The sequence below is a fragment of the Sminthopsis crassicaudata genome, chromosome 4, assembly GCF_048593235.1.
Source record: "Sminthopsis crassicaudata isolate SCR6 chromosome 4, ASM4859323v1, whole genome shotgun sequence".
Taxonomy (NCBI): Eukaryota; Metazoa; Chordata; class Mammalia; order Dasyuromorphia; family Dasyuridae; genus Sminthopsis; species Sminthopsis crassicaudata.
The window spans coordinates 160,109,810-160,253,988 of record NC_133620.1 but is presented as its reverse complement, the minus strand read 5'-3'; the positions used below and the strand labels follow the sequence as shown (position 1 = coordinate 160,253,988).

Sequence of the window (144,179 nt, the reverse complement as noted above, 5' to 3'; positions counted from 1 at the left end):
TCCTTTTCCCTCCTTTAAGATCTCTTTGAGATATAAACCCAGTAGAAACACTGCTGGATCAAAAAGTATGCACAGTTTGATAACCCTTCGCTCATAGTTCCAAATTGCTCTCCAAAATGGTTGGATCACTTCACAATTCCACCACCAAGGCATTAGTGTCTCAGTTTTCCCACATCCCCTCCCACATTCCTCATTTTTCCTGTCATTTTAGCCAATCTGAGAGATATGTAGTGGTATCTCAGAGTTGTCTTCATTTGTGTTTCCCTGATTAATAGTTACTTAGAGCACCTTTTCACATGACTATAAATGGTTTTAATTTCTTCATCTGAAAACTGTTAATATCAGTTTAACCATTTATCAATTGGAGAATTAAGTGCCAGACATTCTTTAGGGGCTAGAGACAGAAAGTTAAAAAAAAAAAATAGTCCCTGCTCTCAGGGAATTTATCTGTAAAGGAGGAAGATACTATGCACATTGATTAATTAGTATGTACAGAATAAACATTAAATAAATATAAGGACGTTAAATGCAAAGTAAAGAGAGAAAACATTAGCAGTTGGGAATATCAGGAAAGACTTCATGTAGAAAGGTAGTAATTAAGCTGCATCTTGAAGTTAATTGAGAGATTATGTGAGGCAAAGGTGAGGAGAAACAAAGTGCTCTCCAGGCAAGAGGGATGATGGCCAAAGTAAATAAAGTCCTGGTGACAGGATATGGAATGTTTGCATAAGGAAAGAGTTCAGTTTAGCTTGATTGTAGACTGTAAAAAGGATAGTAAGGTATAGTGAAGTTAGAAAAATATTTTGGGACCAAATAGTGAAGAACTTTTAAAGCCAAATAGAGGAGTTTATATTTTATTTCAGAAATAATAGGGAATAATAAGTAGTGAAGGGATTCTCTCCATTAAGGAAAGTCACTAACATACATGTGGAGAATAGAATGGAATAGGGAGAAACCTGAGGCAGACAGACTGATTAGTACATAATTATATCAGGTAAAAGGTGGCAAATATCCTAACTAAGGTAGTAGATATGTGAGTAGAGAGGTAGAAATGGAATGATTTGACAACTAATTGGATATTGGGGGTCAAGGAGAAGGAGGAAGAGAGGGTAATGTTGAGGTTATGACTCTAGGAGACAAGAAATAGGGAGGATAAAAGTAGGGGTAGGCTTTTGGGGAAAAAATATTCAGACATTTTGAATATGAGATGTCCATGAAAACCCAATTTGAAATATTCAATGGACAACTAGTAATGTAGGCCTAGAACTTAGAAGGGAGAAGCTAGACACAGTTTGGTAAAGAAATTTGGGTTCTAGCCTTGATTTTGAAAGTCACATGATAAATAACTTTGGATAGGTTACATAAAAACTCTAGGCTTCAATTCCTTCATCTCTAAAATTAGGAGATTACACTACATATATCTAAGTCTCTTTATACATTTAAAAATCTAGAACTTTGAATTTTTTTGTCATAATAATTAACACACTGCTAGATACATTATATTCTTACTTTCTGAAAAGCTCTCATACTTATCATTTAGTGACTATGTCTGATTTTGCCTTGGCAACAAGTCTAATTCAAGGCAGAGCTTTTGTGTCACAAACAAAGAAACTATCACATTTGCTGGTTGCTTGGTCTGTTGAGGGTCATCCTCCCACATGGTAGCAATGAGACCAAGCTGACACAATGAATTATCTGATTAGCCTGCTCATGGAAGCATATTATATTCAAACTGTAAACATGTTTAGTTTTGGTCTAAATTATCCTAATATAACCAGGTTTGGGGGAAACTGAGTTCATTCAGATAATAAGGAGGCTTTCAGAGGCTATTTGACCCAGAAGTGTTTCTACTGGGCATATATCCCAAAGAGATCTTAAAGGAGGGAAGGAGATATGATGTCTATATTGAGATAGTAATAAAAGGTTTCTTCTTTCATACAAGGAGGGGATTTAATTTATATGAAAAACTTTTGGTGGGTTTTGATTTTTTAAAAAAATAACTAATATAAATTCCTCAATAGCATAGGAAATTAATCACATGATGCAAGATTATTCTCCCAGGCTAGTGGTTCTCAAAGTTGGCCTCTGGACACCTGAGAGACCTTTTAGGTGAACCTTTTAGGATCAAGGTAAAAACTTTTTTTTTTTTTCACAATATTACTGACATTTGACTACTAAAATATTCCCCCCTTTCTAACTACATATATATGTGAAGCTGACTTTTCTTCATACACTTTAAGTAAACCAATATTCAAAGCAGATTGGATACAGAATTAGATACGACAATTTCAACCGTTTCTATTGAGACATTAAAGAGATTTGCAAAAATATGTAAAGCAATGTAACTTTTCTTAATATTTTTTGTTTTGAAAAATATAGTTATTTTTTCATTAAAATGTTACTCATATTAACATTTAATGGGTTTATTATTGTTGTCATTCCATCATTATTTAGTCATGTCTAACTCTTTATGATCCCATTTGGGATTTTCTTGGCAAAGATACTGGTTTGCCTTTCCTTCTCCAGCTTATTTGACAGATGAGGAACTAAGGCAAAACAATGACTTGCCTAGAAAATACAGCTAGAAAATGTCTGAGGTCAGATTTTACCTTAGGAAGATGAGTCTTCCTGACTCCAGAGCCACTGTATTCCCTATATATATTACCTAGTTGCTTTTAATTTTAATGTATTGTATCCCATGTGAAGTTTATTATTACTTTAATATGAATACAAATACTTTGAAATTTTATGTTTTAACTTCTATTTTGATAAATATCAATAAAACTCACATAAATAGAAGCTGTTCAGTGCCCTCAATTATTTTTAAGATTGGAAAACAATCCTAAAACAAAAGAGTCTGAAAAGCTTCATTCTATGCTACTGAGTTGTAAATAAACAGACTTAGACATTAGTAGTTATATGTTTTTTCCAAGACAAGTAGACTTAAACCTGTTTACTTTCTTTTCCTTCTTCCTCATCCCTTTCCTTTCAGAGGGTCTGAGTTTTTCTTTCTTTTTTCTTTTTTTTTGGTGCGAAATGAAGTAGAGGTTTTGACTAAAGGAAAATAATCACCTGGGGTATTGAAGAGAGAAGAGATTTTGACCTATATAGCTTATCTTTCTACTGATTACATGTATGATTATTGCAATTAAACTAACAATTTAATCCATCATTCACTTTACTTTGGTTGTATCAATGTGATATCTAAGAATGGGGAGTGAAATCAAAGGCTTTATGCTTCTTGGGGAAAAAAAATGACTGCTTTTTCCATTGGGCCTCTTCAAGAGAAAAGTGGATCAGGATGAGGGGGAAGGGATATAGTTATTTTTCATCCAACCCAGGCGATGGCATCTTGTAGCATAGCAACCCAACCAGTAGAAAATACTGTGACCAGTAGAGCAGCTCAGAGAAGACTGCTAAGGAATCAAAATGAACTACAAAAATTACCAAGCCCAGTGGAGTGGCTTAAGAAAAAAAAAAAATTACTGAGGTCCTGTAGTGATAGAAGTGTGAGTTGATTTAGGTACACATATTCTCAGTATGTGAACCTGTCTACCAGAATACTTTTTTATGTATTCACTTATCCTATTGATGCTACCTGAACTTGAGATTTTACCCCAGATTTATGGGGAGAGCATTTTGTTACTTGTTTAAACTATGCCATTTCAGTAAATACCTTTGTTTTTAGCTAATTGTAACAGCTGGGTTTTTTGTTTTTTGTTTGTTTTGGTAAAATTTTTTATCTTATACTTAAATACAAATGCTAAAAGGAAGAAAAAATTGTCTTATACACAAGTGTAGAGGGCCGCAGATAGTGGGGGAACTCTGGGTAAGGTATAAGATCCTTCAGCCCAGAGGGAACCTGCTGACAATGTCTGGTTTGGCTCCCCATCTCCCTTTGGTGCCTCTCATCCTTCCTGAGAAGTCTAGAAGAGCATGACCACTTGTGTTTTACTTGAAGCAATGTACTTAGAGTACATACTAATAGCAGGGTGTTTATAGTTAATACTTGAGCAGTATACTGTGGTGATGTAATGCTACTATAGTGCTGTAGTGATGTAATCATACTAAAGTATTTAAGGGATGAGAGGACTTGAAATAGGGGGACTCCATCTTTGACCATCCTTGTGAGTCTCCTGCCTTCTCCACTTCTCCACTAAGACCAAGGCCTCGAGCTGGTCCTGAGATCCTCCAGAGAGCTAGTCTGGACAGTATATTTTGGCACCCCAGCTTGAGGGCTCTAGAAAGCACACCACACATTCAACATAAAACAATAAATTTCCATTCCAAAAAAACCTATATGATAAATACTACACACTGTGTTCATATAGATTTTTTCTCTTTTTTTTTGAAAAAAAGTTTTTTTATTATAGCTTTTTATTTACAAGATTTATGCATGGATAATTTTTCAGCTTTGACAACTGCAAAACCTTTTGTTCCAATTTTTCCCTTCCTTCCTCCATCCCCTCCCCCAGATGGCAAGTTGACCAATACATTTTAAATATGTTAAAGTATTGGTTAAATACAACATATGTATGCATATCTAAGCAATTATTTTGCTGTACAAAAAGAATCAGACTTTGAAATAGTGTACAATTAATCTATGAAGGAAATAAAAAATGCAGGCGGACAAAAATAGAGGGATTGGGAATTCTATGTAGTGGTTCACACTCATTTCCCAGAGTTCTTTTGCTGGGTGTAGCTGGTCCATTCATTACTGCTCTATTGGAACTGATTTGGTTCAACTCATTGTTGAAGATGGCCATGTCCATCAGAATTGATCATCATATAGTATTGCTGTTGAAGTATATAATGATCTCCTGGTTCTGCTCATTTCACTCATCATCAGTTCATGTCAGCCTCTCCAGACCTTTCTGAAATCCTGCTGGTCATTTCTTACAGAACAATAACATTCCATAACATTAATATATCACAGTTTATTCAGCCAATCTCCAATTGATGGGCATTCACTCAGTTTCCAGTTTTTGGCCACTACAAAAAGAGCTGCCACAAACATTCTCACACATACAGGTCCCTTTCCTTTCTTTAAGATCTCTTTGGGATATAAGTCCAATAGTAACACTGCTGGATCAAAGGATATGCACAGTTTGATAACTTTTTGAGCATAGTTCCAAATCGCTCTCCAGAATGGCTGGATGTATTCACAATCCCACCAACAATGTATCAGTGTCCCAGTTTTCCCACATCCCCTCCAACATTCTGCATTATCTTTCCCTGTCATTCTAGCCAATCTGACAGGTGTGTAGTGGTATCTCAGATTTGTCAGACAGATTTTCTTTGCTTCCTTGTTGGTTTTCTTTTGTTAATATATACATATATGATATATATATACATACATATATACATACATATATATATATATATATATATATATATATATATATATATATATATATATATAAGACATAAATAAGTGTTTATTTTCACTTGTCATCTGTTTCTCTGAAGAATAACATCTTCCTTCATAAGTCTTCCATGTTTTTCTAAATCAACCAGATCATCATTTCCTATACCACAACAATATTCCTTTCTGGATTGAAATAGCATTTTTCTTCATAGGATCTTCTAGATTGAAATTGCATTTTTCTCCATAGGATCTTTGAGGTTAATTTGAGTATATAATAGAATGACTTGGTTACTTAAAAGTTGTTCTTAAAACAATACCGCTGTTGCGATATTCAATGTTCTCTTGGTTCTACTCATTTTGCTCTTCATTATTTCATTTCTTCATGCTTTTCTAAAATCAGTGAGCTTATTATTTCTTTCTTTTCCTTCTTTCTTTCTTTTTTTTTTTTTTTTTTGGAGGCTGGGGTTAAGTGACTTGCCCAGGGTCACACAGCTAGGAAGTGTTAAGTGTCCGAGACCAGATTTGAACTCGGGTCCTCCTGAATTCAGGGCTGGTGCTCTATCCACTGTGCCACCTAGCTGCCCCTTGAGCTTATTATTTCTTATAGCAGAGTAACATTGCATAATAGACATATTCTATAATTTCCCCACATAATGGGCATTTATGTAATTTCCTTTTCTTTGTTATCACAAAGAAAGAGCTATTATAGATATTTTAGAACATGTATAGTCTTTTGTTTTCCTTTATTATTTTGGGAAAAGAGACCTAATAGTGGTATCTCTGGGTTAAAAGTTATAAACTGTTTAATAACTCTCTGGGCATAATTCCAAATCTCTTTCCAAAATGGTTGGATTAGCTCAAAAATCCACCACCAACAAATTAAGGTTCCAATTTTTCCACTTCCCCTTCTATCACTTTAGCCAGTCTGATAGGTGTACAATGATATCTCAAGGTTGTTTTAATTTGCATTTTTCTAATCAATAATGATATAGAGTATCTTTTCATATGACATAAATCATTTTGATTTCTTCATTGGAAAATTGCTTATTCATATCCTTTGACTATTTATCTACTGGGGAATGACTTGCATTTTATAGATTTGACAGGTCTTTATATATTATTTATTTGAGATATGAAACACATAAAGTATTTCCCACCGAGTTTTATTCTTTCCTTCTGATCTTGACTATATTTGTTTTATTTGTACAAAATCTTTTTAATTTAATGTAATCAAAATTATCCATTTTTATATCTCACAACACTATTGCTTGTTTGTTCATCACCAATCTATACTGATAGGAAATATATTCCATATTCTTAGCATTTTCTGTAATAGCTCCCTTTATATATAGTTCATGTATTTGTTTTGATCTTATCTTGGCAAAAGATATAAGATATGGGTCCATATCCAATTTCTGTAAGACTGCTTTCTAGTTTTCTCACTTTTTTCTTTTTTTTAACAAAAATTCTTATCCCCAAAACTTAAGCCTTTATACTTATAAAACATTGGGTAACTACATATTTGCTGTAGATTGTGTGTTTACTCTGTTCCACTGATTTTTCTATTTCTCAGTCAATACTAGATGGTTTTGATAATTACTGACTTATAATATATTTTAATATTGGCTACTGCTAAACTTACTTCCTTTACATTTTTACCATTAGTTCCTTTAATAATCTTGACCTTTTGTTCTTCCAAATTAATTTTTCTGTATTTTTTTTTTAGTTTCACAAAATATTTTTGGTAATTTAATTGGCAACAGATTATATAAATTAAATAGATTAATTTTGATAAAATTGTTATTGCTGTTCTATTAGTCCTGCATAATATTAATATTTCTCCATTTATTTAAATCTGATTTGAGTTGTGTACAAAGTTTTTTTTAATAGGATTGTTCATATATATCGCAAATTTGTTTTCCTTTATTCTCAGGTACTTTATATTATCTAGAATTATTTTAAATACTGTGTCTCTAGCTATCTCTTCCTGTAGGATAATGTTGGTAATATATAGGAATACTGATGATTTATGTGGGTCAACTTTATAACCTGCTCTTTGCTAAAATTATTAATTATTTAAATTAACTTTTTAGTTGGGTCTTTAGAGTTTTTTTTAAGCATATCATCTACAAAAAGAGAACATTTTATTACCTCATTCCTTATTCTGATTCCATTTATTTTGCTTCTCTTATTGCTATTGCAAAGATTTCCAATATAATATTAAATAATATTGGTGACAATGGGAGCTGGCTAACTATTAAAAGTAAAACACATTATTCAAGACTCATGAACTACAGTTTTATTAGCATAGAACAACAAAGTATCTTGCACTTAGGACAAGCATCCTTTGGGGGATCCAACATGTTAATGCAAGTTAGGAATATGGCCTAGAGGGAACACTATGTAATCATTCAACCAAAATGATATTTACTTTGCATAAACACTAAATTTATGTCAGCTATGTATCCAACCTTATATTATCAGCTGCCAGAATGACATTCCTAAAGTATAGGTCTGAATATATATATATATATATATATATATATATATATATATATATATATATATATATATATATATATATATATATACTCATCTGCTCAGTGAACTCTAGTGGCTTTATATAAGCTCTAGGTTCAAAAGTCAGCCCCTTACTTTCCAATTTAATTTTTTTGTTCTTGTTGAGGCAATTGAGGTTAAGTGACTTGTCCAGTGTCACATAGCTAAGAAATGTTAAGTGTCTGAGGTCACATTTGAACTCAGGTCCTCCTGACTTCAGGGCTAGTGCTCTATCCACAGCACCACCTAGCTGCCTCCTTCCAACTAATTTCAACACATTTTCTGAAGCTTGTTAAACATTACTCAACCTTACAACTCTATACCAAATTGGCCTTCTTACAATTTCTCATATACAGTGCTTCCTCATAATTAGAATGCTCTCCTTCTTCCACACTATCTCTTAGAATCCCAAGTTTCCTTTTCCAGATACCAAATGGTCCAAATAATGGACCAAATAGAAACTAATGATTCCATAAGGCAACAAGAAATATTAAAACAAAGCCAAAAGTTTCAAAAAACAGAAAAATATGTAAGGTATTTAATAGCAAAATAATCTACAAAATACATGGAAGAGAAGGAAATTTAAGAATCACTATACTTTCGAACACCATGACAAAAAATAAAACAAATAAACAGAAACCTAGACAACAGACTGATTGATGGGGCAGGGGGAAAGCAAGAGAGAGGAAGAAACTTTCTTCTCTCCTCAAGAGTGATTACCTCTTAAGAATTGGGATTCTTCTATTATTATATTAGATTGACCCATTGCTGGATTGCTGAAATGGCTGCCTTTAAAAAAAAATACATGGTACCTATTTTTATACATAGATCTCATTCTTTTAGTGTATTTCCCATGTGGTATCATTTGCCTTCATCCAGTGGACAGAAACCTACAATCTTCTCAAATGGATCTAAAACTTAAACATTTTAGTAAGATTATAGGAAAATTCCTTAACTCTAGTTTGCACTGTTAATTGATGGAATGATTTAGTTGAGGTCTCTGGGCTTTTTATGGTCACATTAACTGAGCTGTGTAGACTTTCCACCTTTACAAAGTTTTACCTCTGACACATATGACTATATAATCCTGGATAAATCACTAACCTCTAAGTGCTGCAGACAATTCCTTAAGACTATTTGCAGATGCTAACCTGCAATAATAAAGGAATTTCCTTATTGAGTGTTTTCTACACCAATGATATCAAGCTCTGGTTGTTTCGACTCTGAATTTTTCTTAAAAATTAGGAGAGTTCCACTTCCAGTTGATCAATGATGGACAGAAATAACTACACCCAGAGAAGGAACACTGGGAAGTGAATGTAAATTGTTAGCACTACTGTCTATCTACCCAGGTTACTTATACCTTCGGAATCTAATACTTAATGTGCAACAAGAAAATGGTATTTACACACATATATTGTATCTAGGTTATATTGTAACACATGTAAAATGTATGGGATTGCCTGTCATGGGGGGAGGGAGAGGAGGGAGGGGAAGGATAATTTGGAAAAATGAATACAAGGGATAATATTATAAAAAAAATTACTCATGCATATATACTGTGGAAAAAAATTCTAAAAAAAAAGAAATTAGGAGAGTTCTTCCCTTCAACCAATCAATCAACAAACTTTTATTAAGTATCTTATATGTGTCTGACACTGTATTAAATGTTGAGGATACAAAAAGAGGCAAAATACAGTTTCTGATCTCAAGGAACTTACACTCTAATTGGAGAAGTATATATACATATATAGTAAGAAGTAATTAACAGAGGAAAGGCTGAGAAGTAAGAGGGATTGGAGACGGCTTCCTGTAAAAGAAAGTACTTAGGACTTAAAGGAAACTAGGGAGATCAGTAGGCAGAGTGGAGGAGGGAGAGCATTTCAGGCACGAATGGCAGCCAAAGAAAATGCTGGCAGCAGAGAGATTTCTTGTTGTTGAAATGGCAAAGAATATGAAGAAAAATAAAAAGAACGAGTAGAAATTGAGTTTGTGATGAAATAAGTTTATATTTGCTTCAAAGTAAATCTTTGATTTAGTGTTTAGATCTAATCAGATTATAACAATTGAAAGAATGTAGAGAGACAGCAAATTGTTGGTGTTGCAATTATTTTTTAGAGTAGAGATTTCAGCTTAAAGGAAAGGAATTGAAAGAAAAAAGGTCTGAATTATATAGTATCTAATAAATTCAATGGGATAATACTAAGAGTTCACTTTTATATAGTGCATTAAGATATGCAAGGTGCTCTATAAATATCTCGTTTGATTCTCACAATGCTTAGAGATAAATCCTGTTATTATTCCCATTTTATAGCTGAGGAAATAGACTGAGAAAGGTTGAGGGATTTGCCCAACATGACACAACTACAAAATAGGATATGAATTCTCTTTCTCTCTCAGTCTCTCTGTCTCTGTCTCTATCTCTCTGTCTCTCTGTCTCTCTCTTTCTCTGTCTGTCTGTCTGTCTATCTGTCTCTGTCTCTCTCTTTCCCCTGCCATCTTTGTCTTTCCAAGGGAAACAATGCCAAAGAGAAACATTCTTCTTTATAAAGAAACATGGATGTTATCAAGTTTCCTAAATTCAACTCATGATGACTAGAAAGAAATAATGTTATCCTTAAAAAGCAAAATTTCAGTTTTTGAGAGGTACTTGGCTACCACCTGGTGGTTTTAATTTGAACATATTTTCAAGTGGAATAATTTTCAGCTATAACAAATTTGCTTCATATTAGAAGATCAAATTTGTTCAGCAAAATATAATGGACCAATACAGGTAAATAGGAAAAACATGGGAAAAACATTTATTTTATGTACACTGTTATATGTATATGTCCATTTTTGACATCACATTCTTTTAAGGAAAGATTGATGATTAGAAAGCAATTCTAAATTTTAGGGAAGAATTAAACTTTGAGGAAGAATTAGGAGAAGGCGTCTTCAGGAAGAATGATAAAGTGGAGATTTTCTTTTGCATGGGGGAACATCATTAAAGAACAAAAATGTTAGTGGGAGAAGGAAACAAAAGGATCAGTCAGAAGAAACTTGAGGCAAATGCTTGGTGATGAGGTGGGGAGTAGGAGGAAATCTAATGTATTTTCAGTTTTTTAAAAGATTTTGCTCAGAAAGGATGTAGCAAACAATTGAGAAATTTGACATAATAAAATCAATCAACAATACAAGACTATATTTTTGTCATCCTAAAACTTTTCAATTTACTTAAGAATATTAACTGTCATTGTTTTAACATTAAACATTAAATGTACTCAAATTACTGTTAATCAAATTCATATCTAGGCTTATCACGAATATGTTAATCATCTAGGAAAATTTAACATCAAACAAGTAAGTCATACTTGGTAAGTATTCCCATCCCCCTCTTCCAAGGCATTTTATAGCTAATGATTACTGCCAACAGTGAAAGTTCTGAGATCAGTTTTACTAGCTTCTTTTCTTTTGCAAGTACAAACAGGTATAGCTCTGTTGATTTCTGTCTTCTATCTGTTATAATGAGTTTCAGAAGTTTTGTTCATTGCTTTTAATTATGGATAATAATATAGTTGGTAAAGTTCAATCTTCCCATGTCTGCCAAAATTATAACCCTCACAATGACTTCGGTCCACATGCCTCTCTGAAACATTAAATCTCTGAAAATACAGTGAATAAAATAAATATGAAAAGAGTGAAAATCTTTGGAGATTTCAAATTCATACAATTCATTATATACAGTACTATGAAGGAGGCTAGAATGATACAAATATAGCATTGTTTCTACTATCATACAAGTGTGAGAAATGAACCATTAATAGCCCTGGCTCAGGCAGGAAGGACAGAATAATGTCCTTGATTATGTAATGATAACAATGACAAATAGAATTTATATAGTTTTAAGATTTACAAAGCATTTTAAAAATATCTCATTTCATCTTCAGGACAGCTCTGGGAGGTAGATGTTATTATCCTTACTTAAAAGATGAGGAAACTGAGACAAAGAGAAGTTTGCTCAGGAACACACAGTTGGTTAGTGACAGAGGTGAGCTTTAAACTTAGTTCTTCCTGACTCCAGGTCAAGCACTCTATCAGTTGTATCACCTGACTAGCTCCATATTTTATATTTTTTGTATGGATGTATAAAAGAGTAGGGCTGGTGACTTTGTACAACTCTGCCTCACTTAAATTCAATTCACTTGCAAGTCAACACTTCATCTTCCTAATGTAATTAGCTTTCTTCAAGAAAGAAGAACCAAAAGGATATGTTCAGACAATTTTCAGATGATGAAATTGGAATTATTTCTACCCATATGAAAAAGTGTTCTAAATCATTATTGATCAGAGAAATGCAAATTAAGACAACTCTGAGATACAACTACACACCTCTCAGATTGGCTAAGATTAGAGGAAAAGATAATGATCAATGTTGGAGGGGATGTGGGGAAACTGGGACACTGATGCATTGTTGGTGAAGTTGTGAACGGATCCAACTATTCTGGAGAGCAATTTGGAACTATGCTCAAAAAGTTGTCAAACGTGCATACCCTTTGATCCAGCAGTGTTACTACTGGGTTCATATCCCAAAGAGATATTAAAGAAAGGAAAGGGACCTGCATATGCAAAAATATTTGTGACAGCCCTTTTTGTAATGGCTCAAAACTGGAAATGTAATGGATACTCATCAATCAGAGAATGGCTGAATAAATTATGGCATATGAATGCTATGGAATATTATTGTCTTGTAAGAAATGACCAGCAGGATGAATACAGAGAGGCTTGGAGAGACTTACATGAACTGATGCTAAGTGAAATGAATAGAAGCGGAAGATCGTTATACACTTCAACAACAACACTATATGAGGATCAATTCTGATGGAAGTGAATATCTTCAACAATGAGGATCCAAATCTGTTCCAATTGATCAGTAATGAATAGAAACAGCTACAACCAGCGAAAGAATACTGGGAAATGAATGTGCATACATAATATACATAACATGTATAACATACATAACATTTTACAATATAACATTTACACTTTCTGTTATTGTTTGCTTGCATTTTTGTTTCTCTTCCCAGGTTATTTTTACCTTCTTTCTAAGTCCAATTTTTCTTGTATAGCAAAACAACTGTATAAATATGTATACATATATTGTATTTAACATATACTTTAACACATTTAACATGTATGGGACTACCTGCCATCTAGGAGAGAGGGAAGGAGGGGAAAAGTTGGAGAAGTTTTTGCAAGGGTCAATGTTGAAAAATTATCCGTACATATGCATATATTCTGTCAATAAAAAGCTATAATTTAAAATAAAAAAGAAAGAAGGACCAACAACAAGAATGACAAAAACAGCATTTATCTTGGGTAGTATGCTATAATCTGCTAATAAGCATATATTAAGTCCCTATTGTGAGTCAGGCATTGTGCTTGACATTATAGCCTAGCTACACCCACCATGCTTCTATAACCCCCTCTCCATGCTCATTCCCCCAATTTTCAGTGGCAAGGCAGATTAGATCCCCATAGGGCTACTAAGGCTTTAAGGATTCAGGAGTAACTTTATCAATTGCTATTTTCCTAACTTTAGCTTCTACTAGTGTTTTTCCCCTTAGCAATAAGCTACAAGAGTTTATACTTCAAAGATATCAAAAGAAGATGAAGAAGGAGGAGAAGGAGGAAGAGGAGTGAGGAGGAGTGAGTAGAACTAATAGAACAATTTATACATTAATAACAATATGATAAACACAACTGAAAAATTAAGGAATGTGATCAATACAATGACTAACCAAAATTCCAGAGGACTCATGATGAAACATGTCACTTATATCCTGATAAAGTAATGGGTTTTTTTTGTTTTGTTTTGTTTTTTGTTTTTTTTTTATTAAAGCTTTTTTATTTACAAAACATATGCATGGGTGATTTTTCAATAATGACCCTTGCAAAACCTTCTGTTGCAAATTTTCCCCTCCACCCCCCCATTCTCTCCCCTAGATGGGAGGTAGTCCAATACATGTTAAATATGTTAAAATATATGTTAACTCCAATATATGCATACATAGTTATACAGTTATCTTGCTGCACAAGAAAAATCGGATCAATAAGAAAAAAAAAAAAAAAGAAAGAAAACAAAATGCAAGCAAACAACAGAAAGAATAAAAATGCTATGTTGTGGTCCACACTCAGTTCTCCCGGTCCTCTCTCTGGGTGTAGATGGCTCTCTTCATCACTGAACAATTGAAATTGATTTGAATCATCTCATTGTTGAAGAGAGCCTCATCCATCAAAATTGATCATCTTGTTGTTGCCGTGCATAATGACTCCTGGTTCTGCTCATTTAACTTAGCATCAGTTCATGTAAATCTCTCCAGGCCTCTCTGAAATCATCCTGCTGGTTGTTTTTTTTTTTTTTTAACAGAACAATAATATTCCATGACATCCATATATCATAATTTATTCAGCCATTCTCCAATTGATGGGCATCCATTAAGTTTCCAGTTTCTTGCCACTACAAAAAGGCTGTCACAAACATTTTTGCACATGTGGGTCCCTTTCACCTCTTTCAGATCTCTTTGGGATATAATCCCAGTAGAAACACTGCTGGGTCAAAAGGTATGCACAGTTTGATAACTTTTTGAGCATAGTTCCAAATTGCTCTCCAGAATGGTTGATCCTTTCACAGTTCAAGTATTAGATTTAAAGGGTAGATTGAAGCATATTTTTATCTTGTTTCTTTTTGGACATGGCTAACTAGAGACTTTGTTTTGCATGATTGTACATATTTAAAATGTAAATTTTGTTTTTTTCTCTTATGCAATGAGATGTATATGAGGACAAGAAGGCAGATCTTCATGCGAAAAATTTTTGATAAAAAAGTCAGGGAATAAAATTAGTTTAGGGGCAAGTATATTCTTCAATTCACATAACAAGTATAGTAATTACAAAGCAATCCCCCAACTTGGGTGGGAGGAAAGGGGTCTTTATTTTTTCATAAACACACAATCTATGGGGGCAAAAGTGGACACAATCTTAAAATACAATGCTAGTGAATCTTACACATAGTGAACATATGTGGCCCAGGTATCTCAAAACTCCAAAAATGCAAGATCTTAACATGATTTCTTTGTCTGGAGAATTCTCACAAAGCTGCTCAATGATTTACAAGTTTCTCTGCTGTTCAGCTTGACCAGGTTCTCATGGGGCACAGTATTTCTACTGAACAGACATTTCAGCTGGACTTATATTTTGTAGGGCATGCTGTCCCAAGGACATATGTCTATCTACTGCTCATTTGGATTCAAAAGGTCACAAGAAAACTACTTCTCTGCCTTATTCCTTTTTTAAATAGTCAGAGAAAGAGTAAATAATGGAATCCTTTATTCTCTGCATCTTTTAGTCAACTGTACAACTATAAATATGTGGTCTGCTGTAGAATGTAATTTGTGAAATCTGTTTATTCTGTTCTCATACTTTCAAGAGTGCCTTTCCCAGTTGTATAAATTATCCAGCTGCTGGGTTGGATAGGAAGATTTCTCAGATGCTGATCTTGGCTGCTTCTGGGTTGGGCTAATCAAGGGTTGAATGAGAATATAAGACTGGATCAGACAGGTCATTCTGCTGCTGAATTGGCTTTCCCTAGGATACAGCAGTGGAGGGTCAATGAACACCATTGGCTTGCTCTTTCGACTAGAAGCTGCAAGATTATTCTACCTTCAGCCATTGCCTCTACTGTGTGATGGTGTAACTCTATTCAGCTGGCTGTATCCTCTCCCTGCTAAGAAGGGCATAGCCTAGGATACATTGAATCCTTTTTTTTTACTTTCTCTGAACCAAGAAAAACCCAAATAAGGTTGCAAAAAGTCAGACACAACTGAAAACAATTGACCAACAAATGAGCAACAGCTCCAAGAGGCTTGTCTTTTCTGTGCAGGAAGTCAGAGAGGTTTAGACTTTTTGGCTCTATAATCCTTTCAGGTTCAAAAGCATCTTCTTCCAGTAAGGCATTTTTATCTAGAGCTTCAGCATTTTAAAAAGAAAAAAGTTTAGAAAATAGTAACTGTTTCTTTAACCATGTTAGTTCTTCCTAGAGTTTTAGTTAGCATCCTACTGTCTTGGTGGTATTGATTATACTTTCATTATAGTTTTCATTTTAATTTCTTAAAATATATCTCTGAAAAAATGCTTTTAAAAAGTCCATTGTGTTTTAAATGGAGCAAATTGATTATGATTTTAAACCCAAATCACTCTGGCTTTAATTGAACATACAAAAATAGTCCCAACCAAGCCTCTGTGACTTTTTTTTGATGATTTTAGATGTAGTATAAACAAGACAGAAACTCTAAAGGTCTTCCTCTACTAGATTTACATCTTTCAGATGGTAAATTGAACCATCTTTTGTCTAATTTCTGACTTAGTCTTCAGTCATTGAATAGCCATAGCTTTTAACAAACCCAAACCTGGAAAAGACTTTAATTTAGAAAGGGCAAAGTCACCCACTGTATCCTGGGCATCACTAGTCATCTTGACCTTTGTTTGGAACTGAACTTGAATGATTCTAGAGGAAGAAAATGAGTCTTTGTAGCTCTCCCCCACTTAAATCCAATTTTCTTGCAAGTCAAGATCTTCTTTAAGAATAAAGATTCAACAAGAAAAATTCTACTTAGCCTTATGATATACAACTCTTATTATACTTTCTGTTACACTCAGTTCCTACTTTTTAAATCCTATAAAAATCACTGATTAGGGACAAAGGTATAAGTGTAGTCTGCCTTTGGGTCAGGTTCTTCCTCTTACTTGTCTCTTCATTTGCAATTGAGTTATTAAATTTCAAATGGTTTAGAATTGAGCAAACCTGACCCACCCAGGTTCATAGGGCTTCATACTTATATGGGGTTTCTTAGATGAAGAATATTTATTTCACAAGTTAAGATCTCTTTTCCATTTTAATGTGGCTGTATTTTAGACTCTCCAAACCTCAAGGACAGAGTTTTTGGACCTAGAGTTTGAAAGTCTTGTATTCAAATGTGATATTAGATATCGGCGCAAGGATTCAGAGTTAAATGAGGTCTAGTAGCAGTGGAAGAGTTATCTCTAAAGGAATTTACAGACCCGAAAATCTAGACTGATAAAAGATGTTTATTATGGGGTTTGGAAGTAAGGTTAAAAGGTAGAAAAGACACAGAGCCAGGGCTGGCATAGGGTGGCATGAACCCCTGACATGGCTGGTGTAAGGATATCATGTTTGGGACTCCTGCAAAGAGTGGACTCCAGGATTCCCTTTTTTATAATCTAAAGGGGCTTGTGGGTGAAGTCCCAGATTGGCCTCTGGCTTGAGCTTCAGCCAGGGTTAGAATTTGAATAGAATTCAATGGGTTTTTAGATAAGGAGGAAGCTGTTTGTGGGGGTTGGGAAACCTGAACAGATCATTAGAGTGGGGGCTGGGACAGCTCAAGTTAGCTCAGATCAGATGAGGGCTGGGAGAGCCTAGATATCTCTCATTAGAATTAATGGGGGCTGGGAATTAGAAAGGAATCTTAACCCACATCACATACATATTAAAAACAATATATACATATATACATATATATGTATAGTTACAGAAATTTGTTTCCTTTTATTCCCTCTGCATCTTTTTGTTAATATTGTGTGGAGTAAGATATGGTGAAGAACTTACAGATTAAGCACATGTTAGGATTACTAGGATAACTAGGTGAGAACTCAGGTTGTCTAGGTTTAACCTCAGGTTAAAGCTAAGAGAGAAGGACAGGATATAAGTGATTTTATACATGCATATCCTGTGATTGAAAATATTGACTCTGTAGGTCAAAAAAGGAGAAGATATGCACCTTTAGATTTGAATAAAATTAAAGATTTGAAAAAAGGTTGTACCCTTTATGGGGCTACATCAACTTATGTTAAAATGTTACTAGATGGCTTGTCTTATGAAGTCCTAACCCCGAATGATTGGAAATCCATAGCAAGGACATGTCTGGAACCTGGAGAAAATTTATTATGGCTTGCGGAATTTCATGAATTATGTAAAATTCAAGTCAGATGCAATTTGGAAATAGGAGTTAACACAAAATTCACTTTTGAGCACTTAGCTGGTGAAGGTCAGTATGGAGAGAATTCAGAACAGATTAATTATACCATGACAATATATGAACAAATTGCTAAGGCTGCAATAAAAGCTTGGGGTGTCCTTCCTGGACAGAAAGATCGTGGAGAGGCTTTCACTAAAATACAGCAAGGTCCCAATGAACTTTTTGCAGATTTTGTGGGACGTTTGCAAACTGCTGTCAAAAGAACTATTGGAGAAAATTCAGCTACAGAAATAATGACCAGACATCTGGCTAAGGAAAATGCCAATGAGATTTGCAAAAGAATTATATGGGGATTAGACAAAGATGCTCCTTTAGAGGAGATCATAAGACGCTGTGCTACAGTGGGAACAAATGCTTTTTACACCCGGACAATGATGAACGTGGAAAAACAGGGTCCCTCCTGGCAAAGGCCTTCTAGAGAAACTCAGCGATGTTTTCAATGTGGAAAAATTGGACATCTAAGAGCTCAGTGTAGGTATGGAGATACAGTGAGGAGACAGGGTGAAAGAAGACCTAAAACCCCATGTCCAAAATGCAACAGAGGACTCCATTGGGCATCAGAGTGTAGAATAATTCAGGGAAATGGGATGAGGGGCCCAGGTCCAGGGCCCCAGGCAAAAAAGACTTGTGGCATGATGGCAGCTGATGTTACACCCAAAGAACCTTTAGAAGGCCAGGACTCTGATTTGATCAACCAGCAGAAAAGCAATCACATGGCAGAAAGGGATTACCTGATAAGTGAGCCAAAAGGCAATCAGATTGCAAAAATGGATTACACTTGGGGAGAATACAGGCCTTTTAAACCAACAGGGCTGTATCCAGTGCAAACAATTCCAATGTAATTGCCAGGTGATGAGAAGAGATTTAGAAAGTGGTAAATAGAAGGTAATTAGATAGGTTAACTGCCTGGGAGAGAGGGTTTGCTTGTATTTCTTCAGCAGGAGAAGGAATCAAATGGGTGCCAACGAGTCATATTCGCCTTGTCCATCAGAGAGAGACAGAAAAAGAGAAAAGACCTCAAAATAAAGGAGAAGATCTAAGAAACATCCTACACCGAAAGAGCATGGCTAATAAAAAGACTGTTAAAGAACTTTAAAACTAGCAGGAATCATTGGACTTCCTCAGACAAGATGAAACTAATGGACAATGGACTTATGGACATTTATAAATTTTCAATTTATGATTATTTGATTATGTTATTTGTTATATACTTCTAGCATGTATTATGTTACTATGTTACTATGTGCTTATGTAATTTATGTAATTATGTGTAATACTTCCCATATTGATGGATTTATGTTTCAAGGTCATGACTGTCCTATGTTCTAAATCAAAAGAAAGGGGGAGATGTTAGGATTACTAGGTGAGAACTCAGGTTGTCTGGACAGTGACAAGGTGAGAGTTTGGGTTGTCTGGACAATTACAAGGTGAGAACTCAGGTTGACTTGATAGAAGGAGCAAGCTCATTGGCTGAAGTGGTTCTTCCCAGAAGCCCTTGCATTATCCCACGCCCATTCTCTGGGAGGATAAAAGAGACAGCATTGGGCCCAGAGAGCAGATCTGCCTGGAGAAGGATAAGAGCTGGAGGAGATTCAAGAAGAAGACTCTGCATTGCATCAGGCTTAACGGGGCTCTCTGCAGGAAGGGAAGTCACTTCTCTGGACAAGAGTTAACAGCAACTACCTGGAGACAACGGTTCACTACAGGAAGAAGAATCTGTCTGAGAGATTTGAGTAGACACAGCAGATCTCTTCCCAGAGAGCGATCCAGCAGCTTCTGGAGACGACAGCTCGCTACAAGCACATATTGATCAGAGACTGCTAGCTAACGTAAAATCAGCCCTATAGGCCCCAGTCACATGAAGGCCTAGGCTGCATTCCTTTGCCCAAATAGGAATTAAGCTATACATGGCTGAAGAGGCTATAAATCACTTTGTCGGCTGCATTCCACTGACCAAATATGACCAATCACAACCTATGGAGGGTGGGATTTTGGAGGTTCTTTGTCTGAAATGTATAAAAGTTGTGAACATCTTCAAGAGAGTGTCTCTCTCCTGCTGTGAATCTGGCTCATAGACCAGAATAGGGTCCGCTTCTCGAGATTCTAATAAATAATTCTGCTTTTCTATGAGTGATCTCTGAGTAGTCAATTTTGGATAGGATTTTCTATCCCTCACAATATAAACTTAACTTGACTAAAACCTATTCCATAGGATATGAAAATCTACTTAAGAGCCTTAAACATTCCTTAGTTAAGAAGCTGAAGAAGATTCTCAAATGTTCCTGATTCCTTATACAGATTTTTCTCCTTAGTCTATTTGTGAATCCTCTAAATATTTTTAAATCTGTAATCTTTAATTTAGCCCATAGTGTTTGTTTGATGAAGTTTGTTTCCTTAGAAAATATATGAAATTATGACTGTTTACTTTTGTTCTACTTCTTTGGCTTTGAAATGGGATTATGGATCTGTATTTCCTTTAATTTTTATGGCATAAGAGGAATTTACAAGATTATGATATGTAGAAAAAATTTTTGTCACTCTGACTTAATTTTTTTTTTTTAATAATAATAAGAAGCCTTGTTAGAATTCTTATAACAATTCAAGTTTACTTTGAGGCTTGAACCTATGCTTGAACATAATAGAGGAGATATTTCTCTCATAACAACATAATCACCCCAAGGCTACCAATTGCTCTCTATTTGAATGTGAAAAACACAATAAACATTTGAGGGAACTAGGAAAGGCCTTTTGAAGGAGATGACATTTGAACTGAGGAGTTCTGAGAAAGTGAAGTGCTTTTTTTTTTTTCCTTTGCTCCTATTTTTGCAAGAACTTAAAATAATATCATAATAAGTATTAAGAAACATTCTGTTATGAGATCATAAATAGATTAGAGGAACAGAGAATAGTCTACCTATCAGACCTGTGGAGGAGGAAGGAATTTATGACCAGAGGAAAATTAGAGATCATTATTGATCACAAAATAGAAGATTTTGATTACATCAAACTAAAAAGTTTCTGTACAAACAATACTAATGCAAACAAGATTAGAAGGGAAGTAACAAATTGGTAAAATATTTTTAAAGTTAAAGGTTCTGATAAAGGTCTCATTTCCAAAATATATAGAGAACTGACCCTGATTTATAGGAAACCGAACCATTCCAAATTGATAAATGGTCAAGGGATATGAACAGACAATTCTCAGATGATGAAATTGAAACTATTTCCACTCATATGAAAGAGTGTTCTAAATCACTACTGATCAGAGAAATGCAAATTAAGACAACTCTGAGATACCACTACACACCTGTCAGATTGGCTAAGATGACAGGAACAAATAATGATGAATGTTGGAGGGAATGTGGGAAAACTGGGACACTAATACATTGTTGGTGGAATTGTGAAAGAATCCAGCCATTCTGGAGAGCAATTTGGAACTATGCCCAAAAAGTTGTCAAACTGTGCATACCCTTTGACCCAGCATTGCTGTTATTGGGATTATATCCCAAAGAAATACTAAAGAGCAGAAAGGGACCTGTATGTGCCAAAATGTTTGTGGCAGCTCTTTTTGTTGTAGCTAGAAACTGGAAGTTGAATGGATGTCCATCAATTGGAGAATGGTTGGGTAAATTGTGGTATATGAAGGTTATGGAATATTATTGCTCTGTAAGAAATGACCAGCAGGAGGAATACAGAGAGGCCTGGAGAGACTTACATCAACTGATGCTGAGTGAAATGAGCAGAACCAGGAGATCACTGTACACTTCAATGTTGTATGAAGATGTATTCTGATGGAAGTGGAAATCTTCAACATAAAGAAGATCCAACTCACTTCCAGTTGATCAATGATGGACAGAAATAACTATACTATATTCCAGAGAAGGAACACTGGGAAGTGAATGTAAACTGTTAGCACTACTGTCTATCTACCCAGGTTACTTATACCTTCGGAAGCTAATACTTAATGTGCAAGAAGAAAATGGTATTTACACACATATATTGTATCTAGGTTATATTGTAACACATGTAAAATGTATGGGATTACCTGCCATGGGGGGGGGAGGGAGTGGAGGGAGGGAGGGGATAATTTGGAAAAATGAATAAAAAAAAAAGAAACATTCTGTTAATGTGTTAAATAATCTAATAGATGTAAATAGTTACAGACTCTCTAATAGGATCCTTGCTTAGCTTAACGCCTCTGACCCAGATGGCTCCAGAGGAGAAAGTGAAGCAGAGGATTTTGTAGAGCTCTCCTTCACTCAAATCCAGGTCACTTGCATGTCATGGCATTACCTTCCTGATGTCATGATCCTCCAAGAAACAGGGATAAACAACAACAATGACAACAGAATCTAGCCATAAGAAAAGGAGATTGAGCTGTGCAAGAGTAGCAATAACTTATGACGCTGGACAATGATACATTGTATCCAGGACCAGAGACGGCGGAGTAAGGTGGAGAGGAGGGAAGAGAATGGGGTGACAGTCCTAAACTTTCAAATTAAAAGCAAACTTCGTCGGAAATTATTTTTTAATGGAGAAAAGAAAAGGTGGTGGGTAGAGATTTATTATAAACTTCCTGGGTACAGAATTTCATGTGGCTCAGTTTGAGATTTTGCTCTAGCTTCTTTTTAATGGAAAAATCCACAAAACTGCAAACAATCTGTGCAAATAAGTCGAATTAATTTATCAGGTGACATTGCTGCCACAGATTCTGAGGAGCAAAGGTTAAAATAAAAGCACTGACGTTCTCTCTGGCTGTTCCGCCTCTGATTGACTTACTGGCTTTTCTGGCTCCAAGTCCAACTAAAATCCTAGACTCTACAGGAAGTCTTTCTTAACTCCCTTTTAATTCCAAATGCCTCCCGCAATTAATTGTTTCCTATTTATTCCCGAGACAGTTTGTTTTGTATGTATGTGTTTGCATGCCATAGCCTCCGTGAGATGGCCCGACACGTAGGCATTTAATAAAAGGTTATCGAATTTAATTGATGCAGAAAGAGGACAGCATTACAATTAGTGGGAGGATGGTTAGATCTGAATTCTGAAACTACCACACATTTTTGCGTGTCCTTTGAGAATCGCTTTAGCCTTCTTTGTAAAATGGGAGGAAACTTTCCAGCTCTAAAAGTTTTCCGTCTCTCCAGTGTGTGTACACACATATTTATCTCTCATAGATAATATAATCGGCACACTATGTGTACCATGTGACTAGTCTGTAGTACGTGCTTATTAGATGTTTACTGACTGAATATATATAATGCAATCAAAAAGCAGTAATTACAAGAATCCCAAACTGCTCTCACAAATAAATACACGGCTCCTTTAAGGACAACTTGGAGACTGAAGAGCAGAGTTCGCTGCCTCCGGCTAATATGGTCACCAGAGGCTTCCGTACTCTGTTCTCTCCGGACCAATCCGAGCCTAGATTTCAAGTCCAGAAACACACTCATTTCCGCCCTCCCAGAATCTCTCCCACTAGGTCCTGACAACCGGGACCGTTTCCGCCTCTCTCCCGGAACTGGAGCGGGCGCCACCGCGGCTGCCTCGGGAAAGGGGGAGGGAGGCAAGGGGGCGGGGTGCGGGAGGGTGGCTGGGTAGGGGATGATTGCAGCGCACGGCAGGGGCGCGCAGACGCTGCGGACCCCGGGTCGCCATGGTTACGCCGTGGAGTTTTCCCCCTACCTTCCGGGGCGCCTGGCATGCGCCGCCTCCCAGTACTACGGGATTGCGGGTGAGGCCCCGCCCCTCCCCGTGTCCGCTGAGGGGCGCTCGAGGGACCGATGGCGGCGGGGTTTGGGTGGCTCGCTTGGGGATCCCTCTGCGTGCTGTCTTTGTGCACTTCTTGGGGCTGGAGTCGGAGGGGGTTTTCTATCCCTAAACCTAGCTGTGTGACCCTGCTGACTTGATCTCTTGGAGCTTCAATTTCTTCACCTGTAAAATGGGGATAATTCTTGTACTGCCTGTACTATTGTTGTGAAGACAGTACGTTAAACTTGTTTATTTAAATACGAATAATTAGTACTATCGAGACAAAAAGGAAGTTCATTTACCCCTCCCCCATCTACTTATCCCTAGATCTGACGTGTCAATTTAAAGTTAATTGCACTGTGATCTTAAATGCCTTAACTTTTGGGATTTTATCTTATCCCCTCCCTCATTTCCTCTCTCTCATTAATCACCGCTTCCTTAAATTCTCACTCTAGAATAATTTCCCATTCATTCATTCTTTTCTTTCCTACTGTCGCTATCCTAGTTTGCCTTCTCTCCCCCAGTCTGAACAGATACACGGCAGTATTTATCTACCGTATCTGCCTCTAGTCTATTTCTTTTCTTTTTTTTTTTTTTTTCCTGAGTGGGGTTAAGCGACTTGCCCAGGGTCACACAAGTAGGAAGTGTTAAGTATCTGAGAACAGATTTGAACTTGGGTCCTCTTGAATTCAAGGCTGGTGCTCTATCCACTGCGCCACCTAGCTGCCCTTTTTTTTCCCTGAGGCAATTGGGGGTAAGTGACTTGCCCAGGGTCACACAGTTAGGAAATGGTAAATGGTCAGATTTGAACTTCAGGGCTGGTGCTCTACTGTGCCACCTAGCTGCCCCCTCTAAACTATTTCTAATGTAATCCACTCTAATCCAGTTTTAATTTTGATAAGCAGCTGCTTCTTAGTGAACAAAATGCAATCCTTTTTGCAATAAATTTAGCCTCTTCTTAGAATCTCTTCCTTATTTCCCATCCCTCTAGCAAACTCAGCCCTCCTGAAGTTTCACACTTGACTGTACTCTTGAGTCTAGATTCTTTGGCTCTGAGCTTTCAGTGAATGTTCTTCCCTCCAATCTGGAGTGCTTTTTGTCTCTTTGAATTCTCAAAGTGCTTTGTGGTTTGTTTTTTGTTTTTTTTTTTTTTAATATGCTCATATTTTATTTTGAATTATGGTTACTTGTGTGAAACTCCTATAGATCCACATTCTCTCTCCCCCATTAGAATTTAACTACTTAAATCTTGCACTTGGAATCTGCCTTAGATATGGTAGATACTTAATAATTTGAATTCAAGTGCTGACTTTCACGTTGGCTCTTTCCCTAAGTTGAAAATTTGAGCAAGCCACCTTCATCCCTCTGGATAAAAGGGGCATATAGTCTGCTATGTCAGCTTCAGACAAAGTTTCAAATTTAAATAATGTATATAAAAATGTATGTAAGTCATAATAATAGCTCACTTTATATAGCCCTGTGTGCCAAACTGGGGTAGGGAATTCCTTAGTTTTTAAATTATTATCATATTTGGTCCTGAAAAAAGAATCCTGGTAGATGGGTGTTATTATTATTCCTGCTCTATAGAAGAGGAGAAAGAGAAAGATACATTAAGTGACTTGCCCAGGATCACACAGTTAATAAGTATCTGAGATTAAATTTTAACTCAGATTTTGCACCTAGCTTCCATACAAATAAAACATTTTTTTTTTCCTTCTTTCTATCTTACCTGAGCTTGGGGGCAATTATTTTATTTTTTTTTAAACTTTCCAGAAAACTCTTCTCTACTCCCTAATATTCTTGATGGTTGCAGAAGCAAAGCTTCTTTTGATGAGAAAAACAAACCAAAAAACCCCCAACTATTTAGTAGTCATTTGTCTACTACTATTTAGGTTGAGCCAAGAAAACTGATCTTTCCTAGTGATCAAATCTGTTTTCCAGAAATTATTTAGAATGAAATACTATTTCTCTTGCATAGATATGATTGTACTGACCCACCCAAAACTGGTGTATGTTTTTGTTTTATCAGAAGTGGTGATGGATTTGCAAAAGTCTTTCTGTTCTTTTGCTTTTTTTCTACTTGGGGCCAGCTTCACAGATTTGTAGGCTAATTGTTTGGGAATTCTATTTTGTGGCCATAGGAGAACAAATAATCACTCTCCTGAGCACCAAAAGTTCACTTTGTGCAAAATACTCAATCGAGGCACTGGGGATATGAAGACAAAATTGAAACTACCCTTGTCTTCAAGAAGTTTGTTTCTGACTTCAGTCTTATTGGCAATATGTTTTAACACAGTGAACTTGCTGGCTTAGATCAGAACTACGAAATAAGCCAGTATACCAGCTTCTGGTATTGTAGAATGCTTTTTTCCTTCAATAGAAGTTCTTTGAAAAAAAGAATGTTGTACATCTTGAAATTAAGAGGAAACTTTATTTTTTTTTTTTACTTTGTTACTTTCTTTATTATTTTTTCTTTTATTAATTATTGATTTATTATTTTCAAAATTATAATAATTACTATTAGCAAATGTATAACTAATTTGGTCTGGCATAGAATCACTGTTATATTCACTTTTTAACATTTATTATGCACTCATTGTTAGACACTGTGCTAAATCCTAGAGATACAAAAAGATGCAAAAGATAGCCCCTGTCCTTAAGAAGCTCACAATTTGGTCAGCCATTTAATAGGATGAAACTTCTTTTGAAAACCTTATATTTTACAGAAAAGGAATAGTTTCAGGCTGAGATATGTTTTTTGGACTTGACAAATTTAGGACTTTGTTTTGCTTAGCTATCATAGTTATCATAATATTTGGGGGGAACAGAAGAAAATTTTTTTTGTTAATTGAGAGCACTAGTAAACGTAAAGTCCATGGAGGCCTCAAGAACAACTAGAGTCAGGATAAGCAAAAGTCCTTGGTCTTTAGGGCGAAAAGTGAAGGGGATGGACAAAACTGTCATAAGCTCTCCTCTTTCTCCTCCAAGTGACTCTGGCTTATCTCACTACATCCTCTAATCCTTCTGCGATTATTTGTATACACCAAAAGATGGAGCCAGCACAATAGTGAGGAGGGCCATTTTTCTAAGCATATGCGTTAGCATATAGAGTTATTGTCTAATAAGTAATTAGCCTTAAGTGCTCAGTTATCTGATTCCAGTGTACCTATTCAGAGTTTCAGCCCTTTACAATTAAACACATAGAAAACTCTCATATTTTAAAGATAACTAAAGTCATATGAAGCTTTTATGTGCTTATTATATACTGTACCAGTAGCTAAATGAAAAAATTAAAAAACTTTCCCTAGCTAGAACATTTTTTAAAAGGCAGATTTTGATTGAATAATGATTCCAAAGAAGAAGTAGTAAAGACTAAAAAAATGAATTGTACTTCAGTACATTCAACCTTGTTAAACTTGGTAGTTTCATAGTATAACTACAGTAGGCTGTCTGTAATGTTAATATTAAACATAATTTTATCTCTTTTTTCTACCTTTTTAGGCTGTGGAACACTCATTGTACTAGAACAAAATGAAGCTGGGATCAGACACTTTAAAAGGTAACAGCGATATAGGTATTAAATTAATAAATTTAATTTTCTTATTTATGAATAAATTTAACTTTCTTATTACTGTCAGTTGAATACAGTTTGAGTGCTTTCCCATAGTCAAAATTAGATTTGTTTTGAATGTATTTGTTTAATAAAATAGTTTTTTAATTTGGCAATATTCAGAAGATATTTCACAAAGTTGCATGATGTATAACTTGTTTTTTGCTTTTGAATTTTGATATGCCATGCTTCTTTTAAAATTAGTCTTAGCAATCATTTATTTATAATGTTTTAAAGTCACATATAAGAAATTTTTAATAGAATATGCAATAATCCTTCTCCATTGTTTTCAGTTTTATGAACTCTTGTTTATTTGGGAATCAGTTATCTAGTTTGTAAGTTCCTTTCGATATTTTTACTTCTTTTTCTTTAGAGACTTTTTCACTAACAAAAAATACTTCAGTCAGGAAAGGCAAGGATAGAGAAGAGAAAAACACTGAATCAGCTAATAAATACTTGTCACTTTTTAAAATAAATTTGGTGGGGAATTAAAATGATGGGCCTGAGTGAGTATTATTAATTATTTGCTACTCCTATGTCCCAGAAAGAATTCGTTGTAGAATTCGGAAGATAATATTTCAGTATCTTTTGTTGTTATTAAAAAATGATTGTCTTGGTTTCTTTGTTGTAGTTTTGACTGGAATGATGGCTTGTTTGATGTGACATGGAGTGAAAACAATGAACATGTACTTATCACCTGCAGTGGAGATGGGTCTTTGCAACTGTGGGATACTGCTGAAGCTAAAGGCCCTTTGCAGGTGTTTAAAGAACACACACAGGAGGTAAGAAGGACCTTTGCCTGGGCTCATCTTGTTTTTGTGATTTAGATTTTGGACAAGATACTTTTCAGTTAAGTCATTTGTCCTTGTATGAGATCTTTGAATATAGAAAATATTCTCAAAGGGCAATATTATTTCTTCAATTTATAATTCTTGCCTCCACAAAGAAAGCTGTTATAAATATTTTTGTAAAAATAGATCCTTTCACCCTTTAAAAAAGTTTCTTTGGGATATAGGATCTAATACTTTGCTGGATCAAAGGGTATACATAATTTATTGCTTTTTTAGGTATAGTTTTAAATTATTTCCCATAAAGGATCAGTTTACAAATCCACCAATAGTTCATGTCCCAGTTTTCTTACATCCTCTCCAACATTTATCATTTTCTTTTACTGTCATATTAGCCAATCTAATAGGAGTGAAATGGTACCTCTGAGTTGTTTTAATTTTCAGTTTATCAGGGTAATTTCTGAAAAAGGCATTGAAAGGCAAATAGTAACCTGTGGGTACTCCCTGTCATCTTTAGGAGGCATTCTTGTGTTTCTAAGGCAGAATTTCCAGTCTTTGTAATTCAGAGATTGACAAATGAACTGCTTACTATTTTGAAAAAAGTAAGAAGATGGATAGGTAGGTGAGATACAGAAATTCAAAAGAATATTGCTACTATGTACATATGCTCATTTTGCATAGTTTGAACATCCCAAAGAAAAGCACAAATTGTCCTGTTACATTTTTTTTCTTATTATCTTCATGGACCATGATGGTTTTTGAGCATCATGTAATGATTTTCTTTAGGGGGTTAATAAGTAAAGATCTATGGGGATTTAATAAGTTAAGATCTATGGGCTTCTCCATACTGTTTCTAAAAATTTTCTTTTTCTTTGTTCTTACTGACTTAACTTGAGTATTTTGAAAATTAGTTGTCCTTCTTAAGACCATTACATAAAACTGAGCTGTGTAGCAATTTTCATTTCTAAATTTCTCTTTTATATGGTACAGTTTAAAAATAGAACTTAAAAAAATTCCTTATTGTCATGAATGCTGAGACTCATCAATTCATAAAAATCTCTCAAAATATTGAATTTTAAAGAATTTGCCACTCTGAAACCCTTTTGAAAGCATTTTATTGATATCTTTTGCTTTTATATGTAGCAGAATAAATATTTATTAAGTGTCTCCTTTTTGTCAGGTACTGTGCTGTCATATTCTTGTCCAAATATATCCTTTCCCTCTCCCCAGAGAACCATATTGAGTAGCAATGAACGAGAAAAGTAATAGGAAACCAAAGTAGTTCAACAAAACCAACCAAAATATCCAAAGGATCTGATAGCTTCTTTTGTGATGCATATGTCCATTACTTTTTCTATTTTTCTGCATTTGTGTCCAGCTAAGTAGTCAGAAAACAGAATCAATAGAATGTAAAAATATATATGTTTCCTATTTGTTTTTAATCTGAGAGTTAATGCATTGTTTGTTTGGGTAGGACTAAAGCTTATATGTAGAAATTCAAATATTTGATGTAAAAATGGGTAGTCAAACTTTGTTTTTTTTTTTGTTTTTTTGTTTTTTTGTTTTTTTTTGTTAAACTTTATATTTTTAAGGAGTTTTATATGTTTATTTTACATAACTTAAATAAGGTGAATTTAGGGAGGTCAAAGTGAGAAAGACATGTATTCAAAACCAAAACCCATATTGACTTCATAACTGTCAGCAAATCAATTTCCTAGGCAAATTTATGCAAATTGCTTCTACAATTCATATTATTATCGTATGCATCAATGGAAAGAGTTTCCTCATGGGCAATTTCTATCATAGATAAAATTATAAACTCAGATTGTTAAAAAGACATAAATTTATCTGTATAATGCTCTTTCTTTGATGAACTTCATATATTTTACCAAAATTATTTTGTACCTAGCACTACACCAAACACTGTAATATATGCTTGTAAGTGATTCTTCAGTTGATTGCTCTAAGACAAAAAACATGTGTGATACTCAAAAGTAAAGTAGAATTAGTCCAATTGAAGGAACATCTAAGAAGAATGAAATGAGTATCAGTTGTCTTTTTCAATCTATTTTGCTAATTTCTTTTTTTTCCCCTGAGGCTGGGGTTAAGTGACTTGCCCAGGGTCTCACAGCTAGGAAGTGTTAAGTGTTTGAGACCAGATTTGAACTTGGGTCCTTCTGAATTCAAGGCTGATGCTCTATCCACTGCGCCACCTAGCTGCCCCTATTTTGCTAATTTCAATAAATGTTTTAATATTCACATATATTGCTTCTTAAATATTTGTTATTTAGTCCTAGTTTAGATAAGTACCCTTTCTGTGACTTTGTGTAACATATGCTGTAATTTATAGAATTGTGTGATTTGAACTCTTAGACCTAATAGATTTTTTTTTAGCTATAGTATTACAGTACAGCATTAATATGGTGAGCTCCTGGGATTGGACTTTGGCAGGTGGCATCCAGAAGGTCAAGCTGGCCCACATTGGAAATGTATTGGATTATTTCCATGAAGATCAGTTCCAAAAGTAGTCAGTCTACACCTCTAACCTGGGCTAGTGAGGGAGACCTAATCTTAAAAACAACAAAAATAAAACATCTGTTATCATTTGGAACAACTCTGTATTTTCTTATACTAAAATTGCTTTTCTTTTTATACAAAGCCCATCTCTTTTAGAGTTCTTGTTTTTTAAACTTGTAAATTTTTTAATGACATAAATTTTACTTAGGACTTATCTATGCTCAATCTCATTAGTTATCATAATTTATTTAATTTCTAGTTTGTTGTTTAATTAAACTTGACAAAGCAGAGCAAGGCATTAGAGAGAATTTTCTTGATTTGCACACTATTAGATTTTAGTAGTTGAAGGTTTAGGAAAGATAGAAAAAAAGTATAAAATTCTTTTTATTTGAATTAACTCAGAATGCTTTTCACAAAGTATAACTTGGATTTAGATGTGAACTGACCATATTCTTAGAATCTTGTTATATTACCCTAGATTTGTCTAGTGCCAACTGTCTTTCTTGTTTCTTGCTTATCTCCTGTTGTAATGCTTTTGTACTATTACTCCCTCATGTCTAGAATATACTTCTTTCTCATCTCTGTCTTTTAAAATTCCTGTCATACTTCAGCACAAAACTTAAATACATTTTTTTTTGTAAGAAGTCTCTCTCAGCCTCCTTCTTCCCTATACTCCTTATCCCTAGTTCCTAGAGACTTCATTTTCTTCAATTTATTCTATAAAAATAAGCTATTTATATGTTGTCTACTATGTTAGAATGTAGAGACTATTTTTACCTTTTTTGCTTTCTCTACTGCTTACTTAGCACAATATCAGGCAGGTAGTAAACACTTAAACATGTTAGCCAGCTGAATTTGGATTTCCTGCCTTAGCTTGGGGACTAGTCTTGGAGATAGTTTCAGAGGAAAAGGTACTATTAAAGATTTCTGGAAAAGGCTTTAGCTGAAATCTGAGAGAAGCTAAGACAAGTAAGAGAGCCTTAGGTATGAGGGACAACCAGTGGTAATTAATAGTATGGTAATTAATAGCCTGTTTTGTCTTTCTTGCCTCTGGTCTTCCTAACCTATTTTTCACACTACTGTCCAGCTAATTCTGCTAATATAATTATAGTATCTACCTTATAGGGTTATTAAAAGAACACTTGTTCCAGACAGGGAGAATAGACAGCCTTTATATTGTGCTAGATTTTTGGCCCCATGAAAAGATGACAACTCATTGTTTCTCTTCATCTTGTTGAATTTTACATGAAATTCATAAGCTGAAGTTGAGATTGTCCTGAAAGTTTTAGGACAATAAAGAAGAATCAACATTTTTCCTTATTAAATTGTTTATATGTTTAGGTTGTTTTAAAAAGAGCTTGTCTCTTTCCCTAGAATATTGAGAAATCTGTAGTTGACTTAAGTTAAACTCTAGTTAGAGGATTTACATTTGGCTTTTGATTATCCTTTACCACCCAAAGCAAGATACTCGTTAAGAAATGAATATGGTTAACCAGTTTTAAATTTCATCATGAAGATGATATTTAAGGCAATTTCTTATTAAAATAGTTTGAATTCTCTGCTCTTGTACAAAATTTTTATACGAAAATGAGTCTATTTCTTTCATATAGTTATTGCTTATTTATATTTTCATAAGAAATGTAAAAAGAAAATCTAATTTAGTGACACAAACTTAGATCTCCCAAATCTTTAAATGTCATACTATTTTGTAGTGTATTTTGCATATGAATAGACATTCATACCATTTTGTGGTTTGTAGATTTTCTTTTTTTTTTAAATCTTATTTGGTATAAAATTAGATGTTAAGGTGTTGATTTCAAATCTCATGATTTGAAAGGGGAAAGGAAAGGAAGAAGCATTTATATAGCAGCTACAATATGCCAGGCACCATGCACTTATACTTTTACAAATAGTATCTAATTTATTCCTCAACAATAATCCTGTGAAAATAAAAATATAATTAAAAAAAAAAAACCCAACCAATAACCATGAGAGACAGATGCTATTTTTAGTCCCATTTTATAGATGAGGGAATAGACAAACAGGGGTTAAGTGACTTGTAACTCAAGAGAATGTCTAAGGGTAAATTCTTAATTCAGTTTTTTCTGACTCCAGGCCTGGTGCTGTATGCACCACAATACCAGTTGCCTTATGATATGCTAGGGGAATTTCTACTGTTTTTTTAGTATAGAATAAGGTCTCAAAGAAAATAGACATCAGTTGGTTTCTTCAAGAAGTAGTAGTTTGATAGTAGTAGTAGCTGGAATTCACTGATAAGAAGTCCTAGATGAAGGTACATAGAAGTGATCAGATAGAAAAAATGTTAATCATTTTCCAATGAACTCACATCTTCAAAAATGGTTTTAAATAGTGAAAAAAAGAGATGTATTGATTCATATACAAAACTAAATCACTGAACTTAATCTAGTAATTGGTGTTGTTGTATGAAAGAGCTTTTTCATAAGTATAGCTTGTAAGCACAAATTTTATTATTACAGCTAATTATCAGAGTTCATTTTGAATCTTTTTAAGGTTTGCCAATTTCAATTACAATACACTAAATTAAAACACTTTTCAGAGTTTTTCTAATTCCATATGCCAAACACAATAGTAAGAGATACAAATCATCGATTTATTTGTTCTTTGAAAGGATTTTGAAAATAAATCCTAAATGTTTTTATGAGCTTATTTCAATTATTTTACTTCATAAAATACTAGATGACACTGAAGTGTGAAAAACATCTTTAGTTCCATAAGACATTAAATTATGGAGTAACTCTCATTCACCTGAAGACTTTTCTGATAAACCATTTATGGACTTGTAATTCTTATCTGAAATCTTCGAATTCACTGAATTAAATTTGAGATTGGTACAATAATCAATAACTAAAGCATTTGAGAAAACAAAACAAAACATTGAGATATCAGGGCCATAAATGAAGTTACTTCTTTTTTTTTTTTTCTTTCTTTTTGTAGTATATGTATTCATACATAGGAATATAACATACGTACATACATATATATATATGTATATGCATATGTATCTTTTGTCTGTATGATATCATTGGTATAGAAAATTTCCAATAAGGAAAGTTCTGTTACCAGTGCAGATGCCACTTCAGACACTAATTAGCTTGTGCTCTTAGACAAGATATGGATCCTTTACGAATTCCCTTTTCCTCATCTGTAAAATGAGGAAAGACTTGATGGCTTCTAAAGCCTCTTCATGTTTTAAGTCTGTGGTCCTCTGTTTATTGATTCCTTTTCTTTTAAGGTCAAGGTCATACATATCTCACCTTTACCATGCAGATGACCATCCTAGTCCAAAGTAAGCTATTCTTTCTTTGTACTGTAGTACTGTACTTCTGTAGCATTTCTTGTTTGTACTGTTCATTTAGCACTTAGTGTGTATTACCTTTTATTGTTAATTTTCTTTTCACATTTATGTCTCGCTGAATAGAATCTGATCTTTTTAAACACAGGAATTGCCCTATACTTTTTCATCTTTCATAGCACCTAACCAAGGTATGGGATCCTAGATCTAGAGCGGGAAGGTACTTCATAGAGATCATCTAGTCTAACTCCTTTATTCTATAGGTGAGGGACTTTGACCCAGAGAGATTAAAGTGACTTTCCCAAGGTCATACATATAAAAAGGCTAGGATTTGAACCTCCATAGTTTTATTTATTTTTTATTTTCAATGTAATGCTTCTTCCTTTTTATTTGTTTTTCATTTTAAGTCATTATTTTATTTGGTTTATATTTGAGATAATCAATATAATACTTACTTATAGTTCCCATAGCTACTATTCTTGACACTAAACATTAACAGTACTAATAGTAGTATTTTCTTTTTCTTTTTGCAAACTCATCACCAGAAGGTTTTGCCAGATTTGCTTCCTAATCTCTTCTGGTTCAGTAGTCTGTATCAGTGAGGCTACACCTTGCAAATATTAGGTACTCAAGTAGTGATTGATTTGACAGTCATTTGTTTCCTTGTTTTTCAAGAAATATTTTCTTTCATCTCACCAGCATATCTGTCTTGTAGTTAGTTTTGGTCTATGTTTACTGTGCTCTTTTTTTTTTTTTTTTTCTTGAAAGAACAAAACTATTTTAAAAATTGTAATACATACTAATTTTATCAGAGTTTAAAAAGAAAGCTGCAACAGTGTAGTTTTCTCTACCTTGTAAGTATAGTTGTATTAAGTATTTAAGTGTCTTAGACATAGATGCTTTGGAGATAGGTTGTCATATTTGCATTTATTATAACCAGAACCTTAATAATATAAATCATAACAGAAATCATACTAGCATATGTAAACCCAAAATGACCTATTGATTAATTATATTTACTTGTATCTTTATTAAATTCAATAAGTGTGCCTAGGTGACATTTGCATATGTTTATAGGTACTTAAATGGTTTTTCAAATTCAGCACATAGTATTGATCTATACAATCAGTAGTAAAAAATGATATTTCTAGTGTTGTTTTTTTTTCTTTCATATTAACTGACCAGATGACTAAAAGCAGTAAGAAATAGATGAGAAAAACTGTGCAGGATAACTAAGCTGTTTACCATGAGATTGGAAAGCTCATAACCATTCCTATAAGTATCCTCTAAGAAAGGCCAGATATGGATATTAATTTAATTTTAATACCATCTGATAAACATAGACTAAGCATGGTTTTTGAAATGACTAACTTTCTAATCTGCCTTGACATTTCTTTGGGGTGCTGCAAACAGTGATATATTGGTAGGTTTAAAAAAAGTGTAATTGTAGGTTTAAAAAAGTGTAAGTGTAAAGGAGATTTTAGAATATATTGTAGAAATATTTTAAAGTAGATTCTCATTTGATGGTTTAGGTACAATAGATTAAATGATCATATGACTTTCTGTTCTTTAGATTTCAATATGCAATTTCTAAGATATCTTTATTTCTATCCTAAAAAAGATGTTTCCTGTAACTTAATGCCATTAAAATATTGTGATAGTATATTGAAACTTTAAAAATATTTTTAGGTTTATAGTGTTGACTGGAGCCAAACCAGAGGTGAGCAGCTTGTTGTGTCTGGCTCTTGGGATCAAACAGCCAAACTGGTAAGTTAAAACATACAGAACAAATAGATTATTTTCATTCAATATACATTTATTGTATATCTGTTGTGTACAAAGGTCTGATCCAGGAGCATGGAAAATACACTTTTTAAATAAGACATAGTCTCCATCTGCATGGAGTTCACAAATTTGTCACCCAACTCTTTTCTTTTTTCCCAAATGTGTTTCTCCAGGTTTGTTTGTTTTGTTTTGTTTTTCTTATACTATATAATTTCTTTTAAAGTAGATTATTTAAAAAAATAAATTTCATTGATAGTTTTTGTTTTTACATCATCTTCATTTCTAGATGTATCTCTTTCTATTTTCCCCCCAAAAACTCATCACTTGTAACAAAGAATAAAAGAAAAAAGAGAATGGAAAAGAAAAACCAGATCAGCAAAACTAGCTATGTCAGCCAAGTGTGACAGAACATGTGGAATTCTATACCCATAATCTCCTAAGTCTGCAAGTGAAGGATGAAAGTGTATTTTGCCCTCCACTCCCCCATTCTGGCCAGATTAGTTCTGTGGGGTTTGACATCTTCATACTAGTACTAGTATTTATTTACTTATAAATTTTTGTAAACTTTAAAATTTATAAATTTTTTTGAAGGTATTATCATTTGCTTGTTGCAACAATGTTGAAAAATAGGTACTATTTTTACTCTAATTTTATAGCAGAGGAAACTGAGACAGGTAGAAGTTAAGTGACTTATTTGTCCAGGATCACACAGCTAATAAATTGCTGAAGTCAAATTTGAATTCAAGCCTAGTGCTCTATCACTGTGCTACCTAACTGCCTCATCTCTTAATATTCCATTATTAAATATTGCTTTTTGGGTTCTTTATAATGGGGCAAGTCACTTAAATACTACCTGTTTCAGTTTTCTTATCTGTAAAATCAGTATAATAATAGCACCTATCTCCTATGATTGTCATAAAGATTCAGTGAGGTAATATTTAAGTTCTTAAAGTGCTGTATAAATGCTTTAGGAAGGGGGTCAAATAACTACTTTTTTATTAAGAGTTAAAAGATTTTGAATTTTCTATATGTGTGTATAATTATATACACACAGACATACACATACATTGTTAAGTGAAATTCTTTATTTAATTATATCATTCAGATACTCATTTACTTCTTTATTTTTAGTGGGATCCAGCAGTTGGAAAGTCACTATGTACTTTTAAAGGCCATGAAGGTGTCATTTACAGTACAATCTGGTCACCCCACATCCCTGGTTGTTTTGCATCAACGTCAGGTAAATATATTGATACTTGATCAAAAGTCATCATTGTGGTGAATGGCTTGTCTTGTTTTCTCCAGTAGATGGCATTCTGTATCTTGTCATCAGGGAGAAAACAGATTTACAAAGGTTTGTCATCATTGGGAGCTTCTGTTTGGATCTTTATATTGTTGATTCTGTTCTAGTGCATTGCCAGTAGTTACTGTTCCCTGAGGCTTATTTTTCTTTTGACAATCTTGCTCAGTTATTGATTTTAGTCAACTTGGTTATCTGACCTCATCCCTGCTTCTGTTACTATTTTCTTTATTCTTTTGGTTACTACAGACTTAATGACTATTCTTTTACCTTGTTTCTTTTGTTCTTGTTTGTGATTATAGGTTTTTTTGGATATATCCAAATGGTTTATAAAAACAGTTACCATTACACTTTTACATTTAGAAAGTATTTTTCTGAGAGTAGCCCTGTGAACTTGGTATTGTAAATATTGCCATAATCTCTATTTCATTAAAAAAAAAACAAAAAAACCCTGAGTTTTGGAAAAGTTAAGCATCTTGTCCAATGTCAGACAATGGCCAGGTGGCAGAGAGTAACTCAAAATTCAGCCTTCAGGATTCCAAGTCCAACTTTCTTTCTTCTAAGATATGGGACTAAACAAATTCCAATTATTTGTCAGGTAAAAGACAATTTTTTACTGCTGCCCCAAACTTTTACTTCTTAAAACTTTGAACACTCTTAAAACTTTATATTTTATATATATTTGAATACATATATAAATATATTTGACTTAAAACTTTGACTCTCCCTACTACTTTTCCATCTCAGTTCAAAGTCCAGTTGCTATGCTGAGGTTTTAGATATTTTACTGCATATCTTTTGGATTGAGAAATGCTGGCCTAAATAATTTATTGAATTGCAGGATTTGGGACTAAAACATATCTTGGGATGGTAATGGTAATTATTAGAGTGCTATTGTTCAACTACCTTATTTTGTAGATGTTACATTTAGGAATATACTTTTCCAGATAATAAAACCCTTCTTTTAAAAAATAAGCACTTTTATATATATTCTCTAGTTTTCCTTTGAAATGTGTTAAATAGATTGACTATTATTGGTTATTGGTTATTTCTGTATTACAGATATAGAGTTGAAGTAAAGAATGAATAACTTAGTCATATAGCTAGAGGTGGAGTTATCTTAAAACTTAGGTCTCTTTAGCTCTGTCTGTCAGATTATATTATTCTTTATACAGGTGAAGATAAAATTAGTATTTATGCAGTGTTACAAATAAAAAGTTCAGATTTGCTTATTTTGTTTTGGTAAAAATAATAGTTTCTACTGTAATTTTCATCTTTATTGATTTCATGGCAACAATGCTTTTGTATTCCATTTTGGAAGTTTTTGATTTAAAACATTTTAAGTGGTCACATACAATCAGAATAGCTAAGCTCATAAGATTCTTGTAGAACTTTTAAAAAAAACCTTTAACTTAAGCTTTTTAAAATGAGCCTTGTTTATGAATGTGAAATATTTTCAAGTAACAATTACTTCAGGGTGATCTTTTTATATCTATCATTCTTATTGTGGGTATCAAGTATTTAAGATTTTCTCATCCAATTAGTGGCTGATTAGTACTGCTCCATCCTTTTATCTAATGTCAGCATCTGTACTTGAGCTGTAGAAAAATAAGAGCTATCATATTATTAAATCAGTATTTCATTAAGATAGCAAGAATCTTAGTGCTCTTGGCTTCTAGATAACTTTGGCTTGACAGTTTTGATTGCTTTTACTTTTTTTATTGCACAAAATCTCTTCTATTTCATTATTGGATTTCTTTTTTTTCATCAGTGACAAAAGGAATAAATGGCCCATAATTTCTAGATGCAGGTAGGAGCCATTCAGACGTGGAGAACTACAGGGGAAATATAGACAGACAAATATTGAAATTTAACTAATTTTGCTTCTTAAAATCCAGTATCATTAATCAGTGATTTTTTTTTAAGTTTTAACTATTATAGGGAAACACTTTAAGAAATGTCTTCCCATCATGGAAATGAGCAATATTATTTTTTAAAAAAGATAAGTTGCTTATACTGTGTCACCTTGTTTCATTGCTTTTAGGACCATCAATTAATTGTCAAACATTATACAAACAAAAAATAGTGAAATAATCCTTGCCCTCAATGACTTTTATTCTGTTAGGGTATTCAATGTGTAAGCATTTAAGTATTTTGTAGGGGTGAGGTACTCACAGTTAGAGGGATCAGGAAAGGGGTCCTTATAGAAACAGATGTTTAACATGAATTCTGAAGGAAACTAAGGATTGTAAAAGGCAGAGATGAGGAGGTGGTAAGTTCTAAGAATGGAAAGCCGTCTATGCAATAACATAAATATGGGAGATGGAATATCATTTTTGAGACATAGCAAGGCCAGTGTGTGTGTGTGTGTGTGTGTGTGTGGCTGGGCCATAGAGTTCATGAAGAAGAATAGTAATGTGTATTAAGACTGGTTGGGGCCAGATTGTGAAAGATCGTAAAAGTCAATGGAAAAAAACCCTGAAAAACTGGCAATTCATTTAATAATTTTTTAAAAATTCAAGATTATACTTAACTTTGCTGGGAATATTTTCAGTCTCAACCCTAGTTCTTTTTCTCTTTGATGACTCTTTTTAGCTCTTTGAAATATATATATATATATATATATATATATATATATATATATATATATATATATATGTATATATATATATATATATATATGTATATATATATATATATATATATATTACAAAATCTGTAGTCTTTTAATGTAGCTATTGTTAGGTCTTGTGTGATTCTAATTGTGGCTCTGCTGTATTTGAAATTTTTTTTTTTTCTCCATTACTCATAATATTTTCTCCTTGACCTAGGTTTTTTGAACTTTGGCTATTATGTTCCTGTAGATTTTCCTAGTAGGATCTCTTACAGATGGTGCTTGTTGGATGTTTTCCTATTTCTATTTTCCCCCTTTGTTCTAATACTTCAATATAGTTTTCTTTGATTATTTTTTATATTATTATATCAAGATTCTTTTTGATTGTAAGCTTTCAGGGAGTCCACTTATTATTTTTTGTCTTTATCTGTTCTCCAGATCAGTTTTTTTTATGAGATGTTTCACATTCTCTCCTTTTTATATATATATATATATATATGTGTGTGTGTATGTACATATATATATATATATATATACATATATGTATATATGTATGTGTGTGTGTATATATATATATATATATATATATATATATATATATATATATATATATATATATATATATATATATATATATAAAATTTCTTTATCTCTTATAACTTTGTTGGTTTCCCCTTGCCCAATTCTAGTTTTCAAGAAGTCATTTTCTTCAGATTCTGAATCTCCTCTTCAAGTTGGTTGACTTTCTTTTCATAATCCTGTTTTTCTTGAATTGGTCTTCCCTCCCTTTCTCTCCCCTCAATCTCTCTAATTTCATTTTTTTGGGGGGGTCTGGCAATTGGGATTAAGTGACTTGCCCAAGGTCACAAAGCTAGGAAGTGTTGTGTCTGAGTTCAGATTTGAACTCAGGTCCTCCTGACTAATTTGATTGTTAAAGAGGGTTTTTTGTTTTTGTTTTTGTTGTTGTTTTTTTAATTCTTTGAATTCTTTTTGGACAGGTGACAATTTGAACTTCCTTTTTGGTATAAGAGAGGCTTTTTTGCTTCAATATTCTCCTCTGAAGATGAACCCTAGTCTTCTTTATTTCCATAGGATGTTGGTGTAATGACTTCTAGTCCTGGGGTGTGTGTGTGCACATGCCTCTGGTTTGAAGGCCTGGAACCAAAACCAACTTTGTTCTCCTATAAATGCTCATAGCCAATAGCATTTTCAGATCACTGCTTCTTCACTAAGTGGGTGCTGGTTCCTTCCCACTCAGACTTCTCAGCAACACATCTGGCCTTGGGGTCCCTTAACAGCAGAGGTTCCCTCAGTCTTCTCTAATTTACAGTCACCTAACTGAGAGGTGAAAATTCATGTGGCTGGGGTCTAGGCTACTTCCCAATCCAGCTAGCCCCGACTATGACTTTCCTCCTGCTTTTTCAGTAGGACTAACCTGGACTCATTTATACTCTATCCTGGTATTTTTTTTTTTTTTTTTTTTTTTGTATCTTTTCCTATTGTTCCAGGAAGACCACTGTTCCACCCTACTGTATGTTCATCCTGAGGTGCTAATTTGTCTTGTTTGTCTGGAAAATCTGGAAAGCTTGTAATTTTCTGACCAACTCCACTAGCTTCCCTGAATCTTCTCCAATTATTAAAATGTCAATGAACAAATCAGTTTTGGTATTATTCTTGGGCAATTCTTACATATGTTAATTGATGAATGTTTCTTGGAATTACACAATTTAATTCTATCTCCAAACATTACTTTATCAGTCCTGTTTTCCACAGAGGCATAGTTATCTTCAGTATCCAGCAAAATGTCCCAATAACACCAACAGGATGTATTAAATGATCTTATTAATAAGGAACTGGCCATTAGTTCTAAAGCCACTAACTCAAATGAATGATTTTAGGAGCCTACAATGCATTTTTGTCTTTTCATAAAGCCATCATAAAGATTATATTAAATATCTTTCAATTTAGAGTAAAACAGGAATTAATCATGCAATTTTCATAATTAAATAGATTTAGGGCTTATATTTAGGTTTGGTAATACAACTCTCTTTTTCAGTTTCATTATCTGTAAAATTAAAGATTTGGTTTACGTGAAATCCAAGGTCCTTATTAACTTTAAGTCTACTATAGGATGGTCAACCCTAGGCATTGTTGAGAAATAAATACAATTTGTCTTAGCTATTTGATGGTTTTCTTAGATTACAGTCTTGTTTTGTAAATGAAAATAGTGATTTCTTCATTTGTCATAGATTCAGATTCCTATCCTAGTAGTGATTGAGTTTTAAATAATTTGATAGAAAATTGTAATGTCTCAATGGTTAAGTGTCAGCTCAGAATCATGTGTACTGAAAGCTTTTATTTGAGTTGATTCTTATGCATCTTGTCTATTCTCATGTATCTTTTGCATAGCATCGTATATGTAATATTGACATTGGATTTAGAAAATAAAACATGTGGCTGTGACTGAAGAACAGAATCTCGACAGAATTTAATGACTTGCATGTTGGAAGTTTCTAATATGATGTCAAAAAATGGCTGTTTAGATCCCCTGTATATTATAAATAAATTCTGCTTAAGAAAATTATTCTTTTACTGAATAGAATTCTTTGTTGTTTAGTAATAATAGAAAAGACCCTTAATGACATTACTCTGATGGGACTTACTTGTTATGAAAACACTGACTTTAATGCTCTAAAATTAAAGAAAAAAGAGGTTGTTTGATGATAATCAAAAATTGGGCCTATAATTAATTGATTTTGGTCTTTTTTATTTTTATTTTCATTTGAAACTGATTTAGAGTGTCACAAAAATCACATCACTGGCCATATGATATTTAAAAACTTATTAGGCATTTTATTTATGTAATTATTACCTTGAAGTAATGACATTTTTCATGGTGGTTACCAAATATTATATTATTTAGTAGAATCTAAAGCTTTTTTTCTTGAAAGTATCTCTCCCTTTTCTCTTTTTCTGTTCCTTCTTTTTGCAATTCTTTCACTAAAACCAGTGACAGAGAAGTTTTGATTGAAGTAAGAGTTAAAAGAGATCTGAAAAACCATCTTTTTAAAACACATATACTTTTTTTTATCCTTTTTAAGATTTGAGGATAAAGAAAGAAGAGGAATAGTCTGAATTGCTAATTTGGGATGAGAATGGGATTAAGAGTGGGATTCTATCCACTATTTGACTAGTTAGGAAAACGGAACACACTTGGTAATTTAATAAAACCAAATTGCCAAATTAGATAATTTGGTATTTTTTTTCTTTGAAGTATTTAAGGAATGTGACCTCCAGTTATACAAGGGAAATTAGGTAGTACTGGAAGGCTGTGGTGTCAGGAGAAGCTGAATTCAAATTAGCCTGAGACACTTACTAGCTGTGTGACCCTAGACAAGTCATTTGTAATCCCAGGTCAAGGGTGGGGGAATAAGAGATGGCAAAGAAGTCCTATTGCACATTAGTGAGACTTAGGGCTATTTTCCTGTAATACATAGTGGGAAAATTAAAAACTGCTCAACTGAATTGTTTTTGCTTGATTGAGTTTTACTGATCTGTTTTGTTTGCAGGCTCTGAGGGAGCAAGGCTTGGGTTTGTGTATTATTTTATATATTTTATAGCCCAAAGTGATGTACAACCTAACATTTATAATGACTTTTATAGTACTTTAAGGCCACTTATATGAGTATTTCCTCCAGTAGTACAATACCTTACTCAATTCAATAAAATTTTTGTTTGTGATTTTTAAAAAATCTCCTTGGGGGAACAATATTTTGGAGACCTTCTACATATTTCCATATAGGGAAATCATAGGTGTGAATTATTGAATAAGTCCATAAAAAGCAAGAGTCCAGTCCAAGTATTACTTGAGACCTACTCTCTGTTAGGACAAACTATTCAAACTATATCACCATCTCTCTAACAATCGTAAAGACATACATTGTAAATTCAGGATAATCTTGATGGAAAATGCATGCCACAGGAACAAGGCATTTAACTAAACAATGAATCAGACATCTTTGAGGTAAATACATTAGTATGATAATTTCTGCTCTGTATTGATAAATATCATAACTATTTACAATCCCATGATTTGATGAGCATCACAACTATGCTACTTACAATTCTGTGCTAATAAGCATCTTGGTATTGACAATTAAGGGGATACAGAAAGACCCTAGAAGGAATGTGATGAAGGTAGCTAGTAATTTGTAACACTAATCTAAAAGCTAAAAGCTGGACTCCAACAGAAATAGTCTCTGTCATTCTGATCAGCAACTTGAATGCAACCTGCCTATGACCATACAACTACTAAGTAAAATTTGAATTCAGGTTTTCTGCCCTCAGACCCAGAAATCCTTATTAGTGAGTGCCATATTAGTAGCCCAGTATATCAGGCTGGTTGATTCAGTTATATTTATTTCCTGTCATCTTTTTAACTGTTGTGTTGTTTCCAGTATGAGACTAGGCCATGGCAAACTTAACCTTTCAATTCAAAAGATCTACCCTTGTTCCCTGGAGTCCTTATTGGTGAGTGCCTTATATTTGGCCCTTATAATAGACCAGGTCCTCTAGCCATGCTTGACTTTATTCCTCTGACATCTTCTGACCAGCCTCCCTGCTATTATGTGTACATTATTTCTCTCTCCTTCCCATTTTTGGTTTAATCAAATCATGGTTTAATTGATTACCATACCTATATAACCTCTCCAACCAAAATATCCCTCCTTAGCCATCATTCCTCTAAGAGCTGCAATTTCTTACAATTTTCAGGTAATTTTTTTTTTTACACCAGCTCTTACTATTTATACTGTAGCATTAGTTAGAAAACCATCCATTCTGATTTAAGGTGTGGTCCAGAAATCTAAATCCTTTCTCAGATTCCTCCTTTGAGTGGGTATTGACTTTTTTATTCTTCATTTATCTTTTGAAGCTTCTCTATTCATTTGGTAGTGATGATAAAAGCTCTGCTTCTGTGGCCTTCACTGGTTATCCATTATTTCCTCAATTTTTGCTTAAACATATAATGGCAGGGTAGATGGCAAAATTATCTGAGTGGATAATTGAAAGATATGGAATTGAAAATATGTTCTGCTCTGGGGCTGGCTAGCTGGAGTTGCTTAGATGAGTTTGCCTTCACTAATCAGGACAGCTCAACTCAAAGGGCTTGAGTTCTAAAGCTGAGTGGATGAATTTTTCAAAGGACCTGAGAAATGATATCTGGAGGCCTTAGTCTGAAGTCTATCTTTCTCTATCCCAGCCTGGAGGAGTAATTTATCAGCATAGCTTATCCTTCTATTGTTAATTTCAGTTTGATAAATTGTTGCTTCTTTACCCCCCAGGAAGCAATTATCTCAGTTTCCTCTGATGTAATTACATCATTTCTGGTGCCACCTGTGACACCATATCATTCTTTGTCCTACAAAAAAATTTCCTCTTAGAGTTTCTACCTTCCTCAACTACTGGAAAAGTTTTATACTCATTAGTTAGCTCCAAGTGTTCAGTGACTCACTGTTGTATTCCTCTACTGTTTAACATCTTGAATTGGACAGAATTCTCTTTTGCCTAAGGAGATTGTTGTTTTTCCTTTCATTTGTCTTAAACCTGTTCTTTCAAGGAACACTTCCTTTACTCTGATAAGCAGAAAGTTATTAAGGTGATTTAATCCTTTCACATTTCTTTGCCTATTTATATATGTAGCACTTCCAGCAGCAAAAAGATAAACATTTTGTACTCTATGCAGATTACTACAAAATTTCTTTGCTTCCTATGGATCCCAGAATGAATTATCTCTCATTCTTGGGTCCAGTTCTCTTGGTAAACTGCTGGGCCATACTCCCTACTTGTCATGGTTTTTTTTTTGTTGTTGTTGTTTGTTCGTTTGTTTTTTTAAACTACCTCAGGACTTTGTTGCTAGAAGGTTTTTCTAATTAGGTGAATTTTCTCTATAGATAAGTAATTACAAGTTCCTTGTCCTAGTCCCAATTATATTTTTATACACAAGTAGTTATCTAGATTATGCTTGACTACTTCCAGTGATATGAAACTCATTACTTTTTCATTTTTTTAGATAAACTTTATTATTTCATTTATTTATTTATTTGTTCGTTTATTCATTCATTCATTCATTCATTCATTTACTTATTGTTTAGGCAATGTGCCCAAGGTCACACAGCCAGGAAGTGTTAAGTGTCTGAGGCCAAATTTGAACTCAGGTCCTCCTGACTTCAGGGCTGGTGCTTTATCCACACCACCTAGATGCCCCTATTATTTATTTTAAATACAAAATGAGAAAAAAAACACGTTGTACAAAGTGGAACATGAGAGGATTCAATATGAAACAGTCTGTTTCAAGAAAACCTATATAATAAATACTATATATTGTTTTCACGGTTTCCCAGCTTTTCTTTACCTCCTTGTAGGTTTTCTTTTGTTCTCTATTATATACTTCTTTGTGAAGGTCCGGGTTAGCTCCTCTGAAGGGATCAGAATAAGTCTTTGTCAGGATAAGCAAAAGTCCTTGCCCCACATTGTGGACGCCAAAATGTAAGGTCCTGTTGTCTCCAGAAAACTGCTGATCGCTCTCTGAGAGGGGATCTGCTGTCTCAACTCAATCTCCAGGCCAGACTCTTCTTCCTGTAGAGAGCCATCCCAACTCTAGAGTAGACTCCTACTCCAGGCCCAAATGATGTTTCTTTTATCCTCCCAGAGAAGGAGTGTGTGAGAACTCAAGGGCTTATGGGAAAATTACTTCAACCAATGAACTTGCTCCTTTTAAAGGTTGTGTAAACTCCTTTTCGTATGTAAACTCCTCCTCAGAAGTAAACTCCCCTTAAAGGCTGGAACCAGAGGTGTGAACTAGAGAATTGTTAAGTACCAATTTAGCACTTAGTAAGAACCTAACACTTCTTATTTTTATTTTTTCCCCCTCTTGGCCCCACCTCCTTCTCAACTTTCTTCATCCCTATCCTAAAGAGGGCTACAATTAAGCATGGAAATTTTTACATATATAGATATACATATATAGACAGACATCTATAAACATTTATACATTTATACACATATACATAAATTTACATATATATAAGACCATATTGTGCTTACTTCTACTTGTCATCTGTTTTTCTGAAGGTGGATAGCATCTTCCTTCATAAGGAACCAGTTATCAACCAGCTCATCATTTCCTACACCACAGCAGTATTCCAACCTAATCACTTCCTGTCAATGAAAAATTTTCTCCAGTTTTCTGTGTTCCTTTTATTCTTGGCTGCATAGATTTTATTTATACAGGAAAATTTCAATTGAAAGTAAGTAAAATTATGTTTTATACTTAAACATTTCTTTCATCTTATAATATGGTTTAAGGTCTGATGCAACTGAGTTTGTTTCCTTTATGTCTTTTCCCCCTGGTTTCTTTGAAGTCTCTGACCTTCTGTTCTTCCATATGAACTTTGTTTTTTTTTTTTTTTTTCTAATTTGGTAAGATAATTTTTTAATAATTGAATTGGGATGGCATTAAATAAATTAGGTAAAATTCTCATTTTTCATTATATTGGCTTTATCCTTGCATTATCCCACGCCCATTCTCTGGGAGGATAAAAGAGGGCGGCACTCGAAAGATAGTCTTGCCTGGGCCAGACTTGAGGTGGCTCTCTAGAGGGAAAGAAAGAGTCTCTACACGAGGTCAGAGTTGGTGGCAGTTGATACAGCAGACAGATCTCCTTCCAGAGAGCGATCGGCAGTTTCTGGAGACAAGAGCACATTACATATTGGTCCATGAATACATATTACCCATGAATGATAAATATTACTTCAGTTATTTAGATATGATTTTATTTTTATAAAAAAAAAATTTATGTTTATATTCACAGAGTTTCTGTGTCTGTTTTGCTAGGTAATCTCTCAGGTATCTTCTACTGTCATTTTAAATGGCCAAAAATAATATTGCTAATACATAATATACTTTCCCATTTTTCTTTTTTGATTAAATCTATTTTAGCTTATTTTAGCTATCATTGCTTTTTTATATAATAAATTCTACTCCTGTCTTTTATTTTATCTTTGTGTGTTTCTATAATTTTATAGCATTTCTTGAAAGCAACATATTGTTGAACTGAAATTTTGAATATGCTATCAGTTTCTATTTTATGGGTAAATTCATCCTATTCATATTCTAAGCCATAATAAGTATTTGTGTTTTTTCTCCTTCCTATTTTTCCTCATTATCCTTCCTCACTCCTCTGCTTTATTTCTACCCGCTATCTTGTCTTTCTGTTCTTTAATCTACCCCCTTCCTACTTTATCCTCTTACCTTTTAAATTTCTTTTTGAATTTAGAAGACTTTTATGCCTTTCTAGATTTATATGTTGTTTCCCTTTTTAACCCATTCCAAAAGAGAATAAAGTTCTGGCACTATCTGCTCTCCCTCCTATTAGCATCTTCTGTAATGTTCTGGTTAGCTTTCTGGAGGTCTTGGGACCAGCCTTTGTTTCAGCAGAGTAATCACCATGAGAATAGCCAGGGATAAAGTCCAAAAGTCTTTATTGTCTCCTTCACAGTCTTTAGACAAGATTTGGTCTCGATGGAGAAATGAAGGAGGACAGGCAAGCCACCAAGATGATGGGAGATGGAATGTCTCTCATCCAGTCCTTATTGGCTCTTATATACTCTATTATAAGTACATCATCGTAGGTATCAATCTTGTAGAATAGGTGTCAATCCTGTAGAACTGTATTAAGTATTAAGTAGGTGTAAAACTAGATAACCATTGTCTTATCAATTCCACTGAGTTAATAATACCTTGTTGTAAGACTAAATCAATCATACTGAGCCTTATAATTATTTCTCCAAAGTTCCTGGCCTTTACAGTCTTCTATATCATTTTTTTCCCTTTTATGCCTCATTTTAATCTCTTCCTACACAGTTGTATTTTGAAAGAATCTATCATGCACTGCTTGGCCCAAACCTTTGTTTGTTTCAAACTACCAAAATAATGGTGACATAAGAGTACTGATAATATTTTCACATATAAGAAGTAAACAATTTGACGCTTATAATAGGTCTTTAATGTGTCCCATATATTTCTTCTGAATGTTATATGTCAAATTTTCTCTTAAGTTCTGCTATTTGTGTCACAAATACATGAAAATATTTAAGTTCATTAAATGTTCTTCTTGTTTTTTTTTTTTTTTTTTTTTTTGTTTTGTTTTGTTTTGTTTTGTTTTGTATTCAGTATTATAGTTAACTTTGCTGGCTAAGTTACCTAAGTTATCTGGTCCTTCAACATAGTAATTGCTAGGTCTTGTGTAATCCTTATTGTAGTTCCATAATATATATATTTTTTAATTGCTTTCATTATTTTCTCCTTAACCTGAGAGCTTTGAAATTTGGCTATAATATTTCTGTAAGTTTTCCTCCTGAGCTCTCTTTCAGGTGGTGGTTGGTGTTTTTTTTTGTTTGTTTGTTTGTTTTTCCCCTATTTTTGCTTTTCATTGTTTTTCTAGAACTTCAGGGCAATTTTCCTTGATAATTTCTTGTTAGGATTACTAGGTGAGAACTCAGGTTGTCCAGACAACCTGAGTTCTCACCTAGTAATCCTTAATATTGTATCAAGATTATTTTTTTAATCATGATTTCCCTTGTATTATTTCTCTCCAATCTGTTCTTCAGATCATTTATTGTTATGATGAAGTGGTTCACATTGTCTTCTATTTTTTCATTTTTTTGAATTTGTTTTATTATTTTTTTTGGTTGTCTTAGAATGTTATTAGTTTCCTTTTGTCTAGTTCTAATTTTCAAGGAATGATTTTCTTCCTTAAGTCTTTGATTCTCTATTTCAAATTGGCTTATTTTCTTTTTATAATTTTTTTGGATTGTTCTTTTTTTGTCTTCTAATTTTTCCTCAATCTCTCTTTTCTTGATTTTTAAATTCCTTTAAAGTTCTCCATTTGACCTTTTCATGAAAGAAAGAGGGTTTCCTCCCCTCTTCCATTATCTTCCTCTGAATATAAAACCAGATCATCTCATCACCATAATAACTATCTATGATTGGGTTTTTTCTACTTTGCCTACTCATTTTAATTTATTTATTTATGTTTTATTTTGTTTTTATCAGCTGTTTTATTTGCTCCACTCCTAAGACATGAGTAGTATCCCTAGCCATATTGTCCCTGAAATAATCTTGCTCCCTGTGATGCCTTAGATGGCTGTAAACTATAACTGTTCTCTCTGACCTAGAACTGAAATGAAACCAAGAACTGCTCTTCTGCAGCTGGGAACTCCTGCTGCTCCAACTCACCAGGAGTATGTAGGTAGCTCTTCGCCTGAAATCATAGCCTGCAGTGGATCTGGTCAGGACAGGTATACTTAGTGTTCCTAGCCAGTGGAAGATCCTTTAATTTTCTTCTACTTAGCCATCAGGACCCCACTGTTTGTGAGAGGACCATTTCTAAGGCTGAGGCTCTCCCAACTCAGCTGCTCAAGAGTTTATTGTTGATTCTGCAGTCAGTCTTTGGAGGTCTTTGCACTTAATTCAGGCTTCACCTCAGCCCCTTGGAGGTTGTCTTTCCTAGGGTCTTCATGTCTTAGAACAATTGCTTAACCCTAACTTTTACTTATTTTCGCTTTTCTACATCCTCATTTTCTGTTTTGTTTTTGTTTTTGTTTTTGTTGTTGTTTGTTTGTTTGTTTGATTTAGGAAATTTATAGAATTGAAAATTTTCTGACTTTTTTCCATCATCTTCCCAGAATTTTCCATTGGAATCCACTATTTCTAAAAATATACATTCCATTTTAAAACAGGTTTTGTTGAAAAGTTCGTTTTTAAAATAATTTTTTTTTGTTCTCAAACTTAGTAAAGAGACAAATTTGGGCATGAAAACCAATATGACAACACTACAAATATTTTTTACATATCCATCTTTTTAGTTTTTCATTGATTTCTTTTGGTTATAAGTCTAGAACAGATATTTCTAGATCAAAAGGTATCTAGGGCTTAGTGACTTTGCAAGCATAGTTCCAATTGCTTTTCATAATAGCTGGACCAGTATGTAGTTCCATGAACAATGCATTAGTATGTTTGTCTTCTCTTCTGTCCTGTAATAGTTGTCACTTTTTTTTTTTTTCATCTTCATCAGTTTGATAAGTATGAGGTGATACCTCAGAGTAGTTGTTAATTTTTAGTTTTGGGGGGCAGTTTTTTATCATATGGCTTCTTGATAGCTTGAACTTCTTTAAGACCTTCTTTCACATATTTTTTTGATTATTTCTTCATTGGGCCAATGGATCTAATTTTTATATAACAGCCAGTTTCTTAAAAGTATTAACCATCAGATGTTATTTAAGAAACTTGCTTCAAGATTTTTTCCCAGTTACCTTTTACTTCTTACTTTTAACTTCATTACTTTTATTTGTAGAAAACCTTTAGAATTTATTGTAATAAAATTGCCCATTTTGTTTTCTATGATCCTCTTTATTCTTTATTTGATCATAAAATCTTGTCCTCACCATCATTGTGAAAGGTATTTTGCTTCTCCATTTTATGAAGTGATCTTTTTTTATATAAATCTTGTCCATTTGGAATGGTTTGATATGTTGCATAAGATTTTGGTTTAAAACTTTCCTGTCGGATTGTTTCAATTTTCTGAGCAGTTTTTGTGCTTATAGGGCTAATAGAATATTATGCTACTCTTTCCTTTCTGCTTTTTAATATATTTTGAGATATGAGACCCCCTTCCTTCTAATTATTTTTATTTGCCATGAGATTCTTAATCTTTTATTCTTACAGTTTGATTTTGTTAATCTTTTTTCTAGCACAATAATTTTTTAAAATTAATTTTATAATTATAACATTTTTTTGATAGTACATATGCATAGGTAATTTTTTTTTTTTTAACAACATTATTCCTTGTACTCCCTTCTGTTCCGAATTTTTCCCCTCCTCCCCTCCACCCCCTCCCCTAGATGGCAGGCATTCCCATACATATTAAATATCTTATAGTATATCCTAGGTACAATATATATGTGCAGAACCGAATTTTATTGTTGTTGTTGTTGTTGTTGCAAAGGAAGAATTGTATTCGGAAGGTAAAAATAATCTGGGAAGAAAAACAAAAAAAAACAAAACAAATCACTCATTTTCCAGCTAGCACTATAAATTAACTTTTGGTAATTTGCTTGGTATGACACTGAATAGGTAAATTGATTTTTATTATTTCTTATTCATAACTGTAAGAAACAATAAACAGTTATAGTAGAAAACAAGAAATTTGGAACAGGATAGGGGAGCTCCTGAAACTAGTTGAAAACTAGGTAAAACTGGACAGAACTAGGGTTATAAAAAATGCTTAAAGTAGTACAAAAGTTATAGGTTAATTTAGAGTATGCATGCTTAATTACTTTGCAAATATTAACTTCTCCACAGAAGGAGCTAAGGCTCATTTTATTTTATTTTATTTTAAATAATAATAGCTTTTTACTTTTCAAAATACACACAAAGATTATTTTCAACATTCAGTCTTGTAAAACTTTTGTATTTCAAAGTTTTCTCCCTCCATCCCATACCTCCCTCCATTAGACAGCAAGTAATCAAATATAGGTTAAACATGTGCAATTCTTCTAAACATGGAAACATGTGTTGTACTATGCAAGAAAAATAAAATCAAAAGGGGAAAAAATATGAGAAGGAAAAAAGCAAACAATAACAACAGCAATAAAAGATGAAAATATTATACCTTGATCCACATTCAGTCTCCATAGTTCTTTCTCTGGATGTGGACGGCTCTTTTCATCATAAGTCTATTGGAATTGCCTTGAATCACCTCATTATTGAAAAGAGCCAAGTCCATCACAGTCGATCATCACATAATATTATTGCTATATGCAATGTTCTCTTAGTTCTACTTGCTTCACTTAACATCAGGCTTTCTGGAAGCAATTAAGGCTTGTTTTAATGATCACACAATGTATGTAGTGGAAAGAGGGCATATTAAGGGGTGTATGTTGTAGGAGGTTCAGGAAAGAAGGTTAACACCATCACTCCAGCTATTGAAGAGATGGGGGAGGAACTTTGCAGCTCACCCACTTCCTGTGGGAACATATTAAAAGTTTTAAATTGCTTTATTCATCCTAAGTTTGTTCATTTACTCTGCCATTATTTGGGGTTCAGAATTTTGTTTCCAGCATAACTGTACATTTAATCTCTGTCCAATTTTTAGCTCAATCTTTATTTCTTTACCCATTTTATAGTTTTTTCATATTGTTCCTTTGTGTGTGTTGGTATGTGGACTCATAATATACATTCAATAATTATTTTTCCCTTTCGATTTTTTTATTGCTCTATATTGTTAATATATATTTTATTTTATATCCTGCTACTTTGCTAAAATTATTGTTTTATTCATAATTGAATTTCTGGGGTCTTCTGGGTAGAACATAATATCATTTGTATTAATTATGTTTCTTTTAAAAATATACTTATTTCCTCATTTTTTCCCCAGTTTTATTACTTACAGGACATCCTTGCTTTATTATATCATTAGTAAGTCCTCTTACAATTTTCTGCTAAAAATAATGTGGACTTTGATTTTAGATTAAGGAAAGATCATTTGATCCAAATTTTTTAGTGTTTTTAATAGTAATGAGTATTCCACCTTTATCAAAAATCATTTTGACTATCTGCTGCTATTATATAATTTGATTGTTTTTGTTATTAACATGATCTATTATAATATTTTCATACAATATTGAACCAAATCTATATTTCTGATAAAATCCTAATCTGATAATTTTTTATCTTTTTAATATGTTGCTAGAGCTTCTTGCTTTGAAACTTATTTGGGATATTGGGTAATAACTTTCCTTTTCTGCTTTTTTTATCCCTTAGTTTAAGGATCTAAACCATATTTATTTGTTTTGTAAGATGATTTTTATAGGATTTCTTATTTTCCTATTTTTGGCACAGATTATGTATTATTAGGATTTATTATTCTTGTTTTTTCCACCCATTTTGGAAGTTTATTTATGACTTGTTCATTTTCTTTTTCTGAGACCAGATTATTTAAATTCTCTATTCTGTTGAAGTAGATTTTTTTCCCCCTTGAGGCAATTGGGGTTAAGTGACTTGCCCAGGGTCATACAGCCAGGAAGTATTAAGTATACTGAGGCCAGATTTGAACTTAATTCCTCCTGACTTCAGAGCTGGTACTCTATCTACTATACCAACTAGCTGCCCTGAAGCAGATTTTTAAAAATATTTTTTACAAATATTTATCTTTTTGCATATGTTTTTAGATTTATTGCTATAAAATTAAGCAAAATATTTTGTGCATGATTTCCTTTTTTTGCTATATTTGTTTGTTGTTCTTTTCTAACAAATACCAATAGTTTAGTTTTCTTCTTTTTTTAAAAGTTAGACTAACCTTTGGTTAGTTTATCTGTTTTACTAATTTACCCCATCCAAAAGCAATTTCTAGTTTTTTCAGTTCAGAGGTTTTTTTTACTTTTAACTTTAAAAAATCTTCTCTGATTTTCAAATTTTAGTTTTGAGTTTTTATTTGTTACTTTTCTCATTTTAAAAAATAGGTGTATGTCTAACTATTGATCTATTATCTCTCTTGTTGATGAAAGTGATCATAGAGATATAAATTTTCCTCTATGTCTGTTTTGTATCCCCAAAATTTCAGTATATTGTTTCATTGTTGTAACTTTCTTTAGTGAAATTGGTTCCTCTGATGAAATAGGTTTCCCTGATGAAATGACTCTTCTCTCTCCCTCTCCTGTTTTTAGAAATTGAGAGAGAAAAAGATGGGAAAAAAATTGTTAACAAATAAACATAAACAAGAAAAATCAATAGCTTAATAACCATGTCCATAAATGTTCTGTCTTTTCATCTTTTACCTATCACCTATTTTAAGAGGTTTGTAATATTCTTCATCATAAGTTATATGGAAACATAATTGGTTATTGCCTGACAAGAATGCCTGAGCTTTTCAAAGTTATTATTATTATTGTTTTGGCAATATTGTTGTCCTATAAATTCTTCTTCTGAGTCTTCTTACTTTGCTTTTATCTTGATCATTGGTTTTTATTCTAGTGAAAGTTGAAATTACTTTTTCTTGTGAGGAATCTTTCCCTATTTTTTTCCATAAACCCTTCATCTTTTCCCCATTTTCTTGGATTTAATGTATTTCTATTCTTGATATGTGGAAAAATTGATGTATGGAAACTGTGAGTTTCATGTAGTAATTTCTCTACTCATTCCTTTCTCTATGTTTATATATTTTTCTTCCCATGCACCTATAAAAAATAATACGTTCCATTACCTTCTTCTTCCTTTTTTCCCTAGTGTGTTCCTTTCCCTCTCTTTTTTTTTTTTTTTTTTTTCTTTCAAACCCTCAATGCAGAAGAGATCTGCCACCAGTTCTCTGTTAATTTTTTTTTTTTTAGGTTACTTTTTAATAAATCAAGGAAGGCTCTTGAAAGACATATATTAGAAGATAAACACTTCATCACAGCATAACCCCTTCAATTAGCTCAAATATATTTATTTTACATTTTTAATTATCCTTTCAGCAATGTTTTAAAGTCCTCTTTTTAAAATTCCATTCCCCCCCTGTGAGGATTATATTCACTTTTTCAGGGTGAGTTATTCTTGGTTGTATCTTTTGCCATTGGAATATTGTATTTCAAAATCTTCCTTCCTTTCTTTCTTTCTTTCTTTCTTTCTTTCTTTCTTTCTTTCTTTCTTTCTTTCTTTCTTTCTTTCTTTCTTTCTTTCTTTCTTTCTTTCTTTCTTTCTTTCTTTCTTTCTTTCTTTCTTTCTTTCTTTCTTTCTTTCTTTCTTTCTTTCTTTCTTTCTTTCTTTCTTTCTTCTTTCTTTTCTTTCTTTCTTTCTTTCTTTCTTTCTTTCCTTTCTTTCTTTCTTTCTTTCTTTCTTTCTTTCTTTCTTTCTTCCTTCCTTCCTTCCTTCCTTCCTTCCTTCCTTCCTTCCTTCCTTCCTTCCTTCCTTCCTTCCTTCCTTCCTTCCTTCCTTCCTTCCTTCCTTCCTTCCTTCCTTCCTTCCTTCCTTCCTTCCTTCCTTCCTTCCTTCCTTCCTTCCTTCCTTCCTTCCTCCCTCCCTCCCTCCCTCCCTCCCTCCCTCCCTCCCTCCCTCCCTCCCTCCCTCCCTCCCTCCCTCCCTCCCTCCCTCCCTCTCTCTCTCTCTCTCTCTCTCTCTCTCTCTCTCTTTCTTTCTTTCTTTCTTTCTTTCTTTCTTTCTTTCTTTCTTTCTTTCTTTCTTTCTTTCTTTCTTTTTCTTTTTTCTTGATACATAAAACACTTTCTTTCTGAATTCTTGCACTGTTTGTTTTTTTTTTTTTCCCCCTTGACCTGGAAGTTCTGAGTCTTGGTTATGATGTTCCTGGGAGGTTTTAGGTTTTCTTTCAAGATCTAATTGGTGGTTTCTTTCTATTTTTATTTTAACATCTTGTTTTAACATATGAGTGTAGTTTTCATTTATGAAACCATAGCTCACAACTGTGCTTGTTTGCTCCAAGGCCACTCACTGTGACTTATAGTTGTGCTACTGTTTTGCTTTTGAGGCAACTGACAACACAATTTACACTGATGAATCTATCTGAAATATCTTCCATCTAAATTTTACCTGTTGGTCTTAATTATCCCTCTAAATCTCTATACAGTATAATTATTCTTCTATATAATAGAATTTCAGCTATTTAAAGACCCTTATCAGGAGTGAGAAGGAAAAAAAGGAAGGGGTTCTACAAAAAAAAGCATCATAATGTTGTGCATGATGAGAGGAAAGCTGGCAGGCAAAGCTTAAACTTTTCACCAAAATTGGTTCAAAGAGAGAATAACTTATACACTTGGTTGGATATAGAAACCCATTTTACCCTGTAAAGAAGTAAAAAGGGATGGAGATAATAGAAGGGGTAGAGATTAACTGACAAAAAAATGGGGGAAAGGTAGTGAATGGGGATAAAAGAAAGGAGAAATGACATGGAGGAAAATACATAGTTCTCATAACTATAAATGTGAATGGTATAGACTCATCCATAAAATGGAAGCAGATAGCAGAATGGATTAAAAAACAGAAACCTATAATATGTTGTTTACAAGAAACATATTTGAAACAAATATATATATATACATATTATGTATATGTGTGTGTATGTGAGTGTGTGTGTGTGTGTGTGTGTGTGTGTGTGTAAGGAGCTGAAGCAGAGTTTATTATGTTTCAGCTGAAACAAAGATAGCAGAGGCAGCAATCATGATTTCAGACAAGATAAAAGGAAAAATAAATTTAATTAAAATAGATAAGGAAGGAAACTATATCTTGTTGGAAGGTACCCTAGACAATGAAGTCATATCAATACTAAACATATATATATACCAAGTGATATAGCATCTAAATTTTTGAAGAAGTTGAATGAGTTTTAAGAGGAAATAAATAGTAAAATTATATTAGTGGAGGACCTTGATTTTCTCCCTCAGAACTAGATACATCTAGCCAAAAATTAAATAAGAAAGTGAAAGAAATGAATTGAAAATTAGATATGATAGCTCTCTGAAGAAAATTGAATGGGGATAGAAAAGAAATATACCTTTATCTCAGCAGGACATGATACCTACACAAAAATTGACCATGACTTATGTTGTTAAAAACCTCACAGTCAAATGCAGAAAAGCAGAAATTGTTAGAACATACTTTTTAGGTCATTTTATAATAAATTTTATTTCAATAATGCACAATAAAAAGAGAAATTTAAAATGAATTGAAATCTAATCCCAGAAAAAAACAAGTGTATGAAAGAACAAATCATAGAAATAATTGATAATTTCATTAGAGAAAATGATTGAAACAATATGCCAATGTGTATGGGATGGAGCCAAAGCAATAATTACAGGAAAATTTATATCTCTAATTCCTTACATCTATAAAATGAAGAAAAAAGCAGCAGGAATTCAATTAAGAAAACTCAGAAAAGAACAAATTAAAAATTCTTAATTAAATATCAGATTGGGAATCCTGAAAAATCAAAGGAGAGATTAATAAAATTGAACATAAGAAAATCATTAAATCAATAAATAAAATTAGAAGCTGGTTTTATGGGGAGGGGATATATATATATATATATATATAAACTTATATATTATATAAAAGACTTTCTAGGTCTAACAGGCATATATATATATGTATATATATATATATATATATATATATATATATATATATATAGTCAGATGTCAATATCTCAAATATGTCATTGTTAATATTTCAAATTGATATATTGTCAACATATAAAAATGGAACATAGTGCTATAGATATCTTACCATTATAAAAACTAGAAAAAATGTATTTTCATGAATTCATTTATGGGGAAGAGTAGCAACCCTAGCAGTGAAACATCCATTCCTAGTATTGAAACATCAATATTGGTACCTTAATTCAGGTCTGACCCACAAGAAAAGAGTCCTGTGTTTTTATTCTAGTGATCCATTCTTGCTTTTGTAATTTGGAAAGTCATAGCCAGTAAGTTGTATAGTAAAGAACAATGTTTGGAAATAACCAGTTTAAAAATAGAGTCAGGTGTTTTCTTGTTACTTTGAAGATTTGCATATAGAAAGGATAATTTTTTTCTTTTTTATTTCCTTGTAGATCTTGATCTACTTAGTTCAAGAGGCCAGAACTAGGAGAAATGAGTAGAAGTTGCAAAAAAGCAAATTTAGACTTAAGATTGGGGAAAATTTTCTAACCATCACAACTCTCTAAAAAAGAAATGGATACCTTGGGGTACTGATGTGTTCCTTTCATTTGAGGACTTCAGGTAAAGGTTGGAAGTGCTTGTCAGGTATATTGTAGAGGGGAATTATTTTTATATATGGTTGAACCTGATGGTTATTGAGGTCTTTTCCAACTCTTAACTTAAATGGTTCTATGAAACATTCAAAGGAAAGAAGTCAGCTGTGCAGTGAAAAAATAAACCAAAGAAAGAACATGCCTGTTAGACCTAGAAAGTTGGCAACAAAGGAAAGTTGTTACTACTCAAGTCAGGAAAAGTGAAGTGATAAGGAACATTGCCTGCATTCAAACTTCTGGTGATCAGTTATTGGCTAAGTAGAGTCCAAGACCAAAGAACTGGAAAATTATATGGTTCTTGAGTGGGTCTTTGGGGTTTTATATTGTAAAGTAGAACTTAAATATTACTTAGCTCTAGATCCAAGAGAATTCATATTTAAAAAAAAATTGAGAAAGGAAATATCTTTGAATTATGTAGAAATGATACTATAAACTGTCTTTTGAGTCATGAAACAATTATTATTGCTGAAGACTCCAAATAATTTCACATATCATGAAAATGCCTACAATTTCAGATTCTAGTACTTAGAACTTATTTTTTTTTTCAGGAAAAAGACAAGAGTATATGTCTTAGACATCTGGCATTTCAATTAAATTAGCTTTTTTGGGCCCAATTGAGTCTTCTTAGACCATTTCACAATACCACTATAATGGTACCTAATTGTTCTCAATTTTCTTTTATCCATTTCTTACCTATTAATGAAAATCATTATTGTTTTAATAGCCTTCCTTTTAAATGGTGTACTATGTATTTAAATACATTTGGTTTTGATGTCAAGGGAGGCTATAGTATTGATAAGATAAGATGAAAATTTGGGTGAGCGCTACATCATTATAGAAATTTGATAAATGTCTGGCTGACAATGAAAGACCAGACATCTGGAAAATATGATCAAAGAAATGGCATAAATGAAAATATTCTGTTCACTAAAAGGGTCTAGTGAATCAGTGTACTGTTTGTTCAGAAGATCTCTTTTTCTACATGGAGAACAGTGATGACAATAAGGTGCCAAATATGTAAAATAGAATCTACTATAAAATAAATTTAAATCTTTTCAACCAGTGACCATTAACCTCTTACAGATCAGTTATCTTTTTTTTTTCTTTTTAATTAAAACTTTTTATTTTTCAAAACATATGTGTGGACAATTCTTCAACATTAACCCTTGCAAAATACTGTGTAACAACTTCCCCTCTTTCCCCCACCCTCTCCTCTAGATGGCAAGTTGTCCAATATATGTTAAACATGGTAGAAATATGTTAAATCCAATATATGCATACATATTTGTACAATTATCATGCTGTACAAGAGAAAAAGTGAAGCAAAATAAAATGCTATGTTGTTAACCACAATCAATTCCTACAACCCTCTTTCTGGTTGTAGATGACTCTCTTCATCACTGAACAATTGGAACTGGTTTGAATCATCTCATTGTTGAAGAGAACCATATCCATCAGAATTGATTATCATTTAATCTTGTTGTTGCCGTGTGTAATGATCTCCTGGTTCTGCTCATTTCATTTAGCATCAGTTCATGTAAGCCTCTCCAGGCCTAAAAATTATACTTAGGAATAGTATTGTGAGGATCAAGTAATGTAATGTAAATATATAATATAAGTAATGTGCTTTGCGTACTTTAAGGGATCTATACTAATGTTATATCTTGTTATTTTTGTTATTGTAAAAATCTATTTCCAATGTTTTTGAAATGCATTGAGCATCTTTGACAACATAATAGCACTATGTCTAGTTTATTTCATTTTTTTTGAATGTTGACACTAAGAAGATATATGAAAAGATTCTCTACATGCAGCTAAAGAGTAGATATAATAATAGTAAAGATACTATACTTTTGAATGTGCTTCCAATTGCTTTATTCCCAGTGAACATGCTTTCAGCCTTGAATGTCTGTACTGTAACTGCCAGAACATTTTTTAAAAATTATTTTTATAATTATAAAATTTTTTTGACAATATATATGCATGAGTAATTTTTTTTATAACATTATCCCTTGTATTCATTTTTCCAAATTTTCCCCTCCCTCCCTCTACTCCCTCCCCTAGATGACAGGCAATCCCATACATTTTACATATGTTACAGTATAACCTAGATACAATATATGTGTGTAAATCTAATTTTCTTGTTGCACGTATAAGTAACCTGGGTAGATAGACAGTAGTGCTAACAGTTTACATTCAATTCCCAGTGTTCCTTCTCTGGGTGTAGTTGTTTCTGCGCATCATTGATCAACTCTGCCAGAACATTTTTGTAGTTTTATCCCAGCGCAACTAATGTAGGGAATCCTGAAATGGATGTCTAATTTTACAAGCTGTCACATTACATGGAAAATGAAAAGAGCTTTTAATTTTATGTATGCTTGCCAAATCTGTAGATGATTTTGTAAAGTACTTGCTGAGTCCATCTCATTTTATGGCATATATACTAGATTGTCATCTCTAGTAAAAATAGTTTAAAATTTTTATTTACTGAATATTAAAAATGTAAAATAAGACTTCACATGAAAGATTATTTTTTTTAGCTGCAAAACATTGGCAATTTATTTTTCAAGTGTAACAGTATAATTCTATACTAAAAAGCTAATTTATGGATGTTACAAATCTGAACTTAGTACTGAAAATAAAATTTAAATTGAATATATTACTAAACATGAGAAGCAGAATTGTTTCCACATTTCATATTTCATCAAAAGGAATGCCAAGTAGATAACTATATGTGTTCTAGTATTTGCAGAGCTGCATCATGCCCAGTGCTTTAGAAAATTGTGCCAGTATTATTACCACTTTTGTCAGTGAGAACTGTCAAAACTGCCAATAAGCCAAAAGACACATATGGATTCCTACTTATCTCCATTAAGACAAAGTTAGATAATGTATGATGAGGGAACTCAAGCTAATGTCCTTTTTAGTTCTAAAGTGCTTTGGCAACAACTTTGATGACCTTAAGCATGATATCAATGTCATTTATTATTATTAATATTATCATACTTACCAGTAACACTTATTAAATATTTGTGAAATTTGTACGTAACATATAAATGCACTCTTATTACAGAGCACCTACTATGCCATAATTTATACTTTATATACTTAGTTACTTTAAGAAATTAGATTGCATATGTTGTTTATATAATTCTCTATATACAAACTTCATACTTCCCATATATTCTCCCCAATAGAGTATAAATGCCTTAAAGATAAGGGCAACACAATAAATGCTTGTTCAATTGAACTTCTGAATTATAAACTAGATATACTGCTACTCAAAAATACTTGATGAATTGATCTTGATATAAATTGCTCTATTTTCTAGAATTCTTTTGTTTGTTTGTTTTTTACTAGAGAAATGTAAAATGCATCATGCTAATTTATGTAATTTGAAGTTTTCCCTTGCAAAATTTTATTTCAAAGCTTCATTAGATATGTGACTTTTTAGTATACCTTTTTATCATTTTAGGTTGTGGTTTTTCAAAGCCTCCTCATCTCATGTGATCATTCACAGATCTTCAGAGTATCCATCAACTGTATTTGAGGCCTTCTTTGTCTTTTTACATTTCATGAATGCTGGTGCATTACTTGAGCTATCTGTCCATTGCTCTCGATACATGACTAATCCTTTTCTAATCATGTTTCTTTATGATTCCTTCTGCAATTTCTTATATGTATTTGAAATATGCTGCCACTGATTTGCACCCACTATAGGTCTCTCTGTTGTTCTTTGTGTTACTTATAAATTTAATTCTTTGAAGTTTGTGTTGTCTCAAGATTTCTAAATATACCATTACTACGAGAAAATATATGTTAAAAATGAGTTTTTATGTTGGGGAGCAACTAGGCATTATTAAAAACAGTGCAGTTTTTCAAATACAATCCAGCCTACTCTTTTCATGATATTTAATTATGGATTCACTTAATGTATATGACATGATACAGATATGAAAAGCTGTACCTGTTTGCAATTGGACAGGAGGCAACTGCCTGAATGTGAACTACTTCCTTTATCTTCATTTAAGTGCTTTGAAGAGAAAATATTATTTGCTTACTTTATGTTAGCTTTGAGAGATCTCCAATATTTTATAAAAACTGAATGTTTCAGTGTTTGGATTTTGTCTTTTCTTTATTGAGAAATCTCAACAGGAAAAAGTAAGTAGTAGAATAGTTATTTTAGCAAAATTTGGAGTGCAGTACTGTTAAGTGAAGTTAGAATTTTTTTCTTATGTATCTTATGAGGTGTTAAAATATTTCAGGCTAAGGAGAGATGGTATACTTCAAATTTTAAAAATACTCTATAATAGCTACTTATAGTGTCCCACTCACGTGCAATGTACCCTTGAAAGTCCAAGATTTTCATTCTTGAATTCTATATTTGAGAAATGGTTACAATCCCTTTCAAGTATACTAATAAAAATTTATATAATATTGAAATTTTATTGATCATATAGCATTTTTAGTATCAGAAATAAGAGTAAATGAAACAGTGCATGAATTTAAGCTTTTTGCCTAGAGGAGGTAAAAGGAATGTGAGCCAGTTGGACTAGATACAAAGGTGTGAAAGACCAGAAAAGGATGTTAAACATGTTAATTTTTTTTGTCTCTTATTTATGTTGTATATTTACAATCCTTAAGTGAAAATCAAATTTTATAATTTGTACCCTTCCTCATGGAGCTAAAACAAAAAGAAAACTTAGTGAAGCAAACTTCTCCCAATTTTCCTGCCTACTCCTTTTTTTTTCTTCTATATATATTTCTACATTTACCATGCTGCACAAGAAAAATCAGATCAAAAAGGAAAAAAAAATGAGAATGAAAAAACAAGCAAACAACAAAAGAAAGATGAAAACACTATATTGTGATCCACATTCAGTCCTCATAGTTCTCTTTCTGAATGGGGATGGCTCTCTCCATCACATCCCACTCACTTCTTACAATTTTACAGAAATTTACTGTAAGTTTCTTACAGTAGCAATTGGAGTAAGGGCTTCTTGAGTTTGAAGAATTTAAAAATAAGGAGACTTCATTAGTTTCTCTTACCCATTTCAGTCACTTCATTTAGCTGCAAAAGATTCTCCAAATGAGTAATAATTATGTGCTAATAGTATCTACAGTAGAGAGAGTTCAAGTAAACCAATATACAAGATTTGTTTGTCTGGATGGATTAATTAAAGGATATTTTGTACAGCCAAATAAAGCCTCCAGAATGGGATGTATCTTTTTTGTTTAAGAAAAGTCCCATTTTTGGTATATGTTAAGAGAACTTCGAAAGTTTCAGAATGGTGATTGGTAAGTAAGCAAGGTGTTATCTGCTACCTCTGATTCCAGATGTATGCTGTACCATCTTTGAGTTCAGTAATTGTTTGAGAATGAGGAATGAGAATGGGTAACTAGATGTTGTCTGACTTGCCATAGATTAGCAAACAGAGGGAGCATAGAATGAGAACCTGATCTCAAGTACTATAGGGCTTTTTGAGCCTAGATGGACATTTCTCTGCAAAGTTATACAAAGAATAGACCTTTCCCCGCCCTCCCTTTTTTTTTCTTATTTCAAAAGTGAAAAAAAAAATTCAGGGAAAATTAACAAGTGAAAAATCAAAAGACATATAGAGATGTTTATAATTTTTTCCTTTCAGAATTCTTTTTTATTAAATGCTAACTCAGATTCTTTCTGGAAATGAGAAATAAACCCCCAGGATACAGAAATGCCAACAAGAGAGAAGACCTTACTTATTAATGTAGATATGTATAAAGAATGTATATGCATGTGTATATTCTGTACCAAGTACTTCTACTTAATTTGCACTCCTTGTGAAAAAGAGTCGCATTTGCAATTACAAAATGCTAAGAATCAAAATCATATCCTTATACACATAATAAGAAAGAGGGACAGTACTATAGAGACTAAGTATTAAGAAAAGAATTGAATAGGTTAAAGTTTTGTTGGCTGGACCACAAATACTGTTTTCTTTTGAAATAACACTACACTGATTTTTAAAATGAGTCTTTAAAAAAGAAAAAAAAAAAGCAATCCAAATTAGAGATTTTATTGCTTTGACTAATTATTTAGATTTCATTATTTTAACATCTATAGTAGGAAGAAAAAAATCCTTATTCTATATAGTGTGTTTCATTGAGATTTGGTTTTTGATTGAGTGCTTTTCAATTAAATTCCTTCTTGTGATATACTTACTACATGACCTTTACACTGCATTTTTAAAGTCTATGCCAATTTTTTATTTTAATGTATATAATGACAGCATTGAGATTGTGCTTTCATTTAGCTCCAGACATATAGTTTTGTGGTTGCAAATTTTGAACTGTTTAAACCTCACAATTAGCTAAACTTAATTTAAAACTATACCATGTTCTAAGGATTCTGTCCTTAGCAATGCTGTTCTCATTTATCAAATGGTTAGTCCTTTCACATTATAAATTGTTGCTCCTGATAGCTTTGCCTAGCATTGATTGTGTGGTTCTTATATTACTTATGAGGATGATAATAACTTTTAATAATTTGGTGTTTATTGCCTGATATTTAGACTTGTAGTGGAAATATACACACACATATACATACACACATGTGAGTATTATCATGTCCTTTGATGTTTTCATCAAAATTTGAATCAAAAGTAACAAGTTTTTCTTGTGCAATTAGCTCAGGAATCAGCAAGAATACATTGCTAAATTATGTTCCTATTAAATGTTAAATATATTAATATTGGGACCTAAGGAATACCTATGTGAATATTTATCCTAAAATCATGTCCTAAAAAATACTCTACATTTGAGACATAAAGTCTGTGGTAATTGGGGGAAAAGCATTGGATTTGTTGTGAATGAATGAATGAAACATTTACTAAAAACTTTCAAACACTGTGGTAAAAGATCCTAAGTTTAGACTATACTGCTTCCTAACTGTGTAATATGTAACTTCTCTGAGCTTTAGTTTCCTCTTCTGTAAATCAAAGAACATTTATATATTACTTACCTTAAAGAATTATTGTGAGAATCAAGGGAGATAATGGATTTGATGTTTTGTAAACCATGAAGCACTATAGAACATAAGCTTATGTTAAAAGCTTTTTTTCCTGATGATTTGCCTCATTCAGTTAGCATACTATTTTCCTACAGGTGAGCGGAATGAACCTTAAAAAATCTTTGAAGTATGTTGAATCATTGGCTTTAAAATTTTGTAACCTTACTTTTTCTAAGGAAAAAAAAAGGTACATTGCCAAAGGTAATTTGCTTTTGCTGGCACTAAAAAAGATGTTTAGAATACCTAAGAAATTATCCCTATTTTAGATGAACAGACTCTTATTTGTCCTGATTTAGAAGCTTTTTTCTCAGAAAAATGGCATCCTTTGGTGGTTCAAAGATTTGCACAGTCTAGACTTGGGGATGGAATATGGAGATTTTCAATGCCTTTTGTATTTCCCAGGGAAAAAACTTCTCTTTGTAGATTCAATCATTATTCTATTTGACTTAATTTTGATTTGATTTTCCTGCCCTCAATAGATCTAAAACCACTTAGGTTCATTTATTTTTATGTATTAAGGAGATAATTCAATGAAGAGAAAAAAAACAATAATAGTAAATCAAGATTTTGAAATGATCATCATTGACAAATGTTGATGAGTATCCATTTGAGTCCTTGATACTTAACTGAGTGGTGAGCCCTTTATTGTAATGAAAAATAATTCTTTTTCCTTTTTCCAGGGGATCAGACTCTAAGAGTTTGGGATGTGAAGACATCAGGCGTCAAAATTGTGATTCCAGCTCATCAAGCAGAAATTTTGAGCTGTGATTGGTGCAAATATAATGAGGTATATAATATATTACACAGTGTGATCTTTTCCTAGTAGATCAGCCTTTATTTTTTAAAAAATAATATTTATCAGCATCATTTGTATTTTTACTTCCTTCATTTATGAATCTATTCTTCCCCCTCACCTATCTAAAAATGCTATCCCTTTTTCAACAAAATAAAAAAGAGAGTATATTGAAAAAGGCAGCTTAACAAAATTAGCACATGAACTTCATCTGATAGTATATGCAACATTCTGAATCCACAGTCCCCCTATTTCTGCAAAGAGAGGAAAATATATTTTATTATCTGAGGCCAAATTTGGTTGCATTAATAATACAACATTCTAGGTTTTGGTGGTGGTGGTGTAGATGCTAATTTCATTTACATTACTGTACATATTTTGTGTATGTTTATTTCTAGTTCTTTGCTACTGCAAAAATGCTACTATAAATATTTTGGGAGACTTGAGAATTTTGTTTGAAGTTTTAATCTTCTTGTGATCTATGTCTAACAGTGAAATCTCAGGTCAAATAATGTGGAATTTTAGTTACTTTCTTAGTATAATTACAAATTTCTTCACAGAATTTTTTGGACCAATTAATTCATAGCTTTTCTAATAGTATTTTTGTGTCTGACTTTCCATAGCACTAGTGATGAAATTAGGGTAGCAATTCCTAGTTTGAAATATGACGTGCAAGGTATAGAGCACATGTGAAGAATTCACAGTGGTGATCTATCTCTTTGCCAAAAGGTACCTTTATTTATAAGAAGAGGTTACAACAAAATGAAGAGGTAAAATAGATACCAGGAGTGGTAAATATGAAATAGATTCAGGAGAACAATAGAAAGAATATTGTAGTTAGCAAGGAAAGGGGTTTTGTCAATTAATAGTTGAAAAGACGAATTCCTTGGAACTGACAATTAACCAGAAGAAAGGTATTATACCATGAAGTAAGAATATGTCATTGACTGGCAGGCTAAAATCCTAGTAAAGTTTAGCAGACTAATCCTAAAGGGAATTAAGCAAGGGAAGGGAATTATATACATCATTCACTTGTGGGCTAACTTTAAAAGGGATTTTTTCATCCTAAAGGTGATTTATAACCAGGACAAAGGACACCATGAGATAAAAGAAGTAGAACAGATTTATAGATGAAATTAAACTGGGGATTTGAAATCATAACTTGTTATGTTGTGTTATGTTATGATTGGATGCAGTAAGGAAGGATTTTCAAAGACTTTCACTTGAACAAAAGGCTTATTTAAGGCTGAGCTGATCCTTTTGGTACCCTTCTCTGCTTGCTTTATAAAGAACTATAATCTTATCAGTACTTCAGTCTTTCTCTACTCCAAACCTAACTAACCAGGACCTCATCACTAAATAAGTTATTTGCCTTTCAGATCAATTTTATTTCATTTGATATGGAGATCCATGGACATTTAAGTTAAATTTAATCCTTCTGGTTTCCAATTGATACTCATGTGTGACCTGAATTAGCATTAATAGAATTTAAGAGCACAGAGCAACAGTTAGAATTAAAAACAGATAAATGTTTATAAGTTTAACTGTATAGAATTATTTTGGTTGAATGATTTTATATTTCAGTGGTATCCTTTCCCTCTCCAGTTCACAAATAACATTTCTCCTGCTGGACTTTGGTTAGTACTTTGTATCCTGTTATGAAATTAATAGCATTGTGTTTATTCTATAATTATTTGTGAAACTGCTGACTTCATACTAGATTCTAACCCCTATTAGGATCTAGATCTTGTATTGTTCCCTCCCCTATTCCGCTTTTGTTTAGTTTGGTGCTTTATATAAAATAGGTATTTAATAAATGTCTGTTTAATTTAATTAAATTTGTTGCATTATCTCCCTTCCTTCTAGGCTTTCAAATTTATATTATTTTATTATATTATATTATATCTTTTCTACTTTGTCATTCAGACTACTGTTTCATTTGTATTTTTTTTTCTTAGGTGCTTATTTTTCATTTTTTTACCCATTTAAAATAATTTTCTTTGTCATGTTTTATTATTTCAACAAAGTTCCATGCTTTTTAAGAAATCAAAAAAAATTTCTAGTCATATGAAAAAATTCTTTAAATCATGTTAATTAAATGCAAATTAAAACAACCTTGAGGTATCATTTTATATCTATCTGATTAACTAAAATGATTGATGGGAAAGTGACAAAAGTTGGAGGACATGTAGAAAAAACTGGGACACATTTATTGTTGGTAGAATTGTGAACTGATCCAACTATTCTGAAGAGCAAGCCAAGCAATGTCACTAATAGTTCTGTTTCCATAGATGATTAGGGAAAAGGGTAAAGAACCTATATGTTCTAAAAATTTATAGCAGCTCTCTTTGTAGTGGCAAAGAACTGAATTTTGAGGGCATGCACATCAATTGGAAAATGACTGAATAAGTTGTAGTGTAATGGAATATTATTGTGCTGTAAAAATAATGACCTTGATAATCTTAGAAAAACATGGATAGAATTGTGTGAAATAATGAAGAGTGAACCGTGTAGAACCAAGAGAATGTTGTATATATAGTAATAGCAATCTTGTTTTGTGACAGAATAAATGAAGGGAAGACTCTTATTTGCATCTATCTCTAGAGTAGGAATGAGAAGAAAGTAAAAAAGGGGGAAAAATTTACACAATAACTGTAGTATATATTTCAAAGTAACAGCAAGTTTGTACATAATATAATTATGCGCAGTTTCATGTGCAATCTTATACTATATTATGGAAATGCTTATTTTAGTCTATAAATTAAAAATTCTTTTTAAAATAATATTATACACACACACACACACACACACACACACACACACATATATATATATATATATATATATATATATGCAAAGTCACACATATAAACACTCACATTTGTAATTCATGAAAAACTTCAGGTAATTTCATAAATCAAATCTGAGAATGCTGATTTCCAAATATATGTGGATTTGTGATTGGGTGTGTGGTATTTATACAATTTGCCTATTGAACTTATGCAAATGATATATTTTTTCCACTCATTTTTAGATTCATTATTGTTCATTAAAGGAATAAAAACATTGTTTTATTATAATCTTGTAAATGAATAAGGAAAAATGGATTAAAAATGAAGTTTTTGTTTGATAGCAAAACTTTATCTGAATAAAGATTTTTACTTTGCAGGCTACAATGAAAACATCTGTCACTGTAAATGAATTTCCATAATACTAAAATCAAATTGGGAAAAGACTGTTGCTCTTCTGAATTCTGTTGTAGATAGATGCTGGTGTTAGACTGCTGATGGACTAAGTGGATGAGTCTTGTGTTTCCATTTCTTATGCCAAAATTCTCAAATTTATTACGTTTTCTTTTTTTTTTTTTTTGTCAGAAATAAGAAGAGACTTTTTATTTTTCATGTTAAAGTTAAATTAATTTTAATTGTGTTTTTCCCTCCCTAATTATTTTTAGAATTTGCTGGTAACAGGTGCAGTTGACTGTAGCTTAAGAGGCTGGGACTTAAGAAACATACGTCAACCAATATTTGAACTTCTTGGTCATGCTTATGCTATTAGAAGAGTGAAAGTAAGTCATGTGACTTTTAAATTTCTTTCATATATATATATATATATTTGTAGATAGACTATCTATCTAGCTATATTTTAAAATTAAAATACTTTGTAAATGACTGACTACATATTTGAATTTTTTTGGCTGCTTTTAATTCTTCTTAATATTTAAAAATTATATTATTGTTCTTGAAGACTATTTAGTTAGTTGGAAGGGCTATTTACAGTTATCTCATTAAAGAGAGATTAAAATATGTTCAGAATACTCTTTTTTTTTTTTTTTTTTTGGCTGAGGCAATTGAGGTTAAGTGACTTGCCCAGGGTCACACAGCCAGAAAGTGTTAAGTGTCTGAGGTCAAATTTGAATTCAAATCTAACTGACTTCAGGGCTGTTGCTTTATCCACTGTGCCACCTAGCTGCCCCCAGAACACTCTTAAGAAGGTAGAGAAATGTGTGATGCAAAGTAGGCAAAGCAATGAAACACTTAAAAACGTTCTGATACTTAAAAGAGTAAACTTGGTACAAAATTGGCTTATTCCCTAAGACTCCAGGTAGTCTAGATTTTAATATTATTACTGCATGTTATTTTTTTACAAAGTGCTGAGCCACTGTATAAAGTGATATAAACTGCATACAGATGGTATACTGAATTTTATAGGAGGCTTTTTCAGTGCCCCTAAGAAATTGTGTTCTTGATTGCTCTTTATTGCTTTTGTAGCACTTTGGAAAAAACCTATCATATGATTGTATGAATTATATTAAATTTCTACTTTGACCTTCTTGATTAGTGTCCTGGTCATATTTCCAGTTAAATAATTATGCTGTACATATTTGAAAACCCTGACATAATTTCAAATATTACTACATATGGAATAGCACCTGATTTTTTTTTTCTTTCAGTTATAATTTTTTTTTTTTTTTTTTTTTTTTTTTTGGCTTAGGCATGTGGGGCTTAGTGACTTGCCCAGGGTCACACAGCTAAGAAGTGTTAAGTGTCTGAGGCCAGATTTGAACTCGGATTCTCCTGAATTCAAGGCTGGTGCTTTATCTACTGCGTCACCTAGCTGCCCCTGAAAGTGTATCTTGAAGCAAGAAAGAATTCGGATTTTGTTTATGACACAGTGGCTGTGTGACTCTGGGCATGTCACTGAACCACTCAGTATTGGGCAGCTCTCTAAACTATAAGTTGTCAAAATACTAATTGCCAACTTGCATTGATAGAGGGAGTTATGTCACCTGAGAGATTCCTGGATCAGTGAGATTATAAATCTTTTCCCTATCTTTTTTTTTGAATCGGTAATTGCTTTTGACTTTGCATCTTTCACTATTGAAATAAAATTAATGATTTTTCATATCTAAAATGCAAGAATTAAGAAATTACTGAAATATTTAATCTTGATTATTTGTTGTGATACTTGTGGTTATAGTATATCTAAAATGTGTTATGATTGTAAAAACTTACATAGGACTAGTTGTACCATGTATTTCAAAGTCATTTATGGCTCTAAGTGGACTTTTTCTTTTCTTTTCTTTTTCTTTTTTTTTTTTTTTTTTTGAGTCTGGGGTTAAGTGACTTGCCCAGAGTCACACAGCTAGGAAGTGTTAAGTATCTGAGGTCAAATTTGAACTCGGGTCCTCCTGAATTCAAGGCTGGTACTCTATCCACTGCACTGCTTAGCTGCCCCTAAGTGGACTTTTTCAGGTGATATTCAATTAAGACTTTAGATTGAATTTTTGCAAATTCTAATTTTTTGTTTTAAGATAATATTTATGATTATCTTTCTCTAGCAAAGTACTTAAATAGCATACCATGTGGCTTTTTTTTTTTTTTTTAATAAGAACTTTATTCAAGAAAATTTGACTCAGGTAGAAAATTTATAAACTAGTGTTGTTCTTCCTCTCAAAGTAAAGCTTATGGATTAAATTTAAGATTAAAGAAAGTAGAATTTGAATTGGTAAAGTTAAAAAACCTTTAGTTTGCAATAGTGCTTATGGATATTACTAAAAATGAAATACAGTCATGCAGTTAATCTTAGATTCAGACAATTGTTTCAGTAAGGATTTTTTTTCTTACAGGAAAGAAAAGTGTTTTATGAAACTCTTAATTGTTAAGTTACTGTTATTTCTATATATTTTGTAAATGTTTATTTAAGGTTTTATTGTTAGAAAACTTTTCTTTTTATCTCTTGCAGTTTTCACCGTTTCATGCTTCTTTGTTGGCCTCTTGCTCCTATGATTTTACAGTGAGGTATAATTGCTTTTATTATATTACAATATTAAAAAAATCATATAGTAGCTCTGTTTTTAAGTGGTAGGGACATTTTTTTTGGTGAAAAATGCTTGTATTTCTAATAGGAAAATAATTTAACCTACATGTATTTAGTATTTACTCTTTTAAAAAATTATTTTCATGGTTTAGCCATAAGTAAGGATATAGATGTCTATAAGACCCAAAGGGTACTGTCCAGATAAGAGAATATATTGGAATGATCTGAAACTTAGGAGAAATAAAGACTTTCCCTCTGTAATCAGAGATCCTAAACATTAGTCAAGTTATCTTTTTTTTGACATCTCTTTAATATGCCAAGTGTACTGCCCATTAGAAAGACAGATTTTCTTGAAATCCTTAAAGCTATTAGGGTGGTAACCATTTTGCTTAAAGAAAAAAATTGAATTTAGAGGACAGGGAATAGAAACTTATCGTATTTTAACTCATTTTTAAAGATCTAAAAGTTGTATTTTTTAGGTTTATAGAAGTATATTACATAAAACTTTTCTGATAGAATTATTTTAGGTATTCTAGACTTAAAACTATATAGTATAAACATAGTTGCAGATTTACCATTGGATTTATTTTTGAATGAAAACTAAGAAAATTGTTATCTTTTTAAATTAAATTTTCTGTGATACCAAGGATATCCAGAAAACACTTATTTTCTTTTGGAAAAAAAAAATTGAAAAAAAAAATCTTTTCTTTGTAAATGAACTTTCTTTTCTTTTTTTATTATAGCTTTTTATTTACAAGATATATGCATAGGTAATTTTTCAGCATTGACAATTGCAAAACCTTTTCTTCCAATTTTTCCCCTCTCTCCTTCCTTCCCCTCCCTCCCCCAGATGGCAGGTATACCAATACATGTTAAATATGTTAAAGTACATGTTAAATATAATATATGTATACATGTCCATATAGTTATTCTGCTGCCCAAAAAGAATCGAACTTTGAAATAGTGTACAATTAACCTGTGAAGGAAATAAAAAATGCAGGTGGACAAAAATAGAGGGATTGGGAATTCTATGTAGTGATTCACAGTCATTTCCCTGAGTTCTTTTGCGGGGTATAGCTGGTTCAATTCATTACTGTTCTATTGGAGCTGATTTGTTTCATCTCATTGTTGAAGAGGGCCACGTCCATCAGAATTGATCATCATATAGTATTGTTGTTGAAGTATATAATGATCTCTTGTTCCTGTTCATTTCACTCAACACCCAGTTCATGTAAGCCTCTCCAGGCCTTTCTGAAATCATCCTGTTGGTCATTTCTTATAGAACAGTAATATTCCATAACATTCATATACCATAATTTATTCAGCTGTTCTCCAGTTGAGGGGTATCCACTCAGTTTCTAGTTTCTGGCCACTACAAAGTGGACTGCCACAAACATTTTTGCACATACAGGAATGACCTTTATTTTCAAATGTGTTATTACTGCTTTTCATCCTCTCAGAGTCATTTCTTAGCATAAAGAATTTTTTTTTTTTAAAGATGGGGAAGCAATCCACTAAAGCTAATTGGTACATTAACCAAATCTAATAGGATATTCACTTCTGTACTAAAGAGAGGGAGGTTCATTTTCCTGTCTCTTTTCTAAGACAAAAATTAGTCATTATAATATGTCAGGATTCAGATTTCATTTATTTTTTATTTTGTTACTGTTCTTTCTCTTACATTGTTGTAGTTATTGGCTATGTTTCTCAGTTCTACTTATTTTCTAATATATTATCTCTCAACCTAGCGATTATGAAAGCAATTATAATCTGATACCTTGTCTTTAAAACTCTCATCTTTCTAAAGCAAAAATCCATGTTCCATAATTTTAACTTTTTTTACAATTTGGAAGATAAACAGTTTCAAAAAAAGCTCCTTTAAACAGTATCTTTTTACTTTTCAAAATACATGTAAAATCTTGCATTCACCCTTGCAAAAACTTGTGTTCCAAATTCTTCTCCCTCTCTCCTCCATTTCTGCCTTCCCAAGACAGCAAGTAATCCATTATTGGTTAAACATTTGTTCTGAATATATTTCCACATTTATCATGCTGTGCAAAATAAATCAGATTAAAAGGGGGGAAAATTAGAAAGTAAAAAAAAAGAAAACAAGAAGCAAACAAACGTCCAAAAAATGTGAAAATATTGTGCTGTAATCCACATTCAATCTTCATAGTCTTCTCTTGGCAGGTGAATGGCTTTTTCTATCACAAGTTATTGGAATGGCCTTGAATCACCTCATTATTGAAAAAAGCCATCTCAATTGATCATCATCTTATTGCTGTGTTTTCTTGATTCTAATCACCTCACTTAGCATCAGTTCATGTAAGTCTCTCCAGTCTTTTCTGAAATTATACTGCTGAATCATTTTTTATAGAACAATAATATTCCATAATATTCATATACCAAAACTTATTCAGCCATTCTCCATCTGATGGGTATTCACTCAGTTTCCAATTTCTTGACACTACAAAAAGGGCTGCTACAAACATTTTTGCATATTTGGGTCCTTTTCCCTTTTTGATGATCTCTTTGGGATACAAGCCTAGTAGCGACACTTCTGGATCAAAGGGTATGCACAGTTTTATAGTCCTTTGGGCATAGTTCCAAATTGCTCTCCAGAATAGTTGGATCACTTCACAAATCTAGCAACTTTGGATTAGTGTCCCAGTTTTCCCACATTCCCTCCAACAGTTATTATTATCTCAGAAAAAGCTCTTAAGGGAAAAATAAAGCAAAAGAGAATATGAAAACCCTATCTTTTTTCCCATTGGTCCTTGTATCATATGGATAGGTTTTTATAGTTTTAACTTGGACTCTTCCTTCACCTTTTTAACTAAGATTTGTGCATTTACTTTTGCCTTAGGCAACTGATACCATAGTGGCAAAGAGAGCTGGGCTTCAAATCAAGAAGAGTTTAAATATAGCCTCAGATGCTTACTAACCATGTGACCCTAGATATGCTACTTAACCTATGAATTGGGGAGCTTAATAGCACCTACTTGCAGGATTGTGAGGATAACTGAGGTAATATTTATAAAATTCTTAGCACAGTGGCCAGCACATAATAGGCATATAATAAATTCTTGTTCTCTTCCCCTCTTTCCTTAAAATCCTTTCTTTCATAACATGTCTTTTGAGCTTGCAAATGTTTTACTTGAACAATGGTCTCTCCAGATATCACAAATCCTTCTAGGGTCAGACAAAGAGGCCACCAAAAAAGACTTAAGTGAAATGAAAACTATAAACTTATATGACTGTTTCTATATTATTATCTATCTGTATATCTATTTGTCTACCTATCTATCTAGTTGGTGGTGGTGAGTACTTCCATACTCTTGACTGTTATTAACTTTATCTGGTGTTCACATCCAGTTGTTCAGGGTTCATTTTACTGACTTTTCAGATCTCCAGTTCGCTTTTTAAAGGAAATACACTGGTTTTTGACCAAATTAAAATCTGCTGTAATATATGCTATCAATAGACTGTAATACATTAGGCTTCTTGTAATGTTTGAGCTGGTTTTGAAACTGGAGAGTGGTCTTCATGGTGTTTGTTTCTTCATGATTATTTTAAATAGTGATTACTGAGTAACAGCATCTGACAAAACAAATCATGTGTTTTGCAGATGGCAGAACCCAGAACTCCTAGCAAAACACAAAATAAATATTTGATGTGTTAAATTATATGAGTCAGTGGTGAAAGATATTAACTTCCAGTAACTATATACTTTGAGGAATTATGGGTAAAGAATCTGGGCATATTTCAAAAACACAACAAAAGGTAGAGTGCATAGGTAGCTCTATTTGTAATTAGTCAATATGAGTTTCAATTCTACCTCTAAGATACCTTGCTGTATGATTTTGGGCAAATCACTTTTTCTCAAAGCCTTGGTTTCCTCCAAAAAGTGCTTATGCTCTCTATTTATAGGGTGGTGAAAAAAGTGCTTTGGGAAGTTTTAAGTACTATGTTCATCCAAATTTTTTGTCAGAATTAAAGTTTGTGACATTTACATTTTCATTTAATCTGATGTGGATATTCTAGTAATGAGTAGTATTTTGATGGGATGATTTGGAAAATTGTGAATTCTATACTGTCATGGCTCTGATGGCTCTCATTTTGGTAACATTTTTATATCAGATTTACAGAGAATTTTACCATTACTAATTTGCCTTTGTAAAATAGATGAATATCTGTTTGAGTTGAAACTTGAAAAGAAAATTTGTCTTCATTAAATAATAGCAGGACATAGAGATAAAGCTGCCTTTTTTTTTTTTTTTTTTTTTTTTTTTTTTTTTTTTTTTTTAGAAGCAAGCTTTTCATATTGACATGTAGTAACTACTAAGCTTTAGTTTGTTTTCAGAAACTAGATACAAACTTAGAAGGTCAGTAGAAATGTGTATGACTATAGAAAATCCCAATCCTTTGTAAAGGGAAATGAATGGAAAATAAATACAGGTTTGACAGGGGAATTTTCATTTTTCAAAATAATTAAAAGAGAAGTCACTTAAGTTTTCCCTTGGGTTTCTAGCCATTCCTTAGATTTTCTATGGAATATGATTCTAGTAGTATTTAAAGTTCACGAACTCAGTAATATGGTTCTGTGTGGTAATTACTGAAGGGAAAGGTCAAAGAAGATGACCTCTTATTAGATTTTAAAGCAGTGTGATGTGAATTTAGTTGAATTTAATCCCTGAAGAATGAATTACATGATTAGAGTAATGTTCATTAATACCATAAAAGAGAAAAGCAAGGAAAATGTTTAAGATCAAAAACCTCAAATCGTTTATGTTTTTAACACTAAAGATAATGCAGATATCAATGCCAGATTTTAACTCCTGTTAGATCCTCCACAATATATCCCCTTTAAATAAAAGCATTCTTTAGCCTATTTTGCTGGAATGTTACAGTTAAGTGCTTTAACATTAAAATGAAAGTGTTAAAATTGATTATCTGAAATAAAAAGGAAACTGAAAACCAAGTTACCAAGCCATCTGTGATTTAATTTGCAAAAATATAATTTGCATATTAAACCAGGTGACCTGACTCCTCAGAGGTGAGAGACAAAGAGTGTGATTTACAGAGATGCTTTTTATATAATAAAAAAAAGGAATTGAAAAAATTATAGAAACTTGTTTTGAACATAATTAAATTAGATGAAACACATTTCTGTTGTTGCTTTGTCATTTTGTCCCTTTATCCTTTGTATATGCTGCCAGATTTACTATGCAAACCTATTTATTTTTATTTATTATTTACTATTTATTTATTTACTATTATTTATTATTTACTATGCAAACTATGCAAAGTGAATGGTGAGAGAGACCATAAATACATTGCGTTTTGAAAAGTCTTCTTTTATTGAACATATTTCCAAATTACTTAAGAAGCAAAGAAGTAGATTGGACTTCTGGGAACAAAAATAGTGGAATAAACAGTAAATGGCTGTAACTTTCCTATATTCATCTCCGGACAACCATAAAATAGTACCCAAAGACAGGTCTTGGAGCAGCAGCAGAATCAGCAAGGAGACAGACTGAAACAGTTTTTAGCCCAGGAAACTTAGAAGATTGGATGAAGGGGGTTCTTCTCACTCAGGTAAAAACATGTCAGGAGAGAAAGTTTCCTAATAAGCTGGCAACAAGCCCCACCTCAATAAATCTGCAAGAGATCCTGAATCCCAATGTGGAGGAGCAGGTAAATGCCAATGCCAGGACTGCCCCAAGTATATCAACTCAGTGTAGCCCCAGGTAACCAAGCATCTTCCAATGGCCAGACCACCAGTAATAGTGCTTTAGCATAACTTCAAGCAAACAGATAGACCCTGCTCAACCTCAGCACACTCCAGATACGTCAACTCAGCATCAAGTAAACTGCCTCCAACAGCACCAGCCCCTCAATTCAGCACTAGACATGAGGGTTGGCCTCAGAGTAACATCAGTACAATACTAGGTAAGTAGCCAGGGCCTGTAGCCACTTTCATAAGAAGCTTGAGACAGTATTCCTCTCACCTTGGGAGCAGAGCTCAAATATAAAAGGAAAGAAAGGCAAAAAAAATAAGAATGTAAAATGACCAAAAATAATCTAACAATAGAAAGTTATTATGGTGACAAGAAAGATCACAAGAAATTCAGAAGAGGATAATATCACAACACCTGTGGCAGGTGGGGAGGGAACAAAGAAAAATAGAATGTGGTCTCAAGCCTCAAAAGAACTCATGTGGAAGAGCCAGAAAGGAGCTTTAAAATCATGAGAGAGATAAAAGAAAAATTGAGAAAAGAAATGACAGTGATGGAAGAGAATTATGAAAAAAAAATAGCTTGGAAAACTGCCTAAGTAGTAGAATTGGCCAAATGGAAAAGGACATAACAAAAATTCACCGAATAAAGAATACAGTTAGCCAAATGGAAAATAAAGTTCACCTTAAAAAATTGGAATTGGGCAGGTGGAAGCTCCTAACACTCTTAAGACATCAAGAATCAATCAAATAAATTCAAAGGAATGAAAACATGGAAGGAAATGTAAGATACCTCATGAAAAAAACAATTGACTTCAAAAATAGATCCAGGAGAGACAGTATCAGAATTATTGTACTACCTAAAAGTCATAATCAAAAGGAGTACTTGGAAGCATCTTTCAAAAAATTTTCAAGAAAAACTATCCTGATGTCCTCCAACTGGAGGGCAAAATAAGCATTGAGAGAATTTCCTCATGAAAGAAATTCCAAAATAAAAACTCTAATGAATATTGTGGCCAAATTTCAGAACTATTCAGTTCAAAGAAAAAATATTGTAGGTGCTCAGAAAGAAATACACCAAATATCAGAGTCATAATCAATATCAATATTCACTAGTCAGCAATCAAATATCAGGCTTTCACAGAACTTGGCAACTGCAACATTAAAGGTTTGGAAGTCATGCTATTTTGAGAGGCAAAGGAACTAGTACTACAATGAAGAATCACCTACCTTACAAAATTAAGCAAAATATATTAAGAGAAAAAATGGTCATCCAATGAAATGCGAGGATTTCAAACTTTCATAAGGAGAAGACCAGAACTAAACCAAAAATTTGGCTTTCAGCATCAAAACCTAAGGGAAGCATAGTAATTCTATAGTAGCTATTTTAATATCAACAAAATATTAGAAATTGAAGGGCCACTCATCAATTGGAGAATGGCTGAACAAGCTGATGAATATAATGGATGCTAGTATACAATATGAAATGATGAACCTGCAGATTTTAGAAAAGCCTGGACTTGTACAAATTAATGCAAAATGAAATGAGCAGAACTAGGAAAACATTGTATATAATATCAGCAATATTGTGTGATGATCAACTATGAAGGACTCAGCTCTTCTCACTAACATAATGATCAAAGACAATTATAAAGTGTTAATAAAGGAAAATGCTATCCATATCCTGTGTGACTTTGAATGCAGAGCAAAATATATATTTTTTATTTACTTTTTGTTCCTTTTGGTTTGTTTCGTCTTTTACAATATGACTAATGTGGAAATATATTTTACATCTATTAACTATATCAAACTGCCTATTTTCGGAAGAAAGGAAGTTTAGAAGGAAAAATGATTTGGAACTCAAAATCTTGTAAAAATGAATACTGAAAATTTTCTTGACATAACTGGAGGGAAAATAAAATGCTATTAAAATAATAATAAAATTCCAAAAATGAATTGAAAGTACAAAAAGAAAGCAAAGAAATAAGGAAGCCAATTATTATAATAAAGTTAAATTTTAAGTCAAGATGTCACAATAAATAAAGTACCAGCCCTGGAGTCAGGACAACCTAAGTTAAAATCTGGTCTTATTAAAATCTGTGATTCTGGGCAAATCACTTAATCCTCTTTGCCTCACTTTCCTCATCTGTAAAATATGCCGGGGAAGAAAAATAACAAACCATACCTAAAAACCCTAAATGGAATTATGAAGAAGTAAACATTACTGAAAACGACTGAATAATAACAACATTGTACCTTTTCCGCATTGTTTTAAATCTATTTATTTTCTTGCCAAATATTTAAAAGATGTAATTTTAACATTAGATTATTTAACAATTTAAGCCAGTATTTAATAGGATTTTACAGAGATTTAGTGTTGGTAGGGACTTTGAGGTAATCTAGTTTGACCTTTTTTTTTTTTTTTTTTTTTAATAGAGGAGGAAGCTGAGTTACAGAGATTTAATTGACTTGCTCAGTATCATCTAGGTAATAAGAAGCAAAGTCAAAATTGAAATCCAGTTCTTTTGACTCCAAATCTAGTACCATTTCTACTGTACTTAATGTGCCATGATAAAACAGAAATGTTGACTAGTTAGTCAATTGAGTTAATTGAGTTAATTGATCTAGAAGATGGGGTAAATTTTACTTCAAATGCTAAAAAACAAAAAACACCCCCCCCTTTTTTTTTTTAAAAACTAATTTATTTTCTAAAGATATTCTTTTTTGTTGTTTTGTTTTGGTGTTCTGTGAGATGTGGTATTTTAAAATTTAATTTAATTTTTTAAAAAATTATTTTTAGAAGTATCATATTTTTCCAGATATGGGCAAGGATAATTTCATATATTCATCTTTGCAAAATTTTGTGTTCTGAATATTTCTCCCTCTCTCCTTTTTCCCCCCTCCCCAAGACTGCAAACAATCCAATATAGGTTAAACATGTACAATTCTTCTAACCATATTTCCATATTTGTCATGCTGTGCTAGAAAAATCATATCCAAAGGGGAAAAATGAGAAAAACAAACAAACAACCAACCACAAAAAAGTGAAAATACTATGCTTTGATCCACATTCAATTTCCATAGTTGTCTCTAGGCATGTTCTGTTTGTACTTCAATGGACTTTTAATTCTGTATGATTATATCTTACATCTTTCCATAAATTCCCATCAGAAGACCTGTCTTCTCAATTTAAAAATTATTTCATGGAGACTAATACAACATTCAAGTAGTTTGTCTCTTATATCTCAATCTTGATACATGAAACACTTAACTATTTTTTGGTTCATAAAAGTCTTAATATCTTTTATAACACTACTTTCATTATTGAAATATATAATACCTTATATGCATCATGTTCTGTTAGAGCACTTCTACTTTTGATCTTTCTGGCATTTTTGTGTTCTGTGAATTAAAAGCTGTATAGCATCACTGGCATAACTCTGATATTAAGTAGGTTTTTTTCTATTTTTCTCAAATTTTATTAATTCTATTTAATACTTTACTATCTGCCTTTAAAAATATCTTCAGTCCTTTGCACCCTGGAATATAGTTATTTAAAAATGCTTGTTGATTTGACTTATATTATATTCTCATATATTTATTGAGTTATCTTTCCACATTGTAGTTTCACGTTTCCTTGATCAAAGCTGAAGCAAATAATGCTAACACACACACACACACACACACACACACACACACACACACACACACACACATGCAAAACCACTTAAAGATCTTATTTAAAATAAATCACATGTTTAATGGTATCTTTTTAATTAGGAAATAACATATGTAGTTTTAATATGGTTTATGCCATATAAATAGGAAAAAATTATCTTAAAGATTTCTTGGAAACTTTAAATTAGTATGCCAACCAGAGAAATAAATACCCTTTGTCACATTTACTGTTATGAGATTTGCTTTTGCAGAGTAAGTATCTTAACTCTTAAGTGGTCGATGAGCTTCTTTTTATTGGCACAGAGATTTTCATGTGCAGATATTTCTCTTTTCTCCCCTTACCCATAAAAAAAGGTCAGTCAGAGTAAATAGGCAGAAAGTATAGGTGAATATGTACTCTTGTCTCACAAACCTTATATTTCAACTTTACCAAACCCCCCCTTCACCACAAAAAGGTCAACCAAAGTAAACATAACAAACATCAGGTGAATTTATACTCTCATCCATTTTGTAATTATGACTTTTTAAGTTAATATTTATCTGTGCTAAATTTTAAAAAATTAAACCTTAAAAAAAATCTTTCTATGACTTGTGAAATAGTACTAATAACATTTTCAAGAGCTATTTTGGATTTTCAAAATCACAAAAGATCTATTTCTTTATCTATAAATCTTTAAAATTTTATCCCTGTTCAGTAGCTTCAGTACAAATTTCAGTGTCAAAGTATTTGCTTTAAGACAAATATAGAATTGGGTTCTTATTCCTGATATTAGAAAAACCTCCTAATTCACATTTGTTTATAAATAGAACATTTATTCAGTATCTATTCCGTGTGCAAGATTATGCTAGACCTTTAGAAAATACAAAAATAAGAGAAAGTTTAATTCTTAAGGATCTGATATTTTGGTGGCTTGTCAGAAGTGGGGGCTTTCATGGATAGGAATGATATGTAGAGTTTAAAAAAATCAGTGTAAATAAAGGCATTTGTGACAAAAATGAAAAATAAAATTGCTTAACATTTACCTACTTTCCTAAGCTTTTATAAGGATTTTTTTTATACAGTATACATTTTACAAATGAACCTAATTTCTTGGTTTCATAGTTCTTAATTAAATTTTGTTGTTATATTCTTCACTCTGATGGTAAAATCGAGTCTGTAAATAGTTCCATTTTAAATGTGTGTGTTTAAGTTTCCCTGAGGCAGAGACATTAATAGTCACATAAAAGTAATAGATTTTTAGGTAGTAATATATGGGTATGTAAGAAATTATAATACCTGGTACATTTTCTTCAGTGGAAATGAACTTGGTAAGCCTATGAAAATCAGTATTGGCTCGATGGTGAACTTTGTTCCTTGGTATTATGTTGGTTGGTCTTCATAAAGACCCATTTTCATGGCTTATCATGGTATGGGAGGTGCTTTAAGACTGAATCACCAAAGTTCAGATCTTGGACAGTAATACCATGTACTTATTACATACCAAATATGAGTAAAATTTTGTATGTGTATGTGTGTGTATGTGTGTATGTGTGCACATATACCTCTGAGTATGTATCTTTCCCTCCCATTCCCCTTTCTCCTCCACTTCTCCATTTCTTTTTCCCTTCCAATGTAATTAATATGCATTTCTGGCATTTGTCAAAAACTGGCAAACAAATAGTAATATTCCTTTTATGTTCTACTTTCATTTTGCTTTTCTTTGCTTAACTATTCATGGTATTTATATGTTTAAAGAAATAATATGGAGCTTTGAGACATGTTGTTTTTAATATTATACTAATAAATTTTTTAATATTAAAGAGTTTTCTATTCCAAAGTGCATCTAGAAAGTTTTTGTTGTTTATCTTCATTCTCAAGGAAGACTAATGACATCATGATAGCGATAGGTTGGCTTGAGAAAAAAGAAATTATTGCCAAATTGTCAAAACCTTTGCATGGAAATCAATATAGATTAATTTGATAATTTATAACTTAAGTATCAACTGATATATGAAGATAATTTACTGTAGAATGAAAAAAAACACATTAGGAAAAATATGTGAAAGTTTAGGCCTTAAATTATTTAGAGGCATTTAATTCTTTAAGAATCAGTCAAGGTAGTTGTCTGAATTCGTAGCCTAATACAAATGTGAGGAGGGTGAATATTTAAAGGGTTTGGGAAATTCTGAGCTTTGTCATTATTAACACAAGACACTACTTTGAACTCTAAACCATAATTAGTTTCATCTCAGAATTTATAGGTCTTGTCAGTTAATTAGTAGGAAAATGTTGAAAAAATTATTTGTTCAGTTGTAGTAAGGAAATTATGTGAATTATATTGCATTAATTCATATCTAGTAATGCTTATGTGCTGTCTTGACAGTGTTTCCTTCAAGTATCTTAGATGTAGACTAAAGTCTTTTTTATTTTTTGGTTCTGAAAAATGGTTTGCAATAATATGAGTGGGGAAAAGCTTTATAAGTATAAAACTTTAAATTAATTTTGCAAACTGTCAGTGCAAAATTATGTAAAATAAGGAAAAAGAAATATGAAACTCCTTTCCTTTTTAAGTTTAACAGATAAAAATCTTTCTTTCTTTCTTTCTTTTTTTGCTGAGGCAATTAGGGTTAAGTGACTTGCCCAGGGTTACCCATCTAGGAAGTGTTAAGTGTCTGAGGCCAGATTTGAACTTATTAGGTCCTCCTGACTTCAGGGCCAGTGCTCTATCCACTACACCATCTAGCTGCCCCAAAATCATTCTTTCTATACAATATTGTTCAAAAGTTTATGCTTTTAAAGAAATACACACACATACCGATACACATCTTCATCCCTATAAGGACCATTAATTGAGAAAACCCCCCTATACTGAAGCAAATGAACTGTTCTGCACCTTCCAGTAAAAAAGTGGGATATTTAGAAACTTAAGTGACTTGCCCAAGAATTATACAGGCAACATGTATCAGAGACAAGCTAAAAATTCATGAGGTGCCCAAGTTGTTTTATATTTTTCTCATCGATGACTTGCTTGTATCTATTAAGGAATAGTCTCTCATTAAGATAGATTTCCAGATTTTAAACCATTAGCAAGTCTATCATATAATCACCTGTTAGTTGAGGATTTGAATTGAAAGAAATTCTTCTTGTTGGAAGAAATTTTAAAGCATTTTAAAAGAGAGATAGAAGAAAAATGGGGAAAGGAAATGAGAACTTTGCAAAAGTATTTGGAGAAAAAAAAAAACACAAAAATTACCTGAGGAAAATTCCTTACAAAATAGATTTAGTGAAATGGAAAGAACATTTAAGTCCTTACATGTTAGATTTGACAAAATGGAAGAAGAAAAAAACTCCCTGAAAAATAGAATTTGTGAAATGGAAAAAAAAAATCTATGGAACAGAACAGTTCATTTAAAAATTTAATTGGTCGTATACAAAAAGAACTGGAAAAAGTAACTGAAGAAAATAATTCACTAAAAATCAGAACTGAACAAATAGAAATGAATGACTCAATAAGACATCAATAATCAGTCAAGCAAACCAAAAAATGAAAAAATAGAAGAAAATGTGAAATACCTTCTTGAAAAAAAAACTGACCTGGAAAATAGATCGAGGAGACACAATTTAAGGATTATTGGACTTCCTGAAAACCATGATGAAAAAAAAGAACCTAGACATAATCTTTCAGGAAATCATCAAAGAAAACTTCCCTGATGTCCTAGAATCAGAAGATAAAATAGCCATTGAAAGAATTCACTGATCACCTCCTGAAAGAGACTCCTAAATAAAAACTCCAAAGAATATCATGAGCAAATTTCAGAACTATTGGTACAAGAAAAAACATTGCAAACATCCAGAAAAAAACAATTCAAATACCAAGGAGCCACAATAAGGATTACCCAGGATCTAGCAGCTTCTACCCTAAAGCATCAAAGGGCCTGGAATCTGATATTTTGAGAATCAAAGAAACTTGGTATACAGTGAAGAATAAGCTACTCTGCTAAACTGAGCATTTTCTTTCAGGGAAGAAAATGGACATTCAATGAAATAGGTTAATTTTATTTCTAATGAAAAGACCAGAGCTGAACAAAAAATTTGACCTTCAAATATAGAGAAGCATAAAAGAAGCTTCAAGAGAAGCATAAAAAGTTAAAAAGAAAAGAACTCTTGAAAACTATACATCAGAGATATAGTGCAGGTATAATTTGATTTTATTGTTATAAGAGAAAGTAGGGATAGTATTGGGAAAAGGAGGAAATGGAGGTAAAAATGAGGGAAATTACATCTAATGAAAAGACCAAAAAAACCTATTATAATTGAGATGATATGATGGTATACATAGAGAACTTTAGAGAATCAATTAAAAAAGTACTAGAAATAATCCACAACTTTAGCAAAGTTGCAAGATAAAAAATAAATCCACATAAATCATCAGCATTTTTATATATCACCAACAAAATCCAGCAGCAAGAGATACAAAGAGAAATTCCATTTAAAATAACTGTTGATAATATAAAATATTTGGGAATTTACCTGTCAAGACAAAGTCAGGAAATATGTGAACATAACTACAGAACACTTTTTACACAATGAAAGTCATCTAAGTATTTGGAAAAATGTCAAGTACTCCTGGATAGGTCGAGCAAATACAATAAAGATGACAATATTCCCTAAACTAAACTAATCTATTTATTTAGTGCTATATGAATCGAATTCCCAAGAAATTATTTTACTGAACTAGAAAAAATAACAACAAAATTCATCTGGAAGAACAAAAGGTCAAGAATTTCAAAGGAATTAATGAAGAGAAATGCAAATGAAAGTGGCCTAGCTGTACCAGATCTAAAACTATATTGTAAAGCAGCAATCATCAAAACCATTAGGTTTTGGCTAAAGAAATAGAGAAACTGATCAGTGGAATAGGTTAGGTTCACAGAACTAAATAGCCAATGACAAACCTGAAGGCTCCACCTTTTGGGAAAGTTGTAAACTAGTATGGCAGAAAGTAGGTATAGACCCATACCTAATACCATATGCCTAGATAAGATCAAAATGGGTTCATGATTTAGACATAAAGAATGATATTATAAATAAATTAGAAGAACATAGGATAGTTTACCTCTCAGACCTATGGAGGTGGAAGGAATTTGTGACCAAAGAAGAACTGGAGATCATATTGATCACAAAATAGATAATTTTGATTATATTAAGTTAAAAAGTTTTTGTACAAACAAAACGAAATGTAAACAAGATTAGAAGGGAAGTAGTAAACTGGGAAAATATTTTTACATTTGAGGGTTCTGATAAAGGCTTCATTTCTAAAATACATAGAAAATTGATTCAAATTTATAAGAATTCAAGCCATGCTTTAATTGATAAATGGTAAAGGATATGAACAATTTTCAGATGAAATTCAAATCATTTCTAGTCATATGAAAAAGTGCTCTAAATCATTATTGGTCAGAGAAATGCAAATTAAGACAACTCTGAGATACCACTACACACCTCTCAGATTGGCTCAAATGACAGGAAAAGATAATGATGAAAGTTGGAGGGGATGTGGGAAAACTGGGACACTAATATATTGTTGGTAGAGTTGTAAATGGATCCATCTATTCTAGAGAGTAATTTGGAACTAAGCCTTAAGGGCTTTCAAACTGCATAGCATTTGATTCAGCAGTGGGGCTTATATCCCAAAGATATGTTAAATGAAGTAAAAGGACCCACATGTACAAAAATGTTTGTGGGAGCTCTCTTTGTAGTGGCAAGAAACTGGAAACTCAGTGGATGTCCATTAATTGGAGAATGACTGAATAAGTTATGATATATGAGTGTTATGGAATATTATTGTTCTGTAAGAAACAATAATCAAGATGATTTCAGAGAAGCCTGGAGAGACTTATATGATTCAGATTAATTCATATGGTTTTGTGATAAAGAGAAACATCTACACCCAGAGAAAGGACTGTGAACACTGAGTATGGTTCACAACATAGCATTTTCACACTTTTTTTGTTTGCTTGCATCTTGTTTTCTTTCTCATTTTTTTCTGGTTTGATTTGATTTTTCTTGTGCAGCAAGATAATTGTATAAATATGTATGTATATATTGGATTGAACATATACTTCTACCATGTTTAACAAATATTGGACTACTTGTCATGTAGGAGAGGGGTTGGGGGAATGGTGGAAAAATTGGAACACAAGGTTTTGCAAGTATTAATGTTGAAGAATCATCCGTGCATGTTTTGAAAAATAAAAGCTTTAGTTAAAACAAAACAAAATTTAATTTTGAATTCTAAATCCTTTCTCCCTTTCTCTTTTTCCTCACACATTGAGATGACAAGAAAAAAAAGTGTTTTAGAAATATGTATACTCATGCAAAATAAATTCAAGCATTAGTTCTGTCCAAAAAGAAGAAAAGAAAGTTTGTTTCAGTCTACATTCTGAATCTGTTAACTCTTTATCTGAAAATAGAAATAGTTTCATTATGAATCTTTTGGAGTATTAGTTCCTAAGTCTTTCAAAGCTGATTATTTTTATAATATTATAGTAATTGTATAAATTAATCTGATTCTGTTCATTTCACTTTGCATCAGTTCATGTAATACTTGCCAGGTTTTTCCTGAAGCCATCCCCTTCATTATTTCTTATTAATATTCAATCACATTTCTACATCATAACTTCTTGAACCATTTTTTAGTTGATGGGCATTCCATCAGTTTTTAATTCTTTATTATCACAAAGGAATTGCTAGAAATATTTTTGTACATGTATATCTTTTTCCTTCCTTTGATCTCTTTGAGATATAGCCTTAGTATCAATTATTGCAGGCTTAAGGGTACACACAATTTAATGGCTTTTTGGGCATCGTTCCAAATTGCTTTTTAGAATCATTGAACCAGTTTACTGCTCTACCACTAGTGCATTAAAGAATCTATTTTCCTACAGCCCCACTAGCATTTGTCATTTTATTTTTTTTGTCAACTTAGCCAATCTGATGAGTGTGAGGTGATATTTCAGAGTTGTTTGAATGTTCATTTCTCTAATTGTTGATGGTTGAAAGCATTTTTAAAATGTGATATTGATAGTTTGAATTTACTTTTTTGTCAACTTAGCCAATCTGATGAGTGTGAGGTGATATTTCAGAGTTGTTTGAATGTTCATTTCTTTAATTGTTGATGGTTGAAAGCATTTTTAAAATGTGATATTGATAGTTTGAATTTACTTTTTTGTCAACTTAGCCAATCTGATGAGTGTGAGGTGATATTTCAGAGTTGTTTGAATGTTCATTTCTCTAATTGTTGATGGTTGAAAGCATTTTTAAAATGTGATATTGATAGTTTGAATTTCTTCTGAAAATTGCCCATTCATATGTTTTGACGACTTATAAATTGGAGAATGGCTTTAATTTTTATAAATTTGATTCAGAGCTCTGTATACTTTAGAAATTTGTTGTAAAGTTTTTTCTCCCCCCAATTTCCTGTTTCTCTTCTAATTTGCCTGCATTGGTTTTATGTAAAACTTTTTTTACACAAGCAAAACTTTCTATTTTACCTCCTTTGTGTATCTGTTTTTTTTGTCATGAACTCTTGCCCTATTCATAGATATCACAGGCAATTTTTTTTCATGCTCCTTTAACTTTCTTATGATGCAATAGAATTGTTATTTGTCCTTTGTTCTCAAAATCAGAGAGAGATGATGCCATCACATGTTAAGTGAGTTGGATTTAAATGGATGTGGGCTGTGCAAAGTCTCAGCTTCACTTTCTCCTCTACATTCCTCTGCATCTAGTGGCAAAATATAGATCAAGATGCCTGGAAGTAGCCCTGGATTCAGTGGGAGACGTTGGCCTTTTTAAATTAAGGTCTTTAACAGGTCTCAATTTGATTGAAGCATTGCCCATTCAGTGATGAAGACTAAATTAAAAACTAAGGCAAAGAATGTTCCCTTTTACCAAGTCAAAAAAACAAAAAAAAAAAACAAAAACACAACAAACAAACAGTAAAAGAAGTAAGCTTTGTTGCCTAACTGACTGGTTCTTTTGTGTCCCCAATGGGGCAGCTCTACTCACAGTGGTTGTTATTTGTCTTTTCTGCTCATGGAGGACCATGATATCAGGGAGGTGTTGCCATTACATGTAAGTGTTGGATTTGAGTGAAGATAAGCTGCATAAAATCACCAGTGCAAAATATCTCTGCTTTCTTTCCTTCTTCAAATCCCAGTTAAAATGACATCTTCTACAGGAAATCTTTCCTGATCTCCCTTAATTTCTCTGTTAATTTATGTCTCTTATAAATCTTTACTTGTTTGCAGATAGTATTTTTGCATATTGTCTCTATCATAAGACCATGCTCTTACCAAATCATTTCAAATACCTTTTTACAGTAGATCTTTTTAAAAATTTTGGCAAATTAATATGTTTTGAATTTAAACATAATTAATATATTTAATTAGAATGGCTTCAATTTATATTAATATTTATTCTTTCTCTAATTTAATAGCCTGACTAGGATCATAGATATTTAAACCTGAAGGAACCTTAGAAATCAATAAATGCATTTTTTTTCAGATGAGGAAACTGAGGCCCATATGATTAATTGACTTGTCCAAGGCCACAAAAATAACAAGTGCCAGGACTGGAATTAAAATTCAGGTCCTCTGATTTCAAATACAGTGTTTTTCAATTGCACCACCCACCTTCCTAGTGAGTTGGCAAGTAATTGGCCTAGTCATTTTTCATCTTGAAAAAAGAGAGTACTGTCATGAAAACTTTGCCATTTGTCTGTATAAATCATGAGATTCAAGTAAATTCTGATGATTATAATACTAATATGCTCCATATTATGTTTGTTTTAATTTTGGAGGCAGTTGAAATTAAATTACTTGCTAGATACACACTGATAATAAGTGTTGGAGACTAAATTTGAAGTCAGGTCTTCCTGACTCTAGGGCTGGTGCTTATCTACTGTGCCATCTAGCTGCCCCCTGTGCTCCATATTATTAGAACATTAATGAAATAATGGGTCAAAAATTTTTGTCATGGCATTTAATTCCTGCCAGCATTAGGTAAGATCCAAGAAGAAGCAATGTATATAGCCCTTAAAAAGAACTAAAAATGGAGAAAGATATGATTGAAGAGAGATATGGTTTTAAATAAATGATAATTTTCAAACTATTAAGTAGACTCATGTATTGGTATAGTCTTAAAGGTAGTAATGTAGTTCACTATTGTTCAATTGCAGTGAAGTACAAAAATAATTTTAGTATGACTTCTGAAATAGCATATTTATTTTTTAAAGCTAGAATGGTTATTCACTTAGTAAATTGCAAAGGCATAGAGACAATGCAAAAAGCAATGCAATCAAGATATCTTCTTCTGATTACATTGTCTCTCTACAACTGCTATTTGAATGAAATATATTGGCCTTAGAGTTCTGTAATGTTTTTAAGTAGACAGAGGTCTCTGTTCAGTACATTTATTTGCAATGACAGATCTTAAATGTTGAATTATTTGATCAGTAAAGAGACAAAAAGGCACCATGTTTATATACTTAATGGTAAAAAAAAAATCCAACAATCTAACATATCATTCTATTTAGAAATGATGTATTTATTTGATTCCTCAATTACAGAGTCAATCTAATTCCTTCCTGTAAAAAAGAAATTAAGTGCAAAACTTGTGTTCATTAGTACTTTGAGGACTCTTTTGTAACAGTATTGAAATAATTCTTGGGTCACTAAGGGTGAAACCAGGAAGAAGTGAAGATCTTAAAAGAACATACCTATAATATTTAGCTCTTGGTGCAGTTGTTTAAGTTGCATGTAACTTGAAAATTTTGGTAATAAGTTATTTAGTCAAAATTTTAGATGTTATAGACTTTAAATTACCATTAAAAATAGGTAATATTGTGGTTGTATGGTAATTTAATGGTATCAATACTTATGGACAGTTGAATATGCAGAACTGCCCTCTGTTGTAGAATCTAAAAAGACCATTTTTGTTTACTAAATCAGAAGGGTAATTTAAAATGTTTCCTAAAAAAAATTTCAGCATTATTATTTCTCGAGTGCAGGCAATTCCTGACCTATAAATATTTTACACAATATTCATATACAGTCTGACCTGCCATGCTTCACCTTCTTCCTTCTCATTCCCCCATTAACACTCCACTCAAATAAATCTCCTCCCCTCCCCTCTCATCTCCTCTTCTTTTCTTTTCTTTTTCTTTTTTGACAGATGCTCTGAAACTTTTTTATTTATTTATTTTAAAAAGACAACAATAATTTATATTATTAAACCAACCAAAAAGCTTAATGAACTTCCTTCCAAAACCCAATGATGAGTGCGGGTATTAGTTAGGAAATACGATCCATGTGTTTTCTCTAGTTTTAAAAAAGCTATTGTGGAAAACCAAAAATAAAACTTGGAGCTTTTAGAAAATGGAAGGTTTAGAAGTCCTGAAAAAGGGACAGCTAAGTGGCACAATGGATAGAGCACCAGCCCTGAGTTCAAATCCTGCCTCAGACAGTTGACAATCCTAGCTGTGTGACCCAGGGCAAGTCACTTAAGCCCAATTGCCTCAGAAAAAAAAAAAAAAGTACTGAAAAAGAAGATGAAATAAAAAGAAGAGCAATACTGTATGTTGTTTGCTTATGCTGAATCCCTTGCCCAAAAATATCTTAAGAGGTTTTTGCCTGAGTTCCTTCTATTTCATTTTATTAGGTTATCTAAAATTTTGTGAATGAAAATGTATTTATAAGAATCCTTTTAATGGTACTTATACTTCTGGGTAAAATTAAGGAACAACTAACTAGTTTATTCCCACATTAGAGAGTTCCAAAAGACTTAAAAAGATACATAATTGCTGAAATATTGTCAGTTTTTGAAAGACTGGAGTACATGATTGGTGCTTTAGGACAAAATAAGTAAATGTATCAATTTTGAAAAAAAAAAAAGAGAATGGATTCTACAAACAATAGGAAAAGGAGCTTAACTTTTATTCTTGACAAAATTCTGGAAGCTTTTTTTTTTTTTTGAAAAATATTTTATTGATATTCGTTTTAATAGCAATTCAAATACAAATGCTGAAATACCTCATTAAAAGAGCTATTCTTGTTAAATAAACAACTTGGACTTCAATTTTTAAAAAAAATTAAGCATTTCATTTGTTCAGTTTCAGAAAAATGAAGTGTTTCACATAAGTTAATTTTCTGGATAATAAAAGTTCACCATGTAAAGTATCAGTTTAAAAAATTTAACCACTTTAGGTAGCATATTTCAAAAACCATATCATATATTTCCTCAACCTCTTAAACAGAGTATACTTAACCCTTTTATTGACTTAGGATCATAATGATGCACATCAATTATTACAATAATTGACTGAGACTAAGGAAGAATATCAGCACAATTACTGAGGTTTGCAGAATTATTTATCTTTAAATGGTAATTTTTTCCCAGTTCTGTATACTTTTATATTATCTATGTTATATGCTGTTATAATTTTTTGCTGTTATCGATGTTCCTACCAAAAGGAACCCCTTTTATTACCAGGGTAATTAAAAGTGGGTCCCAAATCAGAAAATAGGTTTTGAATGAGAGTATGAAGAGATTTCCAGTGAGTAAAATATATGAACTGTATGGACTCTTTCAGAGTTTAGCTGAAAATGGGAACCGAGATTAAGGATGACAGTTCAGATAGTAGGATTTAGTGAAGATTTTTGTTTGTTTGTTTTTTTAAATACTGGGAGACCCAGAGATGTTTGTGGGTATTGGGAAGGAATGAATAGACAAGGAGCGATTGAAGATTAGTGAGATATAAGGGAGGTGATGGGACAGTCTGCTGGTGAATACAGGAAGGAATAAAATTTTAAAAATCTGCTGAGATTGATTTTTGACTAGAAGGATGACTTCTTCATCAAAGATTAGAATGAGGGAGATTTTGGATAATGCTGTCAGGGGAATTAGAGAAGAGAAGAGGAGGAGAGAGAGGTCATAATGAATAGCCTCAAAGTTTTGGTGAAGTATGAATCAAGGGTCCTCTATTGAGAAGGCAGGGAAGGTTCAGAATAGCTATGAACTATGACATTTTTTAGCAAAAATGTTTTACTTTACTTATGACCAGCAATAACTTATTAGTCAATATTTCACTAAGACAAACCAACACTAAGAAAACTAATCTCAAAGTAAGTAATAATATTCCTTTTTATTGAAGAAAACTAAAGTTTAATGTAATAAGCTACTATCATTTTTCCTTTCTAGTAATCCCTTCCTGGCTACCTTACAAGTCCTCTTTTGTAAATAAAGTATTAAGTGCTTGCTATGTGAGTATGAGTGTTTAGTTACTTTTTATTTTGTTTTGTTTTTGAGAGTAGTGTTCTTCTATTGCTCAAGCTGGAAGTGTAGCCTGAAAACTCACATGTTTGCCCCACTCTAATTAGTAAGGCAGCTTTGTTGAAGTTCAGAAAGAACCCCAAAAGGTTGAGATTGCAGGTCCCTCTCACAATGTATCTTAAAAGAATTTACATTCTTGAACCCAACTCCAAGTTAAGGGGCAAAGTTTATTGTAATTGTAATGCTAATAGAAGCGGGCTAAATTCCAAAAGAAGGTAGCAAAAAAACAAGAGCAAGAAGGTAGATTTATAGGACAGTTAGACCAGAGTTTCATGTTACTTATTTGCTAATTTTATGGCTTTCAGAAAGATTTGAGGGGTGGTCTCTTCACTATTATTTCAGGAACTTGGTTATCATTGACCAACAGATTATTTATCAGTCAGTAATGTTTGTAGAACTATTCTAAGGCTAGAAGCTTTTAGGATCATTTGACAGATTATCAGAATAATAGCACTCTAAGATTAGAGGGTCTCAGGATCACTAATATATCTTCCCTAAGGGAAGAAATATTATATTCCTAGGCCAGAAGACTTTTACAATCATTGATGGACAGATTGTTAGGACAATAGTATTTTAAGGTAGGGGGGGAACCTTGGACTCACTAAAGCCAGAAGACTTTAGAATCATTGACACTGTTAGAACAGAAGTATTTTAAGGTTAGGGTTGTGGGGACCTTCTTACTGCTGTTTCCCCTAAAAGCTATACCCTGTCAGCTTCAAATGACCCCTTTTATCACCTGGGCTACTTTGCCCCTCCTTAATTTGGTTGCCCACTCGCTCTTATTAATGCTGAACTTATTGTGGACACCCACTTACTTAATCTGCTATAGCTCAAGAGCTCTATGAGATTCAGCCTTCTTGGTAATAGGAATTATAGAACTGTTTCAGTATAACCGGTCTGGATACTTTTCTTGTGAAACCTCAAGTTGATACAGATTTTTTGAAACTGTCCACAGCTATACCAATAGTGTTTTCACAATCAAATTAGGTTTGGCTTTTTTTTTTTCTTCTTCTACATATCATCTTTGGCAGTTTAATAGGTATAATCCATAATTGTCTTAATTTAATTATCTTAAAAATGAATTTAGTTGCTGGAATCATTTTTTGTTTATGTCAACAGATTCTGGAACTTTTCAAAGCCTGATCCTCTTCTAGAAACAGTGGAGCATCATACAGAATTTACATGTGGCTTAGATTTAAGTCTGCATAGCCCTACTCAGGTAATGGATGTGATATATTTTCCTTTTTTTCCCCCTATGATAATAAATTATCTTAACAAGGTACAGGTTGTAATAGCTACCATTATTGACAACTATTAAGTAGTTACCATGCCTTCAGGAAGATTCTAACAAAACAGTAAACAATTTCCTCTATCCATGAATTAAAAAATGGGTATTTTTATTCATCATCTGGAAGAAAGTTTGAATTAGCAAAAAGAAAATGAAATTTATCATCAGTAACATAAGGAATTTATGGTTTTATCAGTTTTGTCAGGGTTACCCAGTCAACTATTATAAGTCATAATGTCTCCATAAGTAGGTAATCTCATGAGTTCTTACAGTTAAAAAAGACCAAAACTGCATAAAAACTTTGAAGCTCCAAAACAGTAATAGAGAAAAACATAAAATGTAAACATGAGGGAGCAACCATAAGGGACTAAACAACCTACATACATTCTACTGTGAAGAGATGATATACATTTTCCTTTACATTTCTTTCATTATCTAAGATCATAAAAGAAGTTCAATTAGAGGAGAAACTAGAAGTGGTTCTGTAATGTTTTTATTATTTTAAAAAGAAAAATGGAAAGGAAGAAAAAAGAAATACACTCAAGGGAGGGGGAAGGAGAGGAAAGGAAAGTTGGGGGAAAATTATTGCATAATGATTTGAATGTGCAAATAGAAGTCTATAAAAATGTAGAAGAAGAAATGGGAATGTGAGCAACAGTTAAGCTGGATATAGAAATACATGTTTACTTGACAGGGAAATAGTAGGGGAAAGAGATGGGGTTAAGTGACTTGCTCTGGATTACTCAACTAGGAAGTATTAAGTGTCTGGATTTGAATTGAGGTCCTCCTGATTCCAGAGCTGGATGCTCTATTTACTGTTCCATCTAGCTGCCCTGGAAGTGACAAGTCTTAAACAGAACAAACTTACTCAGGAGGAAGAATTTCAAAGAGGACCTTAAAGAAAAGAAAAATTAGAATATGAATTTATTATTGCACTCTTCAAAATAAAAGAGAAGAGAGGCAGAAGATTATATCAAACCTAGAGCTTTGGTGCTCCCCAAAGCTGTGGGGAAGAGACAGAGCAAAAAAGAGAGAAATCTAAGAAAATGAGATACATGGAAGTAAACAACTAATAATTATTTGTGAATTCACCTATAAAATAGAAAGGAATAGTAAAATGGATTACAAGGTATGCACTTTTGAAATAGAAAGAGGCACAGAATTAAAATAAGAGCCTAAAGCAAAGTCTCTAATGCTGCAATTGAAGTTTAAAAAAAAGACATATCAATAATGATCTTAGACAAAAGAATAGCAAAATAAGCTTAATTAAAAGGAGAAATAGGGAAACTACATTTTGTTAAAATGGTACCCACAGATATTTAATAAATATAACTATTGAACATATGTGCTCTTAATGGCAGAGCATATAAATAAATATTTAAAGGAAAAGTTAGGTAAGTCACAGGAAGAAATAGATAGTAAAACTATAATAATAGAGACTCCAAATTTACCCCTTCTAAGAGCTAAATAAAAACTAGGTAAAAACATAAATAAAAATACTTACATAGAATTTTAGAAAAATTAGATGTGATAGTTCATAGGCGATCACTGAATGAGATTAGGAAAGAATATATCTACATTTCTCAGCTTTTTATGGCATCTTACAAAAATTGATCCATGTATCAGTGCACAAAACTTCTCAAACATGTAGAAAACAGAAATATTAAAATCATCTTTTATCGACCACTATTATATACAATAAGGAGCTGCTAAAGAAATAATGATACTATAAAAATTAGAAATGAAATACATCATAGACTTCTCATAAATGGATATGAGAAATATCTTTAAGCAAACAAGAGTTAGAAGAAATTACAAAAGATATAATAACTTTATTTATTGGAAGCTGAAAAACTTCAGTTCAGGCCAATTAATGCACCTAGGATAAGAAAAGAAGTGGTTGATTAGGAGAAAAAAATATTTTACATCAAATTTTTCTGATTTATCCAAGATATCTAAATAATTTGTGTGTGTGATTATTTATGTGTGGCCATGTATATGTATATATGTGCACTAGATATGAATATACATTTCTCAACATTCCTGCATTTAACTTCTTAACTTCAAGCATTCATGAGATTTTATTAGTAACCTTATTTTTACTTTTGCACTGGGCACTATCCATATTCCCAGTCATACTCTGTAAGAAAAAAAAAGGAGAGGTAAAATGCATGCAGATTTGTAAAGTGGCTGGTATCCTTCTAGGTACATTACTGGTCTTATTTACCCTACTGTTGTAAAGAGCTCCATGTCCATGCATTGTATATTTTCATTGTTTGTCTATGAAACTATAAAAATCAAGTTTTATATTGTCCCTAAACATATGCCTCCAATTATGCCCCCAAAGCAGAGTGCAAGTCTTTTATGCTCTAAGCCCAAGTGCGTAAAGTCATAAGGCTCAATGAGAATACAAACATGTTAAACTTCTGCTGGAATGTCTGCAGCCACTGTCAGCCATGAATTTGATATTAATGAATTAATGATTTGTTATATTCAGAAAAAGAAGTAAGGTATTTGTAAAAGTTTACATAAACATATTTATATTAAAAACTTTATATTAAAAATCTGATGCAAAAGATTTTTTTTCTAAACAACCACTTTTCTTTTTGTCCTAAATAGATGAATTTTTCCTTAATATGGTAAGAGATATCTAAAATCAAGAGCATGCATCCTCTGTAAAAATAAATAAATTTCCAGTAAAAGTGAAAGGAACATTTATTAAGTGTTTTGCAGATATCCCATTTGATCTTCACAACAAACCTGTGATGTACTGTCATGATCCTCATTTTACAATTGAGAAAATTGAGGCAGAGAGAGGTAATTTACCCAGGGACACAGAACTAATATGTCTGAGGTAGATTTGAACTAAGTTGTTTTTGATTCCAGGATGAGTGTTGTATCCACTAAGCCATTTAATTGCTTCTCAGGACCATCTCCAGTTGTCCTGATCTGTATTTTGCTATTGGACCCAGATAGTTCTAGAGGGGAAAGTGAGGCAGATAACCTTGCACAGCCCTCCCTCACTTAAATCCAATTCCCTTATATGTCATGGCATCATGACATCCCTGATGTCGTGGTCCTCTTCAAGAGGGAAGAACAAACAACAGTAGTGACCTCTAGTGAATTTGAGAAGCATTTAGTTGAATGATTTTTCTGTACCTTTAAAAATATAGCTTGACCACTCCCCAAAGAAAAATATATCAGAAAATATATTGCCCTTCCATTATAGAGATCAGGAACTATGAAGATTATTATATATACTATCAGTCTCAGTTGTGTGGTTGGTTTTTCAACTGCTTTTTCCCCTCTTTAAAATAAATTAAAATTTTCTTTTTTAAAAATAGGTCTTGTGATATTGTTTATTGAAGTCATTCAGAACCCTTAAGGAGGTCCATATAATAAATTACTGCTTATACTCACTTGTAGGAAAAACATGGTCATTGCAAATAGTTATTTGTATTTTCTTGCATCAAAAAACAACAACTTTATAACTCAGTTTTTTGCCTTTTCACCTTAGAATAATATTTACTTTTCAGCTGCTATAATCTATTCAGGCCAGGTACTGACATAAGGCATTCTCTCAGATTTGGGATGAACAGTGCTTTCTTTACATAGGAAAGTTTTATTTATTTAGAGAAAGTTCTTTCTTTTTTCACTTCTTCATCTAAGTCATTTGGCTCCTTTCTTCCCTCCTACTTTCTGAAGCCAGAGCTAGTTGTGACCAAACTAAGATATTTTCAGTTCAGTGATTTACAAGTAGTTTTTTTTTTTTCTCATGAGAAAGTTGTAGCACTATTAGAACTGTAGTGAAATCCTGCTAAATTTTGTTGGTTATTTGCATTTGTTTTGAATGTTATATTCATAGTAATATGGTAAGAGCTTTATTTATGGATGTTAACAAATTTCCCTAATTATTGATTTTTTTGCATATAAGAAGTTATAAGATAGATTATTGAATTCATTCAGCAACCAGATATTTACACTGTACAGAGCAGTGAAAGAAGAATCAAAGACTTGAATTTCTGATGAATATTTTACATTGGATGAATAATTTAATAATATCACACATATAGGGAAAGGACAAGAAAAATGTACATAAAGCAAGAGTAGGTAGCTGTGATTTCTGTGGCTCATGTCAGGGAAAATAGATTATGTTAAGTTCTCTAAATGGCAAGTGTCAATTTATCATTTTCAGAAAAAAACTGTTCTCCCCCCTTTTTAAGAATAAAGGCAACTAGTATAGGATTCAAGAGACCTGAGATCTAGTCTAGCCTCTCAGTCTGTTATGTGTTATTGACAGTTTAACTCATCTGTACCTTAATTTCCTTTATAAAATGAGATTATTGCTGTGGATGATATCAGAAATCTACACTCTGTAATCAGTGGAAGCTACTGGTTTAATATCATATTCCTCCCAAGTGAATATATTTTGATTAAATTAAATGGGTTCTTTATTTCTGAAGTTTTAACAGGGAAATAATAAGATTTGTCACAGCTGGGAGATCTCCTATGTAACTTTCAGCTTTTATGATACTACTTGTCACAGATAAAATACTTCAGGGACGGGGAACAATGAACATATTATGCAAATAGTAAAATGTTATATAACATTTCATATAATATACAAGTAATATATATTTTATATAACACATTAAGCATCATCACAATGTCAATTAAATATCAATCATAAATTTTGTATTACAAATGCAAAGAGATAGATTAGAAGAGAGGAGAGATAAAAGCATTTATTTTGTGGAGTAAATATAAAGCACAGATGGCCACAGCTCCAAGTACTGAAGAAAAAAATGGGCATTTAATATGAAGGAGTAGAAGAAGATATACTGGTTCAAGTAGAATGTTAGTAAAACAAAGGTGATTCTAACTATCATATAAAATGTATATTTTCCACTAAAGCCATAAGACCAAAAATGCAGAAGCAAATTCTAAAGGTATTTATTTGTTTTTGTGAATAGACAATAGAAAGGTGAACAATGAGAGCCATCTGGCTTTCCTAGTCTTTTTGTCCAATAGACTGTATAGGAAACAAGACATGTTTTGTTCCTTTATATGTCATCTGTCTTAGATTAGGCACATAGAAAAAGAAAAACTAGATTTTGCCATAATTGAGATAAAGTTAAATCATTAATTTAGCCACTGAATGACAGTTTCTTGGCAGTCTGGGGAAACACCTGGTCATGGGTCATTTCTTTATCGGGGCTCATATTTTTTGTTTTTGATTCTCTAGTACCTTATGTAGTACCTGGCATAGAGGAAGCACGTTAAAAATGCTGCTTTATTAATCATTTGTTTAAACTCTTTTTTTTTTATTATATATATATGTATATATATATATATATATTTTATAATATTATCCCTTGTATTCATTTTTCCAAATTACCCCCCCTCCCTCTATTCCCTCCCCCCGACGACAGGCAATACCATACATTTTACATGTGTTACAATATAGTCTAGGTACAATACATGTGTGTGAATATCATTTTCTTGTTGCACAATAAACATTAGAATCCGCAGGTACATGTAACCTGGGCAGACAGATATTAGTGCTAACAATTTACATTCCCCTCCCAGTGTTTCTTCTCTGGGTGTAGCTACCTCTGTCCATCATTGATCAACTGGAAGTGAGTTGGATCTTCTTTATGTTGAAGATTTCCACTTCCATCAGAATACATCCTCATACAGTATTGTTGTTGAAGTGTACAGTGATCTTCTGGTTCTGCTCATTTCACTCAGCATCAGTTGATTTAAGTCTCTCCAAGCCTCTCTGTATTCCTCCTGTTGGTCATTTCTTACCGAGCAATAATATTCCATAACCTTCATATACCACAATTTACCCAACCATTCTCCAACTGATGGACATCCATTCATCTTCCAGTTTCTAGCTACAACAAATAGAGCTGCCACAAACATTTTGGCACATATATGTTTCTTTCCGCTCTTTAGTATTTCTTTGGGATATAATCCCAGTAGTAGTGCTGCTGGGTCAAAGGGTATGCACAGTTTGATAACTTTTTGGGCATAATTCCAGATTGCTCTCCAGAATGGCTGGATTCTTTCGCAACTCCACCAGCAATGTATTAGTGTCCCAATTTCCCCACATCCCCTCCAACATTTATCATTATTTGTTCCTGTCATCTTAGCCAATCTGACAGGTGTGTAGTGGTATCTCAGAGTTGTCTTAATTTGCATTTCTCTGATCAATAGTGATTTGGAACACTCTTTCATGTGAGTGGATATAGTTTCAATTTCTTCCTCTGAGAATTGTCTGTTCATATCCTTTGACCATTTATCAATTGGAGAATGGTTTGGTTTCTTATAAACTATGGTCAGTTCTCTATATATTTTGGAAATGAGACCTTTGTCAGAACCTTTGTTTTTAAAAATATTTTCCCAATTTGTTACTTCCCTTCTAATCTTGTTTTCATTAGTATTATTTGTACAGAAACTTTTTAGTTTGATGTAATCAAAATCTTCTATTTTGTGATCAATAATGATCTCTAGTTCTCCTCTGGTCATAAATTCCTTCCTCCTCCACAAGTCTGAGAGGTAGATTATCCTCTGTTCCTCTAATCTATTTATTATCTCCCTCTTTATGCCTAAATCATGGACCCATTTTGATCTTATCTTGGTATATGGTGTTAAGTGTGGATCCATATCTAATTTCTGCCATACTAATTTTCAGTTTTCCCAACAGTTTTTTCCGAATAATGAATTTTTATCCCTAATGTTGGAATCTTTGGGTTTGTCAAAGATTAGATTGCTATAGATGTACCCTTTTTTGTCCTTTGTATCTAATCTGTTCCACTGATCTACCGGTCTATTTCTTAGCCAATACCAAATGGTTTTGGTGACTGCTGCTATATAATATAGCTTTAGATCAGGTACACTTAGACCACCTTCCTCTGAGTTTTTTTTCATTAGTTCCCTTGCAATTCTTGACCTTTTATTCTTCCATATGAATTTTGTTGTTATTTTTTCTAGGTCATTAAAATAGTTTCTTGGGAGTCTGATTGGTATAGCACTAAATAAATAGATTAGTTTGGGGAGTATTGTCATCTTTATTATATTCGCTCGGCCTATCCAAGAGCACTGAATGTCTTTCCAATTATTTAAATCTGATTTTATTTTTGTGGCAAGTGTTTTGTAATTTTTCTCATATAATTCCTGACTTTTCTTTGGTAGATGGATTCCCAAATATTTTATACTCTCAACATTTGTTTGGAATGGAATTTCTCTTTGTATCTCTTGCTGTTGCATTTTGTTAGTGATATATAAAAATGCCGAGGATTTATGTGGATTTATTTTGTATCCTGCCACTTTGCTGAAATTTTGAATTATTTCTAGTAGCTTTTTAGCAGAGTCTTTGGGGTTCTCTAAGTATACCATCATGTCATCTGCAAAAAGTGATAGTTTAATTTCCTCATTTCCTACTCTAATTCCTTGAATCTCTTTCTCGGCTCTTGTTGCCGAGGCTAGCGTTTCTAGTACTATATTGAATAGTAATGGTGATAGTGGGCAACCTTGTTTCACTCCTGATCTTACTGGGAAAGGTTGCAGTTTATTTCTATTGCATATTATGCTTACTGACGGTCTTAAATATATACTCCTGATTATTCTAAGGAATAATCCATTTATTCCTATACTCTCAAGAGTTTTTAGTAGGAATGGATGTTGGATTTTGTCAAATGCTTTTTCTGCATCTATTGAGATCATCATATGGTTCTTATTAATTTGATTATTAATATGGTCAATTATATTAATAGTTTTCCTAATATTAAACCAGCCCTGCATTCCTGGAATAAATCCTACTTGATCATAGTGTATTATCTTGGAGATGATTTTCTGAAGTCTTTTTGCTAATATCTTATTTAAGATTTTAGCATCAATATTCATTAAGGAGATTGGTCTATAATTTTCTTTCTCAGTTTTCGATCTACCAGGTTTAGGTATCAGTACCATGTCTGTGTCATAAAAGGAATTTGGTAGGACTCCTTCATCCCCTATTTTTTCAAATAATTTATATAACATTGGGGCTAATTGTTCTTTAAATGTTTGGTAGAATTCACATGTGAATCCATCTGGCCCTGGGGATTTTTTCCTGGGGAGTTGATTAATAGCTTGTTCTATTTCTTTTTCTGAAATGGGACTATTTAAGCAATTTATCTCCTCCTCTGTTAATCTAGGGAGCCTATATTTTTGGAGGAAGTCATCCATTTCACTTAAGTTATCAAATTTATTGGCATAAAGTTGGGCAAAGTAACTCCTTTGTTTAAACTCTTAATAGATCAGACCAGCTATCTGTGTAGTCAATTGAATTTTGTATATCTGAAATCTATGTGGGAAGGGTAAAACTTTTTTTTTCTAATTAAAAATATCTCTTTTTTCTTTGTATTAAAAGATATTGCTGTTGACAAAACAGGTACCAGAAATAGTTTCTGCTTTGCTGCTATTTCAAAAATATCTAAATAAATTTATTACACAAATATTTCTGCTAACTTAAATTTTTGTATCTTCTAGGTAGCTGACTGTGCTTGGGATGAAACTGTGAAGATCTATAATCCAACTTGTCTTACAGTCCCACCTTAGGAAGCACTCTCCTGCTGAAAGGGAGAACACCAAGAACTAATAAATTAACTATTGATAACATTTTGACATTCTTTGTATTGTTAGGATTTTCAACTTTATAAGTGATTAGTAATTAAATGAATATAGCAAATAGAAACTTTAGTTATTTGACCCATTGTGCATATTAAATTTCCTACATTTGTGAATTTGGTGTAATTCATACATGAATTATGGTGTTTCTTACAATATATGCTAAGATATAATCTCTGTATTGTAAAATACATAAAATAAAAAGAATCATTTGGTTGAATTGAAAGTGATATATTTTATTTTTGTCACATTTTTCATATAACATGACTAATGCTCTTGATAATATCTTAATAAATTACTTCTCTAAACTATTACTATAAATACAGAAAAAGGATTATTTTTCTTATAGACATTAAATGTACGTATATGTATATATATGTTTATAGTAACAGGAAAGTTCACTGTAAGTTAAACTTCAAAGAATGGTGAAATACTCTGTAAATGTGAAATGTAAGAAATCCTTACCTATACAATTCAACACATCATTGTAAAGCTCTAGAGAGACAAATATGAGAAAGGGAAAGTTTCTTGTTTTCAATAAGTTTACATTTCAGTGTGAGACATATACAGCCACAATACAAGTTAACATGAGACTTAATCTCCACAATAGCTATTCCAGAACTACCCTCTCTTTCTACTCTTCCCAAACAGTAGCCCTACGCTTAAACTTACTGCAAATAATCCAGCTCCCTTTTTCAGTGAAACGATTTCAGTCACTGGATAGGAGGTCCCTCAATCAGTTCTCCATTACTCAGATTGAATAATGTAACTATTCTATCTCTTTGGCCACAAAACAAGAGATATCCCTCTTCACTAAGGCTAGTTCCTCTCCTTGCTTGAACCTATTCTTTTTTTGCCTTCACCAACCATTCCATCTCAGCATCTTCAATTTTTTCCTTTCCATTGGTCTCTTATTTGATTTAAAACAGCCCCATGTTTTTCTAAGTCTAAAAAAGTTTTTCTTTGGCATTTTATTGTATATATCTCCTCTCTTTCACTGACAAATTTCTCAAAAAATATTGATATTGAAAGTAGATGACTGTCTCACTATCTGTTCTCTCTCAACTCCTTACATTCTAATTTCAATCTTATAACCTCTTTTGAAATTTCTTCCTTAGGTTACCAACTTTCACTTAGGTTACCACCTTACACTTAATTGTCTTTCCCTCTCCAGGCTTCAGAGATACCATATTGTCTTCTTAACTTTAAAACTGTTTATCCTTTTCTCTACCTTTGGAGGTCACATAGACAGTTTGCTAGACTTGTCCTTGCTAACCCTTACTTAGAATTCTGTCCCATTCACTAGCTATGTGACCCCAAATCTCTTACCTGATGTAATCTTCAGTTGTTTCCCTCAGTTCTCTCCTCTCCCTCTTCTTTTTTCTTTCATCTTCTCTGTCTGTCTTTTCCCTGCTCCCCTATTACATATACTTTCTCCTATGGTAAAGTTGCTTTATTCCCAAGTGGCTTCCAAATCTTTTATCTTTTGTATCCTATTTTCTCTGTGTAGTTTAAGAATCTCTAGTTATCTACAGATAAAAATACAGAAAAAAAATCATACAACTGCCATTTCAAATTTAACATGCCAAAAGCATGGATTTTTTTTTTTGACTGTGTTCACCACCATTCTTCATGTAATATATTTTCAAAATCTTGGTTTTTTTTTTTTTTTCTCTTCCCTCTCTTTTCAACTTTTATAAACCATCAATTACCAAGTCTTGACAATTTTAATTTGGCAACATCATCTAGCAGGATGGCACAATGGATAGAATATGGGCCTGAAGTCAGGAAAACCTGAATTCAAATCTGGCCTTAGATACTTAATAGCTGGGTGACCCTGGACAGATCCCTTAATGCTGTTTATCTCAGTTTTTATTTTGCAATTTTTCTCATGTGCTTAGTGGATGTGATTTATCCCTTCATTCTTGTCAGTTCCACAAAGTGTGTAAGGCATTGTACTTCTTATTAGGGATGTAAAATCAAGAAAAAGAAAAAAATCCACCATATACTTGTCTCAGTTTTCAAAAAGCTTACTATCTATTGGGAGAATATCTACAGATAAATTTTTAAAAAGGAACACATGAACTGTATCTAAACTTTATATATTCTCTCAATGCCTAGCACAATGAACACAGTAATCACAATGTCAAAGGAAAGGAAACTTGGAATGAGAAGGGGTCTTTTTTTTATCTATAGAGAATTGAGACATATTTATGAAAGAAGGAGTCTTGCGCTAATAACTAAAAGAAGTAAAATGTTTCAGTAGGCATAGATGTGGAGAATATCCATTGCAGAGATGGGGATCTTATTGGCACAAATGAATGGAGATAAAAGAAAGCCAGGCAAGACTGGAGAGTAGCAGATATTCTAGTTTGGTTGCAATGCAGACCATGCAAAGTGAAATAGTGAGAAATGAGGCATGAAAAGTAGAAAACAAGAAATCTCAGAAACAAGTAGAAAACAGTCTGAAGAGAAAACAATATATGGAGTAGAAAACGAAACATGAAGGGTTTCAATATTGAAAGTTAAATGTTTAAATTGTATTTTGTAGGCAAAGGGAAACCACTGGAGATTTTGAAGCAGAAGCTGTTATCATTAGGAAAGTTACAGTGATAATGACATTTTACCTAAGACTTTGGTTTCCCTGATTAACAAAACATCTTAAAATTCTGTTGCATTGGGGTTCTTTTTTTGATTTTTTTAATAGAATTTCTTCCTTTGATCTTTTCTTTCCTCCTTCCTAATTATTTTTCCATATTGACTTTTTTACTACTTGTATTCTTGTTGTTATTTTAAATGACGGGCATCCGAGCAATGCTCCCAGACTTTTCCTACTTTACCAGTTCCCCTCAGCGATTTATACTCAGGAAGAGAACTTTAGTTATTGATGGCCAGGAAGGAAATGATCCAGTAAGTATTCTAAAGCTGAAAAAAATTAGTATCAGTAATTAAGTATAATGTTAACTTTTATTTTTAAAATTACATAAAATAACTTTCCTATTGTACAGATTACCCATAATCATAAAAACATGAATCATATTATATGCATTTTTTACAAGTATAAATTACTTTTGTTACTCAGAATACTGCTTTAATTACATTCAGACCAGGCCATATTTACAATTGGCCCAAGATCATGATTCATTAGTATGAGAAACTCCCAGTTAGTAAATGCCTTCTTTTGAGACAGATGGGCACTTATTCTATAAATGATCTTAGACTATTGCCTGTGGCTTTGAAAGATTATTTGCCTGGGGTCACATAGCCAGCATGGATCACATGTGACATTTGAAACACAGCATTTTGAGGCTGGTTATCTATGGTATGTTGCCCAATTCTAGTTAACTTGAAATTATTTTGATATTTTACCTTCATCAGGCTATGGCTATTACATGATCTTTTACATTGCTGATGAAACTAATATCCTTTAGTTGTATATGCATCTCCAGTTTTTTCTCTAGATTTGGGGGTGGGGTGGTACCCATGGGACATGTTAAGCTTTTAAAGTATTTCTTAATATTTATCTTCACATTGGTGATAAATACATACATGCATACACATATACATGCACATGTGCTGGTGTGTGAGCTTCCTATAGGCCAATGGAGATCAGAAGTAGAATTCTGGAAGAAAAGGAATTAAGATCTCTTCCAGGGAAAAATCCATGGGCTTCCTGGTCATTTGCTAAAATAACTACAAAGAGCAGCAATATAAACCTCAGTATCCAAGAAAATGTTAGATCAATATTCCTAGTCTAATTGAGGATTTAATTTGTTAGTACAAATTTGCTAAAGTTTGCAAAACCTTGCAAACTCTTTTTACTTTGTTTTTCCCTTTTACTTCATGGGTTGCCTTAGCCAAAGAATTCATCACCAAATGACCAACCTACTGGCCTTATTTAATTAGCCTGGTCCTTGGAAAGAAGACACATAGTCTGCTGCCAGGACCATACTGGCTTTCCAGCATGGTCAAACCATTTGGAGTTTGTGTGTTGCTAAATAGTCTGTAATTAAGGAATAATGCTAAGTAGGTGCCCACCTGAGAATAAAAGGGATTTGAGAAAATGCTGATTAGGAAAAAAAAGGTAGAGAAGACAAAGTTGGAGAGACAGAAGAGGCTTAAAAATGTGATATTGCTGCCAGAATGTGAAGTTCTTACATGCACTATGAAGTATTTTACCATATTCACTACAATACCTTTGTAACACAGAACTAACTGCTTACTGTTTATTATTTTTGCCTCAAGTACTATAATTCTAATTAATTCAATATTACTCCTGATGAGGGGCAGTTAAGTGACACAGTAGATGGAATGCTGGGCTTAAAGTCAGGAAAACTCATCTTTGTGAGTTCAAATCCTAGCCTTAGACACCAATTGTGTGATCTTGGGCAAACCATTTAATCTTGTTTGCCTTACAGCTGGAGAAGGAAATGGCAAACCACTCCCATATCATTGCCAAGAAAATCCTAAACAGGGCCACAAAGAAGAGTCAGACAGGACTAGATACAAGATCAGTCCATCTCTAATGGGATAGAGTTGTTCTGGGAGTATCAAAATCATATTAGAAACTAAAATAGTACTCCTGATCTAAATAATTTGGAGAACTTATATCATGATAAATTGTTTTCTAGTGAACCCACAAGAAAAGATTGTTTTACTCAGGGAATATTAAATATGTTACAGCAACATCTCATATATTAAACATTATAGTTTAATAGCTAATAGTTTCATAGTGCTTTAAAGTTTACAAAACATTTTACATGTTATCTCATACTCACTATGAGGTGGGTGCTATAATCCACATTTTAGGAATGAGGAAACAAGTTCAGAAAAGGCAATGAGGCATATAGATGTAACTGGAAGGAGGAAGCTTGAGGTCAAATCCTATCCTAGATACTAGATATGTAACACTGGGAAAATTATCTGTTTCTCAATTTCTTCATTTGTAAAATGAATGAACTGGACTTGGTGAAGTCCTTTCTAGCTCTTAAGTCTATAATCCTATGACTTGCCTTTGGCTGGGCTAATATTAAAAAATGACAATTCTACCTAAATTAGTCTACTTGTTCAGTGCCATACTAATCAAATACCAAAAAAAATTATCTTAGAGTTAGAAAAAATAGTGGCAAAATCAGTCTTAGTTCTTATGGCATTATTCACAGTGTTCTTTCTACTATCCATGGACTCAAGTGACTTTGATCTATTTTTGATGTGGCTATGTAAGCTCCCTTTTCAGTAACTTCTTATCCATTTTTGTTTTCTTCCCCCAAAGTGAGCTAATGTGGTGACACCAGATATAACAACAAAGACCCTGGATTTGAATTCTATCTCTGTGTTTCCTATCTGTGTGAGCAAATAAATAAATCTTTCTGGTGCTTGATTTAGTCATTCGTAAATATAATGAAGGTTCTAGATAAAACAGAAGTTACCCTGCAGTTCTGGATTCTGTGGTTTACGATTGTAGAATCCTCATCTTTTCAAAATGCATTTTCTTCTCACCTGCTGTCAGTAAAGTTAACACACCATAAAGTATGAGGATAAAACTGTAGCCAAATATGCTCTAATTAATAACTATTATGTTTGATCTTGCTAACCAAAAAAAGCAGTCCCTTCTCAGAGCAATTCTGTATAGTCATAATTAAAGGTAGAGCTAAAAAAACACCCATAGCAGTCATTTAAATCATATCAAGAAACAGTCATTGTAAGGTTTTCAAAGTCACGTGGGAATCTTTGTTAATAGATGTTGAGGTGAAAATGGGGAGCAGCAATAGCTGTTAAAAGGAGATTTCAAAATCTTTTATTTTTTAACATTAGGTGTTCTATCCTAATAGATTTTAATTATGTTTATTTATTGAATTGTGACAAGTAAGATCATTGGATATTTCAAAACAATCTTAGTTTGAATTCTATACTAGTTAATATGTACAATTTTCTTTATTATTTTCAAGTCCACTCACTTTTCTTCCTACTACTATTTACCTTATACAACAAATGATAATTGAGTTTCCATTATCTTCAAGAAACTGTGCTAAGCACTATGGAAATTATAAATAAAAGCTGAGTAAAATATAACTCCTGCCCTCAAGGAGATTGTAATCTAGTAGTAAGGATAAGACAAGTAGTAAGTGACTGTAAAGTGTCACAAGAGATACAAAAGATTGAGAAGAAAAAGAGAACAAAGGATCTTGAAAGATTTATTGAGAAAGTTGTATCTGAGACAGGATTTGAAGTGTGAGGAATATTTTGGCAGGAGGACTTTCTGAGATACAAATCCAAAAAGTACAAGTCGTATTTGAGAAATGACTAACACAGTTTGAGTAATATGAAGGATGTATATAGAGTGAATCAGATCATAGTATTACAGGGCCTGATCTTAGTTGTAACACTGATCTATGAATTTGAGAATTTCTTTACCATTTGGTTATAAATTATGAACCGGGGATTACCCTGGAAGATGGATGCTATTATGTTCATTTTACAGTTCTGGAAAATGAGATAGAAAGAGGTTAAATGATTTGCCCAAAGTTACATAACTAGGAAATGCCTAAGGCAGGATTCAGGTCTTCTTAACTATCCCCAGAGCTCTATCCATTGTGCTGCTTAGCTACTGTTTTCTGGAAAAGCTCACTATATGAGCTGCCTCTCTTCAAAAGACCATACTCAAAGTTGATTAAAAACTCTTGAAGCTCTAGATTCCACACCTGTGATGGGGTCCTAGCATACACAATTTGGAGTTGCTCTAGGCAGAGACTTGATTTTATTCTTCCTGCTTCATTAAATACGCTAATAGCTCTGTTGCGGAGGATGGGTAGCTCACTTCACTGTCATAGCTTGCACAGATTTTAGCAGAATGCTGGGAGTTCTCACTGTAGCAAACCAAGTATAACCTCATCTACTCCAGATGAAAAAATTCAATGGTAGAAGCTTGTAGTATTAGGAGAGAGTTAGAAATCTTTGTTCTGTTCTCTCTCCATTTTTATCCTCCCCTCCAAATTTTTTTTCTCCACAAACACTTATTTATAATTCCTATGAGAAGGCAAAGCACAGGTTATAGTTAGCCCAATACATTTTACAAATGAAATAACAACAAAAAGAAAGTTCACTTGGAGATAATATTGTAAAGATAAATTTGGATAATATTTCAGACAATAACAGCCTAAGGAATTTGGACTTAATTATGTGAGAGATTGCAGGATACAATCTATGTAAATACATAAGAAAGGAGATAACGAAGACAGAGGAGGCCATGATGAATCCAAAATTTTGTACCCCAGTGATTGAAATAACAATTATGATTTTGCTTTCAGGAAGTTATACAAGTTGGATTAGATGATCAGCTCAAGCACTGTATATGTCTAAATGGTCATTTTGTGCTATTAGATACAAATGTCTTTAGATTACTGGGTTTGGAAGCCAGATTACAGAAAGTTAAGGAATAAAACAGGAGAAAGAACTAACTTGAAGGGATATTATGATAGAGTACAGTGTGTGTGTGTGTGTGTGTGTGTGTGTGTGTGTGTGTGTGTGTGTATTTTTTGGGTGAAGACATTGGATAATAAGGAAGTTGATAATGAGGGAGGGATTGAAGTTTCAAAAGAGAGGAGGATAATGGTGCAATATGATCCTCATTAGCCCATGAGCTGCAAAGATTAAGTCAGAATCCATGGTCTGGAATTAGTATTTTCTATAATGAACCCCAATAAAGTAATCTACAATTTCTTATAGATGCTGTCCCTTAATTGGAGGTCCTAGAAAATACAACTATTTATATATATTTATTTTTACCAGACTTGACAGAGAGGGATTTGGAATAGAACAAGTTATCTGTTGCTGAAAATAAATCTTGTAGATCCTACATTAATTGAAAAGACAATTCCATGCCTCATTACCCTCCAAAGCCAGCAACACCCAGCAACACTTGACAAGAGGCCTAGAAAAAATGGCCAACAAGTTTAGAACCATCATTATTGGCAGCTAAACAGAAGCCCGCCACAAAGTAGGAGGCAAAGAGTGGAAACACAATGTATGTCTCTTTCAGTGTAATTATGTCTAGGGCTATTTTTCCCTAGAAATGGTTCTTGGGATTTTTTTTTTCAACATGTGATTTCATTGGAAACCCTGTTATAGAAACCTTCACTAATGCAGGTTGGTAATTAGTTGTAATTTATAGATTTGCCTGGATGGGGATATTATCATCCCCTAGAAAGGCTAAGTGATTTATATAGGATCACATGACCAGTGAGAGGCAGGAGAACCTGACTTCAAGGCAAGTTCCTTTGAGGTCCTAGTGAAAGGTCCTCAGCTCCAGAGGACCACCAACCCCAGGAAGGAAAGCAGATTTAAAATGAGAACAACTTTAATAATAACTGCATCTCCTGCAACAGACCTCTCTCTTTCCATTTTCTTCCTGGAAAATAGAGCCAGGAATATAGAAGAGGGAAATTTCTTGTCTGAGAGGCAGAAAGAGGTAAGACAGTTTCACTGGCTAATAAAAAGAGCTGACACTATTTTTTAAGACACTATTGGGTGATCAGAGACCACAATATTGACCATGAGGAAGGGTCCCAGGGATGCATCTTCCTAGTTTTTGCATGGAAAGGAAGCCTGGAAGAGGAAGCCCAGAAGCCCTCTTACTCCTTGCCCCTGCCAGTTCCCTAGGGTGGGAATCTTGAGGGTTATCTTTGTGGATTTCCCACTCTCTCCAAGCTACTTTGATCTCTGGCAAGAGGACCGACCACGTAGACCTTTCTCTTTTTATGAGTCTTCAATCCATTGTCCTCCATTATCACCAAGCTTTTCTAACCCTCTCCCAGGAATATTTAAAGCTGATCCTCTACTTTGAATGAGACTGGAATCAAAAAATCATTCTTATTTTAGTCTCCTTGTGCAACCTGAGCTGCCCATACATGGTTCCGACTATTCATTATTAATAATAACGATTTCACTCTAATAATGACAAGACCACAGTCTTACTGCGTTTGACGGTTTACTAGACATTTCATTCATAACTCTGAAGTCTTTCTTTTAGTAGAGTTTAAACTCTTGGAAGACAGAGATTGATTTTTTTTTTTTTTTTTTTTGGTTGTCTTTGTATCATTTAGTGTGGAGCCTGGTACTTAACAGTCGCTTAATACAAGCTGTAATTGGAAAGAGAGTGCAAATATTCCATTTTATAACTGAGGAAACTTACGCTCACATAGGTTAGTTAAGTTAGAGTCACACAGCTTTCGACAAGCGAAATCTGAATTCGAGTCCTCCCTGCCTCCCCAAGTTCTTCCTATCTTCTGCCTCCAAGAACTGCTCTTTTTACCATCATGTTATATCTGCAGGGTTGGTCGTTATTATAATTGTTCTCATTTTAAACCCATTCTCTTCGTGGGGTTAGTAGTTCTCTGGAGCTGAGAACCTTTCACCAGGAAAAGGCGCAGTGCTTCCTTCTGGCCTCCCACCCTCCTCGCCTACTAACCCACCCACCCACCCACTGGCTTCTCCCCAATCGCCTTCTATGGTTCAAGCCTCCAGCAGCACGTGTTCCTTTCACGCCTCGATAAGGGGTGGGGGGAGATCTAAAGGGAGGGGGAGTATAAGCCCTATTATTGCTCCGGTGGGAGTGGCAAGTCAGGAAGCACAAAGTTAGGAGCCGCCCCTTTAAAACGTTCAGCTTTCCCTGGATCCTTCCTTCTACTTTCCGGATGGAGGGACAGAGCTGGGAGAAAGTTTTCTCGCAGCGTTGGGTGGGGGTGAGTGATGGAGTCGGAGCTCCACGCAGTTGGTGTTGTTGGAAGGACTCTGGACGCCCGAGCACTTGTTGCGGCCAATACATGGTGAGGAGCATGGACATCTTGTTGGCTTTTTTTTAATTCGTAGGAGATTAGCCCTTCAAAGCCAATTCACTGATCCAGGTCGAAGCAGCCAAAGAGAGGTCCAGAGAAAAGAACGAAAACGAAGGCTGAGTCCAGGGACTCCGGCTCTTTGTCATTAAGTAAATGAAGAGAGTTGAATCCGTTCCCATGCTGCGCCAGGGGACTGTCTCTCCTAGGGGTTTCCAAGCACTGCAAAGGCGTTAACCCTGACTACACTCTGGAACAGATACAGCCGCATCTCTCTACCAGGAACCTTGAGGCACAAATTGATTAAAGGATTCCCGCCACTAACCACAAACCAGCCTCTCTCTCCTTCTCCTTTTTCTTTACTACTTTTCAGTGTCCCCTTCCCACCCCTCTTGCCTCTATACTTCTGAGATTCCTTGGTGACGCCGACTCGTAGCTGTCCAGCACTGTAACCTGGACCCGCGGAACTGAGAGCACTGGTCCCTCTTGGGAATCCTCCGCTCTTCTCCACAGACAGCCTGGGGGCAGGTGAGGGGGGCGTCTCTCTCTCTCTCTCCTCCCTAGCTTTTCTTCCTCTTCTCTCCCTTCTTCTCCTCTTTCCTTAGGTCTCTGTTCCCCAGCATTTGAGAAGTGACCAGGCATCAGGATGCAGCTGTGCAAAGGCCGGATGCTGGGCATCTCAGTGGCCATCGCCCATGGGGTCTTTTCGGGCTCCCTCAACATCCTGCTTAAGTTCCTGATTAGCCGTTATCAGTTCGCCTTCCTGACTCTGGTGCAGTGCCTGACCAGTTCCACTGCTGCCATCAGCCTGGAGCTGCTGCGGCGCCTGGGACTTGTCTCTGTGCCCCCTTTCAGCCTGAGCCTGGCGCGCCCCTTCGCCGGGGTCACGGTGCTTTCCACGCTGCAGTCCAGCCTCACCCTCTGGTCCCTACGGGGTCTCAGTCTGCCCATGTATGTGGTGTTCAAGCGTTGCCTGCCCCTGGTCACTATGCTCATCGGCGTCCTGGTGCTTAAGAACGGGGCTCCCTCCGCTGGGGTCCTAGTGGCCGTACTCATCACCACCTGCGGGGCAGCCCTAGCAGGTGAGCAGCTAAAAGCTTCCTTCCTCCCCCACTGTATTCTCCGGTTTCCCCTTCTCCAGTTTACACACTGCCGGATCCTAAAGCCCCGCTCCCTCCCAACCCTTCTTTCCTCGCTGCTTTATCCCGTTTTCGCCTTCTCCATTGGTTCCCCTTTTTGGTGCTGCCTCAGTCTTTCAAACAGTCTCCATCATGCCTCCCTTTATCAGTGCCAGGCCCAGAGCTCTTGGAGTCTTTATTAACAAAAGATCAAGACAAGGGGGTGTCATGGTAAAAGTCCTGGATTTGATTAAAGCCTGGGTTCAAGTCCCAGCTTTGTCCATTATATGCTGTGCCACCTCGGACAAGTAACTTTCCCTCTTTGAAAGCCAATTTCCTTATCTATAAAAATATATCTATAGGATAAGGGAGAGAACAGGCTTAGGAATTCCGGGTTCAAATTCAGCTCTGCTACTTTACTGCCCGTGTAAACTTAAAAAAGTCATTTCTCTCCTTTGTTTCTTGGATTCCTCATCCCTAAAATAAAAGGGTTGGACTAGAATAATTATGAGTTCTTAACCTGCAGATTATGAATTTTAAAAATTCTTTTTCTATTAATTATTTTAACAGGGTTGCTCCCCTTTGTAATTCTATATATTTTGTTTTATGTATTTAGAAATATTATTCTGAGAAGAGATTTCACTACAGTGTCAAAGAGGGTTGTTCTGTAATACAGAACCCCAGGATCTTGGTTGTGCTCTGACAGCCCCTGAGAAGAAGATGGGGCTGGGGACTTGCTTTAAATCTCTGAGCTCTTAGAGATGACTCTTCGACTAGAACTAGGAGTAGGATTGGAATAGGGGAGGGAGAGAGTATGGGGGAGAGTAGATAGTAGAGGGCAGATCAGGGTCATGTTGGGAGGTGAGGTCACTTAACGCTGCATTTTGGAGAGGGGGAAGGAGTGGAGCAGAGGGACAAAGGATGGAAAATAGTCCTTCTTTGCCAGATTCCATGACCAGATTATATATTAATACATGTCAGCTAATGGGATCCAGCATGAAGTAAATCGAAAGAAGGAGAGCCACCTGATAAGAAAATAGCACTCACTTTAACCAACTATGGACTCATTGAGGAAAGGAGTGGGGTGGGATAGTTTCCACAAGCAAAAAAAAACCCTCAGTCCCTTGAATGCAGTTTCCCAAAGAGTACTCTTCCTGGCTATCCTGAATATGCAATGGAAGCTTGGCAGCAGGTCTGTGCCTTCCGGGCTAACCACAGTTAAGGGTTCTTTCCACACTGCAGAGAAACAATAGCGTTCCCAGGTACAATGGCCATTTGGGGGCATCAGGAGAGCTCGATGTCCATTCAAATATTCCAGACACAACCCTTTCAAGCTGTCTATGAAGCAAGATGAAGGGAAAAGAGAATCCAGTTTCAGTTTAAAATAAGGAGATAAGAAAGAAATTCTCTGCTCCCCTATATGCATCTAAGAGACAGCTTGATATTGTAATAAGATCACTGGTTTTCCAGTTGGAGGGCATGAGTTTGAATCCTACTTGTTTCCTCTTTTATAAAATCTTGGAAAAGGTCCTTTCCTTTTTTGGATTTCACTTTCCTCACCTGTAAAAGGAGGGTGCTGAAGAATTGGCTAAACAGCCTCTTAGATTATTTGAGGATTTAAATATCAATAGTTTTGTGTATAGTACTCCATTTTCCCTAGGAGCTCAAAGCACTTTACTTTATCCTCACTAAAGAGAGGATGAAGACCTATCCTGAGTTTTCCTTTAATTAATGATAGAAATTTTTAGCACAACAAAACTTAGAGTGAGATAGCAATTCACTTGACAAAGTCAGAGAGCTTGGTTTCTCTACTTCTGGTCCCATTTTCATTATAAATACATTTAAAACTTGAGCAAAAATAATCTTTTTTTTTTTTTCTCTCCCAGGAGCTGGTGATCTAACTGGGGATCCCATTGGGTATGTGACAGGTGTCCTGGCAGTATTAGTTCATGCTGCTTATCTTGTGCTCATTCAGAAGACCAGTGCAGACTCCGAACATGGAGCCCTCACAGCCCAATATGCCATTGCCATCTCTGCCACCCCTCTACTTATCATTTGCTCCTTTGCCAGCATGGATTCTATCAATGCTTGGGCCTTTCCAGGATGGAAAGATCCAACCATGGTCTGCATCTTTGTGGCTTGCATTTTGATCGGCTGTGCCATGAACTTTACTACCCTCCACTGTACCTACATTAACTCTGCTGTGACCACTAGTTTTGTTGGAGTGGTGAAAAGCATAGCCACCATCACAGTAGGTATGGTGGCCTTCAATGATGTAGAGCCCACTTCTCTGTTCATAGCAGGTGTGGTGGTGAACACCTTTGGCTCTCTAATTTATTGTGTGGCCAAATTTATTGAGACCAGAAAGCAAAGCAGTTATGAGGACCTGGAAAAAGACCATAGGGAAGTCATGCAGGAGACAAATGGAACTCAACCACCATTTGTTATGGAGGCCCTGCCCTTGGAGAAAGGAAATGGTGACATGGAAGGAGAGGAAACAGCCAGTGGGATCAGTCAGCCCTGCATAGAAAAGCCTAAACATGGTGCTGTAGAAACAGCGCTGGTCTCCAGCAACAGCCAGGAGAGAGAAGGAGTTAATAAGAACTCATTAAAGGATGCTTACCTCGGAGTGTGGAGATTGGTTAGGGGGACTAAATATATGAAGAGAGATTATTTGCTAGAAAATGAGGAACTCTCCAGCCCCTGAAAGGGAAATGTATGTATATTATAATAATAATTATTATATATGTATAAAATGTACATATATATACATACAAACATTTTATATATATGTATATGTTTTAATAAGGAAGATCATCTATTTTATTCCTAGTCAGGTAGGGAGCAGACAGAAGATATTGCCAGGGCAATACAATATGATTGTATCAAATACAATATGAGAAAACTAACTTCTATCTATATTATCTTCACTGAGATTAAAGGGTATGAAACTGATTAACAAAATAAGATAAGTTGCATTGGTTTTAGGTTCTTGACTATTAATATTTTTTTTTATTCTTTGCTTCCCTCCTCCCCCAGGTATCTATATTTTTTCCCACGTGGAATCTAGAAACAATACACTTTATAGGCTTTCATAGGAGAATCAGGACTAACAGTTCTGTTAAAATGGGAACTATAATTTTGCTAACCTGATAGAAATGGGGAAAAATAAAATTAAAATGGCAGTTGCTCTATGAAGGCAGTGATTTGATAGACTCTATTTATAGATATCTTAAAATCTTGTGTTTACTTTTTGACAGAATTTTTCTTCAGTCGTTTTAAAATAAATGATCATATTGGATCTTTGTAGAGGAAGTAAAAGCTTTTTTGAAAATACTGGTCCCAGATTTTTAAATGAATTATTTACAATTCATGGTTAGTAAATACAAAGTTATTTTTATTAACCAGAAAACTATTTATGACCTTTACCTTGTAATGCTGAACCACTAAACACCAAATCCATTTTATATTGTTTTCACTGTGTTTGATATTCTGTAGAATGAACACACTGGCTGGACCACAATTCAACAGTGACTGAATCTCAGCCAGGCAGAATAAAAGACATCTTGGGATATAGTGGCTTTTACTCACTTAAAATCAACTTTGTGTCATCTTCAGCTGTGTTTATGTTAGAATGATGTTTTTCTAATATCAAATTTGAATACACAAATACTGGTTTGTTGCTTTAACTGTTACATTATTAGAAATTCATATTTTCAGTGTTTGCTGTTCAGTGCTGCTATAATCATTTTGTATTTTTTGCCTTTAATATATGTGTATGGACTGTCTTTTATATAGGAGTCATGTTTCATAATTCCCAAAAGAAAAATGGGAATTTGGTCAAAGCAGCCTGATTTTACACTGAAGGAGAATGTTGTAAACTAACATGAAACTGTGCCTCCTCTTGAGGCATATCATACTGTTAATAGAATTCAATGAACATGGAAATGGGATAATAAACAGTGTCATGCTTTGTAGAAATCTGGTTTTTTTTATGGTGTTGTCCATCATTTCATTCAATCAAAAAAGACATTTTATTAATCCTTTATTAATTCAATTCAATTTAAACATTTATTAAATGCCTACTATGTACCAGGCATTGTTCTAGAAATAAAAAGACAAAAAGGAAAACAAATTTTGCTTTCAAGGAGCTTATATTCCACTTGGGGAAAGAATGTTTTCTTAGATAAATGAATACAAAATAGACACAAAGTAATTTTGGGGAGGACAGACAGCAATAGGGAGATCAGAAAAGACCTTGTGAGTAAAGAGATGATAAAGTTGAGGTGGGGATTCTGGAAAATGTAAGAAAAGAGAGAGAACATCATAGGCATCTGTATTTCATGCAAAGATACAACTGGACTGCTACGACTGGGAGACAGCAAGCAGTCTAATTTACCTGGAATGTGAAATCAGTCTGGAAAGCTAGAATGGAGTCAGATTGTAAAAGATTCTAAAAATTTTATCCTAGAGGAAACAGGGTGAATGAAGCTTTAGGATCGGTGGAGTAATATTATTAGGGAATATTAATATGGCAAATAGGATGAGGTTGAATTGGAGGGAAGGGAGTTTAAATGAGACATATTTCCAATCCTAATGGAGCTTAGAGTCGAAAAGGTGGCTATAATATACACACAAGTACCTACACACAAAACATGATATCTCTGCTAACAAAGGGATATGGAAGGTTTGAGTGGGTGTCTGTCTCTCCTGAAAAAAAATTGATCACAGAACAGGTGCTAGATTACCATTTATGGTATAATTTCTTCCATGTTGTTCACTGAATTATAGAATCATGGAATGTGAGAGGTGATCCAGTTAAAATTTTTTTATTTTAATAAATTTTATTGATATCTTTTTACATTATAGTAATTCCTGGATATACTTCAATGCTCACTGAATTTTCCCACATAACAAAGAAAAACAGTTTAGCAAAACCAATAAATTAATAAATGCATGCAAGGTATCTATTATTTATGGATGAAGTGAGACAATTCCTGGCCTCAAGGCGTTTCTCTTTAATAGGTGAAGACAGAAAACCCAAAAAATGGTTTGGGAAGTTATAGAAATAGTGCATGGAGTTAAAGGGGAATCAGTTGAATGTTTTCTACTTAATAACTGGTTTTTATTTAGCATTATATGTTATCTTGGTGGTGGTAATATAGTAGATAGAGCAATAGACTTGGAGTTGAGAAGACTTGAATTTAAATCTTACCTCAGATAATTACTAGCTATGTGTCCCTAGTCAAGTCATTTAACTTCGCTTAGTTTCAGTTTTCTCATCTGTAAAATGGGAGCAATAATAGCACTTGGCTGATAGGATTGTTGTATCAAATGACATAAAATATATAAAGTGTTTTCACTTTCCAGTGCTATACACATGTTAGTTATTCTAATTACTGGTATTTTTATTATTAAATGCAATGGTGGGGATGATGATAAAAATAATAGCAAACATAAAAATAGCAATTTAAAGCTTTCAAAGTATTCCATACATTATGTAGATTGATTCTCAAAAGTATTCTGCTAAGTACATGCTATTCATAGACTTAATTTACAGATAAAAAATACCAACTCTAGGAGATGGTTACTAACTTGATCAGTGTCACATGGTTATTGAGTATCACAGTAGAAATTTGTTTTCCTGATTCTTCTTAGTTGTGACTCTGCTTCAGTTCATTAGGTATTCTCCTTTTTCTTTGAGTATTTCAGATTTTAATTCTTTTTAAAAAATTTTTTTATGCAATAACAATCCATTAGAGTCATCATAATTTGTTTAGACACCCCTATCAATAGGGACTCATGTGATTTATTTATTTACTATTATCCCCAGAAGTATTACAATGAATATTTTGTCATATATAGGTCATTTTTGCTTTGACCTCCTTGAGGCAAATGCCAGGTAGTGGAATTGCTGGATCACAGGAAGAATAAGAACAATTTAGTGACTTATATGATTCCAACTTGATTTCTAGATCATTTGGATCAATTCACATCTCCACCTCCATTTTATGAATGTGCCTGTAGCCCCACAGTTCCATCTTTCCAGTCTGTCAGTAATTATTTATTTAATGTCTACTGTTTGCCAGGCTCTGTTTTAAGCTGGGGATACAAAAAAAGGTAGATAGTCTTTACCTTCAAGGAGCTCACACTATAGTGAGAGAGACAATATACATATAGCTATGTACAAACTATATACAGGATAAAAAAGACACTTGAATTAAGAGGGAGTGGGAAAGGCTTCCTGGAGAAAGTAGGATTTTAGCTGGAACCTGACAGAAGCCAGAGAAGTCAGAAGAGATTACTTTCTCTCATCTTTGTCAATCCAATGCAACTCCTTTGTTTCATAGATGAGATAATTTGGGGCACATAAAGATTGTGTGACTTGTTCTAGCTCACACTGCTATTTTAGGAGCAAAGTTTGGTGTGTCACCTGACTTCTTGTATACTTTTCTTACATCATATGATTTTTTTTTTTTTTTTGGCATTCATTGCTGCTGGCCTGGGTTCTGATCTGCATCATCATCAGTGTAACAACCAACAATTGATAATACAAGGGAAAGCATTTTCAAGGAGTGTGACATATAGCTCTTGAAATTGTTATTTGTTTTACTGGAGAATAATGTTGATTATAAGTTTACTGATATGATTTATTGCACATATTATGGAAATCTTAAAACCATGCAAAGGGGCAGCAAGATGGCACAATGGATAGAGTATCAATTCTGGATTCAAGAGGACCTAAGTTCAAATATGGCTTCAATCACTTAACAATTACTACCTGTGTGACCCTGGGTTAGTCATTCAACCCCAGTTAGCTTGCAAAAACAAACAAACAAACAAACAAACAAACAAAACAAAAACGGCGGTAGTAAGTCCTGTAATTAAAATTTATTTTTAAAAAGCAAATGTAACAGATTATTTTATATTTCAGGCTTGTAATTTTAGTCTAAGATGATGAGAAATTCTCATTCTGGCTATTTATAATGGAACTAACTGCCTTTCTATTTTTTAGAAGAGTCTTCCAAAATGTGTGTGTGTGTGTGTGTGTGTGTGTGTGTGTGTGTGTGTGTGTGTGTATGTGTGCTGAAGTCAGAATAGAATATTAAAGCCAGAGGGAATTTTAGGGATTATCTAATCCTGCTCCTTCATTTACTGAAAAGGAAACTAAGGCGGGGAGAGACAAAATGATTTGCCCAAGCTAAGCAACTGATTGGTAGATCAGAACTTAAGCTCCAGTCTTCTCAAGTTTCAGGTGTTTTTTTTTTTTTTTCTTTTTTCTAAGTATATAATTAGGAAGGAGCACTTATGAAACTATAGCAAGAAGTGGTTGGCAATAACCTATAATGACTTCTTTTAAAATAAGCATTAATTTTAATGCTAACATGCCGTGAGGCAACACCTGCTCTATATCTATGAAGCAGAAAAAGAATAGAAAAAAGGAAAAGTTTAATCAGATTGAAACAGTTGTTTAATTCTATTGGCAGCCATATAAAAACAGTGCCAAACTGAGTGATAATCTTTTTTTAAAATGGAAAACTTAAATCTTCTGAATTAGAATTTGATGATTTTTTACATTTCAGTAAGAAATTAACTTAGTTTTTGGAAATGGACTCATAATAACTAAGGGTTGGGTGCTAAAGGAATAGATGAAAATGAAGACAGATATTTAGTGCAGATGGTCCTCAGGGTCAGAGGGTCAGACATCATTATTCCAGGGATGGACACACAGGGACATGTGTGAAAGCAGGTTAGGAAATAGATCAATCTATGAGAGAAAGGACAGGTGGATCAGGAGTGCCATTGCCCAAGAGCTATAATGAATCTAAGATCCAGATTATTTAGTCAAATGTTATTGTTCAGTCATGTGTGACTTTTCCTGACCCTATTTGTTTTATTTTTTTTTTTTTACAAAGATACTGAAGTAATTTGCCATTTTCTTCTCCAGATCATTTTACAGCTAAGAAAACTGAGGCACCCAGGGAGAAGTGTCTTTCCAAGGGTTACACAGCTACTATCTGAGGCCAGATTTGAACTCAGGATGAAGTTTTTCTATATAGTGACAGGGCACAATTTGAGCTCAATTGGTACTCCATCCATTGTGTCATAAATCATATTAGTAAACTCATCCTAAAGATTAGGAGTCTCTAGTGTTTGAATTCTCAATTCAATCACCAGGACTTGATATCTGATATCAGACCTGTCTACCACCTGACACTCACTACCTGCCTAGACCTCCTCTCATTTTCTGTAATTGGGATTTCTATTTGGTCAAATGAAGCAACTTGGTGGTGCAGTGGATAGAAGACCAAGTCTGAAGCTAAAAAGATAGATTCCAGCCGTGGACATTTACTAGCTGTGTGTTAAGTGGGCAAGTCACTTAACTATTTGGCTCAATTTCCTCAATTGATGGTGATGGAGCTGTGAACTGATCCAACGTTCTGATTAACAATTTGAGATTACATCAGAAAAGTCACTAAACTGTCCATATCCTTCCTTTGATGCAGCATTCCCCAAGGAGATGAAGAACTCTATATGTGACAAAATATTCGTCCTGATACTGGTGGTGATAGAAAATAACTAAATCACATGAGTCCCTACTGATAGGGAAGGCTGAACAAATTAAAGTACATTAAGGTTGGCTGGTTGTCTATTGTTGACTATTGTTTCATCAAACAAAAAAAATTTTTGAAGAATTCAAAGGCATTAAGTGCCAAAAGCAATTAGGTGCTGCCTTGGATATAGTACCAGGTCTGGAGTTAGAAAGACTTCACATTCGTATTATAATAATTTATATGTTCCACATGTATAACACATAATATATTGTATATTATATATGTCATGTAGAATACATTCTAATAATATATTGCATAATGCAATATATAATATGATATAAAATTAATATAAATCATGATGATAATAGTTCATAAATCCACATTATCATTACAAAAAGTTTTACATACTTGGATATAGCACCAGGTCTGGAATTTGTCTCTTCTGGGAAAGTTTCCCTTTCAGTAAATGAAGGAGCAGGATTAGATAATCCCTAAAATTCCCTCTGGCTTTAATATTCTATTTTGACTTCAGCACACACACACACATTTTGGAAGACTATTCTAAAAATATATATAAAAAACCTCCAGCAAGTAACCTCTCTTCATAGGGCAGAGACTTAGACTTTCTAGGGAACCTTTTATTCTTCACAATTAGCTCTGCTTGGCTTCAGTTCTTTATAACATTATATATGCCTTGGGTTCCCCTTGGTGACAACCCATTCACTATTGTGTTCCCCCTTTTAGATTATAAGCTTCTTGAGAGCAGGAACTATCTTTCTTTTTCTTATTTGTATCTCCAGAGTTTAGCACAGGACTGGACACATAGTAAGTGTTTAATAAATGTTTATTGAATTATATTGAATTAGGGGTCACTTTTTAAAAGTTGTAAAAGGATGATAGCAATATTTATAATATTTGTTTCACCAGGCTCTTGTGGTAATTAAATTAGATATTGTATGTAAAAATGATAATGTGGATTTATGAACTATTATCATCATGATTTATTATTAGAATATGTATATGAATTATTATTACAGAGAAAACTGTTACTATTATCTGGATATAACACAGGCCTGCAAAAATTTAAGAACACTTTCATTAAGTTTAGCCATATTGAATACTAGTAACCTATAAATACAGGAAAGAAAAAGTCTTAGAAAATGGAGGTCTGGTGGATGAAATTAAAACTATGTGAGATGGGGGGGGTAGGGGAGAAGCTTGTATTACATGAGCTCTTCTGTCCTTCAAAACTCTTCACAATCTGGGCTAACCTATCTTTGTGACCTCCTTAAATATTACTTCTCTTTCCATGTCCTGTCTGTTCCTGGAAAGCATCCTGAAGATGGTTCAATGAATGTGCAGAAAATGAGCATACATCTGAACATTTTCATTCAATTACAAAAATCAATTATTTTATCCATTTAGATAATGGTTTGTCAAACATTAAATGTGAAAGAATAATTGTTGAGAATAATGTGTCCTAGGTCCATTTCTATCTGAATTCAGTTGAATTAATTAATAACAATAATTTCCAGATGCTGGTGAACTGGTGTACAAGGCAGTTCCTTAAATACTGTGAAAAATGAAGCACAACATCAGATAGACTAGCAAGAAGACTGATAAAGACGAGTTAATGCATTATACCATATAGTTTTTTACATCTCTTTGGCAGAGGATTCATTTTGCACTCATTATTATTATTATTTTGCTACCAAATCCTCTCTTCTTTTAATTTCCTTATTACTGTCAAGGTTACCACCATCCTCCCACTCACCCTAAACTCACAGCTCAGATGTTATCTTCAGCTCCTCACTCTTTCTCACCCCCTCACATCCAAACAATGGCCAAGTCCTGCTGCTTCTACCTTTGTAATATCTTTATTTAAAACCAGGAAGACAGATACTTAGTACAGATGGTCCTCAGGGTCAAAAGATCAAGCATCATTATTCTAGAGATGGATACACGGGGACATGTCTGAAAGTAGGGCAGGAAACAGATCAATGCATGGGAGAAAGGGCAGGTGGATTAGGAATGCTGTTGCCCAAGATTCGTATGAATCTAAGATCTAAGATCTAGTCAAATGTTATTATTTAGTCATGTGTGACTCTTCCTGACCCTATTTATTTATTTATTTATTTATTTTTTGACAAAGATACTGGAGTCATTTGCCATTTCCTTCTCCAACTCATTTTCCAGATGAGGAAACGAAGGCACACAGGATGTTGACTTGCCCAGGGTCACACAGCCAGTAAGTGTCTGCGAATTTAGATGAGCTTTCCTGATTCCAGTCCAGGTGCTCTATCCATTGTGTCACCTACTTACTCCACTGCACTATAAAATCTTGTATTTATTTTGCACTTATTCTGTTTCTCTCTACCCCAAATCTCCCTTCACTCAAATATATCTTCTATTCATTAGCCAAGGTAATTTCTGTAAAACATGGCATTGACCATGCCCTTGCCTTGTCCAACAAGCTCTTTAGTAACTCTAGAATGGAGTATAAACTCCTTTATTAAAGCTTTTCATAAACTAATTCCTTTCCAAATTTCCAATCTTAAAATTAATTCTCCTTCATGCACTGGCTGTCATTCCTGCTTGGTAGGTTCAATGCTTCTTATGTTAACTATTGTTATCTTAGTTTCCCTGATTTACTTCAAAATTCAGCTCAGATCCCAGGTACTGCAGAAAGCCTTTTTTGGACTTCCTTTAACTGCTAATATCTTTCCCTCTCAGATTGCCTTCCTTCTTTCTACTCTGTATATATTTTACGCATACCTAAGTGTTTACAAGTTGTCTCCCCCCATCAGAATATCAAATCCACAAGGGCAGGGCCAGTGTTTTTGTCCCTCTTCCCACCTTTTTTCTCATCCCCAGCTCTTAGCACAACACCTAGAATATAGAAAGCATATAGCAAAGTACCCTTTCTACGTCAATCTATAATTTGTACCCACTCAAAGTTTGGGGGCTTCAGTGAATGATCAAATACTCCTCAGGGCATTAAGGGTTAGATTGTTGGGACTGAAGCTTATGAGCCCTCATCAGTATTTTTCCCATTAAATTGAAATGAAATTTAATTAGCTTTTAGCAAAAAAAAAAAATCTAATAAAACTGGCACAAGTTTTATATTCCAAAACATAGACATAGATTCATGGGAAAAATGGCATCAAAATAAGGCTATAATGGTAATGAGACTTGCACAGGATACATACATATGGCAAAGATATAACTAACTACTCCTTGTACTTTATGACTTAGAAGCCCTTTTTTGAGTCCATATCTCACATCCTTCTCTGGCAAAAGGGACTATACCTTTGAAGATGCTTCCTTTTTTAGGTGACTATCTTTTCATGCACATTTATCCTTGTTATGTTGTTGTGCTCTAAGATAGAAGTCTCCCACTGGACTAGTATTCCTATGTCTTCTGTGTATATATAATATGTTTGCAATATAATTATGCTTAGGAGGAAAATTTCTAAATAGTATTTGTTCCAAATACAGGCAAAGATAGTTTTCAACATTCACATTTGCAAAATCTTATGTTCCAAATTTTTTCTTCCTCTCCTCCCTCCTTTTCCATTTTCTCTCTTGAAGACAGCAAGCAATCTTAGGGAGAAATTCTTCTATAGGCATTTAAATGAATACTTGACTAGACTACTTGACTAGTTAGCTTATATCTCTAAATGAAGTCAATAAAATTTTATTTCTATTATTTTTATAATTCAAATTCTTCATTCTGAGTATATTTGAAGAAATATATTTGATAGATGGGGAACACCTTCCTGAACTTGACTCCCAAGGTCCTTCTCAAAATACTTTCTCTGGTTTATTTCTCATTCTCTTTCTTTCTCTTTATCTATTTGCCTTCATTTTTATCTCTGTCACCAACTTTCACACATCACACACACACACACAGAGCACACACATACAGATACAAGTGCACACGTACAAATCTAATACTTTTTAATTCTGACTCACAATGAAATCTGAATATTCATCCTCTTTCTGGGCTGGATGTCAGCAAACTCTCTGTTAGAATATAAGGGTAAAAAGTTTTGTCAAGAAATTAATTAAAAAACAAATTGAGGTGAAATAATGTACAGAAACATATAATGTGGTGTGATGAATAGAATGCTAGATTTGGCGTCAGGTTGATCATAGGTTCAAATTTCTCCTCTGACACTTATTGTATGACCATGGACATGACATTTAACCTTATTAAACCTCATTTCATTAACTATAAGATAAATAATTTGAATCTGAGGGCTGCTAAGATACTTTCTAGCTTTAATGCTATGATCTTATTTGCTGGTGGGTAATAAAAGTATAAAACAAATTCAAAAGAAATGTAATCTCTTTGAGAACATGTCATTTGTACATTTTTATCTAAGTCATTGATAACTGTTAAATGCCTAGAACAGATCCTCAGGACACTTCTTTTTCTTAGCTTATGCAAAATCATTAATGTGGACTCTGGGCCTGGCCATTCAGTCAATTTTAAAACCCTCTACTTAATTGGGAATGTCCTACCTCACAAGTCTCTATCTTGTCTTTAAAATAGTATCAGGGGCTAAGAATTTTGTCAAAAAAAGAGAGAGACAGAAATATATTTGTTTGTATGTGTGAATATAGAGGTATATATAAATATAAATAAAGGCAGAGATGATCTCTAGGTTGTTAATGAAGCTTTTTGATAAAATATAGAAAGGCTTCAAAAAAAAAAGAAAGAAAAGAAGAAATTGGACCTAGAAAGACAGAAAAACAAGCCCACAAAGAAAAAGTATCACAGAAATCCTGGAGTTCATTCAGAAAGATGAGGTTCATCCCAAAGAGAAGGAGGGGGTGAGTGCTTGGATTCCACTTCTTTATTTGTTGTTTTTGAATATAATATACTTCACATATTTCCTGGTATCTAAAAGGTACTTTCTAAATTTTCATTGATTGATCGAAGTATTCAGGATTAAAAATAATAAGAAAAACATTATTTTTATATTATCTGACACCTCTATTCGTATTCTTTATCCATTTCTAGATTTCTTTCACTAACCTAGTATGTTGACAAGATGTATATAAAATCTGACCAAGATGTAGATAAATCTGACTTTTTTTTGTAGTAGAAACTCAACTCTATCACCTCTAGCTTGAATCAGCTAGGTTCAACCTTTATGACTGAACCACTTATAAGTCTCTGGACTACTCATGGTTCCCATCCTCTTCCCACTTACCTTCCCTATCAATCTCCAACCTCCTCCAGAGTTAAAAATTACAGCACTTGGTAGAAAACCCTGAATTTAAAGGTTGGAAGAGACTTCCTTGGCCAATGAATTATTGAGCTGGCTCACCTACCTACTTCACTTTCCTGTGCTTTCAAAGTGATGGTGTGCTGAGCAATATTCTAACTCTTCCCCTCATAAAAAATTCAGCCAGGTTTTTTTTTCTTAAAAGGTATTGGAGCCATTCTTGATACTTGGTTAGCTAAGGAGGCTAAAGGCTCAGACTGTTGACATTACAAAATAGCCATGAGTAGCTCCAGACCCACTCTGATGCTTGACATATAGACCACAATGGGCAACTTAGGCAAAGAAACTTTGCTCAGCTGAATCAACTGGAAGTGTTCTCAATACATATCTTTGTTAAATATCATTCTCCTGTTATGACTAAGCAAATCTCCTTTTGTTAACTGTTGAATGACGAATGAGTGCTTCATTTTGTTCCAATATCAAACCCAGATTACCAAAGGGGACTGGTCAAGACTAGAACAGATGGCAATTCTGGCAATTTGCAGATTCATTTCCCTTCTTTCTCACTCAGCAAAATTTGTTGTTTTTCTGAACATAATTTTCTAATATTCCAATGAAACCTTTAATAGTAACAAAATAATTTCTATCTACTAAATATGTATTAAAAGGAGTATTTTACTTCATACAGAGAATGCACAAATCAAGTTGGATAAGTTGATATTTCAAACAGTAGGCAAACACCATTTAAAAAGATTATCAATCTTTATGTTAAGGAAAAACCAAACCTTTTATTATATTTTTGTGTACTTCTGGTTTTTCATATACTAAATTAGTTAAACCCAAGTGTACCTAATTTAGATAGGTATCTCCTTCCTTTAAATTAGGGGTTTTGTTCTTTTTTAAAAAAAATCACCTTTTTAATCTTTAACAAGTAAAACACTTCTATTAATCATCTTAAATCTTCTTTGAACCCAGAGTTTTAAACTTAAAGTGTTGAGGTATATACATGTACACACAGACATACAACACACACACACGAGTGTAAACACATACTCTATGTGCATATGTAATACATCATATATGTGTTATATATAGATACACGTGTTTTACATGCACATGTAGATTTTTATATGAACATATATATTCATATAGATGCACATACAACATATTAAGAAGATTGAATCTTTGTTTTCTCAGTCATTTCATTTTTCACCTGCTATATACATGCACCACTATGCATGTATTATTGAATATATTATATTATATAAATGCATGAATATTATATATTATATATTGTGAAATATATTGTTTGTGTGTATATACATAGTAGCATAGTATTAAGTTATACACAGGAGATTTACAGGCTGCTGAATTAAAAACTCTTTCAGAAAAAAACCCAGTTAGAAAAAGATCTCAATAAAAAAAGGCTTCTGCCTTTACTGTCTAACCTCTCTATCTATCATATAGCACTGCCCCTTATTTGTGTTACCTTGTCACTATTAAGGGATATAGTTATCTCTTCTAAACTTCCCTTTTCTGTTGTAGTTTAGTTGTTTTTTCAGTTGTATCTGATTCTTCTTGATCTCATTTGGAGTTTTCTTAGCAAAGATATTGAAGTAGTTTTCTATTTCCTTCTCCAGCTCATTTTACAGATGAGTAAACTGTAACAAAAAGGGCTAAGTGTCTTGCTAAGGGCCACATGGCTAGTAAGTATCTGAGGCTGGATTTGAACTCTGATCTTCTTGACTCCAGACTCCAGTACTCTAACTACTGAGCTACCTAATTGCCCTTTTCTGTGACTTCTTGGAAATAAGGCAGCACCACAGAATAAAAAGAGGGTTGGATTTGCATCTAAAGGTCTCTGCTCTTTATATTTCTACGACTCTGGTCCAGTTTCATACTCTGAGTTTTAATATTTTCATCTGTAAAATGTGAGTTGTATTAGATGATCTCCAGGTCCCTACCAACTTTCTACACTTTATGACCTGTTTAACTCTGATTATTAGAGCAGACTGCTAAAGGCTGAAAGGAAACTTCCAAGCTTTCAGGGGCTAAAAAATGCAGTTTAAATTCACAAAGAACAGTAACAGGTTTAGTTTTATACTCTATAAGAATCTCAGATGACATTCAAAACCATGGGAAATTAAACCTTTTCTTCTAAGCATTTTGAATTGGTTGTATTTACCATTCATTCCCTTTGTTTAAAGAGAATATAAGACATGGAGCCAAAATAATATTCCTCCTTCATATTAAATTAATTCTGGTAACCTGAAAGGTTTAAAGGAGAATATTGTAATGATAAGCATCAGAGGGAAGCACCAGCTAAGTTAGATGATAAAGGTGATAGAGGCAGCTAGGTAGCACAATGGATAGCTCCACTCCTATCTCCATGTCCTAGTCAAAAAGATCTGAATTCAAATTGGACCTCAGATGTAGTGTGAGCATGGGCTAACCACTTATCCTCTGTCTGCCTGAGTTTCCTCAACAATAAAATGGTTGCTTCCTTTAAATGTAGAACCTGAATTTTAATGCCAGCTCTCTTGTTCTCACCTGGATGAGCCAGGGCAAGTCATTGAAATACCCTACATCTAGGTGTCTTGATCTGTCAAGTGAAGGAAGTTAGATGGCCTCTGAGATCTCTTTCTGTTCTGTCTCGATCCTATGACTAAATGGTCTCAGGTATCCTATAGATAGATGAGCCACTTATATTCATTCACTTTCCATTGTCTCAACCTTCACCTTTGGAAAAGCAGAGGAAGGAGATAATATTAATCTCTATAAGATGCCAAAATACATGAATATTCATCTAAGTGACTTGAATGATTTTTTATACCAGAAAATTAATCTTTTTTCTTTTTTGATAGTTTCCTAAGTATCACACACATGGTGTGTGTGTGTGTGTGTGTGTGTGTGTGTGTGTGTGTGTGCATGCATAAGTATGTATCCTTCTCTGTGCCAAAGAGCTGATGAAGGTACTATACCACTATGTGTGACCAATAGCTGTGAGGTCTGTCTATACATATAATTATGCTTTGTCTGGGACACCAATCTATTGTGTGATTTAATATAAAAAAGACAGGTTATAAATCTCTGATGAGTCAAATAGGAAGGCCTGGATTTGTGGGGGTTAACACAGGTCATGCCTGAAGTTCCTAGGGGGCACATATGCATGTGGAAAGCTTTTATCCCGATTGATGAACTCTCTAAGGAGCTATCACTTAATCTCATTAATAATATGTGCCCATCTACATCCAAGCAATCCATTATGCTTTCCCTTTAAGGAACAATATTAAATCCTCAGATGTAAAATCAGGAGCCAGCTGCATAAATTTGGAGAAGTTTGTATTTTTTATTTTTATTTTTAAGTGCCATTCTCTAGGGCCTGAAGTGTATTTTTCCAGCGTTATCTCCAGCTTTGTAAAACAATTCTTTTTTTTGGCATATATCACCATTCCTACAGTATAAGTCAGGAAGGAGGAAAATGACAATGAAAACAATGTGACCTGTTCAATACTGCTTAACTAAGTCTGTTGCAGAACAAATCTGTACCAAAAAGATTACACTCTTTCACAAGGCAGGAGAATTACCACGGAAGTAGATGTTACCCTTTACTTCCATAACTGTATTGGAGGCTGGAGAGGTGATTGTTGAGAAGTAATGGAAATGATGCTGTAGGATTATCTTTTACATTCAGCTTGACACCACCATGTTTTAAAAAACTCTTGCTATGTTGACTTGACAGATAAATTTGACTTTTACTCCTTTTTTTAAACTATAACATTCTTGGAAAATAAAAGGTAACAAATTGAGTTGCCTTGATAAAGAGTAACCAGCTCTGTGTAGCACACAAAAGACCCTGTTAGACTGCCTTGGTGCAGTCTGCAGAGAGACTCAGCTCATTTGAGTAAGTGCATCCAGAATCTCCATGGTCCGCTTCCTAGAGGATTGCATTTCATTAATTTAGTGGAAATGTTCATATGGAAGCAAGTATTACACTGGCCCTAATGCTAATTTCGGGAAATAAAGTAGATTATTAACAACCTAAAAAGGAAAAGTACAAAAAGGTTACTCCCTAAAATCAGTGCCACCACACCTTCCAAGCCCTGATTTTACCTTGAAAAGTGCAAACAAGTGATTAATTTATACTTTGCTGCTATTATCACAGATTCAATACCTGGGCATAACTACTTCTAGACTAATTGGGATTTGATACAGAGCAAGCCATTTTAGGGGCAGCTCCATAGTATAGTGGATGGAGTGCTGGACCTTCCTGAGTTCAAATATAGCATCAGACACTTAGTAGCTGTAGGATCCTAGAGAAGACACTTAACCCCCATTTGCCTCAGTCTCCTCACCTGTCAGATGAGATGGAGAAGGAAATGACAAATTACTTCAGCATCTTTTCCAAGAAAATCCCAAATGGGATCATAAAGAATTGAACATATTTGAAAAATGACAGAATTGAAAAGCCATCTTAAGGGGAAAAAAAAGAAATCAATGCCACTGTGAGCCCATCAGAGGATTCCATAATGGAGCGTTCTCTAGGATAGAAGTGTCAAATATATCACCCACAGCCTGGATTTGACTGCCCAAACTAGATTAAAATATAATTGGGAAACATTTATTTATTTATTTTTATAAAGTTTTATTTTTTTCTAATTATATATGTATATTAACTTTTAAAATACATATTTCTTCATTAATCATAGGAGAGACAAATCAGAATAAAAGGGAAAACCACAGGAGAGAAAAAAAAAACAGAAAAAAGAAATGACATCGCATTATAATTGGGAATCATTTAACAAAATAAATAAAAATAAAATAAGGCATTTATATGTTAATGTGCCTGTAGGGATTCTTAGGTATGGCTTAGTAGCTTCTCTTTCTATATGAGTTTGAGGAATCTTCTTTAGAAGACACTATACCAGCCTTTAGCTTAAAGAAAATTAAAGATTAATTCACAAGTCAGCCCTAAAGACAGCACAATTTTAAAAGAACTAAGGAACTGATTCTCAAGATAGTTCCAAAAGGTATGATGGCAAAAGGATGGACATCACTTTCATAAAAAATGGGCAATCAAGAAAATATCAGGTATGACTCATCCCAACAGATATTTTCTATAAATAAAATTTCTATGAAAGTAGTCTATGTATCTTCAATGAATAAAAATAGAAACTAGAGATGATTATATAGGTGATTTTCCACAATCTATAGACTACCACACAACTTACTAAGAAGTATGGAAAAGAAATGAAATAAGCATTTATTAAGTGCCTATTGTGCGCCAGGTATCATGCTAAGCACTTTATAATCTTTATTTCATTTGAATCTCACAACAATCTGAGAGGTTGGTGATAATATTTTCCTCGTATTACAAATTGAGACAGACAGAGGTTAAGTGATTCGTTCAGAATCACAAGTATCAGACCAGATGAGAACTTCTTCAGATCCAGAACTCTACTGCTTTACCTTCTATGAAGATAAGATTCCACTAGAACTATTGTTTTATTTGTTTAAGTCAGGCAAAGTGCAGCACTGCAAGTTATTATCAGACAAAGTGTTTTTCACACATCAAAATCAAAGAAGACTCAATTGTATAATGAATTACACCACATGAAGATTTAAATGGAAAGATGTTTTCCTGGTGTCACAGAGAAGTTGGACCAGATGTTCTCAAATCCTAGAACCCATGTCCTTCTTGAAGTACAAATAAAAGATGGCTATTTTATTGATAGTGAGGTTTCTCAAATATGCTTATTTATAGATAATATTGTATTAATTTTATTGATTCTCAGACACTGCAAAACCTTTTCACAGAAAGCACAGTGGGAAAATAAAACGAATGAAAAACATTGAAAGATTCTATGATATACAAATAATCTGGTTATTTATCAGGTAAATTTATCAACATGTATATCATGAATGAATGCGGTACTTGGATAATAACATTTAATAAGCTAGGTGGTGCAGTAGATAGAGCTCCAGTCCTGAAGTCAGGAAGACTCATCTTTCTGAATTTATTTTCTAGCTGTGTGGTCGAGGGCAAGTCACTTAACCCTATTTGCCCCAGTTTTCTCACCCGTAAAATGAGCTGGAAAAGGAAATGGCAAATCACTCTAGCATCTTTCTCATGAAGAGTTGTACATAATTGAAAAATGACTAAGCAACAAATTATTCCCATTTTACTAATGAGAAAAGGATGGTAACAGTTAAGTTAAGGCCTTACACATGTTATAAATGGTTGATGTAGGATCTGAATTCACATCTTCCTGATCCCACATCCAGTATTCTTTCAAGCATTAGATTTAAGCCACAAAACCTAGCTTGTAAAACGACAACAAAAGAGATACAGCTACTTAGGATTCTAATTTAAACTTCTGTAGTTCAATATTATGTTGAATAGAAATCTAATGAACAAATATGCCTAATCATATTTTGCATTTTAAATATTAATATTACTACTATTCAAAACACATCAAGCAACCTGCATCTGAAAAGGTCAAAGTGGTCCCCTTATCTTCTCAAAAACCCATCTTCAGATACTCATTACTCCCATTTTTCTTCTATTCATATAATCCTCATGGGTTTTAAGTGGGGCTTTGCATACTGCTGAGAATAATTTTCAATTGTCAAATATGTAAAACATCTTTTCTTGAGACAGTATTAACAGTGGCAGAACTAAGAAAAGAAATATATTACATTTCAAAATGTTCTGCTAAAAAGTAGCATTTCCTTGGAGCTTTGGTGATGGCTCACTACATTGATTCTGTTGCAAAAATTTTTTCCTTTGTTTCTTTTTTTAATTTTATTTTTTCCTTTTAAAGTGATTTATTGATGTTTTTTGGATTTTAAAACCAGTCACTTCTCAATGATCATTTATCCTCTTCCTCTATATAACCCTCCTTTACTACAAAGAATTACTGAATAAAACCAGCCAACCTAGGACCCATAACTAAGATTATAACACTCTGCATGGATAGTACATCATCTATTTAAAATTTTTTCTCTCAATAGTATTTTATTTTTCCAATTACATGTAAAGATAGTTTTTCACCTTCATTTTTATAAGATTTGGAATTCCTATTTTTTTCTCTCTCCTTCCCTTATCTCTCCTTTCCCCCAAACAGTAAGCAATCTGATAAGGGTTATTCATGTAGTACATCATTTCTGAAACAAGAGAAACATTTCATTATAGGTTCTTTGAAAAAGAAGATTGTCCTTGCTTTGAATCCGATTTCTGATATCTTGTTATTTTTAATCTATATTATTGAAGCTATTATAAATTGAATTGAAATTATGTCTTGTTATGTTATATTATGCTGTGTTGTTTTGTGTTACCTCTCCCCCACCAGTTAGGATAGTATGAAGTAACAATAAATAGAAACTAAGAGTATAAGAGGAACGTAGCAGTCACTTGCCCCAAACTACTTCCTTAATGAATTAAGGCCACATCTATATTTTTTAACTTTTTAAATTTTTATTTTTTAAAATTTTATAATTATAACCTTTTTTTTTGACAGTACATATGCATAGGTAATTTTTTACATTATCCCTTGTACTCCCTTTTGTTCTGAATTTTCCCCTCCTTCCCTCCACCCCTTCCCCTAGATGGCAGGCATTCCCATACATATTAAATATGTTATAGTATATCTTAGATACAATATATATGTGCAGAACCAAATTTTTGTTGTTGTTGTTGTTGCAAAGGAAAAATTGGATTCAAAACAAAAAAATGCTAACAGTTTACACTCATTTCCCAGTGTTCCTTCTCTGGGTGTAGCTGATTCTGTCCATTATTGGTCATTTGGAACTGGATTAGATCTTCTCTATGTTGAAGATATCCACTTTTAAGGCCACATCTAAAGCATGTGTACTAAATTAAGAGAAACCAGCTAGGCTTCAATAACTGACCCTCAGTCTGTTAACTGCAGATAATAAACTCCACACATGTATAATTAAAGCAGAGAAAGGTTAGACTAATCAAGAAACCCTAAGGTGCTAATAGCTTTCAAATGATATTGATCTATTAATGACTGAGCCCAAAGAGGTCCAGATAAAAGTTAGGCTTTCCTCCAGAATAGGTTCCCAAACCTTGAGCACTCTGCTGCCTGCCATTGGTGCATACTGCTCAAATGCTCTCAAAACTGATCTGCAGTTTTGTAAATGACTCTGCTCTTTCCCTCCTCTGACTCTTCCCATGCCATCTGCTTCCCTTTCCTACCCCATTCTTTGGGTGATTGATTTGATTAATGCAATGCTCCCTTTTTGCTGCCAGCATGATCTTTTTCAATGAGTATACAAAGAATCCGGTTTGTTTGCCCTGACACAACTGGGAGCCCCTTTCTGATTTCTTTCCTTGTGCATAAATGGGGGCACCTGGCCTGAAATTTAATTTGTTTGTAGAAGCACTCTGCAGTAGGCAAGCAGGACACTATGAACTCACTGAGAGAAAAGAAGGGATGACAAAGGAAATTTGTCCCCCTTTCCTTCCCACCCCCAAAGACCTAGCCCTTACTGTTGTGTCATAATAGAACATCTGTAGTGTTCTCCTACTTCATATTAATGTTCTCTTGTATTGATAAATTCCTCAAATTTGCAATTTCTCATAACTCAATAGTATTCTAATACATCTCTACATCACAATTAATTCAAACATTACACAATGAAGGATACCCACTTTATTATTTTCAGCTTTATTGTACTACAAAAATATTTCTATAAACATTTATATATATATGGAATCTTGTTCTGGGTTATAAGTCTATTTGTGGGATCACTATGAATAGTTTAGTAACTTATTTAAACTTTTCCACTATGATTAGATCAATTAATAGCTCTGCCAAGTATATTAATATATCTGACTCCCCACAGTCCTTCTAATATTGATTATTTCCATTTCATCATTTTTGCCAAATTTGCTTTATGTTTGAGAAAAAAAATTGGTCTTTGGTCCTGTAGCTTATGATCAAAGTTTCAGCAGGCATAGTTAAAACCTTGCTATTGGAGATGTGGGCAAAAGAATATTCAACTCTTTGAGAGATTTTCCTTCCTAATGGAAATTAATGACTGGTTTATTTGTATCTGATAAAATAAACTTCAGATTTGAATTTGGAAAAGTATCTGAATTTATCAGATAGAATATTCACAAACCACTTTTAAAAATCAGAGACTAGAGATGGAAATTATTGATTACATATTCATAAATTTATTTTTTCATCAATTAATTATGTGAAGCATTTGCCATACAAAATTTTGTGGAATGCACCATGTATAGGGTTGGGATGAAGGATGAGGGGGAAGGGAGAGGGGTATCTAGAGCTGGAGCTGATCTGCTGAGGATTAAATGCATTTCTTCCTAAATATCTAAGAATAAATAATTAGAAACAATTTTTAAAGCTAGATACTTTCTCATCTGTATTCAGCACAAGTTGGAGTGTAGGGGGAAAACATTTGTTAAGACTGGTAGCATATAGATTACAGGCTAATAATATTCAGGTAGTACAGTAATATTCAGTTTTTCTACTGAAACCAGTGAATGGATAGCCAGGCATGTTGAGCCAGCTATTATTGAGACTGTATTTTCTCTAGCCTAGACTTTCCTTAAAGGGCCGTTGGAACCACTCAGGGTTAGTAGGTCCATATGGAGTTAAGGCTCTTTCCAACTGACCTTTTGTTGTGGAACTATTTCAGGGACTTCTGAAACCTTCAAAGCATTTCCATTGCTATCCAAAAAAAAAAAAAAAAAAAAAAAAAAGAGAGAGAGAGAGAATTGAAGGTAGTTAACAGTGAAATGGAGGCGCTGACTCTGAAAGCTTAAGAAGAAATATTCTAGCTATAAATATGACTGGTAATAGGGACCTGATAGTTGAAATGAATTCAGCAGCCTTCATGAAACTAACTTTCAAACAGATCTCGTATGTGATCTTATAATGAGGTTGGTTTGACATTCTCCCAGGTGAAATAATTTAATTAGAAACCATGTGCCATTAAATTCCTTTTAAGCTGCTCTCTACTTACTTTAAGTTTGTGGTCGTGTTTTACAGGTAAAGCTATAATTAGCTAGCTCTCCTAGCATCACCAAGAAGTGGGAATTTGCATGATCAATTATGGTTTGTAGCTAAGGAAGCAAAAGAATAAAAAAAAGAAAAAAATGAAAGATATTAACTATCAGACCCCAAAGTAACTTGAAAATAGAAAGATTTTTTTATTATATAATATTATTATGAAATTGAATATCTTATTTCATTTAATCTTCATAAGCATCAGAAGTAAGTTTTTCAGGTATTATTGTTATTTAGTTGTTTTTCAATTGTGTTTGATTCTGTGACAACATTTGGGGTTTTCTTGGAAGGATACTGAAGTAATTTGCCATTTCCTCCTCTAATTCATTTTACAAATGAGAAAACTGAGGCAAAAAATTAAGTGAGTTGACTCCTAGTACCTGAGGTCAAATTTGAATTCAGGTCTTCCTGACAACAGCACTCAATTATTGTACCACCTATGGGCCCTTTTAGAGGCAATGAAACAAAGAACGGAGAAGAATGTAATCTCCTTGAAGGTAGTGACAGAGCTTTTTTCTTTGTAATTGCAAAGCCTCCTTTGTGCAAGTACATGGCACTTAGGCACTTAATGAAGATTTGCTAAATTTTAACTTAATTAAATGACTTTCCCAAGATTACATATCCAGTAAGTGGTAGAGTCAGCACCTGAACCTAGTTCTTTCCTGATATTTCTTCTACAACACAGCTTCCTCACCATAATTGAATGAAATGTTCTGTAAATTAACTTATTATGAAGCACTTACTTAAGACAATTGTGTTTTCTAATTAATCCTGTGCATGCAGGGAAGCTGTTTTGGATGAATGAATCCTGATGAACTTGATTGTCTTATCCCTAAAGGAAAGCTTGAAAGTGATAATGAACTCATAAAGGTGGTAAATAAATAGGTTTTTGGAAAGATTGTTTCTTTAACAATCAGTGTTGCATAGTGGGAAGTCTAATTTAGGACTCAGGAGATCTGTATTCAATTTCTAAACCTGTCGCTAATTAGTTATATAATTAGCTAGGTAATAAATGTTTTCTGTCTTTCTGTGGATCTCAGTTTCCTTGATTGTAAAACAAGAAGGTTGCATTCAGGAATGTGTTGGTAAATTTTTAGTATCTGATTTTCTGGAAAAACAAAAAACAAACAAACAAACAAAAATCAAACTGTAGTCCCACACTTTAAGGTTTAATCTGAATTGTTAACATTTTCTGCATTACTTTTTAAAAGTCTAGTCAAGCAACAAAACGGTAAGTCAAATCCTGATTTTTAGTCTGCTGATTTCTGAGATGTAAGTGTTCACACTGAATATTTAACAACTGGCTTCCCAGAACTCAAAGAAATGGTTCCAGTATATGTCTCCTTGGATTAGATGATCTCTAAAGTGTCTTCAGCTCTAACAACCTCTCTGGGACATTGAACTTGATTTCATGATGAGCTAGGATGAGTAAATGCCTTTTCTGCTAAAAGCAACATTAGCTGGTTAGCTATTTCAGTTGAACCCTTCATCTTTCATATGAGAAAAAAAAACAAGGGATGCAGATTTTAAGCTTTTGCACAGGGGAATAGATAACATTAGAATTAGAGAGAATTTAGGTTTCCTAGTCACATATCCAGAAGCCATTCCACCATATTACGTTGCCCATAGCTCTTTTGTAAATGATAAAATGACTATCTCCATCAGGAGGGCTGTTTCTTAGATACCACTCGATTGTAGGGATAATTTCTGGAGCTGCCTACCAATAGCAAAAGGAGTTAAGGGAAGAGAGAGTTTTTAAAGGCTTCAAAAATCTTTTTTTTTTTCTGAATGCTTTTCATTACTTTTCTACTTCCCCTTTGCAAATCAGAGACACTTATGAGAATAATAGCATCATTAGATCATAGATTTAAAAATGACAGAGATCTTAGAGGCCATCTAATCCTGCCTTCCCCCCTCAGTTTGACAGATGAGGAAGCTAAAGTTCTGAGACAATGTGGTTTGCTCAGGATTATCTTCTTGTTGAGTTTTCTTTTTGTGACCTAGTGGATCATATTGTCCATGGTGTTTTCTTGGCAAACCACCTCAGTGGTTTATCATTTCCTTCTCCAATGGATTAAGGCAAAAAGAGGTTAAATGACTTGCTCAGGATCACACAGCCTGGAAGCAACTGAAACTGGATTTTCTCAGCTTTCCTGATTCTAGATTCAGTAATCTACTGAGCAATCCAGTTATCTCCTAATAACAAGAATTATACTCCTATGGTTATAAAGCTAGTCAATGCTTATTGATTGATTTATATCCGATTAATAATTGGTGATTTTTGTAGGTAGTTCATGATTTTAGAGGATTTTGCTGATGTGAGATACTCATAAATTTAACATTGTTGAATCTGCAAATTTCTGAAAATACTAATTATTTCTTATTGAATTAATAGCATCAAGTGAGTGGGGTTTGATAGCTATGATTTCCAACTGTCTGAATTTTAATCTATCAAATGGGTATGATAATACTTGCTTTCACTCTTAAAACATGACTATTTTGAGAATTAAATGAGATAATAATGTACCAAAGGTTTGTAAAACACTCTACAATTATAGCTATTATAAGGACTTGTCATTAAGGGGTTCTTTAGAACATTTTGGCCTGGGATATTTAGATTTAAGTTATTGTTTCCTCTAGGCAGAAGAGAAGAGTAGGAAAGCATGACCAAAAAAGATTAAATGCTCTTTCCTCCCTGCTTCCTCTGGCATCACAGAACAAAGGGGGCCAGGAATATGCTGGTAAATATCTAACAACCTACTCACTGAGGGGAAAAGTATACACAGGACACTTTTAATCTGCATCATTAACATGTTTCTTATTATTTTTTGAAACCTAGACTATCAACAAAAAATAAAGCAAGTCTTGATTTGGATCATTTCCTTATTTCTAAAGTACAAGTATTTGTTCATACTGAAATTTCAACTATCAGCCTGGGAGTCAGAGGACTCCAGGGCAGAGGGTAGTAGACAAAAATCCTCTAATCTCTGGAGTGAACTCTTCTATTTTCCAAAGTTGTTTAGGAGAAGAGAGAGAGAGAGGAGGGGAAGGAAGATGAAGAGGAGGAGGAGAAGATAGAGAAGGGGAGAAAGAGAGAGAGAAGAGGAGAGGAGAGGAAAGGAGAGGAGAGAGGGGAGAGAAAGGAGAGAGGGGAGAGAAAGGAGAGAGGGAGAGAGAGAAGAGGGGAGAGAAGAGAGAGAGAGGAGAGAGGGAGAGAGAGAAGAGGGGAGAGAAGAGAGAAAGAGGAGAGAGGGAGAGAGAGAAGAGGGGAGAGGGGAGAGAGAGGAGAGAGGGAGAGAGGAGAGAAAGGAGAGAAAAGAGAGAGGGAGAGAGAGAAGAGGGAAAAGAAGAGGGAGAGAGAGAGAGAAGGAGGGAGGAAGAGAGAGGGAGGGACACAGAAACACAAACACACACACACATAAACACACACACAACACACACAGACTCAGAGAGATAAGAGACAGAAAAACAGAGATAGACAGAGACATAGAGAGAGACAGTAAAAATTGGATTTCTCTCCAAACAATCTACTCTATCATTTCTTTGTTGCTTAGTAGATTGAAAAGGATATAACTTTTGTACTGTCTTTATGACTGTCTTAAATGATCTGAAATATGACATGCACGGACACTTTCTTCCATAATTTACTCATTCCCAGGAATATTTTTCTCCCAATCTCTGGTTTTTCCACTTTGATTCCTTTGAAAGGTATTATCTATTCCCGTCAACTTTTTTTTTCTTTTCCAGTAATTTTGGAAGAAACAATTTCACAAAACATGAACCAGAGGACAAAAAACAAAGTTCAATCTTTTTTTAAAAGAAGGACATAAATGAGTGACAGAGAGATTACATTTTTAATACTACACTTAAAAGCAAAAAGAGACAATTTGTCTGAGGACATACTCACTTTGGACAAGAACCAAAGTGATGTATTTGGAGCACAAATGTAAATTATAAACCAGACAGGACAATGCCCAGTTGAATGAGAATGACATTGAACAGCCCTATTATATTTCCTGAGCAACAATTCTTTCCTATTCTTTTGAAGCAAGGTATAAGCTAGCTACAAAGTGCCTTTGATTTCTGTTCCTTTCCCTTAGAAATACTGGCTAATATAATGTGGAAGATAAAAACAGTAGACTGCATGATTAGTACAAATGATTGAATTTGATCTGCTCATCTGGAAACCACCTGCTTATTTATTTACATCAAAGACTCTAGGATTTTCTGATGGGCATGGGGTGTTAGAGGGGAAAAGGAGGAAAGGAAATAAAATAACATACCCCAGAGGAGTTTCAAAATCTTTGGAGATACTGGGACTCTAGCATATGTGAATCTATGTTTTAAAAAATTATTTTATTAATGCAGTATATTTTCATATACGTCATGTTAGGATCTAACTCCTTCATTCCCTACCCCATCCTCCACCTCTATGTGTTCAATGGGTAGAATTTAGAGGAGAAAAAGCAATACCTTAGAGGCAAAGGATAGAGAAACCATGTTCACACAACACATCAACACCAGCCAGTCATGTGAGCAAACTGAGCAATATTTTTGAATAAATTAATACAGAAAGGATGGTTCTAGGATAAGCAAGAAGGAACATTCTGAAGATCAAAGCTCCAAAATTTTTGAGTAGAGTTAAATAGCTTACCAAGATGGAGTTGGCAGCCAGAAACTCAGTAGTCCTCCATAGTAGAGCCAATGAAGGAGTTAGGAAAAAAGAGATATTCTGTAGCCAGCTTTTATCTTAGAGATTCAATAGTAAATTTTTCTTTCTTTTTAAAATTTTATTCTAATTTTAAGGAATAAAACAAGAATTTCCATAATATAGTACAATAAAAGAAAAGATGATTGTATACCAAATTGCAAATCTTTTATGTACAACTTGGTATCTTTACATACTTCTATTTATCAGTTCTTTCTTCGGATTCAGCTAGCACTATTTTATAGATAAGAAAACAGAAAGGTTGAGTGATGTGTACAGCTAATAAGTGTCTGAGGTAAAATTTGAATTCAGGTTTTCCTGACTCCAGTTCAACAAATCTATCTAGCACTAATATAGTATAAGAAGCTGCTCATATTTGCTATTGTGTCCCAACCCCCAGTAGATTCTTACCTTTAGGTAGAGAGGGACCTGTCCTATCTAAATTTTACATTTCATTCAGGACCTCGCACACACTCTGCATACAATAGACACTGTAAATATATGTTGAATTGAACCAAATGTTTTCCATAGTCTTAGCAGTAACTACTGTCCACTTTCATGGATTACGTGCTCTTATTGGAGTGGGTGCTATCTTCACCAATACAAATCATACTTCATCTATGCCTTCTCATCCCATTCCTCATCTTTCTCTAAATTCTGCAAAAGTGATTTATCTTACATTTTGG

At 33.4% G+C, this 144,179-nt stretch overlaps 2 protein-coding genes across 2 annotated transcripts; both read left to right on the top strand.

Annotated features, from left to right (window-relative positions):
• Positions 1-23,509: 23,509 nt before the first annotated feature.
• On the top strand, positions 23,510-104,210 carry PEX7 (peroxisomal biogenesis factor 7). The gene is made up of 10 exons (XM_074309738.1): positions 23,510-23,752; positions 27,271-27,328; positions 28,011-28,161; positions 35,708-35,785; positions 36,935-37,043; positions 66,303-66,409; positions 69,870-69,983; positions 72,161-72,216; positions 95,143-95,242; positions 103,847-104,210. Exons 1-10 carry the CDS (start codon positions 23,623-23,625, stop codon positions 103,913-103,915), a joined length of 972 nt encoding a protein of 323 aa, XP_074165839.1. The 5' UTR covers positions 23,510-23,622; the 3' UTR covers positions 103,916-104,210.
• Positions 104,211-113,662: 9,452 nt separating this feature from the next.
• On the top strand, positions 113,663-118,908 carry SLC35D3 (solute carrier family 35 member D3). Its single transcript, XM_074309736.1, has 2 exons — positions 113,663-114,896; positions 116,819-118,908. The coding sequence occupies exons 1-2, from the start codon at positions 114,461-114,463 to the stop codon at positions 117,637-117,639; spliced, it is 1,257 nt and encodes a 418-aa protein (XP_074165837.1). The 5' UTR covers positions 113,663-114,460; the 3' UTR covers positions 117,640-118,908.
• The last annotated feature ends 25,271 nt before the right edge of the window (positions 118,909-144,179 follow it).

Coding starts and splice junctions, on each gene's coding strand:
- PEX7 (XM_074309738.1), top strand. CDS start 23,623: ATGATTGCAGCGCACGGCAGGGGCGCGCAGACGCTGCGGACCCCGGGT. Junction 23,753..27,270: donor CCAGTACTACGGGATTGCGG/GTGAGGCCCCGC, acceptor CTACCTTTTTAG/GCTGTGGAACACTCATTGTA. Junction 72,217..95,142: donor TCCTATGATTTTACAGTGAG/GTATAATTGCTT, acceptor TTATGTCAACAG/ATTCTGGAACTTTTCAAAGC.
- SLC35D3 (XM_074309736.1), top strand. CDS start 114,461: ATGCAGCTGTGCAAAGGCCGGATGCTGGGCATCTCAGTGGCCATCGCC. Junction 114,897..116,818: donor CTGCGGGGCAGCCCTAGCAG/GTGAGCAGCTAA, acceptor TTTCTCTCCCAG/GAGCTGGTGATCTAACTGGG.